Source organism: Mobula birostris, chromosome 6 (assembly GCF_030028105.1).
Source record: "Mobula birostris isolate sMobBir1 chromosome 6, sMobBir1.hap1, whole genome shotgun sequence".
Lineage (NCBI taxonomy): Eukaryota > Metazoa > Chordata > Chondrichthyes > Myliobatiformes > Myliobatidae > Mobula > Mobula birostris.
In genome coordinates this window covers 62,872,213-63,016,391 of record NC_092375.1, presented here as the reverse complement: position 1 = coordinate 63,016,391, position 144,179 = coordinate 62,872,213, and positions in this window count along the sequence as shown.

The following is a 144,179-nucleotide window of genomic DNA, read 5'->3' as shown; positions in this document are numbered from 1 at the left end:
TCTGGCATCTCCCATCCAGCCATCGTTGAATCCATTTTACTACATCAAAATTAAAACCTAACGATTGAACCTTCCTAACTAACCTTCCGTGTAGACCCTTGTCAAGGGCCTTACTGAAGTCCATATAGACAACATCCACCGGTTTACCCTCGTCAATTTTTCTAGTAACCTCTTCAAAAAATTCAATAAGATTTGTCAAACATGACCTTCCACGCACACATTCATGTTGACTGTTCCTAATCAGACCCTGTGTATCCAGATAATTATATATACCATCTCTAAGAATACTTTCCATTAATTTACCCACCACTGACATCAAACTTACATGCCGATAATTGCTAGGTTTACTCTTAGAACCTTTTTTAAACAATGGAACCACATGAGCAGTACGCCAATCCTCCAGCACCATCCCCGTTTCTAATGACATTTGAAATATTTCTGTCAGAGCCCCTGCTATTTCTACACTAACTTCCCTCAAGGTCCTAGGGAATATCCCGTCAGGACCTGGAAACTTATCCACTTTTATATTCTTTAAAAGCGCCAGTACTTCCTCTTCCTGAATCATCATAGTTTCCATAACTACCCTACTTGTTTCCCTTGCCTTACACAATTCAATATCCTTCTCCTTAGTGAATACCGAAGAAAAGAAATTGTTCAGAATCTCCCCCATCTCTTTTGGCTCCACACATAGCTGTCCACTCTGATTCTCTAAGGGACCAATTTTATCCCTCACTATGCTTTTGCTATTAATATAACTGTAGAAACCCTTTGGATTTATTCTCACCTTACTTGCCAAAGCAACCTCATATCTTCTTTTAGCTTTTCTAATCTCTTTCTTAAGATTATTTTTACATTCTTTATATTCCTCAAGCACCTCATTTACTCCTTGCTGCCTATATTTATTGTAGATCTCTCTCTTTTTCCGAACCAAGTTTCCAATATCCCTTGAAAAACATGGCTCTCTCAAACTTTTAACCTTTCCTTTCAACCTAACAGGAACATAAAGATTCTGAACCCTCAAAATTTCACTTTTAAATGACCTCCATTCCTCTATTACATCCTTCCCATAAAACAAATTGTCCCAATCCACTCGTCTAAATCCTTTCACATCTCCTCAAAGTTAGCCTTTCTCCAATCAAAAATCTCAACCCTGGGTGCAGTCCTATCCTTCTCCATAATTATATTGAAACTAATGGCATTGCGATCATTATTTATGAAGAAAAAATGATCGTTGGAGTCTTCATATGAGCATTAAAAATAGTTTTAAAGTCACTTGACCCAAAGATTATTGGAAGAAGTAGATTTAATGTGCATCTGCAAGGAAGAATGAAAAATGGAGATGGGAGTTGTTGAGGGAGAATATTCCAGAGCCTTGGGTGAGAGACACTGACAATGTGAGAAGACAAAATAAACACAGGGATACTGAAGAGGTAAACTGGGAGAAGTTCAGACGTGTTGAAGTGACAGAGGAGATTAAAGATACATGGAAAATGCAACCATGTTAAAACCTGGAAACAACAAAGAGGACTTAAAATTTATGATCATCTTAAAAATCCATCAGAGTAAGTCAGAAAGCACAGCAGTGGTGGAGAAAATAAGTTTGTGTTTCAAACCATCTAGATTAACTAGAAATTTGCTAAAATGATCATCCTATGATTAACAAATGTTTTGCATTTTTTTATCTGTTGTTTTCTCAACCCAGACTTTTTATTTTCTACTTCTGCTATTACTAGCACAACTCCGATCCTTGAGACTGTAGATTTCTAACCATAAATAAAATCTATATTTTCAAAAGAAACAACTCTACTCACAAACCAAACAAATCTAAGAATGTCAAAATATTCTTCATGGAATTTCATGCTGTAAGTTTGCAAAAGCACAGGTATTTCTATAGACATAAAAAAAAGATCAGAAGTGAGGCAGCAGATAGATCAAGGTCTCAGACTGTTCTTTCTCCTTTTCTTCTAACAACAATAATTAATGTTCGGAAATACAACACAGTTATGTGCAGAGCCATTAGTTAGTGGTTGTTCAAAGCAATGTGATTTTGCAAATTGTGAACTTTTTGAAAAATGTAACACAATGTTTACGATGCATAATCTACCAAAAGGCACTGATGACTAAAACAAAGTTCCCTCACATTACTAGGTAAAATATAGAAATTGTACTTGTGTGTGTGTGTGGGGGGGGGAGGGGGGGCGGGAATGATTCTTGGCAATTCATCATATAATTCAATTATTCAATTGGCAATTACTTTTCTGGTGCTTTCATTATTGAATTACATTTTTATAAGAGCTGTAGAGAGCAATGTAATTTGTACAGAGTAACCAGGCAATAACATTTCATGCATATTCCAAAACTTCAATTAAGCTATCACATTGTTTTCATTTAGTTTACCTGCATATCCTAAAACACAGAAATCTATAGTCAAGAATAATAATAATAATAATAATAAATAATACTTTATGGATCCTGAGTGGGAAATTCTTTTGTTACAGCAGCAACATTTAAAATACACTTAGCAGTGTGCTTAACAAATAATAAATACAGAATAATAATAGTGTAAAATAGTAATAATATAAAAACAGTGTACCAAAGTCCAATAATAATGTACAAAATAATAAAGCAGAGACTATTGTACTCTGACTTGTCGCAGAGAGATATATTGCGAAAACACCAATAGAAATCTCATCAGGATCAGATTGTTTTGCATCAAGACTAGTGATAGTAATATCATACACAGACACAAATAATCATGACTATTCTTTTTATTTTTCTCAGTAGCAGGTACTTTATGAAATCATTACAAATAGTCTGTCAGTTGGAAAATAATAACTTCACTTTTGATTTTCTGTGATATTCTGGGTCTTTGAAAGCTAGACAACCCCATAAGGGGTAATTTGTGGATGTAAACACCAGTGTCATCATGAACAAATTTACCATTTTGCAGAGACGTGTTACGCGCCTACATTACATCCTAACATTATTCTGCAGTTCAATCCTGTGATGCTCTTGAGAATTGCTGATGAGGCTAAGCACTGCTTCACTAGGGCTATTTTGTGTGACACATTAAACAGAAGACCCATTTGACTGTTCAGATCACATTGGTTTTGAGCAATAAGGGATTCTACCTCTGTCCTGGCCACTTTTCCTCCTTCAAGCAATAATAGACCTACTGTAGATGGCCCCTCTCATATACTCATTGTAAATTATTCCTTGGTGTGATTGTCTGTACTTTTAGTAATAGCTGCAACTGAAAAAAATTGTTTCTGAAGCAGTTCAAATTGTCCTGAGAATCTGCCATTTAACAAGCTCCCTTTCTTTTTCATATTGATCATTCTGCATTTTGATAGAGTGTGTTATTTATGCACCATTCTAAAATTTAAGGAAAATATTACGTGCAAATCTGTAAGAAAGACAATGACATAAAATTAACATTAAAAATTGAGATACCATTTGCACTGACATCAGATATACACATATATACTGTATATATTACACGTAGATACCGTACATCTTCAGTTGTCCATCAAAATCCGATGACAACGTCCACTCCTCTAACGGTGAGATCTTTGATGACTATACAGTCCTATCCTGGACCCACAAGCTCTATTGCAGGTGGGACATGTATATGCGGTAGTGGTGGCAACTATGTCTGCATTTCTCCTGGCTCTCTTCTGCTGCCTTCTGGTTGTTCTTTCCACCTCCAGAATACGAACCCCGTCCCTACACAGCTGTACATATTACACATATATACTGTACATATTATATAGATATGGAATATTGAAGATATAAATCTGTGAGATGTACCTAGTAATACACAACACAACTTTTACTCAATGGTAAGTATACACTGCAAGTTTAAACTGTGATAGTCACTCCTTGTTACTGCTACCAATGCGCAACACCGCTCAATTTATTTGTAACTTTCAAGTCTGTCTGTTTTAGGCTTTACTAAGTATACTTCAGTTTGGAGACAGCTGCCAACAATGATGATATATTTCCAATTCCCAAATCCAAATGATGTGAATGGCGCTCACTTCTCTTCCCTCACATGCTTCAACATCTGGCACACTGCTAGAGTCTTCCACAGTGAAGATGTACGCAAAATACTCATTTAGTTCATCTGCCATCTCCTTATCACCTGTTATTACCTCTCCGGCCTTATTTCTTAGCCACCCTATATCTACTTTCATCTCTTTTATTTTTTAAAGACTTGTTTTTTCTACCCATCTTTCTGATATTGTTAGCTAGGTTGCTTTCATATTTCATCTTTTCTCTTCTAACGATACTTTTAGTTGTTTTCTGTAGGAATTTAAAAGGTTCCCAATTGTCTATCTTCCCACTAATTTTGGCTTTGTTTTATGCCCTCTCTTTTGTTTTTAAATTAACTTTGACTTCCCTTGTACTAGCCACAGTTGTGCTATTTTGCCATTTGAGTATTTCTTTGTTTTTGGAATACATTGATCCTGCACCTTCCTTACTTTTTCCTAGAAACTCAAGTCTTTGTTGCTCTGCTGTCATCCCTGCCATCATCTCTGCCAGCGTCTTCTTCCAATTTACTTTGGCCAACTCCTCTCTCATACCACTGTAATTTCCTTTATTTCACCTAAATACTGCTATGTCAGACTTTACTTTCTTCCTATCAAATTTCAAGTTGAAGTCAATTATATTGTGATCACTGCCTGCTAAGATTGCCTTTACCTTAAACTGCCTATTCACCTCTGGTTTATTTCATAACACCCAATCCAGTATAGCTGATCCCATAGTAGGCTCAACAACAAGCTACTCTAAAAACACCATCTCGTAGGCATTCAACAAACTCACTTCCTTGATATCAGTTAACAACCTGATTTTCCCAATCAACCAGCATGTTAAATTCTCCCATACCTATCATAACATTTCCCTTTTGACACGCCTTTTCTATTACTCATTGTATTCTGTAATCTACATCCCATCTACTGTTTGAAGGACTGTATGTAATTGCCATCAGGGTCCTTTTGTCTTTGCAGATTCTGAACTGAACCCACAAGGAATCAAATTCTTCCGATCCTATGTCACATCTTTCAACTGATTTGATGCCATTCGTTACCAGCAGAGCCATGCCACCCCCTCTGCCTACCTTCCTATCCCTCCAAAACAATGTGTAACCTTGGACATTCAGCTCCCAACTACAACCATTGTTAGACTACGATTCACCGATTACCACAACATCATACTCAACAATCTGTAAAAGTGCAACAAGATCATCCATTTTCTTTCTTATACTCCATGTATTGGATTATAACACCTTGATTACTGTATTTGCTGCCCTTCTTGATTCTGCATCTCTAATGCACTGACACTGACCCTACTGTCTGTAATTTTGTTCTATCATTTGCCTGCCCACTATCTTTGCTTTTTTTTTAACCAACCATTCTATCCGAAGTCCCTTCACTCCAGTTCCCAACCCCTACTGAAGGAACTCAGTGGGCTGAGCAGCACCTATGGATGTAAAGGAATTTCCTCAGCCTCAGTACACCAAGCCCCACTCCAAATGATTCTGCTCAAGTTGGTGAGTTTTGTTTTGCCTTTTGAGTGCTTTTGATATTATATTTACAAAATACACTTAGACATAACAATGCTGATTGAAGTACATTAGTATCAAATTGATATTGGCTTTGTTATATTGAAATATTTTCCCAGCTTATTCTAAATCTGGAAATTCTTCTTCAATTAAGACGATTCTTATCATTGGTTCTCATTTTGAAGACTTAATAGTTACATAGAACTATTGTTAAGTTTAATCGTGCCTGCATTTTCTCTTTGGTCATGATTTGAATAATTTCTTTTTGAACAGTAAATACTGATAACAGTCCTGGATAAAACCTTTCTATAGGTTGAGTACCCCTTATCCGAAATGCTTGGGGCTGGAAGTGTTCCGGATTTTGTATTTTTGCAGATTTTGGAATATGTAATTAGACAGCTTGGGATCGCCATCATTTCCAACTCTGAATTTATGTGCTACCAGTAAGCAGTCTTGTCTTACACTAGTTCGTTGCACAAACTGCATGTACTTAACAGTAAAAATTGTTACATGCAATCTTGGCAAATTCATCTTTGAATTTCCCTGCTGCTTCATGATCAGCCAATGCTTTAAAAGTTCAACGCTGTGCCTTTTCTTAAATTTCTGAAACCAACCTGCTGAGTATTCACAATTACCTTTAACTTTCAGTTCTTTGTGATAGATGTTTGCTTGTTTCATGATCAGCATATTGTTAAGCAGCGTATGTGCACTTCAATGCTGATGAATCCGTTCTTCAATCGAGATCTTCAATTTTTCACTCAATGCAGGATTTTTCTACTTTTTATTAACTTATTTTTATTACATATGGTGAGGTCACTTCTCAGAACTGTCTGTGAAGTGCAATACCTGGGAACCTTCTGAGCAGCTTGTGGTATTTTCCATCTGTGACATCATATCAACGCTTAAAAAAAAATCGGATTTCAAAGATCTCCGGATTTTGGAATTTTACTCTACCTGTATAACTAGCTTTTGAAGACAGCAATTGCAGGGAAAGAACAGATATCAATGAAAATAGTCATTGTTTCAATATTCCTCATCATTTTGCATTTGAATTCATGTACATTCTTCTGGAGAGTAAATGCTCTCAGACGACTTGCTTCATGATATCAAAAGGCATTTATAAGTAAACAATCAAGAAAGTACATACACTGGCATCACAGCACACCTTGAACCTTTACTTTGGTGATCTATAATCTTCTGGCAATTATTATTTTAAAATGACTCTTGACATAATGACCTTCAATACAAAGTGCATCATTCTTCAATACTTATGCAAGCACTCTTCCGGCAGATGGGGTTTGACAGCCACAGTTGGCAGCTCATCCAAAAGAGGGCAAACTCTGTCTCAAATCTCTGCTGTCTAGTGGCTATACCCACTCATGGGAAGGGCTTTGGGAGTAAACCACGAGGTAATATCTAGAGCTGGAGTCCCTAAAGCAGTTCTGTGTTGAGTGCAGCATTGCTGGTGCCAAACTGAATTGGTCTCTGTTGTCCCTTTGGATTCATCAGTTGCGTGCAGAGGGTGAGCCTGCTGCATGGGCAACAGCTTGCTCTTCATATTGTACTGCCCAGGCTTGTGTACACATTGTAGACAACTAGGAAGTAAGTATCTATGGTTGACCCTAGCCAACGAAGAGCCTCTCTCTCTCACAAACAATTTATGGCAGTGAATAATAATTACAACATTGATTGCTCATTCTTATTTGCCAATGAGAAGATGACAGTGAATATCCCTTGTGAACTACAACAACCCTTTGGGTAAAGTTACATATTTTAGGGAGTGAGGCCTGTGATTCAGATCCAGCATTGATGTAGGATCTTCAATATTTTTCCAAGTCAGGATACCATCCATCTTGGAAAGGAACCTGTAAAAGGTGGTAACGTTGTGACATTTTGTATATGTCACATACTGTAGTTACACTGTGCTAGTCACTGCAGAAGTGGAAGTTCAGGATGATATTTGGAGTACCAGTCAAGCAGTTGCTTTGTTGTGGAAATTGTCAAGCTATGCCAGTTTTGTTGAAGCTCTAACGACATAGTTTGTTCGAGGAACAGCATATTTTATTGCAAAACACACAAAATGCTGGAGGAGATCAGCAGTTCAAGCATCATCTATGGAAATGAAAAACAGTCGAAGTTTCAGCCTGAGACCCTTCATTGGAACATATATCATTACTCCTCTAACTTAATGTGTCTCAGCAGTGTGTTGTTGTGTCTTTTAATCTACTGCAATGAAGTTCAGTGATGTTTTACTCATTAGAACATTTTTATATTGTCCAATTAAGAGATAAAATTAGGCGTTTAAGAAATAGATGTAAAAGACCTACAAGCTTACTTATGGAATCAAAAGGTTGCATTCGTTATTTTATAAATAATGTACATTTCTGGAAGAAATGCTTTGCATTTTGACCTGCTTTTGGACAGATGGATAATTTCTTACAACAACGAATAGTTAAGTAACATTGAAAGTTGACTACTATTGATTGACTTTAATGTCTCATATCCAACATAAGCACATTATCCTGGTATAGAACTCAACTCAAAGCAACTGATACCAAAGACAGTTGTCATCGCTACTCAGAAAAATTAATAACAAGTCCAAAATTTTTGTATGTGCATTCTTTAACTTGAAAGCTCCCAAGTTATTATAAATGATCCCAAACTCTCCTCTCTAGCTGAATGAGCTGTTTGCAAAGTTCAAAATCAAAAGAAATCAATCTGATTGAATTGTCTGAGCTTGTAATGAACCAGTTTTGTCTTGTATTGGTGATAACATATCCTCCTTGCTGACGATCAACACTGGTGCACCTCAGGGGTGTGTGCTTAGCCCACTGCTCTGCTCTCTACATACACATGACTGTGTGGCTAGGCATAGCTCAAATACCATCTAGAAATTTGCTGACAATACAACCATTGCTGCTAAAATCTCAGGTGGTGACGAGAGGGCGTACAGTAGTGAGATATGCCAACTAGCGGAGTGGTGCCTCCGCAACAGCCTGGCACTCAACGTCAAAAGATGAAAGAGCTGATTGTGGACTTCAGGAAGGGTAAGACAAAGAAACACATAACAATCCTCATAGAGGGATCAGAAGTGGAGAGAATGAGCAGCTTCACGTTCTTGGGTGTCAAGATCTGTGAGGATCTAACTTGGCCCCAACAGATCGATGTAGCTATAAAGAAGGCAAGACAGCGGCTATACTTTATTATAAGTTTTAAGAGATTTGGCATGTCAACAAATACACTCAAAAACTTCTATAGTTGTACCACGGAGAGCATTCTGACAGATTGCATCACTGTTTCGTATGGAGGGGCTACTACACAGGAGCGAAAGAAGCTGCAGAAGGTTGTAAATCTTGTCCAGCTCCATTTTGGGTACTCACTTACAAAGTACCCAGGACACCTTTAGGAAGCAGTGTCTCAGAAAGGCAGCATCCATCATTAAGGACCTCCAGCAACCAGGGCATGCCCTTTTCTCACTGTTACCATCGGGTAGGAGGAACAGAAGCCTGAAGGCACACACTCAGCGTTTCAGGAACAGCTTCTTCCCCTCTGCCATCCGATTTCTAAATGGACGTTGAATCATTGGACACTACATTAATTTTTTTTAATATACAGTATTTCTGCTTTTGCACTTTTTAACATCTATTCAATATACATAATTGATTTGTTTATATATTATTATTATTTTTATTTAATTTATTATTACTTTTCTTTCTCTGCTACATTATGTATTGCATTGAACTGCTGCTGCTAAGTTATCAAATTTCACGTCACATGCTGGGGATAATAAACCTGATTCTGATTCTGATTCTAATTCTGAAATATCATGAAAGATTGTTGCTCGACGTCAAGGTGAGCTTTTAACTTACCTTCTCTGAGACACAATTACTGTTAAGCAAACTATCTGGCTCTATAAAGTCCAGAAGGCTGTTGCTCTCTTTAGTAAATATTTCAGAATATGAGATACTTTAATTATCTAAATAAAGAATTTTATGACATTTCACTTTAATCATACACCCATTTTGCTATCGTTAGTTGGTCTTTAACTGTATATATGATTTAAAAAGTGAATTAAAAATTGACTCTTTCTCCTCCCTACTGGTTGGCTGAAATATAGTGACTGATTGTTCAGACAGTTTGATGATACCACAACTGAAAAAAGCCAGTGTTCATTTAGGAGTGGCATGGTAGCGTAATAGTTGGCATGACACTATTACAGTGCCAGCTATTCAGGTTAAGTTCCTCCACTGTCTCTAAAGAGTGTGCACATTCTCCCAGTGACCATGTCAGTTTACTCTCGGCACGCCAATTTCCTCCTACATCCCACAGACATGCGAATAAGTAAGTTAATTGGTCACATGGGTGTAACTGGGTAGCGTGGACTCATTGGGCCGGAAGGAGCTATTTTATCTCTAAATAAGTAAATAAATAAATAAACACAAGCTCTGCTGTTTAGAAGGACATGGTAAGATTTGAAAATTTAAAGAATCCTGTGAAGTCTTGTGTAGTTGGAAGGGGAGAGAATGCTTCCTTTTCATGGAACAATGTAGAACTAAGATTCATGGTCAAAATGTAAGGGAATGTCAATGTAAATTCAAGGTGGAGTGTTTTGTTTTTCTCTCAAAGCCATGAACTTTCCTCCACAAGGGGCAATGGAAGCAGAGTCTTTGAATATTTTTAACACATAAGGTAATAATTTCTTGGTGTGTAAAGTGATGAAAGATTCCTGCGAGTGGGCTTGAATGCAGAACTGAGGTTCCAATCAGAACACCCGTGACCTTGTCAAATAGTGGATCAGGTGCATGGGTTGAGTGGCCTATGTTGTCCCATGTTTCAGAAAGAGTGTAAGAATAAACCAAAAATTTTCGACTGTTAAGAATGCCATCGGTAGTGGGAAAGGTCATGTAAGGTATTCTAAGAGACCAGATATATAAGAATTTGGATAGACAGAGACTGATTAGGAATAATAACATGTTTTTGTGTATGGTAAATCATGTCTAATCATTTTTATAGAGTTTTTTGAGTAAGTTATCTTGAAAGTTGATGAAGGGAAGACAGTGAATGTGTCTACATGGACTTTAGTAAGGCCTTTGACAAGGTCCTGAAGTTGGAGGTTGGTCAAGAAGTTTCAGTTGATTGACATTCAAGATGAGGTAATAAATTGGATTAGACATTGGCTTCATGAAAGAAGCTGACAATGCTTGTAGATGTTTACCTCTCTGACGGGAGACCTGTGATGACCGGTGTATCACTGGGGTCAGTGCTGGGCCCATTGCTGTTTGTCATTTATATCAGTGAACTGATTGATAATGTGGTTAACTGGATCAACAAATTTATGGATGACACCAAGACTGGGGGTGTAGTGGATAGCGAGGAAGACAATCAGAGCTAGTAGCAGGATCTGGACCAGCTGGAAAAATGGGCTGAAAAATGGCAGATGGAATTTAATGTAGATAAGTGCACTTAGGGAGGACCAACAAGGGTAGGTAAGAGATGGGGACACTGCAGAATGCGGTAAATCAGAGGGATCTGGGAATATTGATCCACAATTCATTGAAAGTGGCAGCATGGGTAGATAAGGTCATAAAGAAAGCTTTCGGCACTTTGGCCTTCGCAAATCAATGTAGTGAGTACAGGGGTTGGAATGTTATGTTGACATTGTATAAAGTATTGGTGAAGCCAAATATGGAGCATTATGTGCAGTTCTAGTCATCTACCTACCTGAATGATGTAAGTAAGATTGAAAGAATGCAAAGAAAACATACAAGGATGTTGCTGGGACTTGAGGACCTGAGTTATAGGAAAAGAGTGAATCAGGAAGAAAGTCCTAACCTATAGCATAGAAGAATGAGGGGAGATTTGATAAAGGTATACAAAATTATGAGGGGTGTTGATAGGGTAAATTCAAGCAGTATTTTTCCACTGAGGTTGGGTGAGATTAGAACTAGAGATCATGGGTTAAGTGTGAAAGGTGAAAGTTTAATGGGAACATGAAGGGGAACTCCTTCACTCAGGGGGTGCTGAGAGTGTGGAATGAACTGCCAGCACAAGTGATGGATGAGGGGTCAATTTCAAGATTCAAGAGAAATTCGGATAAATGCATGGACGAGAGACGTACGGAGAGATATGGTCTGGGTGTAGGTTGATGGGACTTGGTAGGTTCATGGTTCAGCCTAGACTAGATGGGCTGAAGAGTCTTCTTTAATGCTGTAGTGTTATATTACTCTATGACTCTTCTGTGAGCTAGGCTCCACACATACAAGTATAGCCAGCAGGTGTATGGAAATACAAGGTAGCTGTAGTGTGCATTTCAAGACATTCTAAATTCAATGCCAGCGCACAGGATGAATATTGCATCTGACACCCCGTTCTGCTATGAGACTCAACATGGAAACATTTGTGGTCTACAGCATATTGAGCTGAAAGACCAGATGCACTTTATAATGAACTTACCTGGTCCACGCAGCTACTGTTGGCAAAGGCAAATTGAGCAGGGCTCCATTCATCTGAATGGGATCATTGAGCTTCCCTGAGAACCTAAGTGAGGAGTCAAAGAGTCATATTATATGGAAACAGGCCATTTGGCCCAAATTGCCCATGCCCAGTGAGCTAGCTGCAGCTGCCTGCATTTGGCCCATAGCTGTCTAAAGGCTTCCTATCCATGTGCTTATATAGATGCCTTTAAGTGTTGCTAACATGCCCCCAGAAGAGAATGGAAGCACTTTGCTAAATTGTATTTTAGTTAATGATATTTACAGTTAATTTATAAAAGTTGAACGTGATTTGAAACAGTCATGTTTTATTTTTACTTAATTTACACTAGATGAATATGATTGCTTTTTCTTAATTTTTATAATCAGTTAAAATGTTTCTCAACTACTTCTAAATATTTTCATTTCTCGGAGAGTTTTAAAACAGAAAACCCTTTGACAGGATAGGACATCAGCAGGCTTCTTATCAGAGATTTGGTCTCTGAAGCTTGCAGCCTCTTTGCCATTTAAAGATTGCCCCATCTCTCAGCACCACGGTCTAGGGACCAGATGAATATCAGAAGCATTGTGGCCATGGCAATTTCTCCAGCTATGGTCACCCCACAAGAGGCAAACACCATATGACATTGGAGCAGAATGAGGCTATTCGGCCCATTGAATCTCATCCTCCATTCCATCACGGCTGAATTATTATCCTTCTCAACCCCACTTCCAGCCTTTACACTTCAACTCATCTCACTCAGACTGCAATTCTGCCCTAACTTCTGCCTGTCCTTCCTCAGTCTCACTACACCCGGCACCTACTTGTATACCAACTGCCCCATCCTCAGGCCTATTGCTCGGGTGTCTAACTCCCTGCTTAATTAATTTAAACCCTCCCCAACAGATCTAGTAAACCTGACCTCAAGGATATAGGTCCCCCTCAGGTTCAGGTGTAACCTATCCTTTTTGTTCAGATCATCCCTTCCCCAGAAGAGATTGTAATGGTACAGAAATCTGAAACCCTGTCCCCCATACCAATTCCTCAGCCACTCAGTCATCTGCCAAATCACCCTATTCTTACCCTCACAGCTAGAGATTGTCACCCTGGATAAAGGCAACATCCTGCAGACAGTTCACAAAACTACTTTTACTACTTCTTCTTTCAAATAGGATTCTGCTACTAAGTTTTTACATGTGACTGGAACCTGTGATTGATATTTTGAAGGTGTGTTTTGATTCAGCAATCTGGTGCTTAGCTGTCTCCAAGGGAGTTCGGTGAGGTTTCGAGTGGTGTGTATGGTCTGGAGACGGGGTACGAGCCTATGATCGACTCCATTTCTGGCCAATCTCACCAATTAAAACATAGAGCAAGATTGAAATCAATGAGCATGAGAGCAGAAGGTGAGTGGGTGTTCAGTTCTGTCTGCCTGCATTTGACTGATCTCTCTCTCTTGCTCTCACTCACTGCTCCCAGAGGAAGGTTCCAGTCTCTTGCTCCCTCTTGATTGATGGTGCTGGAGTCTTGGATCCTGGGCAAGGTTAAATCGATGTGATTTGTGGATTGGACTCTGTAGTTCTGGCTTATGGTTACTCCTTGTTTACTGCTATTTTGTGCAACTTTGATCGGAGCAGACTAGCTATGCACCCTGAAGACAATGAACAACACAGCACTAAATGAAACGGAACTGAACTAAACTGGACATCCCTAGACTGTGTTGTTTGATGTTTAATATTGTGTTTAACACTTTCCTTTTGCCGTTTGCATGATTTGTTCATTTTTGTGCGTTGGGTGTTCGATGTTTTCTTTGAAAGGGTTCCATGGTGCCTCTTTGTTTCATGCCTGTCTGTGGGAAGATGTATCTCAGGGCTGTATACGGCTTACATACTTTGATTTTGACTTTGGACGTCCTGCTTTTCAGCTTTCTACGTAACTCCCTACATCTCCCTTCAGGGCATCATCCCTTTTCCCACCTATGTTGTTATTACCAGTATGTACCTTGACTTCTGGCTGTTCACTCTCCCCCTTTAGAATGCTATGGACCTGCTCTGAGACATTCCCTACCCTGGCATCTGGGAGGCAGCTTACCATCCAGGTGTTTCTTTCATGTCCACAGAATATCCTGTCTGCTCCTCTAACTATGGAATCCCCCATTATAACAGCACAACTCTTCTCCCCGCTTCCCTTCCGAACCACAGAGCCAGACTCAGTGCCAAAAACACGAGGCACAATCCGGCATAGCTAACCCAGTACAATATAAATATGGTCACGATTTCCAATTAAAATGGCTCAACTTGCCAAGGACAGGACAATGTACGATTATTATCAATTTGACGAAAGCATGCCCGCTGTTCAAAAAACAATGCAACATGCTCAGAATTAAATTATCTTACAGAGCTTGATTGTTGAAACAATTCTTACTTTGCCTTGAATATTGGTTGGTAGGTGATGAGCTCAGAATATTCTGCTCACCTTCCTTTAAATGTTATGTTTATTAACAATGTTTATGTTTTACTCAACAAATCAGATTAACTGTTAGCATAATTATGGCATATACATTTGTTTTCTTTTATTCCTATACAACAATAATCACTTGTTTTATGGTCGAGGGTTTTCGACATAATTGTAATTTCAAGTATCATCACAGCATGTGATTAACAAAGTCTTTAGCGGTCTTTAGCACTTTTGAGTGTTAATATAGCTGGGAATCCCAATTTAATTTCAGCTCAATAATCTACCTAATGCTCAGCGGACATTTTGCTTTATTAAGAGTTTGTCAGATGTCACTGTCACAAATTTACTTATGAAACCACCACACTTGAAGATCAGCAGCAAATATAACCTTGTCAGCTTTGCCATCTACACTTTTCCAAAGATGCCAAATGAGACACTAGTACTCAACAATTAAAGCAATCAGAAGGCTTCTAAGTATTTGTCATGTCAGATAGAATTCAAACAACGCGATGGTGCACTAATAGAGACAATGTAGCAAGCGTCAAATTAAGATTTAATGTAGCATTGGATGTTTAGGTCCAAATCACAATACATATGAAAGTCATCTATAAAGAACCACCAGAAAGCAGTCACATGCTAAAGGTACTTTAACACATGTGATCAGAAATTGAGGGATTTGATTCCTTTGGATTTTGTTTTGGATAATCTTCCTTTGCATTTAATTTTCTATTTCTTTACACATAAGACCGTAAGAGATATGAGAAGAACTAGATCATTTGGCCCAGAGTTGGCTTCGCCATTCCATCATAGCTGACTTATTATTCCTCTCAACCCTATTAGAAACATAGAAACATAGAAAATAGGTGCAGGAGTAGGCCATTCAGCCCTTCGAGCCTGCACCGCCATTTATTATGATCATGGCTGATCATCCAACTCAGAACCCCGCCCCAGCCTTCCCCCCATACCCCCTGACCCCCGTAGCCACAAGGGCCATATCTAACTCCCTCTTAAATATAGCCAATGAACTGGCCTCAACTGTTTCCTATGGCAGAGAATTCCACAGATTCACCACTCTCTGAGTGAAGAAGTTTTTCCTGTTCTCCCACCTTCTCTCCATAATCTTTGACACCCTTCATAATCAAGAATTTACCAACCTCTGTTTTAAGTATACCCAATAACTTGCCATCCACAGCTATCTGTGGCAAAGAATTCCACAAATTCATCAATCTCTGGCTAAAGGAATTCCTTCTCACCTCTGTTTGACAGCCTTCTATTCTGAGGCTGTGCCCTATTGTCCTAACTCTCCCTCTATTCGAAACATCCTCTGCACATCCACTTTATCTAGACCTTTCAATATTTGTTAGGTTTCAATGCATTCTTGAATTCTTCTGAACTCCATTCAGCACAGGCCACAGCCATCAAATGCTCCTCATAAATTAACCCTTTCATTCTCAGAAGCATTCTTATAGACCTCCTCTGGATCCTCTCCAATGGTAACACATTCTTTCTTAGTTATGTTGCCTAAAACTGCTCACAATACTCTATGTGTGTTCTCAGAAACACCTTATAAAGCCTCAGCATTACATTTTTGCTTTTACATTCTATTGCACTCAAAATGAATGCTGACATTGCATTTGCCCTCCTCACCACTAACTCAACCTACATAACCTGTAGAGATTCCTACAGTAGGACTCCAAAGTCACTTTGCATCTCTGATTCCTGAATCCATCCAAGTTCAGAAATTAGCCTATGCCTTTATTACTTCTACCAAAGTACATGACCTTCCACTTTGCTACACTGTATTCCATCTGCCACTTCTATACCCATTCTCTTCATCTATCCAAGTCCTTCTACAGTTTTCCTGCTTCGTCAAAACTACCTGCACGTCCACCTATCTTTGCATCATCCACCAACCAAGCCAGCATTTCTGTCATCCGGATCATTAACAAATAATGCGAAAGGCAGTGGACCCAATATAAATCCTGTAGAACACCACTCATCATTGGCAGCCAACCAGAAAAGGTCTCTTAAATTCCCACTCTTTGTCTTCTGCCAGTCAGCCAGTCCAATCTTCAGCCAATGTAGTCAAGCTGATGTTTGGTAACTTGAGAACTGGATATTCAACTCAATCATAAGGCCATCTCTGGAGCCATTCTGTTAGCTGTGATACCAGTGATGAAGATGACATTAAGAAATCATACCAGATTAAGGACCAGATAGTGATCTGGCTATTCAGCAATTCTACAGCTCCTCTGCTCTCTGCAGTGGATGCCAGCTTGTTTCAGACCTCTGCACTCGTGTACTGCAGTGTGGAAGAACATAGCGAGCCTGAAGTCAGACAATAGTTCATCCAATTGAGGCTCAATATCTGTGACTCCATTGGAAGCTGGAGGCTAAGAGGTGGAGTACTGTCTGTACAGTCTGAGTGGGAGGGAGGGAAGGGACTTGTCTTGCTGTTCTTTTGTTCTGTTGTTCTGTTGGCTTTGTTTGTGTTGTTTTACTGAACATTATGTGCATGCTATGTTGTGTGGTGACATTTGTGGACTTTCCCAGCTCAGCCTTAGCTGTTAACACAAACAATGCATTTTACCACATGTTTCAATGTACATGTGATAAATAATTGAATCTGAATCTTCTCTGTAACAGGCGACTCAGGACACAGTCCAGTGGCTCTTCCATGACCTACTCAGCTGAGGGGCTCTATATGCTTCATATCTGACCCTCTAAGCTGTACAGCAGCAATTGGTAGTGAGTGCAACCTCCTTCATTAGAATGCTGCTATGGAGCTTCGTAACTTTTTGTGCCCCAGTTTATTTGTTAATATTATTGGTTTTACATAGTTTACGGAAAAGTTGCAGATAATTTTGAAATTTATTCATTACATCTGATTATTAGAAATACCTAAATTTTCTTTGAAATTATATGTTTTAAACTATTTCAAATCACTGCAATCAATAGATTTATTTGGAAACCATGGAAAAGGCTCAGGACAACATGAGCTATCAGCAGGTCAGTTGTTGGAGAGGGGAAGGGGGAGGTGATCCGTAGACTTGTCTTAATTTCTGCCACTTCTACACCACCGCGGACATCCCACCTGTCCTGGAAGTTCTGGGAGTCTCCAGCATATTAATAGCAGCTCCCTGACACCCGCAAGTTATATACAATATCCCGGAAATGAGAGGGAGAGGGAGAGGGAGAGCGGGAGCGAGAACGGGAACGAAATCGGGAGCAGGAGCAGGATCGAGAGCGGGAGCGGGAGGAAGAGCGAGCATCCTGATTGGTGTCTCTTTGTGCTAAGTAGACCTACCAGTTTTCTCTGTGGGCGGGCTTTACAGTCGACCTCTGTCTCTCCATCAGTTCAGTTTCGTGTCCTGCACTGCTGTGGCAAAGTGTTTCAAGAAAAGAAAATATAAAACGCACTTCACCCCAGACTACACTAAAGTGTACCCCTGCCTAATAGGGGTCAAAAATAATGACAGTGTTGCTCGCTGCACTGTTTGCAATAGTGATTTTTCTATTGCCCATGGCGGGTTAGGACTGTAAAAGACATGTTGAGGTGAGTTTAACAGGTGTCATTCATTCATTAGCATAGCTAACGTTATTTAAACTAGCTGGCTAGCGGCTAAGGAGCTACTCTATTGATGTCCTACATGATGAGGCCAAACTCCCAGTAGACGTGCTTAAAGCTGTAATAGAATAAAAAAACGACTCCATGATAATATATAAGTACATACTGTATTTTAATGTCTCATCTTCTGCATGTACCCAGATTACAGATTGGTTTACAGATTAAACAAAATCACTAAACAAATTATTACATAAGACAATATAATAAGGATATACCTTATGCTTTTATTTCTTTTAGGGACCACAACATATTAGGGAGGCTAATCGCAGGGAAGGCTGCTCAAGTATTTCACAGTTCTTTTCAGCAGAGCCACATCACAGTACAAGGAAAGTTTGCAAAAGAAATAGAAAAGTTATTTGCATTAGCATTGAGATTGCCAGCAAAATACTCAACAAGGAATATGTGTGTGTGTGTGTGTGTGTGTGTGTGTGTGTGTGTGTGTGTGTGTGTGTGTGTGTGTGTGTGTGTGTGTGTGTAACTAGTTTCAATATGTGTCAAATAAATTGTTGTGTGCTTTCATAATCAAACGTCCCGTATACATGCACCCTTGGAGGTCGACCAGCCGGGGGGGAGAGGGGGTGCTACCTCCCTGAAATGTGTTTTTGTCTGCCACTGCACCTCAAAGACTGTCTGCAGCAGGATAGAGGGAACCACACAGTCTCAAAATACTATGTATGGCACCAAGCACAATGTGAGAGGGGAAAGGAAGGCATTAGTTGGGATCTGTGCAATCTAACCCATGGACTTAACTTCATAAGTTTCATATAATATTCTAAAAATAATAAAGGAAGTTCATTAATCCTGGCTGATCTGCAATGTAGCTCCAGCATTTTTGTTTTAATTTCAGATTTCCTGCACCTTCAATATTTTGCATTTTGAGATAGTTTCTAAAAATAATTTCTCATCATCAATTTTAGTTTTTGGGTGAATTATTCTGTTTCTATAATTTCACAGATGAGTAAATTGGTAACCACTCCAGGTCTTTTGTTCTGCCACTCTCCACCAGCCGTCCATTCCAGTTGAGGAAAGTCTATTCTTTAAATGGCTTCGCTCAATGAGAAATAAAAGAATATTCATTGTTTCTTCTCAATATCTTACTGGCATTTTTGTGTGTGTCCACAGGTACAACAAATCCATTATACCAAACCTCCACAGCACTGTACTGTGGCAATCCATTGTCCTTTGCTGTTGACACCTTTATGGGCTGCACTTTAGTGAGGATCTCACGTATTTATACCCCATGGCCATCAAAATGTAAACATACTTACAGCATCATACATACTGTACAACTGAATTTCACAACAGAAAATAAATTTACATTTAGAAAACATCACTCACAACCATGAGAAACCCCCAAAGTGCTTCACCACCAATGAAACTCACAAACAAATTAATTTGGGGGATCTATTTCCATCAGCAAGAATGGGAGGACAGTAGCAATGGAGTCATAGAGAAATACAGCATTGAAGCAGGACCAACCATGGTGCCTAGCAAACTAGTACCATTGGACTGAAAAGCTGACTGTTTATTTTCCTCCATAGATGTTGTCTGACCTCCGTGCAGAATCTGATATCTCTAGTATTGCAATAGGTCAGCCATAATTGTACTGAATGATAGAGCAGATTCAAAATATTGAATGGACTACTACTGCTACTCTGAAGTAAAATGCAATGACATCTACGTAATTTTACTGATGATGATTGAGGGATATATTGACTGGGGAGCTGGAGAGTATCTACATAATGCTTTGTGTTCTTTCCTCTGGAGAGGATAAATGGAGCTTAGATTGAATATTCTTACACATGCAGTAATGGAGAGGATGAAACAAACAGGAGTTTTGAGTGTTACTTTATGTAACTGATGAGATCTTTTTTTAAGTTGACTGTAAAATATGCTGAAAAATTTAGATGACATCATTGAGTTTTAATAGCATACCAAATGGAGTCAAATACTTAACAAAATATCTGGTTTGAAAACAAAATGTGTTCATGCATCACACCTGCCCTGTTGAAAATTCCCATATAGAAGTAATTTTAAAACAGATTTGGGGTTTTTTATGTTTTCATTCACAAAACCTCAGGGTCCATACATTATAGCTAATGTAAAATGTAGAATATTGCTTAAGATATCAATTTTTTAAAATTCAGCCAGGATAACTGTCAGCTCTTCAACGTTGAGATCACCACTAGATAGCTGGGACTGCCTCGGCACATTGCGGCAGGATGCATATGGAAGGGGAAAGATCTTGCAACATAGTTTGGTAGTTCTTTTATGGAGAGATTCATTCAAGGTCAGCAGCAAGCTCTGTTGATATTTATTAATCACATTGTCACATCTGAAAAGCAGTATCTCTCATAATGCAGCACACCTTTAATACACCATGGAATGTCATGCCTGCAAATTCTCTCAAGCGATATCTGAACTCAGACTACTGCATTGGACATCAGTATTAATACAAAAGGGTAATATTATTTGTGATCAAATTCCTTTCACTGAAGAGTTGCATAAGTTAACGAATATAATACTGTACACCAACCTCAAAAAATCTAGTATCACTCAGAGCAGCAAATAGGATTTAGCTTTAAAAAGAAACACATTTCAGAAAATCGTTCTGCTCATTCTGAGATCCCTGAAGCTTGTAAACTTTCTTCCAAATTTCAAATTTTAAACTGTCAAACTGTCATTGCCATTGACCAATTAAAATCTAACCCACAACACATTTCACCACAAACTTATTCTTATGGTTTCACTGTCAATGAACCATTTAGTTAATTAAATATTTGGAAAGAGGTCCTCCAGAAGCCCTCACCCCTTAATAACATAATCACTTTAGATATTAGCCTTTAACCTACAGTCGGTGGTATTTCACATTTCCTCACCTCTGGTCTACAGGATTATAGACAGAATTCCCTTTTTCAGACCCATAAATGTCAACTCACAGGAGGAAGACATCCCAACTCCAAATACCACATCTTCAGACTTGTTAACTGTCAAAACCCATCAAACTTGGCCTTGCTGTTCCAGGGTTCATCACTATTCACAGATGGGGTCTATCTTGAGCTTCTGCATCCTTACTGTATATCTCTGAGCTTCCACCAGGTATTCTACTTTCCTTCAATATCCCAAGGATGTGCTGAAATTTACCTTTAATTATCCCTGCAAGTAGTTACAGAATCAAAAGGGAACTGATAGGCAGCAAATGAGAACAAGTTACAGGGGTATAGGGAGATCGAGAGGAGTGAATGAATCTTAAGGGATTGGTCTACTGAGAGCTGGCACAGATCTTAATAGCCTGTTGTACCAACATAAGTAAATACAATCTTCCAGAGCTGCTGAATATCAGAGATATTCAGTGATAATTAAAAATTAAACTAAAAAAATCCCAGAAAGTAAAGCAAATTAATTACATTTAAGTCTACTCAAACTGAAAAAAAACATAAATAATCTCATATTTACTTGGGATTACCACAGCTATTCACTCCATTTAAATCTTTTTAATATTCCCACAATTACTCTAACCAGGCGCAGTTCAGCGAGAAGACTTCCGGATGAACTGTCAGGGAATTGTAGCAGTTCTGTTGCTGAATCTTGTGAGGAGTTGAATATTTGGCTCTGGGAAGGTATTGCTGGGAAAGACTGATTGGTTTGTTCAGAGTCCTTTGCACTTATTCGAAGTTTTTAAACCAATGTAAGTCAAAAAACTCCAGGATCAGCACTGTAACACATTGAGGAATAAAATTTATCATGTTAATAAAACAATTTCTAACATTTCCTGGTACACAGATAAAAGTCATTTTACAGATAAACTGTAGTACCAGCATAAAGCTGCAGTCAGAGAAACTGCAACCTAACCCTTCCTCTCACTCTCTGCAAACAAAGTTGTGAAAGCCACTCTTGAGACTTTGAATGGAAACTCCAGAATACCCCAGTACTGTGGCACAGAGAGGCTGTTGGATTATGGATAGTACTGCTTTAAATGTGAGTCAATGTTCCAGAGTTTTTGGTTTACGGCAAAGCAGCTATACATAGAAACATACAAAACCTACAGCACAATACAGGCCCTTCGGCCCACAAAGTTGTGCCAAATATGTCCCTACCTTAGAAATTACTAGGCTTACCTATAGCCCTCTATTTCTGTAAACTGCGTGTACCTATCCAAATGTCTCTTAAGAGACCCTATCGTACCTGCGGCCACCACCGTTGCCGGCAGCCCATTCCACACACTCACTACTCTCTGAGTAAAAAACTTACCCCTGACATCTCCTCTGTATCTACTTCGCCAGCACCTTAAACCTGTGTCCTTTTCTGGCAACCATTTCAACCCTGAGAAAAAGCCTCTGACGATCCACATGATCAATGCCTCTCATCATCTTATTCACCTCTATCAGGTCACCTCTCATCCTCCAAGGAAAAAAGGGCCTAGTACACTCAACCTATTCTCATAAGGCATGCTCCCCAATCTAGGCAACATCCTTGTAAATCTCCTCTGCACCCTTTCTATGACTTCCACATCCTTCCTGTAGTGAGGCAACTAGAACTGAGCACAGTACTCCATGTGGGGTCTAACCAGGGTCCTATATAGCTGCAACGTTACCTCTCGGCTCCTAAATTCAATTCCACAATTGATGAAGGCCAATACACCGTACGCCTTCTTATCCACAGAGTCAACCTGCACAGCCGCTTTCAGCATCCTATGGACTCGGACCCCAAGATCCCTCTGATCCTCCACACTGCCAAGAGTCTTACCATTAATACTATATTCTGCCATCATATTTGACCTACCAAAATGAACCACTTCACACTTATCTAGGTTGAACTCCATCTGCCACTTCTCAGCCCAGTTTTGCATCCTATCAATGTCCCGTTGTAACCTCTGACAGCCCTCCACACTATCCACAACACCTCCAACCTTTGTGTTATCAGCAAACCCATCCATCCACTTCCTCACCTAGGTCATCTGTAAAAATCACAAAGAGTACGGGTCCCAGAACAGATCCCTGAGGCACTCCACTGGTGACCAACCTCCATGCAGATTATGACCTGTCTACAACCACTCTTTGCCTTCTGTGGGCAAGCCAGTTCTGGATCCACAAAGCAATGTCCCCTTGGATCCCATCCCTCCTTATTTTCTCAATAAGCCTTGCATGGGGTACCTTACCAAATGCCTTGCTGAAATCCATATACACTACATCTACTGCTCTTCCTTCATCAATGTGTTTAGTCACATTCTCAAAAAATTCAATCAGGCTCGTAAGGCACAACCTGCCCTTGACAAAGCCATGCTGACTATTCCTAATCATATTATACCTCTCCAAATGTTCATAAATCCTGCCTCTCAGAATCTTCTCCATCAACTTACCAACCACTGAGGTAAGACTCACTGGTCTATAATTTCCCGGGTTATCTCTACTCCCTTTCTTGAATAAAGGAACAACATCTGCAGCCCTCCAGTTCTCTGGAACCTCTCCCGTCCCCATTGATGATGCAAAGATCATCGCCAGAGGCTCAGCAATCTCCTCCCTCGCCTCCCACAGTAGCCTGGGTACATCTCATCCAGTCCCGGCGACTTATCCAGTTTGATGCTTTCCAAATCTCCAGCACATCCTCTTTCTTAATATCTACAATGCTCAAGCTTTTCAGTCTGCTGCAAGTCATCACTACAATCACCAAGATCCTTTTTCATAGTGAATACTGAAGTATTCGTTAAGTACCTCTGCTATTTCCTTCGGTTCCGTACATACTTTCCCACTGTCACACTTGATTGGTCCTATTCTTTCACATCTTATCCTCTTGCTCTTCACATGGATGTAGAATGCCGCGGGGTTTTCCTTAATGCTGCCCACCAAGGCATTCTCATGGCCCCTTCTGGCTCTTCTAATTTCCTTCTTAAACTCCTTCCTATTAGCCTTATAATCTTCTAGATCTCTAACATTACCTAGTTCTCTGAACCTTATGTAAGCTTTTCTTTTCTTCTTGACTAGGTTTATTACAGCCTTTGTACACCACAGTTCCTGTACCCTACCATAACTTCCCTGTCTCATTGGAACATACCTATGCAGAACTCCACACAAATATCCCCTGAACATTTGCCACATTTTTTCCATAATTTTCCCTGAGAACATCTGTTTCCAATTTAAGTTTCCAATTTCCTGCCTGATAGCCTCATAATCCCCCCTACTCCAATTAAACGCTTTTCTAACTTGTCTGTTGCTATCTCTCTGCAATGCTATTGTAAAGGAGATAGAATAATGATCACTATCTCCAAAATGCTCTCCCACTGAGAGACCTGACACCTGACCAGGTTCATTTCCCAATACCAAACCAAGTACAGCCTCTCCTCTTATAGGTTTATCTATATATTGTGTCAAGAGACCTTCCTGAACACACGTAACAAACTCCACCCCATCTAAACCCCTTGCTCTAGGGAGATGCCAATCGATATTTGGGGAAATAAAATCTCCCATCATGAGAACTCTGTTATTATTACACCTTTCCAGGATCTGTTTCCCTATCTGCTGCTCAATATCCCTGTTACTATTGGGCGGCCTATACAAAATACCCAGTAAAGTTATTGACCCCTTCCTGTTCCTGACCTCCACCCACAGAGACTCCGTAAACAATCCCTCCATGGCGTCCACCTTTTCTGCAGCCGTGACACTACCTCTGATCAGCAGTGCCACGCTCCCAGCTCTTTTGCTTCCCTCCCTGTCCTTTCTGAAACATCTAAAACCCAGCACTTGAAGTAACCGTTCCTGTCCCTGAGCCGTCCAAGTCTCTGTAATGGCCACCTCATATCTCTAAGTACTGATCCACACTCTAAGCTCATCCACTTTGTTCACAACACTCCTTGCGTTAAAATAGACATATCTCAAACCTTCGGTCTGAGCGCATCCCTTCTCTATCATCTGCCTATCATCCCTCTTGCACTATCTACAAGCTTTCTCTATTTGTGAGCCAACTTCTTCTTCCCCAGTCTCTTCAGTTAGGTTCCCACCCCCCAACAATTCTAGTTTAAACTCTCCCCAGTAGCTTTAGCAAACCTCTCCACCAGGATATTGGTCCCCCTGGGATTCAAGTGCAACCCATCCTTTTTGTACAGGTCACACCTGCCCCAAAAGAGGTCCCAATGATCCAGAAATCTGAATCCCTGCCCCCTGCTCCAATCCCACAGCCATGCATTTATCCTCCACCTCATTCTATTCCTATACTCACTGTTCGGTGGCACAGGCCGTTATCCCGAGATTAGAGCCTTTGCAGTCCTGCATCTCAACTTCCTTCCTAACTCTCTGTACGCTTTTTTCAGGACTTCTTCCCCTTTCCTACCTAACTCAAGTTTTCTCCAGTTCCCTAACTAGGTCCCTTAGGAGTTGCAGCTCGACACACCTGGTGCAGGTATGCCCGTCCGGGAGGCTGGGACAGTCCAGGACCTCCCACATCTGACACCGAGCACAGAAAACTGGCCTCACACACATACTTCCTCCTTTCTGCAAATAACACTGGTAAACCTACCTCGCCTCATCCCGTTACCACTTAAGCCCTTTGAGCCAAAGCCCTATCACTCTGCTGCCCGATGGATATGGCGGTCTTCTTTTTAAACTTTTTGCGATCTACTGGCTGATGTCACATGCCTACACAGTCCTGCCTCTCTTTTACCCCGAGTGGTAAAAACTGCCTTGATTTCAAAAATCAGCCATTCACTCGCAGCCTTCTTGCTCCGAATCAAAAACCTTTGAAGATTCCTTGCCTTTTTAAACCTTTCGCGCTCCACTGGCTGATGTCACGTGCCTGCACAGTCTTGCCTCTTTTTCACCCCGAGTGGGAAAATCTGCCTTGCTTCTGAAAATCAGCTGTTCACTCACAGCCTTTGTGCTCCGAGTCATGTCATTGTCTAAGAAAAACATTCCCTCAAAGATCCACATAATTCCTAGAAAATTTGGGAAATTAATTTTGTCTTTCTTTCTGTAGATATTTTTCTTCAATCACCATAACTCTCATAATTTTGTACACCTCTATCAATTCTCACCTCATTCTCCAAACTGCCATGAAGAATGTCCTAACCTATTCACTACAGCTTTCACTATAATTCAGGTCCTCAAGTCCTTGTAAACTTTCTCTGTACTCTTTCAATCTTTTTGATATCTTTTGTAGAGGTAGTTGATGGCCAAAACTGCACAAAATACTCCAAAGGTGACCTCACCATGCCTTATAAAATTTCAACATAGCATCTCAACTCCTATACTCAGTACTTAGATTTATGAAGGCCAATGAGTCAAAAGATCTCTCACAACCTTATCTACCTGTGATGCAAATTTCAAGGAATTATGGATCTGTGTTCCCAGATCCCTATTTTCTAACACACTCCTAAACTGGTTTGTTCTCCCAAAGTGCAACACCTCACATTAGCCTGCATTAAATTCCATTCACCATTTTTAACCCATTTTTCCAGATCTCGCAAGCTTTGATAGCCGTCTTTGTTGTTGACTTTGATTCCAATCTTGGTATCATCTGCAAATTTGCTGATCCAGTTTCCCACATTTCATTTAGATCATAGATACAAATTATAGACAACACTGGACCCAGCACCCATACCTGTGACCACCTCTAGTCATATGCCTCCAGTCAGACAGGCAACCATCTACTGTCACTCTCTGGCTTCTCCTGTGAACTCAGTGTTGAATGCAATTTACAACCTCACCATGAATACCAAGGAATTGAATCTTCTTGACTAGCCTCTCATGTGGGACTTCATCAAAGTCCTTTGCTAAAATCCATGTAGGTAATGTCCAGTGCCTTTCCTTCATCAACTTTCCTGGTAACCCTCTTGAAAACCCCCTATAAGAGTGGTGAGACATGACTAACCACACAAAAAACCATGATGACTGTCCCTAATCAGCCCCTGTCTATCCGAGTACTTATATATCCTGTTCCTTCCAATTACTTACCCACTACTAACATCAGGCTTGCCGGCCTATAGTTTCCTGGCTTATTCTTAGTGTCTTGATTGAACAACTGAACAACATTATCTTTCTTCCAGTTCTCCAGCATCTCACCCATGCCTAAGGACATTATGAATAACTCTGGAAGGGCTCCTCCATCTCTGTACTAGCCTGCCACAAGGTCTGAGGGGAAATCTTGTCAGAATGTGGGGACTTAACCAGTGTAATTTGCCTCAAGACAGAAAGCACCTCCTCTTCTATAATCCTCATATGGCTTTTGACCTCACTACTGTTTTGCCTTCGTTCTATAGACTCTGCTTCTCAAGTAAATATAGAAGCAATAAATCCATTTAAACTCTCCCCCATCTTCCTCAGCTCCAGGCACTGATAACCATGCTGATCTTCAAATGGTCCAATTCTGTCATTTGCTATCCTTTTGCTCTTAATATACACCCAGTGACCACCTTATCAACTACAGTAGTGGAACCCAGTGTGGTCTTCCGCTGCTGTAACCCATCCACTTCAAAGTTCGATGTTATGTATGCTCAGAGATGCTTGTTTGCACATTATTGTTGTAATGTGTGGCTATTTGAGTTACTGTCATCTTTTCGTCAGCTTGAACCAGTCTGGGCATTCTCCTCCGACCTCTCTCATTAACAAGGCATTTTCACCCACAGAGCTGTCCCTCACTGGATTTTTTTTTGTTTTTCACACCATTCTCTGTAAACTCTGGAGACTGTTGGGCATGAAAATCCCAGGAGATCAGCAATTTCTGAGATGCTCAAACCACCCCTTCTGGCACCACAATCATTCTACAGTTAAAGTCACTTAGATCACAATTCTTCCACATTCTGGTGTTTGACCTGAACAACTAAACCTCTTGACCATGTCTTCACATTTTTATGTATTCAGTTGTTGTTACATGATTGGGTGATTATAACAAGCACTTTACTTAATAAAATGGCCACTGAGTGTATTTGTAAAAGCATTTGGGATTCTCCTTTACCTCGTCTGTTAGAGCAACCTCACGCCTTCTGTTAGCCCTCCTGAATTCCCTCTGAAGTGTTTTCATGCATTTCTTATACTCCTCAAATGCCTCATTTGTTCCTTGCTGCCTGTAACCGCTACGGACCTTCTTCATAACCAGAATCTCAAAATCCCTCAAAAACCAAGATTTCATACATTTATTAGGTTTGTATTTTATTCTTACAGGAACATACAAACGCCGTGTACTCAATATTTCACTTCTGAAGGCCTCCCACTTAACAAGCATTCCTTTGCCAGAAAACAACATTTCCTAATTCACACCTGCCAGACCCTTTCCAATGCCATTAAAATTGGCCTTCCTCTCGTCCTATCCTTCTGCATAATTACCTTGAAACTAACAGAATCATGATCACCAGATCCAAAATGTTCCTCCACACACACTTCTGTCACCTGCCCTGTGACTCCATCTGCCTGTGTTGGAGAGAGCAGGGAGAATGAGTTGCATGCCAGTTCTGGGAGAAGGGGCATATGCATGTGTGCGTGTACACACATATATACACACGCACACGCACACACACACACACACACACACACACACACACACACACACACACACACACCCACACACAGATGATGATATACCAAAAGCTTCAATTTACAAGGCTAAATGGGCAGCCAATTTATTAGGTTCATTAAAAATAAAAGGGGTTTATCTACATTGTAGGTTATTTTGTTTCTTAAAATCTATTAACTAAGTAAGAATGGCACAGACTCAGAACCGTGGGTATTCTAAACAGTTCATTCCCATTTCTTTATAGTTTGAAAGTCAATAAAGAAAGGAGAATATAAAATATAACTATAGACAGTTACTTCAGGAATGAATTAATATACCAAGATGAATATGCAAGTTACTAAACGAGAGCCCAAATCTAAACGATAATGGCTGGAGATCGCTTTAGTGCAGTGAATATGGAATTTGCACTTGGGGGGGGGGGGTCAGGAAAATCAGTGGTCTCTATATAAGTCAAATGCTCTTGCGTCACTATCTATTTCAGAAACATTTCCATAGACAGCAAGTGTACTGTGTTGATATGAACAATAGATTACAGATGCCAAAACACATTTAGATCAAAGAACACATTTCTATCATGGCGATCTATTTGTATGCAGGCAATAGAAAACATCGAAATCCTTCAAGTACAGAGTGAAAATGAAAATGTATTTCCCCTCCAATTCTAGCATATTACTGCCAACGTTTTGTCTCTCAAGGATTTCTAATTGTTCAGCATTTAAATTAGCATATTTAATAAATCCATCCCTGAGGATAACTCCTTAATTTTCATTGTTCACAGACATCATTAAAGAAATATGCTTGGTATTAACAATCAACATCTGTTACATGCAACTTGCCCTTATCCTCAATTCAGTGATGTTGCCTCATCCACGTGTTAGGCATACTTGCATGCATCTTGACAATATAACAGATGCAGGCATCACAAAGACTACAAGTTGCTTCCACCAAAAAGGAAAACCATTCAGTCTAACCTTTCATTCATCACCAAAAATATTAATTTGGCTTCCCCTTTTACAGATGCTGCTTAATCGATTAACTCTCTCTGCTATTTTATTTTTATTTTAAACTCCTGATACTGAAGAGCAGTTTCTTTAGTCTCCCTCATCTCAGGTTAATTGGCAACCAGAGTTGGACACAATTACAGTAAGACTGCTTTTGACTTTTTCAAACAGTTTGAGTATGTAAAGCAACATCCTCTCAACTTAATTGGACACTGCACTGCATTGATTTTGCCTGTTAACTGTTCAGTTCAGTCAGTCTACCAGGCCAAAAATCGAGTTTGGCAGCTTTGATGCCAATGGAATTGACAATCAAGAGTGGTGAACAGCACAAGACTGATTCAAAATGCCTACTTTATACCATATGCTGAAGTAAAACTTACCTCCTCACACATTCAACTGAGTTAACTGGAAAATATTCATTGGAGAGCATTCTATCAGTTTTTTTTTGAGAAAATACACATGGGTGAAAGAGAATGAGATATAACCTTATAGAGGTGTATAAAATCATGAGGGGTCACAGATCGGTTCAAGGTGCACAAGTCTCCACAAGTTGCAGAGTTGGGGAATCAAAAAGAAGAGGGTTAGGTTTAAGCTGAGAGAGGAAAAATTTGGTAGGAACCTATGGGACAACTTCTTTTCACCCAGAGAGCAGTCACTATATGGAATGAGCTGCTGGACTAGTTCAGATGGGAATATTGGTGGGCATGGAGCAATCAGAATGAAGGACTTCTTTCCATGCTCCATGACTCTAAGTTTTATTTGCAGATAATAATGCAAAACAGTTGGAAACTAGCTTTATACTGTCAGGTTGGAGTAAAAGGTTCCAAAAGGATATTTAGTCCTTAGACTAGAAATTCTATTAGCTATCTTGTACGAACGATTAATGATCGCTTCAAAAGCAAACAGTGATGTTGAACTTGGAACGTTAGTCGGCAGCCCAGCGATGCATGTACTATTGGCATTACTGGAGGGACAAGGGTCAAACCTTCCAAAAATAAATTATCTGGAGGTGTTAAGTTTATTTCAAAAACTAATTCAAAGATAAACAAAGTAAGTTACATTCTAAAACTTCATGCATACAACAAACATATTATGGAGGATCTCATGTTATCTATTAAAAATATACATGACTGGCCATAAATTGTAAATCTCACTTCATCCCTTTTGTGACATCAACACTCCTAAATGATCTTCAGTAATGGGTGAAAAATAGCCTTCCTACTCCTCTCAAGGCTCAACTGGCTATCTTCTTTATGAATTCACCTTTTGCGGAAAGTATCATCCAGATATTAGGTTTGGAAATCCACAACAATTACTGACAACTCCAAGTGCCTATGAAAGTCTGGAATCGGTTCTAACCATGCCAATGATATTGGAGGGAGTGGGGTTGATGAGGAGGGGATTAGAACAGGAAGCACACACAAACTGGTGACTTGTTGCTTTTACTCAGAAGGTGCTGTATTACTGAATCCAGAACATAGATGATTGGCCTTTGAATATGTTACCCTCTGAGAGCTCATTGGGCCCACATACAGGACTGTATCAATTGCCACCGTTATGCAGATGGGCCATCACATTGGCAAGAATTCCCAAGGAGTTTGGTGGCTTTATTGTGGAGAGGTATAAGCAAAAATATAACGCGAGTCTCCAGCTGGTGAATTTCATTGCAGCCCAGGAAATAAAATGGAGTAGTTTCACACACGTCTCATCTCAGCCTCTCCCAAAAATGTGATCTCTAAGCTTTAACATTTAGTTAATCACATAATTCTGATAAAAGAATATTTGGAGATCTGTTTGTAATAACTTACTAAGGCTGTTTTGCCAGTGTCATTGACAGATAAATTGACTGTCGTACCATGTATGAGCTAAGCAATAAACAGCAGATTTTATTACATTATTCACTAATCTTAAGTAGTAATAATTTTCTGAAAATCTGATTCAATTGTACCATCAAGCAATCGCTCACCATTTCTAACAAATAGCAGAAAGCTGTATGATCGGGAATCAAACAAGCATGGTCTAAATTGCCTTTTGCAGCCAGACTTAGTTTCATCAAAAAGGCTGAAATAAGCATGGAAAACCATTTTGACTAGCTACCCATGTGGAAAACAAATATATGCCATTACAGAGGTTTCAGCTCACTTTTATCCACCTTCTTCGGTGGATCCAATTTTGACCTGGGAACAAGATTTTCCATCTCAGGTCTGGAGAATAAACAGACATTGTTCCATTTAAATTATACCACCAGCGAGTCACTTATCAAAGATTCCAAAGGCTACAGCGAAGGAGGCTGCAGCACAAACACCTGGATCTGTCCAACAGTAAAAACTGCGCTGTGAAGGTACAAGTAGTCAAACACATAATAACGTAGTATAAAGGAGAAATTATTTTTCAGAACTATTTTTTTCTATATCAAGTATAGAGTAGATATTGCAATTTGATAGATAAATGGGTTCTCCACTGGTTTTGCTATCAATTTTAATGATGCATTATTCACATTGAAATGTCTGGTCATTAAAATCTTTTGGCTGGCAGACTTCAATGAAATGTTGAATGTTCCTTCCTAAGTAAAATACATGTTACTTTGATGCTAGTACAGACATCCCACTCTGCAGAAACTCATTTCAGGGAGGTAGTACCCCGCCACCCCCCCCACCCCCATCGACCTCCAAGGGTGTATGTAATACTTTGTTTAGTGATTTTGTGTAATCTGTAAACCAAGTTGGGTATATGCAGCAAATGTGACATTAAAATATGACCTTATATTATGTTATCATGTTTATTCTATTACAACTTTAAGCAAGTCTACAGCAAGTTTGGCCTCATCACAAAGGACATCAATAGCGTAGCTCCTTGGCAGCTAGACAGCTAGTTTAAATCAGGGGTCCCCAACCTATTTTGCATCACGGACTGGTTTAATATTGACAATATTCTTGCGGACTGGCCAACCCGGGGGCGGGGGTAAACGCGACCGGAATATAGGTGATAAGTCAACTATAAGTCACTTATAAGTGGCTAATACACTCAATTTCGTTTCTAAAGGGGTTTATCTAACGAATTTAATATTAAACACACAGCGCATACTTTCCTCGCATAAATGTAGTGCTAAGTCAATTATAACAGTGGTCCCAAACCTCCAGGCCGCGAAGAATGCAGCGGTACAGCGGTAGCCAGAACACACCCAGCACATCTTTAAGAGAAAAGCCGAAATAAACAAGCTAATTGATTAGGTGCCGCCCGGCACATAAATGTCGGCCCAGATCAGAGACGACACAATCGGCAATCGCCTCTGATCTGGGCCGACATTTACGTGCCAGGCGGCACCTAATTAATCAGCTTGTTTATTTCTGCTTTTTTCTTAAAGATGTGCTGGGTGCGTTCCAGCCAGCACTGTATTCTTAGCGGCCCAGAGGTTGGGGAACACTGAATTATAAGTCACTTATAAGTCAATAGCATCATAAAATTTTAAGTAACGTTTGGATATTAAACACACAGCGCATATTTCCTCGTATGAACATATAAAATTATTGCAACACACTGTGGTAAACCATATATATGTTGTAACTGGGTTAATTGTCTGGACAGGCCCCTCTGTTGACTGCCCCTGTGGCTCCTCCCACAGACCCCTGAATAAAGGTGATTTCACCTTGCCCCTCCCCCTCAGTCCAGGGGCAGACACTCAGCATGGAAGTCGCATTTTACTGCAAATAAAAGCCTTCCAGTACTTACCTTACTTCAGTCTTTTGGAGTTACTGAAGGTGCTTCAATTTTATTCTCAGTAATTCTAAAGCATGGAACGTACTCTGAGACCCGACAAGTTAGACCTCGATCCGCAAACACCTGAAGCTGGAAACACTTTCGAACTCTGGCTGGCCTGCTTCAAATCGTACCTAGAGGAGATTAAAGCGACCGACCCTGTAGCGAAGTGCAGACTTCTACTCTCCAGGATCAGTCCACAGGTCTACTTGCTGATCAGAGACCAGCCGAGCTACGACGGCGCAATGTGCGCACTCAAAGGACATACCTGCGGCCGATAAGCAGCGTCTACATGCGACATCGTTTAGCGACTCGAAACCAGCGACCCGGGGAAATCAAGTGCTGAGTTCGGCTGGGCCCTACAGACACTCGTGCGAGCCTGCAACTGCCAAAAACTGATGGTAGGACAGCATGCAGAGCTCCTAGTGAGAGATGCCTTCGTCATGGGGACCAGGTCAGTGTGTGTGCACCAGCGGCTGTTGAAAAAGCTGATCTTACCTAAAGTTCTGGCTGATACGCTGGAGGCCGCTCTGCACAACTCTGAGGCTCTCCAGGCACGCGATCCCCTGATCGCTTCGTGGGCGCCGCAGACCCCGCAACCCACCGGTGAATCGACCTCGGCTGCTGCCAGTCGCGAGTCCGCGAAGTGCTACTTCTGCAGACTCGAGAAGAACCCCCGGGAACGCTGCCTGGCCCGAGAAACTACCTGCTCCAGCTGTGGAAAGAAGGGCCACTTCGCCAAGGTCTGTAAGTCCAAACAGCGAGCGGGATCGAGCAGCGCTGCGTGCGAGACATGGGGGTCACCATCTTGCCTGCCACCAACTTCCCTGCACACCGCCACCACATGCGAGACAGGGGGGTCGCCATCTTGCCTGCCGCCATCTTCCCTGCATGCCGCCACCACGTGCGAGACATGGGGGCAGCCATCTTGGTCAGCGCCAACTCTCACCACCTATGACCAACGGGTGCTCACGGGGCACCCCATCGCGCCGGACCAAGACAGCAACTCTACCTTGGCCGCCATGACCCTCGACCAAAGCGCTCCCCACCAGCTCGCAAGGTCAATGATGGAGGGGCGCAGGATAAGCTGCCCGTTTGACAAAGGCAGCACGGAGAGTTTTATCCACCCAGACACGGTGTAGCATTGAGCACTCGTGATACGGCCGGTAAGTCAGAGGGTCACCATGGCCTCCGGGTCGCATACAACAGATATCCGGCGGGGGTGTGTAGCGACGCTAGTGGTGCAGGGCACAGAATATCGAGACTTTACGTTACTGGTCATGCCTCAAATGTGTGCCCCTGTGCTACTGGGGCTCGACTTCCAGAGCCACCTGAAAAGCGTGACAATGGAGTATGATGGGCCCCTCCCACCAATCACTGTCGTAAATCCCCAGTTTTGTAGGGATACGTCACATACCCTGCTACTGACCACCCACACGCACCGACCCGTACATCCCACCCAACACCATGCCAACTGCCGCACTACCAACGCCACTTGCGGCCTCTCCACCCTCAAGATCCCTCCCTCACCGCCGTTCACCAACCTGACCCCCAACTGTAAACCTGTGGCAACTAAAAGCAGAAGGTACAGCGCGGGGGACAGAGCTTTCATTAAGTCGGAGGTGCAGCGGCTGCTCAGGGAGGGGGTCTTTGAGGCAAGCACAAGTCCTTAGAGGGCGCAGGTGGTCGTTGTTCGGAACGGGAAGAAGAATAGGATGGTCGTCGACTATAGCCAGACCATCAATAGGTTCACACAGCTCGACGCGTACCCTCTACCCCGCATCGCGGATATGGTCAATCAGATAGCACAGTACAAGGTGTACTCGACCATAGACCTAAAATCCGCTTACCATCAGCTCCCCATCCGCCGGGAGGACTGCCCTTCCAGCGCCTTCAAGGTGGACAGCAGGCTTTATCACTTCCTGTGCATCCCTTTCGGTGTCACAACTGGTGTATCTGTCTTCCAGAGGGAAATGGACCGGATGGTGGACCAGTGCCAACTGAAGGCCATGTTCCCTTATCTGGATATCATCACCATCTGCGGTCACAACCGGCAGGATCACGACAACAACCTCCAAAAATTTCTCCAAGCGGCCAAAGCTTTCAATCTCACCTATAACAAGGACAAGTGTGTATTCGGAACCACCCGACTTGCTATCCTTGGGTGTGTCGTGGAGAATGGAGTCATTGGCCCTGACTCCGACCGTATGCTCCCCCTGTTGGAACTCCCTCTTCCCAACACCCTCAGAGCCCTCAAAAGGTGCCTGGGCTTCTTTTCATATTACGCCCAATGGGTCTCTAACTACGCAGACAAGGCCTGCACCCTGGTCAAGTCCACCACATTTCCCTCTCAGCCAAGGCCTGCGCGGCCTTCAGCCACATAAAAGGGGACATTGCCAAGCAGCAATGCATGCGGTGGATGAGGCCATTCCCTTCCAAGTAGAGAGTGACACCTCCGACTTTGCTCTGGCTGCTACCCTCAACCAGGTGGGAAGACCAGTGGCGTTCTTCTCCCGTACCCTTCAAGGCCCTGAACTTCGGCACTCTGCGGTGGAGAAAGAAGCCCAGGCTATAGCAGAAGCTATTAGGCACTGGAGGCACTATCTCACCGGCAAAAAGTTCACCCTGCTAACTGACCAGCGCTCAGTTGCATTCATGTTTAATAACCAACAGCAGAGCAAAATCAAAAATGATAAAATTCTGAGGTGGAGAATCGAATTTTCCACCTTCAACTATGACATCATGTACAGGCCTGGGGAGCTCAACGTGCCCTCCGATGCCCTATCCCGGGGAACGTGCGCCAGCGTGCAGATCGACCGGCTATACGCCTTACATGTAGATATTTGTCACCCGGGGGTCACCCGGCTTTTCCACCGTGAAAGCCCGGAACCTGCCTTACTCCCGAGGAAATCAATACGATGACCAGGGACTGCCAATTCCGTGCAGAGTGCAAACCACACTTCTACCGACCCGAAAAGGCACAACTCATCAAGGCCACCCACCCCTTTGAGCGACTGAGTGTTGACTTTAAGGGCCCCCTTCCCTCCACTGACTGCAATGTGTACTTTCTTAACGTTATCAACAAGTACTCACGGTTCCCCTTCGCCATCCCCTGCCCCGACACCACTACCACGTCAGTTATAAAAGCCCTGCGCAAGCTCTTCACTCTGTTTGAATACCCATGCTATATCCACAGTGACAGAGGGTCCTCGTTTATGAGTGACGAGCTGTGCCAATATCTACTGGCTAGGGGAATTGCAACTAGTAGGACCACGAGCTCTAATCCCCGGGGGAAGGGACAGGTAGAGAAGGAGAATGGCACGGTGAGGAAAGCCACACTCTTAGCCCTCAGGTCAAAGGGACTGCCGGTCTCCCGCTGGCAGGAGGTCCTTCCCGAGGCACTCCACTCCATCTGCTCCCTGTTATGCACAGCCACCAATGCCACCCCTCATGAGCGGCTCTTTTCTTTTCCCAGAAAATCGACCACTGGAACCACCCTACCAACTTGGCTGACATCCCCGGGGCCAGTGCTGCTCCGGAAACATGCAAGGAGCAATAAGTACTCCCCAACGGTCGAGAGGGTTCACTTACTTCATGCGAACCCCCAGTATGCCTACGTGGTTTTACCTGATGGGCGGGAGGACACGGTCTCCATTCGCGACCTAGCGCTTGCAGGAGCACCAGGCCCCTACTCTGAACACTCTGTGGTGACTATTAACCCCCTACCCACCGATATATGTACCCACCAGACACCACGCACGCCAAGCCCTACACAGACACCACACGGCACTCCCATACCGGGCGCGACGCACACACACGAGGGATTACCGACGCCTAACGTGCTGACACCTCAAATCAGGCCAGAGCCAGCACAAACGCCGTCGCCAGTGCTACATAGATCACAGCGATGGACTCGACCGCCTGATAGATTTGACCTGTAAATATGCTTGTTTTAAATATTGTCAGTCACGTCACCCTGCGGGACTCTTTTAAAAAAAAGGAGGGATGAATGTGGTAAACCATATATATGTTGTAACTGGGTTAACTGTCTGGACAGGCCCCTCTGCTGACTGCCCCTGTGGCTCCTCCCACAGACCCTGTATAAAGGTGTTTCGCCTTACCCCTCCCCCTCAGTCCGGGGGCAGGCACTCACCATGGAAGTCGTATTTTACTGTGAATAAAAGCCTTTCAGTATTTACCCTACTTCAGTCCTTTGGAGTTATTGAAGGTGCTTCACACACCAATATCGCTGAATCAGTGGGAGCCCTGGGCTTGTCTTCCTGCAACAACATGGTCCTATCGAGGGGTGATGGGAGACAGCGATATTCGAAGGGGATTCCTTATGTCCAGTCTATTCCGCAATTTAGTTTTCATTGCATTCATTGCAGAAAACTCCGCTTCACAGAAATATGTTGGAAATGGAAGCAAAATTTTCAGTGCTTTCATGGCTATCTCAGGATATTTAGCCTTTACTTTGATCCAGAATGCCGGCAGAAATGTTATGTCAAACATAGTTTTCAGCCCGCCGTCATTTGCAAGCTCGAGGAGTTGATCTTTTCCCACACTGACATGGATGATTCACCAGGGACATTCACAAATGGGTCATGGACCCATTCCTTTGCACGTCTCAGGTCACTGACACCTCGCGTGCGTTAAAATTCAACAGTGCGTGACAGGGAATGAGGAAAGGTGCTGCTGACTCATATCGTTTCATATCGCCAAATCATATTGTTTCCTCGCGGCCCGGTGGTTGGGGACCACGCTTAGCACGAAGAGAGACTAATCAGGATGCTCACTGTCCCTCTCCCTCTCAAAAAAATCTATTTCCGGGATATTGTATATAACTTCTGGGCGTCAGGGAGCCACTATCGATATGTGGGAGACTTCCGGAACTTCCAGGAGAGGTGGGATGTCTGCTAATACATGGCAGCAATTTACATCAAATAAACATGGAGGGCTGAACTATATTAGTTAAATGCCATTACATCAATCCTTCAATGCTGCATTCCAAAACGAGTAAGTGTTCTTAAACATATAAACCAGTCTGCCTGGATAAACACTTAGTCTAAAACCTCTTCAACATGTAATCAGGGTTGGATAGTGTGCCAGAGGACAGGCTTTGCTGGTATCAGATTTGCATGCTTCATTGGTGATTCATGTTCATGACAGGTCTTTCTGAAGGAGACAGCTCATACCACCCACTAACTTCCAATGATACCAATTCCTTTCAGTAATTTCCTTTCCATTGCGATCACTGCTCTTTGTCATACTTCACATTGATGCAAATTGCAAGCATTTCCTCCGACTTGCTGCAGTTACATGGGTGCACATGAAGGTTTTACAGTCTGAGTATAGAGATTTCAAATACATAAAACAAGAGAGTCTGAAAAAAATGTCAAGCAACTCTAGCCAGAGCCCGAGGTCACTATTCTTCACTAAGGCAGGGCATGTCTTTTATTGCTTGCTGTGATTGAATAAGCATTAACATTTTGCTGTTGGTAAAAAAAAGTAATTGATGTCAACTCCAATATCTTTCAAGAGAGTGCAGCTGTCCATCTGTAGATAAATTACTGATCCAGCAGTCCCCATCAAGTATTCACTTTCTGGGTTTTGGAAAGATGTCCAGCTTTTAATAAATTAAATAAAGACAAACTTGGATGATCTCTGACAACCTTGTTATCAAAATACCAAAAAGCACTTCAAACAATCAATTACACTTGCACTGCAGTTATTCTTGTGTAAGCAAACACAGAGCTGTAGGAAGCAAATACTGTTTCAAATTACAGAAGATAATGTTGATGCCCTGGTTACATCACACTGTTTCACTCCTCAGGCCGAATATATTCGTACATCCTGTCCATATTTAATCTAGTGTGGACTCAGAAAGCCAGTATCCTTGGCACAGAACATTCCAGAGTTCAGTGACATGGTCCAATTGTGGGAACACCTTCTTGATGTCTAAGCCCACCGACTCCTCTGCTTGGTACAAAGGCTTTTTCTTAAAATTTGCATAGACAATTGAAATCCATTTGCTATTTCCAATGTAAGAATATCATCTTGAATTGTTACCTTTATTTTCCTCTCCATAGACCAGGGGTTCCCAACCTTTTTTATGAGGAGTTTTAATGAGGTGTGACCTCATTGAAAACTATTGAATGGTGAAAGGCCTTGATAGAGTGGATGTGGAGAGGATGTTTCCTATGGTAGGGGAACCTAGGACTAAAGGACACAGCCTCAGAATAGAGGGGCCATTCTTTTAGAACAGAGGTGAAGAGGAATTTCTTTAGCCAGAAAGTGGTGAATCTATAGAATTCTTTGCTACAGGCAGCTTTGGAGGCCACGTCTTTATGCAAATTTAAGGCAGAGGTTGATAGATTCTTGATTGCTCAGGGCATGAAGGGATATGGGGAGAAGGCAGGAGACTGGGTCTGAGAGGAAAGTTGAATCAGCCATGATGAAATGGTCGAGCACACTCAATGAGCCAAATGGCCTAATTCTGCTCCTATATCTTATGATCTTATGCCATGGAGCCTTACCATTAACCAAGAGTCCATGGAACCTAGGTTGAGAAGCTCTGTCATACAGGCTGCATGACTTGCTGGATATTTTCAACATTTTCTAATTCTTATTTTAGAATTCAACCATCTGCTGCATTGAGTTAAAGTTTAATTCACAACCACTTCTTTTAAAAAGCCAATCTTGAAAAAAGCTTTGTTCTTCTCTCTGACATGATTTCAGTTTGCCTATTTTATCTCATTCACTGTCACTGCTCTCGCTTTCCTACTTGTTTTTGAAAAATATCAGTGCTTGCTTCCACAGCTATATCTTCCTTGATACAAGTCTGATGCTACCTTATTCTACAAGGATTCCAGGAGACATTCCACCCTTTACATTTTTATTTGATTACAAATATCTTCAAGATAACCAGCATTTCTTAAATCTGTTCTACTGTATCTGTGGATCTATGCCCCTCACATTAAACTTACTTAAAAAAAAAATCTGCCCCTGTCAGGAATTCTACTTTATCCTTTCACATCCAAAATTTCAACAATTACATTTTAAATAAAACAAATTTGAGTGAAAGATCAGCATTTTGCTATCAGCTAACACCAAAACAATAGGTCTTCAGCAGATGCAATCTCAATAGCTTTTCACACGGCTTTAGATCACCTGGACAATACAAACACCTATATCAGGATGCTGTTTGTTGACTATAGCTCAGCATTTAACACCATCATTTCCACAGTCCTGCTCAATAAGCTACAGAACCTGGGCCTCTGTACCTCCCTCTGCAATTGGATCCTCGACTTCCTAACCAGAAGACCACAATCTGTACAGACGGGTGATAATATCTCCTCCTCAGTGATGATCAACACTGGCGCACTTCCGGGGTGTGTGCTTAGCCTACTGCTCTTCTCCCTCTGTACCCATGACTGTGTGGCTAGCTATAGCTCAAATACCATCTATTAATTTGCTGATGATACAACCATTGTTGGAAGAATCTAAGATGGGAATGAGAGGGAGCATAGGAGTGAGATATACCAGCTAGTCAAGTGGTGTTGCAGTAACAACCTTGCATTCAATGACAATAAGACGGAAGAGCTGATCGTAGACTTCAGGAAAGGTAAGACGAGCGAACATCAACCAATCCTCAGAGTGATCAGAAGTGGAAAGAGTGAACAATTTCAAGTTCCTGGGTGTCAAGATCTCTACGGATCTAACTTGGTCGCAACGTATCAGTGCAGCTACAAAGAAGGCAAGACAATGGCTATGTTTCGCAAGGGGTTTGAAGAGATTTGGTTTGTCAACTAAAACACTCAAAAACTTCTATAGATGTACCATGGAGAGCATTCTGACAGGCTGCATCACCGTCTGGTATGGAGGGTGGGGGGGAGGGAACTGAAAGAAGCTAAGAAAGTTGTAAATTTAGTCAGCTCCATCTTGGGCATGAGCCTCCTTAGTAGCCAAGACATCTTCAAGGAGCGATGCCTCAGAAAGGCAGCATCCATTATTAAGGACCCCCATCACACAGGGCATACCCTCTTCTCATTGTTACTATCAGGAAGGAGGTACAGAAGCCTGAAGGCACATACTGAGCGATTCAGGAACAGTTTCTTCTCCTCTGCCATATGATTCCTAAATGGACATTAATGGACATTGACCCCATGAACACTACCTCACTTTAAAAAAATATATATATAATTTCTCTTTTGGCACAGTTTTTAATCTATTCTATATATATATTCTGATTCTTTGCACATTTATCCATTTGTCCACAGATGCTGACAATCTGCTGAGAATTTCTAGCATTTTCTGCTTATTGGTTATTTTATTTGAAAGCATTCATCATTTCCAGCTTCATCAGCTCTGCAATCTATATCTTGCTATGTGCAATGGATTAGTAATGCTCATGATATTTCACTGAGATTCAGGTGCTGAGATTTTAGTCTTCCCAAAATACCTTCGATGGATTTAGGAAAGTAGCTAAGTGTTGAATAATCTCTGATGCAAAAAATGGAAATGTGAGCAATATTTGGTTGTGATAGTAGGTGATTTTAACTTTCTACATATTGACAGGGACTCCCATGCTGTAAAAAGACTGGATGGGAAAGAGTTTGTCAAATGTCTTCAGGAATGTTTCCTTAATCAGTACATAGAAGTGCCAACTAGGGAGAGTGTGATACTAGATCTAGTAGGGAAGGAGACAGGTCAGGTGACAGGTTTGTGTAGGGGAGCACTGAATCTAGTTATCATGGTGCCATTAATTTCAAGGTAATTATGGAAAAGGATAGGTCTGGTCCTTGGGTGGAGAAAGGTAAACTTTAGATGGTATCAGAAATTATCTGGTAATTGTGGATTAGGACAGGTTGTTTTCTGGTAAAGGTGTACTTGGTAAACGGGAGGTCTTCAAAAGTGAAATTTTGAGAGTACAGAGTTTGTATATTCCTAACAGAATAAAAAGCAAGGATAACAAGTTTATGGAACCTTGGTTTTTGAGAGATATTGAGGCCGTGGTCAAGAAAAAGGAGGTGCAAAGCAGATATAGGCAGGCAGAAACAAATGAGGTACTTGAGGAGTATAAGAAATGCAAGAGAACACTTGAGAAGGAAATCATCAAGAGGGCTAAAAGAGGGCTTTTGGTTGCTCATGTAGACAAGGTGCAAGTTAAAGGGACTAGGTAAATTAATTGTTTTGTCAGAGACTAGATGGGCCAAAGGGCCTGTTTCTGTGCTGTAGTGTTCTATGACTATCTATCTAGATCTATGTCTCACTCTCAAGAGCCATTGGGTCAAAATAACTCAGGTTATGTTAGTACAGTACAGGGTGCATAAACGATATTGATCTATGCATACAACAGAAATTATACAAAAGTGCAATATCCTTGTCCAGATGGGAGGTACTTGCAGTAACTGTTGAAGATTCAGACATGTAGAGAACAAATGTTTGAAACAATCGCCCCCATTTAAAGGGGGAACAGTCATGAAACATTTATAGTTGCCGTCAAAATCTATACAGGTACAGCAAGACAAAACTTAACTGTATGGGTATCTAGGTTGGTAAACTGACAGTAAACTGTATTTTTTAATTGCCTGAGCACTTCTCTCACTGACACATGGTTGAAGACTGTTAAGAGGTGAGGGTGTTATGACACAATGATGGATGGGATGAGCTGTAATATTTCCAGTCAACATTTTAAACACATGCTTGTAAATTCGCATCAGCACAATTTATAAAAGAATCTCTAATATATTTTTACCTCCTTTTCTAACATCTTGACCTTAATCAGAAAGCTTAGTGCCTCCAGACATTAACAGCGGACAAAGGGATTCAATATAAACAAACATTGATTACAAATCATTCACTCCAGCCCATTGTTTTCCGATGTCAGCACAAATAATTCAGTCTCACTGCTGTTTCTACCTTTTCCCCAGCCATTGTTAGCAATGTCACAATCAGAAACAGACATGTCACTATTTCCACATCTTTTCAAATCAGAAGTGAGATTTTGACTCCATTGATTCTCCATGAAAAGATAGAATGCTCCACTCCACAGCTCAGCTGGTACTGTAACTATTCTTCCCATAGAAACCATAGAACCATAGAAACTACAGCACAGAAACAGGCCTTTTGGCCCTTCTTGGTTGTGCTGAACCATTTTCTGCCTAGTCCCACTGACCTGCACACGGACCATATCCCTCCATACACCTCCCATCCATGTATCTGTCCAATTTATTCTTAAATGTTAAAAAAGAACCCGCATTTACCACCTCGTCTGGCAGTTCATTCCATATTCCCACCACTCTCTGTGTGAAGAAGCCCCCCCCTAATGTTCCCTTTAAACTTTTCCCCCCTTATCCTAAACCCATGTCCTCTGGTTTTTTTCTCCCCTTGCCTCAGTGGAAAAAGCCTGCTTGCATTCACTCTATCTATACCCATCATAATTTTATATACCTCTATCAAATCTCCCCTCATTCTTCTACGCTCCAGGGAATAAAGTCCCAACCTATTCAACCTTTCTCTGTAACTGAGTTTCTCAAGTCCCGGAAACATCCTTGTAAACCTTCTCTGCACTCTTTCAACCTTATTTATATCCTTCCTGTAATTTGGTGACCAAAACTGAACACAATACTCCATTATTTGGCCTCACCAATGCCTTATACAACCTCATCATAACACTCCAGCTCTTATACTCAATACTTTGATTAATAAAGGCCAATGTACCAAAAGCTCTCTTTACGACCCTATCTACCTGTGACACCACTTTTAGGGAATTTTGTATCTGTATTCCCAGATCCCTCTGTTCCACTGCACTCCTCAGTGCCTTACCATTAACCCTGGTATGTTCTACGTTGGTTTGTCCTTCCAACATGCAATACCTCACACTTGTCAGTATTAAACTCCATCTTCCATTTGTTAGCCCATTTTTCCAGCTGGTCCAAGTCCCTCTGCAGGCTCCGAAAACCTTCCTCACTGTCTACTACACCTCCAATCTTTGTATCATCAGCAAACTTGCTGATCCAATTTACCACATTATCATCCAGATCATTGATATAGATGACAAATAACAATGGACCCAGCACTGATCCCTGTGGCACACCACTAGTCACAGGCCTCCACTCAGAGAAGCAATTCTCTACCACCACTCTCTGGCTTCTTCTATCGAGCCAATGTCTAATCCAATTTACCACCTCTCCATGTGTACCTAGTGACTGAATTTTCCTAACTAACCTCCCATGCGGGACCTTGTCAAAGGCCTTACTGAAGTCGATATAGACAATATCCACTGCCTTCCCTTCATCCACTTTCCCGGTAACCTCCTCAAAAAACTCCAATAGATTGGTCAAACATGATCTACCACGCACAAAGCCATGTTGACTCTCCCTAATAAGTCCCAGTCTATCCAAATGCTTGTAGATTCTGTCTCTTAGTACTCCCTCCAATAACTTACCTACTACCGACGTTAAACTTACTGGCCTATAATTTCCCGGATTACTTTTCGATCCTTTTTTAAACAACGGAACAACATGAGCCACTCTCCAATCCTCCGGCACCTCACCTGTAGACAGTGACATTTTAAATATTTCTGCCAGGGCCCCTGCAATTTCAACACTTTCAATTTCCCGACTTGACAAGTCTAATGGTCTGAAGACCAGCCACTCATACTTTATCATCTGAAAGCAGAACTTTCCCAAAACTTTCTCCAATCCCTTCTGTCCCACATTCACCAATCATAACTGCCCTTCAGACTTCCATTAGTTTCCTCACCCTGAGGGTGCTCAACCCAAACAATCTCATCATTGTTTGTCATTCTCTTTGTGACTTTCCACCAGTCGATAGCTCTGAAGCTAGTGTGCGTCCATAACTTCAGCACAAATCTACAACCTTTGAACAGTGATCTCCCATGCATCCTTCCTTTTTCTTTTTATTTCAACCATCCAGGTGCAATGCTTTCAAATGCTCCTATAAACATGGCTAATTCTTCATCTTCCTCTCTTATTACAAAAGAAGAACACCATGATTATGATGCATCATCTACAACTTTTCTAGTTTTCTAAGAACACAAGAGAAAGTAATGGTTAATATTGTACCTGAAAGGCTATTGAGTCTATTAGGTCTGTGTCAATTCAGGAAGAGAAATAGAAATCCTATCAATCCCATACCCTGACTTCTGTATTTTCTAACACATGCCTATTAACAACACCCAATTCTCCTAGCATCCACCTTTTACAGTAAATAATTAATCAAGCAATTTGTCCATGTTTAGAATGGAGGAGAAAACCCATGTAGTCAGTGGGAGGACACAAAAACTCCACATGGACAACAGAGGTTAAGACTGACCCAAGTCACTTAAGCTTTGAGATAGCTCAAGTACTGTGCCATGTATCTACGTACATGTGCACTTAAGGTACAGGTGGAAAATGATGAGAATCTCCTTTGGAAAGACTACAAAAAAAAATCATACAACACAGAATTTCATGTTGAGAATTTATATTAGTCAAATGAGAAACTGAAACCCAAGGCTTTTTTGAAACAAAACTAACAGAGCCTGAGTGAACTGATATTAATGTTATAATTATGCATGCTTGATTGATTGTTTCCAAAGAGGAGAAGTGGAACACAGATGTATGACAATAAAAAAAATGTAAAGTTGAACAAGTTATTTACATGCACTGTTGTTGAGATACAAATTCTCTGCTACACATCACAACACTGTCCATAAGAAATTTGTACATTCTCCCTGTGATCATGTGACTTTCCTCTGCACGCTCTGGTTTGCTCCTACATTTCAAAGGTTTATGGGTTAGGGTTAGTAATTTGTGGGCATTTTATGTTGGTGCTGGAAGTATGGTGATACTTATGGGCTACCCCCAGCACATCCTCGGACTATGTTGGTCGGTGACGCAAACAAAACATTTCACTGTATGTTTCGATATTTTAATGTAGATGCGACAAATAAAGCTAATCTTATCTTTAAAGCAGACCTTATCTAAAAAAGAGAACTAAAAGAGAACGACTGGAGGAGAGAGAAGCAGCGCGCCGCGCGTGTGCAGCCCTCCGGTGAAAAATGATATCGTATCCGTTAAATAGGGGCCGTGGACAATTCTGATTTGATGGAGATGGATGTGAAAGCACAGAGGAACATTTGGAAACATTTCTGAAATGCTTGTTCGCTGCTGCTGTTACTGCGCGGTCGGGAATCTTTCGGAGGGAAGGCTTCAAAAATCCCAGCTTTGCCTGCTGTTGGCGACCGAGATGGAGGTCGAATCGTTAGGATAGAGATGGCACTCAGTACTCGGTGTCGGAGAGCTGATCAAAGCTCGAAGTTTTCGGATGACTCAGCGTCAGACCGTGGTCGGGTATGGCAGGGAGAGTTTTTCTTCCTTCTCCCGTCTGCGTGAGATGCGGGACATTTGAGAGACTTTGAACTTTTACTGTGCTCATGGACTTCTTCATCAAGTTATGGTATTGTTGCACTGCTGTAACTATATGTTATAATTATGTGGTTTTGTCAGTTTTTTCAGTCTTGGTCTGTCCTGAGTTTTGTGATATCACACCGGAGGAAATATTGTATCATTTCTTAATGCATGCATTACTAAATGACAATAAAGAGGACTGCGTGTCCTCATAATCTAAATAATACCTTTAAGTTAACCAAGTAAGAGGTTGGAAATTGAGACTGAGTTGCTCCTATACCTACTGCCTGTAACACTGCTGTTGTTTAGGACAGCAATGAAAGCCCTCCGGTGGTGTTCAGTGCTTCCTTCATCGTGACAGCAGCTCCGCTTTCACTACTGTCAGTCATGTAAGTCCTAGGAGGAAACTCAGGAATACTGTCATGCACAGATGTAGAAGGATTCTTCATTACTGTTTCCATAATAATTTTGTTTTACCAGTCAGAGTTGTTAGCCCTAAGCTGAACCCCCAATCCTGGAGGACCAGCGGATTGCTCTTGGTCTGGTCTTTACACTTTGATCTGTTTAGCACGGTTGACCCACCAAGAGCCAAACCATAAAGCCCTGACTTCAGCCAACATTGCTCTCTAGGTCACTGAGGCACACAAACTTCCAAACTCTACGACAAGGTTGTGCTCTCCTTGGAGGTTTTCTCCTATGTAGACCACCAACAATAAAGATGGAGGGAAACCGTCTGTTTCTGCAAAATTCTCATTTTCTGATCTCAGAAGGAGAAACAGCATTAGAGTTGGCCAGTCCAAGGAGGAATTCATTCCATGAAAAAACAGACTGCATACAGGTAAATTAAGCCACTTAGGTGGCATAACATTAGCATTCAAAATCTTAATAGTAGGCTAATAAATCCTTAAATTCCTCAGAAATTGAACACATATTGCCTGGTCTGCAAAACTGCTCAAAAACATTGTCACTAGTCGACCCATGATGAAAAGTGAAATTTACAGCTTGTTTCATCCAACAAAATTAGCAAGCAAAGAATAGCTAGGTCACTGGAATAACAAAATATAATACACATCTTAGCTTTCTAGTTTTAAAACAGTTCTTGGTAGAGCCACAAATTGAACATATTTGTCCTGTGTATGTGAGGTTGTTCTGTCAGCATGGCCTTTGCCCACCTGGAAGTTTTGGAAAGCAAATTCATAATTCATTTAACCTGAGCTCCTCATTCAATCAATTCTAAAAACAATTAGCTTCAATTTAAATTGGTTAATTTTACTATTTATTTAAGATTAGACATTTGGACAGAGTGATTTATGTGAAATATTAAAAATAAAAGATTGGTAATGAGGAATTTTAATCTACATTATTTTTTTAAATTTCTTAAATCTTTCTATTCTCGCAATAATGAAGAAGAGTCCTTTTTAGAATTCCAAATTTGGTTTAGCTGGACTTGCACATATAGATTGTGGATGGCTGAGGACCATCACTAAATTAAAATGGTCTCACCCATGACTCTAATAAGTGCACCATTTACAAACTCCCGCTTGATCTCCTTTTACGTCCATCCAGTTCATTTTCTCATATGAAAATGATTAACAGGAAAATCCATAGTTACTGCCATCACAGTGACAACCCGATGCTTTACTGATTGATTGCACAAATAAGAACCTTCTTCTCTTTGTAGTACTAAATTGGATACACCCAGATCCTTAAATTCCTTTAAACAGATCAATTTCTTGAAGGCAGTCATCATTCTCATATCATTCTCATAACTTAGCAGTTTTCCTTCTTCGTCACCAAACATCCTACATCCCTCTCCTAACCACCCCCCACTTCTCCCAAGGCCACCTTGTTTTCTCCTTATTTAATTTAATTTTATCTAAAGTTCAGAAACGAGACGTAATATTCTGGATGTGGTCTAAGTAAAATACATAATTAGAAAATTATAGGCATCCGTTAGTCTCGTGAGACCATGGATTTGCGCCTTGGAAGGTTTCCAGGGCGCAGGCCTGGGCAAGGTTGTATGGAAGACCAGCAGTTGCCCACACTGCAAGTCTCCCCTCTAGCTGTAATTAGGGCACTAGGGCCGATACAGCTTGGCACCGGTGTCATCGCAGAGCAATGTGTGGTTAAGTGCCTTGCTCAAGGACACAACATGTTGCCACAGCTGAGGCTCAAACTAGTGACTTTCAGATCACTAGACCGACGCCTTAACCACTTGGCCACACACCAATGCATTGAGTCTTTTAAAATATACGGAATATTTCCAGTAATAAAATGGTTAGCTTCAGCTACATTTTACCAATACAGGTAACTGGAAGCTCATGACCAATGTAGAACAGTGCCTGGATCTTTCTCCATCCCAACCATTTTCCATGTTGCTCCTGGCTGATAACTGTATCAACTGTATCTATATCCAAGTTTATTTATCAGAGTCGAGCACAATTTGCCACAGCATTGTCCATCCCCTTAGAACATCTGAATCGTATTATTTATGATTGCACACTCCTGTTGCTTAGTCTTCAAACAGTTGTTTGTACCAGTTGTCAACAACTGTGCATACTTGTAACAAAGATTAGTGGGTAACATATCAGGACCATAGTGAGAACAGAACTAGTATGAATTCCTGAGGGAAAAGCACTCCTAATGTGCCACTGGGAAAAAAAAAAGTCCATTAACTCCAACATTTTGGAGCCAATTTGTAACCCAGTACATCAATTTGCTGACACCACCTACAAAGCAGCATTGCAAGCTGATCCTGAAATGCTTTCTGAATGTTGAGGTTGGCATTTTCAACCAATTCTCCTTATCTTTCTCCTAATTGATTTCTTCAATCTCTCAACATCTGCTAATGATATTCTATCCCAGAGTAAGAGACAAGGTACAAGTAGTGTGTGCTAACAGATCATAGGGAAGATAAAGATTATTTTGAAATGTTATTCGCATCATTGAAATAACTGTTCAGGCTTTATTTGGTTCTAGAAGTATGTATGTTTTATATAGACCACTTGGTCTTGAAACAAATGCACCTGGCTTGCACTTAAAGTGGAAATTCAGGACTCTTAGATTACATCGCAAGAAAGCGAAACATTTCCTTCTATAACATTTTGATAACACCAACATCATCTTCAAACCTTAGCCACTAAATCCATTTTCCTCCTCCAAACCTTTGGGACTGGATGAAACCAGTCATAACTGAGCAAGATGATATTCGGATCATACATATATTACTTCCAAAGGAACCTATGGCCCCAATGTGTTTCAGCACATCTATTCCTAAACCCTTATCTCTACCTGTGCCATACCAGCAAACCACTGGCACATACATCTCATTTTAACAAATTTACTCTGCCCCCACCTTTCCTATCGCGCTCCACCCTCCCAAACTACATCCCCACTAAATGTCCTGTTCCACCCTCTCTTCTACATTTTCTACCTGGCATAAACTTACTTTTAAAACTGCCATTGCGAGAAAGGTTGTTATCATGACACCATGTTATTAAGCCCTCTGTCTCCAACTCATCATTATTTGAGATACGACCTACTATGGTGATATCATCTGCAAACTTGTAGTTAGAGTTAGAGCAACACACACAAAATGCTGGAGGAACTCAGCAAGCCTGGCAGCATCTACAGTTGACGTTTTGGGTCGAGACCATTCAGCAGGACTGAGAGTTAGAACAGCTTTTATACCTCTCCCGCTCTGACCTCCTTGAACTCTTGAATACTCCCCTTTTTCACATCTCTAAATTTATTCCACCATTGATGGCTTTGCCTTTGGCTACCATGGCCCTAAGCTTGGATGTTCCCTCCCAAAATCTATTCACCTCTCTTGCATGTTATTATTTATATCTTGGTCATTAGTCTTGACATCTCCAAATATGCTTGCTGGCATTTCCTTGGCCGATGAATATTCTCAGGGTGTACTGATACAATTATATATGGTAATTGTACACTGCAAATAAGTCCTGGGCAGTCAGTGGACTGAAGGTAAGAAGGAGTGTACTGCCTGCTCAGAAATTCAGGTTCTTCATCAGGATGAATGGTATGTCTCCAATTTTCTTCATAATCAACAAAGTGATACTAACTTTGACCCTAGAAACATGAAAAGCAGTTTGGAAGCATTGAAGGTTTGAAAAGGTTGGCGATTATTTCAACTACAATGGTTAAGGGACTGAAGTTTGTCAAGCAGGAAGCTATAAGATAAATGAAATTAATGTAATTTTACATAGACAACTGCAATGCCATGAAGCAGATATAACATATAAAATCCTTCAAATGCCTGTGTTCGCCATAAGGGAATTAAAATATGGAAAGAAACATCTAATTGGAACGAGTCAAGGACAGTGGAAGTAGACAAACCAAATATTTTTGTTCCTGGCACATGTGGAAGAAATGGGGTGGTCACTATTTTGTGAGGCTGTTGTGCAACCTCCATTTTGTGAACTATCTTGTGAACTATTTTTGCTTAGGAAGAACTGAATCAAAACAATTAAAAGTGGACAAAATGAGGCCCCAACTGATAATCTGCAGAACTACAGATAATTTCTAATTAGGAAGTTGTAAAATGTTCTGTGGAAAGAGAGGAAATTCAAGTTTATAAAAAGGGTTGCAACCTGAGTAACTTGTGTCTAGCAGCTGACTGATCTGGTTGAACTGGTCTGATTCAAGGAGAACAAAGAAAGAGGCATTAATCTCAAGTCATTGTAAGAGGGTAAATAAAATAATGCTGCCTTGGATCAGAGTCAAAGAAAAGGTAACACACATTAGCCAGCTAGGCCAGAGCCCATGAGATTAAAACACAACAGTTTGAACTGGTAAGGAAAGAGGTTAAGGATAAGGGGCTTCAGATGCAAAGCAATGAGAACACTGGAAAATAACTACTGAAAGGATTTCCTCCATAGCAGGGGCAGGGAGAAGGATCAATTGTTTGGCCGAAGGGAGATCTCCTCTTTCAATGGTATAAATTGGAGCAGTGATCTGAGTGACTACTGGTACAGAGAGAACAACAGAGAATTGTTAGCCCAAGGTCAACATACTATAGTTCTATTGATATTTGTGAAAGGACAATAAAGTGCAAGCTTTGTATTAACTGTTTGTGTAGTGAATTGCCTAACCTAGTTCAGTTTGTGGCAGGATCAACACTTGCAAAATAGGAAGGAGGGAACTTAATAACTTGATCACTGGTGGGTACTGCTGCTGATAGATATACAAATGATTAGACCATGAGCTAACTACGATTTTTACTTTTACCCCTTTGACCTGTTTCCATTTTTAAGTTCAACTCTAAATCTGTCCTATCTACCTCACATCTGTAAGAGTGCTGCCTAGATTTAATTTCACAGACCAGAGAACCTTCAGCGAAATAGGGTGACTGTATGAAATGTGAAGTTATGACAATTATAGCTCAATGACTTTAAAAAACATAAGCAAAGGATGGATCCATAAGCAATTTTTGGTTTAGATCAGGGCAAGAATACAGGCCATGTGGTAGAATATGGATAATGTTACCTACAATGGGCACCTACTTGCCAGTTTGAACCTGAATGCTATTCAGAATGAAACTGGAAAATACTACTTGCTGTAAGTAAAATCAATGACAAACACCAACAGCCCCCAATCAACCCTTCCACATGTCACTGTTTAAATCCACATAGAATCTGCCATCACATCAAAGTCATCAAAAACCTTACAGGTGCAGCTGCAACCCTAAAGACAATAGGCATTATCTAAAGCCAGACAATTCTCAGTGTCAGCTCCTTGTTATTGAATATTCCACTATCCACCAGCAGAAAGGGTATATAGTGCCTACTACCCACAGTCCAGCAACTTACAAAGCTTTTTCAGCTTATTCCACCAAGCAGGACAAAAGCAGCAGAACATTATTGCCTTCTCATCACACCCCATGTTGGTTACAGAGATGCATTGCCAGTTCTTCAAAGTAAGCTGCACTGTCTCCTGGAGCTATCAGGGGGCATCGTCAGCTGTGGTCTCCTTGTACAAAACATTGGCCACCCTCATATAGCACAGAGAGTACGTTAGAAAAAAACCTCTGTTGTGCTGCTCCAAGAAATAACAGCTGTAATTTTGTTTTTGATTGTAGTTTTGCTCTGATATATTCCTTTCTTACACCATATCATGTCCAGCAATCTATACAAACTCATTACAGAGTAACTGGATACTATTTTATCATAAATATCCATTTTGCTGAAACAGTTTTATTAATGTAATGAGATTAGAAGAACAGAAGTCATTATGAAAATCTTTTCTGCAAGAAATATGTCCAGTAGATCTGATGTGCACACACATTCCCTGAAAGATTTGCTTTGTCGATGTAAGAAAAACACCTTTTACCTTGCATTAGTGCAAAATAAAACAGCAACACAGTTCTCCTGAGTGCAAGGCAATCAGTGCATCACATGAGAGAACAGGTTTCTCTGTTTTTTAATTGCAAACTGTCAGGCTAATACACAAAATTCTCTTGGGTTTTAGGATCATGCTGAACTCAAAAGAAAAACATGCTGGAAACCTTAGCATATCATCATTCCTTACAACAGTAGGTTAGAGATTTAATTTTTTTTTGATAAGTTCAAATAAATATTCAAAAGGGTTATTTCTCCAGACATATTACCACTCATTAACAAACTATCACCACTCTCTCACCCAACTCCAAACTGTTAGCCATTTACTTTTGGTCTCCAAACAACTATGGTCATTCTGTGTTCTCCACATCCCTCTCAGTTTCTAGCAACTTAAAACATTACTAATTTTTCCAATTACAGACGGAACATCATTTGTCTGAAATGTTATCTCTGGTCCTCGCTCTACAGATGCTTTCTGACTTTCTGAATAGTTTCTGTTTTTTTTATTGTGCATGCTTGGCTTGTTTTGTTTTCCATGCTCTTCGTATACAGGTGTTAAATAACAACACCTTTAAACTTTCAGAGCATTGTACTTATTTAAAATGTTAAAATATATAGCAGAGCCTCTATGAAATTTCTTTAACAAAGTAAGTATTTTAATCTAACAACCTACAAGGGAACTCTTAGATTACTGAAAAGGTATAATTTATTCTCATGTTAATATATATATATGTACACATTTATATTATAGTAAAGCAGACAGTTAGTATATCCAGCATCTTTAAAACTGCTATTTAATATGTCAATGACAGTTACCTAGATAACATATTACACCTCTCCACATCACCAGAAACTCACACATTGTTTATAAACCATACATTCATCAGAAATGTTTAAAAGTTACATTTGAACTGAGGCTATAACAGGAGATCAGAAATTAGGCACCTGCAGTAAGTGACTTCCATCCTGCCTGTTCAAAATGTATCCACCATTTACCAAGCCTCTCTGGAACAGGGAGAACTCTCCTCTTGCTTGAATGAGTGCAGTGCCAACAAAACTCAAGAAGCTCAACATTATTCAGGTCCAAGCAGTCTACCTGACTGGAAACTCATCTGCTATCCTCATGATTTGCCTCCTCCCCCCATGGTGCACAGTGGCTGCAGTTATATTGTGATGGATATTCACTTTCCAGGGCCTCAGAGGATCATTGCTAACCTCAGCTTTCTGGCACAGCAGCATGACCTTTCCAAAGGGTCAGAGTTGTTGGTGATAAAGTTAAATTACAGACCAATATTCCCTGCTCAGCTTCTTCTTGTAAATAAGAACCAGCCTTCAATACTTAATGTAACTTACAAGCAATAATCAGTCTGAAGTTAAAAGGATATTTTTTGGAAACAGACAGCACTGTCTGCAGAGCACAGGTTGCTGGCCCACAGCAGTAGGCTGGCTGTTGAAGCGATATGGTTCTCATTTGCATCAGCCAAACATAAAACAATAGGGTTAGGTTAACTATAACTAAGTTATTTGCACCATTGTGATAGAGATCAAGGAAGGTTTCAGACCAGACTTACTTTGTCACTTAGCACATCAAACATGGTCACAGATATGATCAATCAATATTGATTGATTATACCTGCGACTAGAGAGCCACAGATATAGCCAATCTCTGATACCTGACTCTGATATAGAGTCCTACATCATGAAGCCAGTCCTCACAACATTAATTTTGGGTGCCTGTGATCTCTGTCTGCAGAAGCTTTTAAGCCATCTGTGTGAATTACTTTGTCCAGGCAAAGGTATTTGGAAAACATCACATGCAGATGGCGTCAACTCGTAGTAAAACAATACAAATGTCAGAAAACATTGGGGATTGTTAGGAGAATAACAGAAAGAAGAACTAAAATGCATTCTTAACCCTTCAGTTTCTGTGACAGATGACTTAACATCTACAACTCATTGGTACATTCTTTTAGTTCGTAGGAACGTTTGGAAATCCTTTGAAGTTCATAAATCTTCTGGAATTTGGAAATTGTTAATAAGTTGGAAATCTTTTGTTAATTAGAAATCCTCTGAGTTTTGAATGTGTGTTAAGAACTATTTGTCTAAATTTAAACAAGTATAATTAAAAATAAAATAAACTGTGCTTCAGTTACTCCATTAAGCTGTAACTATCTCTTCCCTGATAGGACAGGGGGACCCACCACTCAAATAATGGGTATTCACAGCTGGTCCTCGTTGCAGAGACTAGACAGGGAAGCAAACTAGTCTTTGAAGTGTAGTCTGATACAGTACAATCTCCCTATATTGAGGGACCTATTTCATATAGTGCTTAAAATGTCCTTTTGACTTTAAAAATTTGCAGTCAGTGAACCCAATACCATCACACTGTCAAATCATAACTTGTCCCACTGAAGATGAAAACACCATCCCCAGCAGGATTCCTTCTGTGCCACATGCCATAGTGATTCACATTGGATCTGAATCCTGGAATATCCCATCCAACAGCACCATGAGATAGTGCTCACTGATAGGACCAATGAAGTTCCAGAACATTACGTGTGTAAATAAAAAGACAGCACATGTTTATTTGCTGGAATAATGGCTCTTTGGTTAGGTCAGCACTATTGTTGCTTTTAAACTGGACAGAATAACAAGAGCTGCATACACAACAATTTTTCCTAGTACATGTTGAGTACCCCTTACCTGAAACTCTTGGGGTCGGAAGTGTTTTGGATTTTTTCTGGATTTTGTAACATATATAATGAGATAGCTTGGAATCGCCATCACTTCGGAGCCTGAATTTATGTGCCACCAGTAAGCAGTCTTTGTCTTACACTTGTTCAGCACACATATGTACTTAACACTAAAAATTATTACATACCATTAACATAATGAAAATATAATGTGTGTAGGGTAATAAAGGCAGCACAGCAGCTTCGGGAGAATACCTGAATCTGATGTTGAACAACAACAATCAACGGCAGGATTTCAGACTACGATGTTGCGTTGTGATTAAAAGGTTACAGTACACTGTATTTATGTTTTACTTTTTTTTTAGGTTATATGTAAGGTATAAAAACAATCAGTATTGTTCTGGTGTTAGATTTTTATCAATGGTGATCTTGTCAAACTCAGCAATGAATTTCTCTGCTGCTTCATAATCAGCAAATACTTTAAAAATTCAATATCGAGCCTTCTTTTAAATTTCTGCAACCAGCCCACTGAATATTCACAATTACCTTCAATTTTCAGTTTGTCTTGATAGATCTTTGCTTGTTTCATGATCAGTATACCATTAAATGGCATATGTTCACTTCAATGCTGATGAATCCACTCTTTCAATACTCGTTTGAGATCTTAATTTTTCACTCTGTGCAGGGTGTCTCTATTTTTCATTCACTTCTGTTCATTACATATGTGATGTTACTTCTTAGAACTGTGCGTGGTGTGCAGACACCTACACATCACCTGGGAACCTTCCCAGCACCTTGTGGAATTTTGCATTTGTGATGACATGTCAGCGCTCAAAAAAAAACCTCTGCATTTCAGAGTTTTTAGGATTTTGGATTTTCAGATAAGGGGTACTCAACTTGTAGTTTCTTTTAACCTCACGAGTTTTCTTGCATCAAAGCTCAAAAAATATTGTATTACTCCTTCCTGAATAGTCATACAAATCTTTATGCTTATAACTTGCTTCAGCTAACAGATTCAGTCTGTTCGCTAACTGAGTGTAATGAACCGTAAGCCAAATCAAAATTATTAAAATGTAGTGAACTGAAATTGATCTTGTTGTGGTAGCATAGTGGTTACTTAAGCAAGTTTGATACATGTTAAATATCAGAAATAAACTATTTTTGCCATTAGAAGCTTCAGTTTAATTTTAAAAAGTGTAGGTTACTTACTTTTGAATTGCAATACTCTGGAGTGTTTTGATAACAAAATATATGAGTTACCAAGTAGACTCTTAATTGATCTTCAATGTATATTGGTATAACAAAATTCTTACTATTTTGATATTGAAAACACTTCGGGAAAAGGCCCCAACATTCCTATTTTTGTGCGCAAATGTGCCAAATGTGCAAGATGACAATATAAATAGGAGATGAACGGAGACAACGTTTGCATCAAGTGTTGGGACAGAGGTGATGCACGAATGTGTGACTGAAAATTCATCTCCAGGTCAAATGTGATATCAAGATTTCCAACAGACTGTTTCAGCTTCACACAGATGTCAGGGAACTGGATAAATTGCTATCAGCAAGACTGGTGACTAGAAAAGTGAATCTATGATGGCAATTGAAGACAATTGTTCTTGTCATCCCAATATTTTGTGACATAACTCTTTATCCACTGTTGAAATCAAGCAGGCTCCCATTAGAATGTGCATGCATCAATGTAATTGGTGTCCAGGATTGAGTTGGGTGGGAACTGAAACAATTGATAATGCTTTGTTTAATATTCAGCTACTCCGTTTTAAAAAATTAACGATCATGCTGCCAACTAGGGTAGGGTCTTGTTCCTGTGCTGAATAGTCCTGGGGTTAGCATTGGCATGAAGAGTGTTTTATTCCAGAAATTGTAGTCAGTGCTGAAGAGCTGATGCTCAGCACTGATCTGAGATGAAAATTTTCACTTATCTTGTTCGGTTCCCCTCAATCCAAACTTTGGACTGTAACTGGTTTAAGGACCACACTTGGGCTCTGAGCAACGGATGAGCTTTTTCCATCATGTGCTGTGAAGCATAGGCAAGGCAAGGCCACACCAGGCTCTAGCCACAGACACCAGAAAGGTGTCTGTAACTATTTGTCTTATAAAATATGAAATAATCAGTCACCTTACTTAAAGCACTAAAACGCTAAGCTTGATTCTTTGTTTGCCAGATATACGACTATGTGAGCCCGGTTTGGATTGAGCAATTTGAACTTGAACAGCTAGCCTTTTTTCCAAAGCATCAGCACAATTTAAATACTCAGTAATTATGAAGTACTTCCTTGAAGTTTTTATCTTTGTGAAGAGCATTCTGACAGGCTGCATCACTGTCTGGTATGGAGGGGCTACTGCACAGGACTGAAAGAAGCTGCAGAGGGTTGTAAATCTAGTCAGCTCCATCCTGGGTACTAGCCTACAAAGTACCCAGGACATCTTCAGGGAGCAGTGTCTCAGAAAGGTAGTGTCCATTATTAAGGACCTCCAACACTGCAGGGCATGCCCTTTTCTCACTGTTACCATCAGGTAGGAGGTACAGAAGCCTGAAGGCACACACTCAGTGATTCAGGAACAGCTTCTTCCCTTCTGCCATCCAATTCCTAAATGAACATTGAACCCTTGGACAATACCTCACCTTTTTTTAATATACAGTAATGTTTTTTGCACGTTTTTTAAAATCTATTCAATATACTTAAACTTTAATTGATTTACTTATTTATTAATATTATTATTTTTATTTTTTTTCTCTTCTATGTTATGTATTGCATTGAACTGCTGCTGCTAAGTTAACAAATTTCACATCACATGCCGGTGATAATAAACCAGATTCTGATTCTGATTCTGATTTTGAAACAGCATTTCCTCAAATAATTTAAAAATATGAAAAGACAAATCTCAAAAAAACAGGTAACCAAGAACTCGGGTCTGTTTGAATTTGAATTTATTTAAATCTTACGTCCATCCCACAACGTGAAGGAATAAATATCATTGCATTATGACTCAATCTTTGCGTTATGTACAGACATGTGAATCAGTAAGTCTAATGGCTTGTGTTTGCCAGATGGAAGCAGCTGAAACAATTCATGGTTGGGGTGACTGGACTTTTTTTTCTGCACCTTGCCCTGTGTGCATTTGAAAATATTTACAGACCTATATGGCTGGAAAGCTTTCATAATGCATTAACAACTTCCTCAGGAAAGTTGAAGTGAAGGTGACCTTCTTCAAATGCCACCTGTCTGTCCACTCTCAGTTATGGGAAGGATGTCTTCCTTAGACACTGGAGATATGAGTAGCTCTTGTCCTCTATGAGCCAGGGTAATATGGCTGTACCATTCTCACAGTTGGTCTGAAGGTGGCAGAAAGGTTCTGATGCAGAGATGCAACTCTATTACACAGAGGACGTTAAATTGAAACAAGAAAAATTGCAATAACTGCAGATTCTGTCAATTACCATCTCACTGCAGCCTTGTGACAACCAGCAGGAGGGCACTCAGCACTGCATTCAGTTCTGGTCTTCTCAGGTATATCCAATAAAGACAGCTATGATAATTTTCTTGCAACAAAATTGCATGGTTTACTGCTTTATGATATTCTTATCTCTCCCTCCAGTTGGAGGCATTGAGAATTGTGTGGTCTCAAAGGTATATTAGAGCAGGTGATCCTTCCTTGCTTGGCATACCTTTAGAATAACATTATCACTCTTTAAGAAGGGACAGAGTCAAAAGAAAGGACATTATAGGCCCGAAAGCCTGACTTCAGGGATTGGGAAGATGTTGGAGTCCAGGATTAGGATGAGGTTTTAGAGTACTCAGCGGCACATGATGAAAAAGGCCAAAGTCAGCATTGTTTCTGTAACATGATTTCTTGCCTGAAAAATTTGTTGGAATTTTTCGAGGCAAGAACAGGTCAGATACACAAAGGAGAGTCAGTGGACGTTGTTTACTTGGATTTTCTGAAGCCCAGTGATGAGGTTGCTAAACAAGAAAAGAGCCCTTCGCATTACAGGAAAGATACTAGCATGGACAGAAGATTAACTGGCTAGCAGGAAACAAAGATTGGGAATAAAGAGGGCCTTTTCCAGTTGACTGCTAGTGACCAGTGGTGTGCTGCATGGGTCGTTGTTGGGACTGCTTCATTTCATGTTACATGTCAATGATTTGGATGACAGAATTGACGACTTTGTGGCCTAGTTTGCGGACGACAGGGATGTAGGTGGATGGACAGATAGTGTTGAGAAAGTAGTGAATCTACAGAAAGAGTTCAACAGATTGTGAAAATGGGCAAAGTAGAAGCATATGGAATGCAGTATGGGGAATTATATGATCATGCACTATTTTCTAAACAGGAAAAAAATTCAAAAATCAGAAGTGAAAAGGGATTTGGGGAATTTGTGCTGGATTCCCTGGAAGTTAACTTGCAGGTTGAGTCGGTGGTAAATATGGCAAATGAAATATTAGCATAATTTTGAGTACTGGAATATAAAAACACAGATGTAATGCTGAAGCTTTATAAGACATTGATCAAACTGCATTTATGTTACGTACCAGCAGCAATGGATATTGAGGGAATTCTGACATCGCCAGACCCTGAGGCATTAGGGGACGCCAGAAAAGACGACTTGTTGGCCATTGCTAAACAACTAGGATTTGTTACGGTAAAATCGGCTATGAGAAAGGGTGAGATTCAGAGGAAAATAGCTGAGTAGTATGTAGCTACGGAGAAGTTTAGAGGGGAGGTGTTAGAAATATTTCCTGAAGGGCAACCAGGTGAGTGTCAGTTGCGGCTGGAACAAATGAAGTTAGAGAGACAGAGAGACTTAAATTAGAGGACGGGGAAAGACAAAGGCAGTTTGAAGCTGCGGAAAAGGACAAACAGAGAGAAGAAGACGGGTTTCATTTACTGTGAGTGTCACTTTAAGAGACGCCTGGATGAGGTAGGACTATGATATCAGTATAACAAGCTGCGACAGACCGCTAAGATTTTCAGTGGTGGTAAGGAGAAGAAGGATTTTAGACTGCAAACTGCCAGTAGGAGTTTGCTGAAAAATGGGAGAAGTCTGATACTTTCCCATGCCCAAAAGATTGGGTTGCTCAATGGAACACGGTGTATTGGATGTGGGACTGTCACTTCATACAATCCATATGTGGATTTTGTTGGAGTATCCTGTGGCACCACTTTCGTTAACACTTACCTGGATTCGGGTGTGTTATGTGGTAACCACTTGGAAGAAGGGATATTCCGTAACTGTCATCCTGTGAAGTTTTACGTGGATTTCGGAACAACTCGATGGATAAGATCTTCGGCGACTGTTATTTCGTTTACCCAGCGTGGAACCCATGGAATTTCTTCGTAATCACCTTCTCTCTACATTTTAACATGGATTTACAGATCTCTCCCCTCACTCATTTATTCCGTAGATCACTGAACCTTTCTACTTTACCGTCTGAATCTTAAGACTTTAAGAACTGTTCCTAAACTTGACTGTTTCGGAGCAACACACACACATATACATGCAAAACACTGTTAACTTCCATTTATTTCGTTTAATCTTTTATATTTTGAGTAGATACTAATAAAGATAGTGGTTTTAACATTAAAACCTGGCTCAATTTGTGATCTATTGCTGCTGGTACGTAACAATTTGAAGTATCGTCAACAGTTTTAAGCCCCTTATCAAAGAACGGATGTTCTGGGTTTGGAGGGCATTCATGAGAATAATTCAGAAAATGTAAGTAAGGGTTAACGTATGAGGTGTGTTTGATGGCTCTGGCCCTGTACTCACTGGAATTCAGAACAGCGAGGGGGGATCTTATTGTATATTGAAAGACCTGAATAGAGTGGATGTGGGGAGAATTTTTCCTATAGTGGTGCAGTCTCCGACTAGAGAGCACAGCCCTTGAATGGAATACATTTAGAACTGAGATAAGGAGGAATCTGGTGAATCTGTGGAATTTATTGCCATAGATAGCTGTGGAGGCCAAGTTATTAGGTATATTTAAAGTGGACATTGATAAATTCTTGATTAGTAATGGTGTCAAAGGTTACAGGGAGAAGGAAAGAGCATGGGGTTGAGGGGGATAATAAATAAGCCATGATTGAATGGCGAACCAGAGTCGATGGGCCAAATGGTAAAATTCTGCTCCAATGTCGCATGGTCTTTCAGTGATCCTGCAAGAATTCTGCTCAGACCATGGTAGGCCTATAGTGTGCCACCAATTGAAGGAGGGCAGGAAGGAAGAGTGGTTCAGGCCTGCATTTCACTCAGGGAACAGTTCAAAGGTATGAGCTGAGAAACTCTGTAAAATATCAAAACTGAGTTTCTATCAATTGCAACCAAATGACAGAGGTATATCACTTTAGAAATTATGGTTGAAGCACAGAGTAATAATGCCTGCTTTTCAAATTACTATCAATTACATTTGTTTTGTAATCCTGCTCGAACACTGTTCTTTCTCTGCAGGTCTCTTAAATTTAAACAATCTCCCTCAAAAGACAATTGGTAGGTCTGCTTTTTTGAACTGTGGAATTCAATGCCTAAAATTATAAGAGATGCACACTCAGCTGACACGTAAATGCCAGCTCAGAAACTATTTATTTAACTTTACTTTTGATTAACAACACTTGGTCCTTTATTTTCATGTTTGCACTTCATCCCATTGTAAAGCACTTTGAACTATGTTGTTTACATGAAAAGTCCTTTATTATTAATGGAATGAATAATATCCTTTTCTTATTCCTATGTTAACTTTTAACTGCATCATACTTAGTGCATTTAAAAGTCAAATACTGTATCTTTACAGCTTTCCAATGAATACATATTGTTGATCATTTTGAAATTATTCCAATAAACTTGATGAAATCCAGATCCTCATATTCTGCTGAATCCAAACTTCCAAGCTACTGCTGGATGTTTTTTAATACATTCTCTGAATTATTGTAGGTAACATAATGATTCATATTCCAAATCCAAGTTTTGATATTTTGATCACATTTTATATATTTTAGTTCAAATATCCAATGTGGCAAACTAGTTAGTTTAATGAGTTCAGTACAACATTGTGGACCAAAGGACTTATTCCTATGTCCTGTTCTATGTTAGATTCCATACTTAAAACTTTACATTGGGTTCATTCCTGCAGATCTGTAATATAAATAGTTTAAAGAGCCAAGAACTCATCTCTACAAGACTCCACTCTGTTTTCTAATTCAGGTTTAATATCACTGGCAATTGTCGCGACATTTGTTAATTTCGTGGCAGCAGCACAATCCAATACGTCACAATCTAGAGAAAAATTACTGTGAATTACAGTAAATATTTATATAATAATTACATTAAATAAGTTGTGCAAAAAAAGTAGAAAGTACTGAGGTAGTGTTCGTGGGTTCAATGTTCATCCAGAAATCAGATGGCAAAAGGGAAGAAGCTGTCCCTGAATTGTTGAGTGTGTGCCTTCAGGCTTCTGTACCTCCTACCTGATGGTAACAATGAGAAAGGGGATGCCCTGGGTGGTGGGTGTTCTTAATGATGGACACTGCCTTTTTGGGGCACCACTCCTTGAAGATTTCTTGGAGGCTAGTACCCATGAAAGAGCTGACTAATTTTACAACTCTCTGCAGCTTACTTCAAACCGTACAGTAGCAGCCCCCACCCCCCATCAAATAGCAGACAGTGACGCAGCCAGTTAGAATGCTCCCCACAGTGCATTTGTATAAATTTAAAAGTGTTTTAGGTCACAAACCAAATCTCCTCAAACTCCTAATGGAATATAGCCACTGTCTTCTTTATAGCTGTATCGATATGTTGTGTCCAGATTGGTCTCTCGGATATACTGACACCTAGCATCTTGAAATTGCTCACTCTCGTCACTCCTGATCCATCTAAGAGGACTATGAGAACTGGCAATGAGACAGCCAGTTTTCAATCTCGTACAAAGCACTTCCTCTATACTCATGACCTCTCAGTTTATGCAACAGCCTCCTATGTATCTCCTTGTCAAATGTCTTTTGGAAACAGACAAAAGCCCATAGACATATATAAACAAATATAAAGCTTGGGTATAAAACACAATCTTCAACCCGCAATAACAGACTGAATATATCTCGAACCTTGCATTTTATAATCTGAGCTACAATGCTGCCGCATCTTCTTCAATTCATCATAGTCGTTGTTGGAATTTGAAACAACCTCAAACTTCAACAATGAATGTCATCCTGCACACATCTCTTGCTTCTCAACAAATAGAAACAGCCAACCTGTAACTGAATGGTAATGTTTAGCCATTGAAACCTGATAATTGGATTTGAGTTGTACCTGGTAGAGGAGATCAGGTTATATTTTCTTGAAGCAAGATTTTTAAGAGCATCCTGCTCCAACCCTATGTGGAAAAGTTTTGGTATCGTCAGCAGTGAAATTGCAATAATGATTATTTCAAATTTTAAATTCTCCACACAAGGGAATTCAACGTGCTCTGCTGAATAGCTGGTATATGCTAATTTCCCTTCTATCCATGTGTTCTCAGAAAATTATTCCAGAAGCAAATCTTATTTTAAATAATATCTCACATTTCATTAAAAACACTAATTTTATAAGTTTGTTTGCATCCTCTGTAACATAGAATACAATGCTGAGTTCCCAATAAGTACAATTCACTGTTAAATAGAAATATCCTCTAACTAAAGTTGCAATTGCTTTACTCCTGATTCGTGAAGTGTGGAAATTGGGTCTTTCCAGGAGTCAGTTTCAAACTTTAAAATTCCCAGTAGGAAATTACCAAGCAACAACTGTAGAGTTGTAAAGTTGAGTGTTCTTTGCAATCACATGTACCTCTGTCAACGTTAACATGTTTCTTTCATAACATAATATTAACATTTATTAACATGTCAATAACTCAATTAAAATGATGTTTATTGTACACATTTTTGACTGAGTCTTCATGTGAGCAGTAAGGTACTCAAGGTATTTAGTAAAATTGTTTACATTTTACTGACAGACCAGATATCGTGCTAACACCCAGAAACTTGTCTCCAAAGATTGCCTCATGTGGTGACTGACATGACCCCACAACGCAAAATAATAGAGTGGAAGCAGAATGACATAACTTTTCCATGGAAATGTTGAAACTTGTTTAAAAATTTAAATGAATACTTGCTGCATCTCTATTTACATTTAACTTCTCATGCTCATTTTGTGCTTTTCAATATATATTAACTTGTTCTTTAACAGATTTGACATTGTGGCCCCTGCCCATCCCCCACCTAAGCCATCTGTTGTCGGCCCCCAACCAACACATATTCCACTCTCCCCTCCTACCCCTCCTCACAGTCCCCCATCCTGCTCTCATGACTATACCCCTCCCCCACACGAAACCACCACGGTGGGCTTCACAGCTGCACAGGTGAGAAGACAGCTGAAACGTCTCAACTGAAGCAAGGCTGCAGGACCGGATGGTGTCAGGACCAGGGTGCTCAAAGCCTGTGCCCCTCAGCTACGTGGAGTACTTTGCCATGTATTCAAGCTGAGCCTGAGACTCCGGAAGGTTCCTGTACTGTGGAAGACATCCTGCCTCGTCCCTGTGCCAAAGATGCCGCGCCCCAGCGGCCTCAATGACTACAGACCGGTGGCATTGACCTCCCACATCATGAAGACTCTGGAGAGACTTGTTCTGGAGCTGCTCCAGCCTATGATCAGGCCACACTTAGATCCCCTCCAGTTCACCTACCAGCCTCGACTAGGAGTTGAGGATGCCATTGTCTACCTGCTGAACTATGTCTACACCCACCTGGATAGGCCAGTGAGCACTGTGAGGGTCATGTTTTTTGACTTCAGTGCGTTCAACACCATCCGCCCTGCTCTGCTGGGGGAGAAGCTGACAGCGATGTAGGTGGATGCTTCCCTGGTATCATGGATTCTTGATTACCTGACTGGCAGACCACAGTACGTGTGGTTGCAACACTGTGTCCGACAGAGTGATCAGCAGCACTGGGGCTCCACAGAGGACTGTCTTGTCTTCCTTTCTCTTCACCACTTACACCTCGGACTTCAACTACCGCACAGAGTCTTGTCATCTTCAGAAGTTTGAACTGACAATAAACTGGACTGGTCAAAGAACACTGAGGCTGTCTACAAGAAGGGTCAGAGCCGTCTCTATTTCCTGAGGAGACTGAGGTCCTTTAACATCTGCTGGACGATGCTGAGGATGTTCTACGAGTCTGTGGTGGCCAGTGCTATCATGTTTGCCATTGTGTGCTGGGGCAGCAGGCTGAGGGTAGCAGACACCAACAGAATCAACAAACTCATCCGTAAGGCCAGTGATGTTGTGGGGATGGAACTGGACTCTCGCACAGTGGTGTCTGAAAAGAAGATGCTGTCTAAGTTGCATGCCATCTTGGTCAAGGTCTCCTATCCACTACATAATGTACTGGGTGGGCACAGGAGTTCATTCAGCCAGAGACTGATTTCACTGAGACGTAGCATAGAGCGTCATAGGAAGTCATTCCTGCCTGTGGCCATCAAACTTTACAACTTCTCCCTTGGAGGGTCAGACACCCTGAGCCAATAGGCTGGTCCTCGACTTATTTCATAATTTACTGGCATAATATACATACTACTATTTAACTATTTATGGTTCTATTACTATTTATTATTTATGGTGCAACTGCAACAAAAACCAGTTTCCTCCGGGATCAATAAGGTATGACTATGACTATGACTATATTAAAATGCACAGTGTACAGTTTTGATGCATGTCATGTGTGGAACAGAGCAAGTTGCAAACAGACAGATGACCAGAGAACATATTGCTTCATGACGTAAATAGGATGACGCAAATAGAAAGGACGAATATTGGGTGGGACACTTGGAGTTAAATGGGAGAAACAGTGCCTCGGACTATTTTACGTGCATCCTAAAGAACAGACAACGTCTGAGTACAACACCTCACCTGAAAGAAAATGCCTTCAACAGTGTAGCACTCCTTTAACATCTCAGTAGATAATAGCCTAGATTTCAGTATGCTCAGTATTGACTGTGACTAGAAAATAATTTATCCAAGATTCAATTTTTTTCAAATGAAGCAATCCATTTGATACATGAACACTATTAATTTCAAATAGCACAGGTAAGAAAAATGTTCAAGTTTTGATAACTTTTGTAGGGGTTAAAGTATAAAGAGTTATCTTCTAAATGAGTGAACACCAAAATATACATGTTTTAATCTAGAATGTAGAATATTAAATGTTTAAAATGTCTTTTGTTGTTTGTATTTCCATACATGTAAGGGATTATTAACATACTGTTTTTCTTAGAAGAGACAATTCTCTTAAATAATTTCATTTTTCCTAAGTTACCACCTATAATAAATAACATTCTTCACTGCTAACATACTGATAATTCAATGAGACAGACAAAGAAATACAATGTAATTCTTGCTTACAATTTCTTGTTACTTAACTATGCTGTCAAATTTTCTTACATCTTGCTGAAGCAATCCTTGCCCAAGTGCATTTACAATAGACAAAGCCAGAGTAGCATGATGAAATAAATTGCTGAACTTCAAATCATGCCTACATTTTGTAAGTAATGAGACTTCCAGAACAGCATTATGTTGAATATCTACAATAGTGGATTGCAGCTCCTCCCCTTCAAGCGATCTTAAACTTGCAGTACTGTACAATTGGAAAAATGCTGCAAAATGTTTTCCACAGCAATAAGTTTATCATTTTCTGAAACTTTTCCTCTGTAAACAACACAAGATTATTTTAACATTTTTGCAGAATTAGATGTTCTAAATTTGGACGTTTTCATTTTCGAAGCAATTGAATTAATCGCGTCATCTGTATTTGTTGAAGGTGCTTTGCATCAATTAACAGCAGGCTTAATCAAAAAATTATTACTTTTGCCAAAACCTTAAACAACCAAAGTATTAGGTTAATTTCTAACCATTTCCTGAGCTATGGCACGTGAACTTACAGCAGTAACTAACTTTATCATTATTAATGGCCTTGAACTGCAGGTGCTGGAAATATACTCCTAGTATTTTGCTACGGAATTCATTGCCATCAATTAAAGGAAAATGTCATGCCTCATAACAGCCAAGTTTCTGCATGAGGCATTGTGTCTGGAGAGGGTTCTGGAATACAGAGCTGAGCACCAATGTTGCATAGCTTCTCAAGAATAATTAAATGGAGCGAGCCAGTCCTTTGGAGAAAAGCAACACAATTAACTGTTAGACAGCATTAACACTTTTCCTGGATGCTCCTGAAGAAAAATCACCAATTGAGAAAATGGATTTCATCTACCTTCAAACTACCATGTTCCACCACATGCATGAACTAAGTACTCAACAGTAGCAAAACCAAAGAGCTGATTATTAACTACAGGAGGAAGAAACCAGAAGTCTATGAGGCAGTCCTCTTTTGGACATTGGAGGTGCAGATGGTCAGTAACTTTAAGTTCCTTGGTGTTATCACTTCAGAAGATCTGAACTGAGAACAGTACGTAAGTGCCACCAGAAAGAAGGCACAATAGCACCTCTACTTTCTTAGAAGTTTGTGCAGATTCAGCATGTCATATAAAACTTTGACAAACTTCTATAGATGTACAGTGGAGAGTATGGCCTAGTATGGAAACATCAATGTGCAAAGCTGGAAAAGTCTACAAAAGCCGGTAGATACACCAAAGTCCATCACAGGCAAGCCTTCTCCACTTTGAGCATGTCTACAAGAAATGATGCCACAAGAAAGTAGCCCCACCACTGCCATCAGGAAGGAAGTGTAGGAGTCTTCAGTCCCACGCTACCAGGTACAGGAATAGTTATTACCCTTCAACCATCAGGCTCCTGAACCAGCATTGATAACTTTATTCACATTGGCACCAAACTATTTTCACAGACTGTGGACTCACTTTCAAGGACTCTTGCAGCTCATGTTCCAGTATTATTTATTTACTTATTTCTTTCTATATCTGCACAATTTTTCTTCTTTTGCACATTGGTTGTTTGTCAGTCTTTTACCTATAGTTTTTCATTAATTCTGTTGAATTTCTTTGTTTTACTGTGAATGCCAGCAAGAAAATGAATTTCAAATTAGTATATTGGGATATTCATGTACTTTAAATAATAAATTTACTTTGAATTGTATTGCATTTACAAAATGTTCAAATAGAAGTAAGCCAGTATGAACATGTGATCAAAAACCCTGCAGATATCATCAGTTAGAATTTAACTTGGATAACTCCAAAGGGTACTGTGTAGTTCAAGATCAAGTTACCCAACAATGTAAACCAATTTTGCACAGATTCCTAGTGGCCGTTTTCCTGTAGGAAATACATCTCTTCATTATTTTGGCAAATCTTTCATTCTGCTTGGCACTTATTTTGCTTAAATTAAATCTCACCAGTATTGGGATCCAAAAGCGGAATTTTCAACTTCACAGATATGAAAAATTACAGTCATTTTGCTCTCAGAACAGTCCAGATTTGTGAGTGGAACTCCCTGTAAAAGAGATGTTTAGATGGCAAATACTCAAACTTATATTTTCGTCTCCACCGAAAATTGGTGATCTTTCAACAATCTCAACCACAGACAACTTAATTACATTGCTCGTAGGGGTCAGTCAGGGTCACAGTGACTCTCTGGAACAACATCAGTCCAGGATTCTAGCTGCTGTTGCAACTTAGTTTGTTACAAGCTTATAAATGAGGGAGGTCACTCAAAGACCAACATTTGTTATAAACCTACCGATTCCCACAGTTATCTTGTCTATACTTTTTCCAGCCGTCTCCTGTAAAAATGCTATTCCCTTTTCTCAGTTCCTTTGTCCCTGCTACATCTGTTCCTAGAATGTGGCTTGCCTTTCCAGGGCATCAGAGATGACCTCCTTCTTCAAAGAACGGGGTTTCCCTTCCTCAACAACAGATGCTGTCTTCACCTGCATCTCCTCTATTTCCTGAACAAACATGCTCAATGCATATTCCTGATGCCTTAACAGCGATAAAAATTCCTCTTGTCCTTACCTGTCACCCAATGAGCCTCTGCATCCGACACATCATCCTCTGCAACTTCTGCCACCTCAAAAGGCATCATATCACCAAACATATCTTTACATACCCCCTCACCCCAGCTTTCCACGGGGATCACTCCCTCCATGATTCCCTTGTCCATTCGTCCCTCCCCACTAACCTCCCTCCAGGCACTTATTCTTGCAAGCAGCCAAAGTTCTACACCTGCCCATTCACCTCCTCCCTCACAACTATACAGAGCAGCAAACAGTCCTTCCAAGTGAGGTAACACTTCACCTGCGAATCTACTGAAGACTCATACTGTATCTGGTGCTCCCAGTGTGGCCTCCTCTGCATTGGTGAGACCCGTCATAAATTAGGGGACTGCTTCGTTGAGCAACTCCGCTCCATCTGCCAAACACGGAACTTCTTGGTGGCCAAACATTTTAATTCCAATTCCCATTCCCTTTCTGATGTGTCGATCCACGGCCTCCTCTTGTGCCAAGAAGAGGAGCAGCACTTTGTATTCTATCTGGGTAGCATCCAACCAGATGGCATGAATACTGATTTCTCCTTTCAGTAAAAAAAAATCTCCTTTCACCTCCCCTACTCTTCTATTCCCCATTCTGGCTTCTCATCTCTTCTCACCTGCCCATCACCTCCCCTCGGTCCCCTCCTCCTTCCCTTTCTCCTGTGGCCCACTCTCCTCTTCTATCAGATATCTTCCTCTCCAGCTCTTCACCTTTCCTACCCAACTGGATTCACCTATACATTCTAGGTATCCTCCTTCCGCTCCCCCACCTTTTTATTTTGGCATTTTCCCCCTTCTTTTCCAGTCCTCAAAAAGGGCCTCCGTCCGAAACATCAGCCTGACTAGCTGAGTTCCTCCAGCATTTTGTGTGCGTTGCTTTTGGATTTCCAGCACTTGCAGACTTGCTCATGTCTAAGATCGATTGCATATGTTATTACTTCAGGTTCATAGAAGCAGTCAAAGTTAGCATGGACAGATGCCTACAATGCAGGTATCTCCAAAGTACAGACACACAAAGAATGCATGTGTCTTGACAGAGCACTCCTGGCAACTTCCTGCCTGCAGCCCTGGAGAATCTCTCTGACCACGTCTCCCATGGACACTATTCTCCACAAGTCTATCAAGGTCACTGTGACCTGAAAACTATGCCATGCATCATCCATTTATTCATCATAATTCTCCTCTTGAGCCAGAAAGATATTGTTCATATGAAGGTATGCCCTTTTCACAGCAGTGGCTTAAAATCATACCTACTGAGATTTTGTATTGATGGGAGAACTTCAGAGAAAACTGGACAAAACAGACAAATCGTAAACATAAGAGATTCTGCTGATGCTGGAAGCTCAGACCAACACACACAACACTGGGGGATGTCAGCTGGTCAACCAGCATCTATGGAGGGGAATAACAGACCTTTCAAGCTGAGACCTTTCATTAGGGCTGGTGTTGACTATTTCCCTCCATTGATTCAACCTGACCTGCTAAGTTTCTCCAGCACTTGGGCATTGACCTGAAACAGACAATGCAGTGCAGTGCAGTACTACACAGGTAAAGTCAAATGAACTGTGTAAGCATCACACCAAAGATCTTGCAATTTCCAATGTTACGGTTCACTTCATTGCTGTTCTTAATGGTGCAAAATAAGAATATTTCTTAATAAATCTATATTTGGAGGAGGAGGAGATGGCGACGTGACGCAGCTTGCAGTGGCCACTCCAGTGAATGCTATCTGTTATCTGTCAAGTAGGGCGCCGTGCACAATCCTGATTTGATGGAGACAGACATGAGAGAATGGAGGAACATCTGCAGAAACTTCTGAAATGCCCTTTTCGCTGCCGCTGCTACTGTGTGATCCAGAATCTCCAGAGGAGAAGGCCCCGAGTCGGCTTTGCTTGTTGCTCGGTGGCCAGGGTGGGGTCAAAGCACTCGGCAGAGATGGTGCTCAGTGTCGGAGAGCTGGTCGGAGTCTCAAAGTTTTCGGACAGACTCAGAGTCGGCTGTGGTTGGGTGCTTCCAACGCATCGCAGTTGTTGGCGCCTGGAGGTATATGGCAGAGAGAGTTTCTCCCTTTTGCCGTCTTCTATCAGGACTATCGGGACTATCGGGAGTCGATCGGAACTTTGAGACTGTTTTTTACCGTGCCCATGGTCTGCTCTTTATCAAATTATGGTATTGCTTTGCACTGCTGTAACTATATATGTTATAATTATGTGGTCTTGTCAGTGTTAGTCTTTGGTTTGTCCTTTTTTTTGTGATATCACTCTGGAGGAACGTTGTATCATTTCTTAATGCATGCATTTCCAAATGACAATAAACGAGGACTGAGTGTCCTCATAATCTAATCTAATCTAATTGTTGTTGTTTTACGTCATTATTCCAGGATGTAAATACATAGACAAACAATCAGGAGATTTTCATGTGATAGATGGTAACTGCTCAAAACAGTAATCATCATTCATAATTACATCAACTCTTTACTTGCCATTCCTTTTGGTGTTGGCATTAGCAGTTAGAGTGGAGAGAACAGGTATTAAAGCAAATGGACAATAAGATCAGAACAGGCAGAGTGGCTGATGATTGCTGATATTCTTCAGCATGTGCCAAGGCACTGTTAAAAGATTAAGAAGAATTCTGACAGTATATGATATATTCCAATACAATTCATCCAACATTTTCCAAAATCATTAGCCATTAAATTGTGGTTGTATTAGATATGTACCTTTTAATTTCAGATTTCAGCGTGATTGGAGATATTAAAGTTCTACTGATGAAGGTATTGGCCTGAAATATCAATTGTTTATTCCCCTCCATCGATGCTGCCTGACCCGCTGAGTTCCTCCAGCACTGGTGTGTGGATTCTCAAGATTTCCCATGTCTGCAGAATCTTGTGTCTCTTAAAATCCTCTTATTTGTTTTCAAAAGAAATTGAAAATACCAATAGAAATTATACTGGTCCTTAATCAGTATCAAATTGACCATATCTTCTGCGAGAAATGGAAAAGAATCACTATGCAGAGAATGAAACTTGGTATAAGAACATTGTCTGATTTTAACTTTTGATGGACTTTGGATAAGCAATGGGGTGAGCTTTAATTCCCAAGACGCACTTAAATCCAGTCCTTGAGATTGGATAATAAATAAGTAGTGGTCATGAAGTTCACAGTCGGAAGCCTACCCTCTAATAATGATGGGTTGGCAGGATAACCCTACAGTGCCTCTTGTTGTTTCAAAGGGTGGAGAAAGTGCTTATGAGAAATCTCGTACTCTATATGGAGCACTCAATATAGCCAGATTAGAAGTGGCTGAGGCAGGTACATTAACAACATTTAAAAGGTACTTAGACAGGTACATAGATAGGAAAGGTTCAGAAGGATAAGGGCCAAATGCAGACAAAAGAGACGTGCTTTGATGGGAATATTGGTTAGCATGGATTAAAGGGGCTGAAGGGTCTGTTTCCAATGCTGTATGACTCCATGAAATTCAAGCCACTTTCTGCCCCAGAACTTAAAAGGAGAAAACTTTCCAAATGCAAAATACATTTGATCCTGACACATCCGTTGTAATTAGTCCCAAGGATAGAGATGCCAATTAAACACCAACTCTTCAGAGAAGGTAGAGATGAAGGTAGAATGATAGATTATAATTAGTTTAACACATTTTTAAGATTTGCATTTGGCTCTGATTCACTATCTAAATGAATGACAAAAGTGTGGCGATTTAATGCCTGCCAGAAAAATCAACAAAATTAGCTCACTGAAAGACAGAAGTTGTATTAACTTCTTCGAAAATGTTGTATTTGACTGTGCAAGCATTCATGAAAAGCAAGTTTTAAATGATGTATAAAGTTCTGTGCTTTCAAACCATCAGCTTACTATGTTGTTAACTGAAATGTTACCACCTTAATATTGATATTCAAAATTGAATATTGAAATATTGAGTACTTCCATATTGAATAATTAAATCAACTAAAATATTGAAATTGATAGCATCTGATAAGGTCTTTGGATGATAACGCAAAAAGAAAAGTCACATTCATGCATCCATTCCCCTGTGATAAGCACAACAGATTTGATAGATACTGGAAACCCAGAGTAACCACACAAAATGCTGGGGAATCTAAGCAAGTCAGGCATCAGGCAGTATCTATGGAGAGGAGTAAAGAGTCAACGTCTTGGGCCAATAACCTTCATCGGGACTGGAAAGGAAGGGGGAAAAAGCCAGAATAAGAAGGTAGGGGGAGGGGAAGGAGAATAAGCTGGAAGATGATAGGTGAAGCCAGGTGAGGGACAGGTAGGTGTGTGGGGAGGAGTGGGGATGCAGTGAGAAGCTGGGAGGTGATAAATGCAAATGGTAAAGGGCTGAAGGAGGAATCGGATAGGAGAGTAGTGTGTACATGGGAAGAAATAGAGGAGGAGGAGCATCAGAGGAATGTGATAGGTGGATGAAGAGAAGAGATAAGAGGGTAGCCATTATGACGAATGGAAAAGCAGAGAAGAGAGAAAGGGAGACTTACCGGAAGTTGGAGAAATCAATGTTTATGCCGTCGGGTTGGAGGCTACCCAGATGGAATATGAAATGTGGCTCCTCCAAACTGAGAGTGGCTTTACTATGGCAGTAGATGAGGCCATGGGCTGACATGTTGGAATGGGAATGGAGAGTGGAATTAAAATTGTTGCCCACCAAAAAATCCTCTTCGTTGCAAATCTAATCTAATGTGATAGAAGTGGTACAGAGATAGAAAGGCACAAAAAATGTATAAAACAATACTGCATCCAGAAGATTAAAGTAGAAACACAAAAGGATGTATGTCAGCAAGACCAAAGAGCTGATTATTGACTTCAGGAGGAAGAAACGACAAGTCCATGAGCCAGTGCTAATCAGAGTAACAGAGGTGGAGAGGGTCAGTAACCTCTAACTCCTCAGTGCTGTTATTTTAGAGGTCCTCAGCCCAGCATGCAAGTGCAATTACGAAGAGAGTATGGTCGCCATCCACTTTCTTCGGAGATTGTGAAGATTCAGCTTGACATCTGAAACTTTGACAAACTTCTATAGATGTGTAGTGGAGAGTATACTGACTGGCTGCATCACAGCCTGGTACAGAAACACCAATGCCCGTGAATGGAAAATCCTACAAAACATAGTGAACATGGCCAAGTCCATCACTGATAAAGCCCTGCTGACCACTGAGCACGTTACATAAAACCTTGTTGTAGCATCTATCATCAAGTCCTCCACCACCGAGCACATGCTCACTGTTGCCATTAGGAAGGAGGTACAGGAGCCTCAGGACTCACACCACCAGGTTAAGGAACAGTTACCCCTGCACCATCATGCTCTTGATCCAAAGGGGATAACTTCACTCAACTTCACTTACCTCTTCATTCAAATGTTCCAACAACCCATAGACTCACTTTCAAGGATTCTTCATTTCATGTTCTCAATTTTTATTGTTTATTTATTATTATTATTTTATTCCTTTTATATTTGCACAGTTTGCTCCATTTTGCCCATTGGTTGAAAGCCCAAATTGGAGCGGTCTTTCATTGACTCTATGATGATTATTATGGATTTATTGAGCATGCCTGCAAGAAAATAAATCTCAGGGCTTTATACAGTGACATATATATACTTTGATAATAATGCTACTTCGAACTTTTTGGATTTTGCTGTTCAAATAACAAATTAAATGGGAATAAAAATGTGCAAAGCAATTTTTCTTTACTGATTTCCAAGGATGAAGCTGCTTTGTCTCACAATAATAGATATTATTCCTCAAACACCTCACATAAGGCATTGGTCAGACCACATTTGGTGTATTGTGGGCTGTCTTTGGCCCCGTTTCTAAGAAAGGATGCACTATTTTGGCAAGGATCCAGATGAGGTTTATGAGAATGATCCTGGGAATGAAAGGGTTAATATATAAGGAGCATATGATGGTTCTGGGCCTGTGCTCACTGGAGTTTAGAAGAATGAGGGGGGAATCTCATTGAAACCTACTGAACGGCTAGATTGAGTGGATGTGGAGAGGATGTTTCTAATAGTGGGAGAATCTAGAACCAGAAGGAACTGCCTCAGAATAGAAGACTGCCATAGAACAGAGAAGAGGAGGAATTTCTTTGGCCAGAGGCTGGTGACTCTAGAATTCATTGCCACAGATAGCTGTGGAGGTCAGGTCATTGGGTATATTTAAAGCAGATATCGGCATGTTCTTGATCAGTAAGGACAACAAAAGTTATGAAAAGGAAGGAAGGAGAATGGGGTTGAAAGGAAAGTAAGTCAGCCAGGTCTGAATGGCAGAGCAGAGTCCATGGCCTGAATGAACTAATTCTGCTCCTGTTACTTATAGCCTTTCTATTGACCATGAAATCTTACGTATGGACTCATATCAAGGAATCTTCATCTCAATGACTACAGACCGGTGGCTTTGACCTCCCACATCATGAAGACCCTGGACAGACTTGTTCTGGAGCTGCTCCAGCCTATGGTTAGGCCACACTTAGCTCCCCTCCAGTTCGCCTACCAGCCCCGACTAGGAGTTGAGGATGCCATTGTCTACCTGCTGAACTGTGTCTACGCCCACCTGGACAAGCCAGCGAGCACAGTGAGGGTCATGTTTTTTGACTTCTTCAGTGCGTTGAACACCATCCGCCCTGCTCTGCTGGGGGAGAAGCTGACAGTGATGCAGGTGGATGCTTTCCTGGTATCATGGATTATTGATTACCTGACTGGCAGACCACAGTACATGTGCTTGCAGCACTGTGTGTCTGACAGAGTGATCAGCAGCACTGGGGCTCCACAGGGGACTGTCTTATCTCCCTTCCTCTTCACCATTTACACCTTGGACTTCAACTACTGTACAGAGTCTTGCCATCTTCAGAAGTTTTCTGATGACTTTGCCATAGTTGGATGCATCAGCAAGGGAGATGAGGCTGAGTACAAGGCTACGGTAGGAACTTTGTCACATGGTGTGAGCAGAATTATTTACAGCTTAATGTGAAAAAGACTAAGGAGATGGTGGTGGACCTGAGGAGGGCTAAGGCACCGGTGACCCCTGTTTCCATCCAGGGGGTCAGTGTGGACATGGTGGAGGATTACAAATACCTGGGGATACGAATTGACAATAAACTGGACTGGTCTAAGAACACTGAGGCTGTCTACAAGAAGGGTCAGAGCCATCTCTATTTCCTGAGGAGACTGAGGTCCTTCAACATCTGTCGGACAATGCTGAGGACGTTCTACGAGTCTGTGGTGGCCAGCGCTATCATGTTTGCTGTTGTGTACTGGGGCAGCAGGCTGAGGGTAGCAGACACCAACAGAATCAACAAACTCATTCGTGAGGCCAGTGATGTTGTGGGGATGGAACTGGACTTTCTGACGGTGGTGTCTGAAAAGAGGATGCTGTCTAAGTTGCATGCCATCTTGGACAATGTCTCCCATCCACTACATAATGTACTGGTTAGGCACAGGAGTACATTCAGCCAGAGACTCATTCCACTGAGATGCAACACAGAGCGTCATAGGAAGTCCTTCCTGCCTGCGGCCATCAAACTTTACAACTCCTCCCTTGGAGGGTCAGACACCCTGAGCCAATAGGCTGGTCCTGGACTTATTTCCTGGCATAATTTACATATTACTATTTAATTATTTATGGTTTTATATTTCTATATTTATACTCTATTCTTGGTTGGGGTAACTGTAATGAAAATCAATTTCCCTCGGGATCAATAAAGTATGACTATGACTACGACTATGACTATGTTTACAGAGATTATTTACATAATCTTTGTAAAGGCTTTGAATGTCCATCGTGCTTCCCGAAAATTCAAACAATCCAAGAACATCAGTGAAGAACTATGCCCATCATCACCAGATTTAGAAATGATTGCTCTCCAAACTGACACTGTCTGAGGGAATATGGCAAAAAAAATTCCAAAAGCAGATATAATGCATTTTATTCAAAATTCATTTCAGCTGCAGGATAGCAAGAAAACTTGTCCAATAGGAAAATATTTGTGTGAAGGACCATCATTTGAAGCACAGCGTGTTCCTTGTCAATCCAGTAGTGGGCAATTTTTTTAAAGTAAGTTTTACATATGCTATTGAAACCACAATGTGGAAGACATTTATTAAAGATTTGAAATGTTAGGTCCTGATTAAAATCAAATGAACTAGTAGCAGTCTATAGTGAAATGTATTTCCCTTATACCAATGCACCAAAGGCAACTGTGAATTTAATCTTTGCTGTCAACTTTCAAAAAGTGACACCCCAGAAACTGGAAGCTCGGCACATTTCTCTAGCTTTTATATGGACCTTTTTTGTTGGGAGTGGTACTGTGTTGCAGGGGCCAGCTTGGGAGAGAAGTATTTTGTGAGTGTTAAAATCAAGTCCTTTTCTCTTTTGCATCAGTGACTGAATCAATAATGACCTAATTCACACCTTTCAAAATATTCATTTGCAAGTGTTATTTGCAAACTGCACTTTGAGAATGCAGACTGAAGTGTCTTTGGTTCTCGGGTGGAGATGAAACAGCATTACAGTGATATTGATTGAGCAGGCTTGCTTGATATTGAAAGACTGGGTCAGTCATGGGCCCACTGATTGAGATTATGGTTTGCATGAATTCATACAGTCATGGAGTCAGAGTAATACAGCACAGAAATAGGTCCTTTGGCCCATCAGGACTGTTCCAAACTTATTCTGCATAGTCTCATCGACCCACATCTGGACCATAGCCCTCCCAACCATGTACTTATCCACTGGCAGAGTTTTACAGAGATTCAGAAGCTGTGCTAGCACATATTGCCTGTGTTACAAACCTATCGACTGTGATCTGGACAATGCATGGGTTTTATCATATTTTCTTACCTCACTCTCACTTTCTAATATTTTCCTCACATTGCCCGCCCACACATTTTTATGGAAGGAACTTGCAGCCAAACTTCCTCTATAAAATGCTGGTTAGGCCACACTTGGAGTACTGTGTCCAGTTCTGGTCACTTCACTATAGGAAGGATGTGGAAGCATTGGAAAGGGTACAGAGGAGATTTACCAGGATGCTGCCTGGTTTAGAGAGTATGCATTATGATCAGAGATTAAGGGAGCTAGGGCTTTACTCTTTGGAGAGAAGGAGGATGAGAGGAGACATGATAGAGGTGTACAAGATAATAAGAGGAATAGATAGAGTGGATAGTCAGCACCTCTTCCCCAGGGCACCGCTGCTCAATACAAGAGGACATGGCTTTAAGGTAAGGGGTGGGAAGTTCAAGGGGGATATTAGAGGAAGGTTTTTTACTCAGAGAGTGGTTGGTGCGTGGAATACACTGCCTGAGTCAGTGGTGGAGGCAGATACACTAGTGAAATTTAAGAGACTACTAGGCAGGTATATGGAGGAATTTAAGGTGGGGGGTTATATGGGAGGCAGGGTTTGAAGGTCGGCACAACATTGTGGGCCGAAGGGCCTGTAATGTGCTGTACTATTCTATGTTCTATGTTCCTGTGCTGGTATCAATCTGCTCAGTCTTTCCAATCTGCAGCAATAAAACAACATGTGGCTGAACTTAGAAATGCACCAACAAAAGCTTCAGTAAACTCTCCAAGGCATAGATCTGTCTATGCTATTTAGAGATAAGTGTAGAGTAGGACCTTCTAGTCAGCAAACTCTGATTTAATCCTAGCATAATCATGGGTCAATTTACAATGGCAAATTAACCTACTAACCAGTAGTTCTTTGGACTGCGGGAGGAAACCGGAGCACAAAGAAGGACGCCACTCATTCCACGGGAAGGACGTACAAACTCCTTACAGAGGATGCCAGTATTGAACTCTGAACTCCGATACCCTGAGCTGTAATAACATCATGCTAACCACTATGCTACCATGGCGGCTTGTTCTTCTCTAACAGTTTTATAGACAAGTTAGCAAAGTATGACATCAGAAACGGTGATAACATTCATCAGCCAAGCAAAGAGAAGACCTTTAGTAAGGCCTTTGACAAGGTCCCACATGGGAGGTAGGTTAGTTCCGAAGGTTCAGACACTAGATATCCATGGAGAGGTTGTAAACTGGATTCGAAATTGGCTGTGTGGGAGAAGACAGAGAGCGGTAGTGGATGATAGCTTCTCAGACTGGAGGCCTGTGACTAGTGGTGTGCCTCAAGGATCTGTGCTGGGACCATTGTTGTTTGTTGTCTATATCAATGATCTAGATAATAATGTGGTAAATTAGATCAGCAAGTTTGCTGATGACACTAAGATTGGAGGCGTTGTGGACAGGGAGGAAGGATTTCAAAGCTTGCAGAGGGATCTGGACCTACTGGAAAAAATGGGCCAGAAAATGGCAGATGGAATTTAATGCAGACAAGTGTGAGGTGTTACATTTTGGAAGGACAAATCAAGGTAGGATATACATAGTAAATGGTAGGGAACTGAGGAGTGCAGAGGAACAAAGAGATCTGGGAGTTCAGATACATAGTTCCCTGAAAGTGGCACCACAGGTAGACAGGGTTGTAGAGAAGACTTTTGGCATCCTGGTATTCATAAATCAAAGTATTAGGTATAAGAGTTGGGATGTTATGGAGAGGTTGTATAAGACATTGGGGAGGCCAAATTTGAAGTATTGTGTACAGTTCTGGTCACCGAACTATAAGAAGGATATCAGTAAGATTGAAAGAGTGCAGAGAAGATTTACTAGGATGTTGCCGGGTCTTCAGGAGTTGAGTTACAGGGAAAGATTGAACAGATTAGGACTTTATTCCTTGGAATGTAGAAGAATGAGGGGAGATTTGATAGAGATTTACAAAATTATGAGGGGTATAGACAGAGTAAATGCGAGTAGGCTCTTTCCACTTAGATTAGGAGAGATAAATACGAGAGGATATGGCTTTAAGGTGAAAGGGGAAAGGTTTAGGGGGAACATTGGGGGAACTTCTTCACTCAGAGAGTGGTGGGAGTGTGGAACGAGCTGCCAACTGTCGTGGTAAATGTGGGCTCATGCTTAAGTTTTAAGAATAAATTGGATAGGTACATGGATGGGAGAGGTCTGGAGGGTTATGGACTAGATGCAGGTCAATGGGACTAGCAGAATAATGTTTTGGCACAAACTAGAAGGGCTGAATGGCCTGTTTTCTGTGCTGTAGTGTTCTCTGGTTCTATGGTTCTCATAAGAAACTAGAAAGACTAAACTAGTACCTACATTTCACTTTTTAACCATTTTAAGGAAAGTTTAAGAGGAATATACAAGTCAAATGCAGGTAAATGGGACCAGCTTACATGGGCACCTTGCTTGGTATGGATGAGTTTATGTGCCTGTTTATATGATGTATGAAAGCAAGATTAAAACAGAGGTGAAATGTGTAATATTTTCAAGCCATAGTATTTGTATATATGTAAATTTGTTTTATAGGCCAGGAGAGCCAATGATCACATTTTCACTGGACAAGCAAATTTACTTCTTTAGTTTTCTATTTCCAACATGCATTGAACAAATGAGCCTTGACATGTTTTCATTTTGATGTCCTTTCCCTTCTATACCACAGGCAGACGCCAAGGAGATGGGAATTTAATGGCTTGATAAGAGGTTTTTCTGTCGGTTGAATCAGAGTGCCACAGAGAATACAATGTACAATTTTTTATAATTGCTGATACAGCAGTATTAGAGCCTATTTTGATAAAAAAGACCATTCTAAATTTCCCTCCCTTCAAATGATCAATTACCCTCACCACTTATGGCTCCCTTTTTAAAAGTGTTTCATGGACTTGATAAATTGATTGGAGTATGGTTTTGATATGCCTTTGTGATAAAATGGTCAAGGAACAATTAGCTGCATCAGAACTCCATGCCAATTGCACCTCTGCCACTTTATTAATCAAAACAGTTCTTCAAAAACTTTCAATTAGCTCACGTGGAAGCTGCTACCATAACCGTAATCATATCAAATTTTGTAAAAATCAGCAGTTTGAAGAAATTAACTTGTCAAGAGCTCTTCAAAAATGTGACATTATCCCTTTAAGCCTAGAAATGCTTTAAAACCAATTTAAAAATTTGGAAGTGTGCCTTCATGCACGTATCAAAGTGTAAGCTATCAGTATGTCAATTGTGAAGAATATTCTCAATGCTAACATTAACTCCTCTCAGGCCAGGAATAATATTAGCCAAGGAAGACTACAGCTTCTTATCCTGAAAAATCTATGAGCCATCAGTAATAAAATCACAAATCAGAGAATTCCTAAGCAATGAACATTCCAGCTCAAAATCTCAGCATAAACCTCAATATACCATTACGGGAATAACATTCCATAATTCATTTTTGAGCTACAGGAAAGACTGATGTTTGCAGTCCATTCTTAAATTCCCTTGAAGTGGTAATAGTGAGCTCTCTAATTGAATGGAATTCACTCTTGTGGTGAAGGTAATTCCAAGGCATGTTGGGATTAAATTGGGTTCAAATCCAATATAGGTCTTGGAGCTTGGTAAAATAGAGGGCTATGGGTAACCTTAGGTAATTTCTAAGGTAAGGACATGTTCGGCACAGCTTTGTAGGCTGAAGGGCCTGTACTGAGCTGTAGGTTTTCTATGTTTCTATGATATATCTATGATAGTGGGAAGGAAGAATGAAAGAACAAGTAGTGACCTTCTTACATACTTTCTTCTTTACAGTTTTGAAACTCACCATGAAAGCAGCATGAGGGAGATGCTGATATCAAAACACCCTTCATTACACTGGATAACTACACTTGGAATATTCTATGCTGTTCTGGTTACCACACTAAAGGATGGCGGCTTAAAAAGGTGTGCAGAAGAGATTCATGAGAATGCTGCCTGGAACAAAGAGCTTAGTAATAAGGAAAGATTGGATAGGTTGGGGTTGTTCTCAATGGAGTAAAGAAGGCTGAGGGGTGACCTCAGGGATGTTCATAAAATTATCAGGGTCTTTTTTCAAAAGGAAAGAGTCTGAAATAGAGCGATATAGACTCAAAGTGAGAGAAGTTTTAAAGGGAATCTAAAAGGCAAGCTTTTCAGGTTGACAGTGTTGTTAAGAAGGCATATGTTGTACTGTATTGGCCTTCATCAACCGTGGGATTGAGTTCAAGAGCCGTGAAGTAATGTTACAGCTATATAAGACCTTAGCTAGACTCCACTTGGAGTACCGTGTTCATTTCTGGTCACCTCACTACAGGAAAGATGTGGATACTATAAACAGAGTGCAGAGGAAACTTACAAGGATGTTGCCTAGATCGGAGAACATGTCTTATGAGAATTGATTGAGTGAACTTGGCCATTTCTCCTTAGTGCAAGGGAGGATGAGAGGTGACCTGATAGAAGTGAATAAGATGATGAGAGGCATTGATCGTGTGGATAGCCACATGCTTTTACCCAGGGCTGAAATGATAACACGAGGGGGCATAGTTTTAAGGTGTTTGGCAGTAGGTACAAGGAGGAGGTCAGAGTTAAGTTTTTCACACAGAGAATGATGGGTGTGTGGAATGCACTGCCAGCGAAGGTGGTGAAGGCAGATACTATAAGGTCTTTTTACAGACTTTCAGATATGTATATGGAGCTTAGAAAAATAGAAGGCTATGCGGTAGGAAACTTCTAGGCAGCTTCTAGAGTAAGTTACATTGTTGGCACAATATTGCTGGCTGAAGGGCCTGTAATGTGCTGTAGATTTTCTATGTTTCTATATTTCTTCATAGATGGTAGTGGTCAAATAGAACAAGCTCCAGAGGTGGTGGAAGAAGAAGGTAATGTCATGGCATTTTACAAAAAAACATTAGGGGAGAAAGGAATAACTGGAATTCTTCAGAAATCTTGCTCTTTCTTTGGTGTTGCATGCAATTTTTTTTGTGTTCTAGCTTCACCAGATTGGTACCTTAACTTCAGGTATTGCCCATGCTATTCCTGACATTCTCCCCACTTGCTCATTACATTATGATTGTTTGTAAAGGATATCCTAGGGTATATATTAAACTGGAATACGATTGCATTCCTGCTGATGGCACAGATGCTCTCAAAAGTGCTACGTCTAGTCGCTGTATCTGTTCTGATTCTAACCTATATCCGTCTCCTTTAGTACAAATGTAGTGCCACATAACACAATGAAGGATATCCCTCAGGTGAAAGTGGGTCATTGAATATTTGGTGTTCATGTCTCTCTGCAATACAAAGGAAGACTAAACAAGATCAGGTGGGTTTTCTCTTCATCCAGGTACTCCCACTTCTTGCTCCAGTTGTAGTAAGGAGCCTTACTACAGATTTCACTGGCTTAATTAGCCACAAGCCTAGTATTTCAACCATTGAAGAAAGAGACCTGAAAAAGTAGTTCTCTGTAAATTTACTCATCAGAGATCAGTTGCTCTCTTTTTGCACTACTTATTGAATTTAATTTTTAATATATATTTCTCATTGCAATTTAAAGTTTTTGCTCATGTACTTCACTGTACTGCTGCCGTAAAACAAACTTCACAATATACATCAGTGATATTAAACCTGATTCTGATTGACGAATGTTTGCATCCCAGAATACCTCCAGAATTCAACACGATAATTTAAAAATAAACTTTATTGCCTACTGTTGCTGCACCAGCTGCCTCTCGTGGAAAAAGATATTGGTCATGGCAGTTTGGTGAAAGGTTAAATTGTTTCCATTGAAGGCAACCCTGAAAGGTAGATGAAGAACCAAGGTGGTCAACTTTGTAAATTCTGAGGCCCAAGGTGTGACTAGATTTCCTCCCACATTCCAAAGACGCACAGGTGAGTAGGTTAATTGGTCACATGTGTATAACTGGATGGCTCAGGCTGGAAGGGCCTGGTAGCCTGCCATATCGCTAAATTAAAAAAAAAATAAAAACAGCTTTCTTTTTGATGATTAGAAATGCACACGTATCATAGGTAGTTTTATTTGAACATTAATATGTAACCTTAATAAGGGATAAAATGCTTTGTAATATCATAATTGCCCTGTAGAGAAACCTCCAGCCATTGGCTATTAAATCCTACAGCCAATAATAATAACAGCAATAGACTCCGATAATAATGCCAGTGATCTGCTAACCTTGGAATTTGTTTATGGTCTGAAGAATCACACATTTACTGATGCATAGTACAGTTATTTAGATTATTTGTTTGGTTACTTTTCACATCTACAATAAGCAAGGGAAAGTGACTATTTTCCAGCATCTTCCACTTCCCTCTCCAGTACTGAAAAAGTCTCTCGGCCCAAAATGTCGACAGTTTCATCATTTCCATAGTTGCTGCCGGACCTACTGAGTTCCTCCAGTGTTCTATGAGTGTTGCTTTCAACTTTCAGGGTCTGCAGAATATCTCATGTTTATGAATGTCAGATTTTTTTTCCCTTTTCCCTCTGTACTTTTTCCCCAGTAAAGTGTATCCGATTTGTTTCTCCAGCAGAGCTAACACAGACATCAAGGCACATTTTCACCCTGTGGTTTTCATTTCTGGCAGTAACATCAGCATAAGCTGCCACATGTCCATCAACTGCAGCCGCTCCCCTGTACCTATGTTGCTCCAGTGAACTCCTCTTAGAGTCCAAATAGGCTGTGTGCCCTTCCACAAGATTCCCATTTTCTAGCCTGGTAAATCCACCTGCTGATTATGCGTTGGGTTAATACAGCCGACCTCATTAAAATGCACATGAGAAATCGACTGCACAGAAAAATAATAATGCTCTATATTACATTAGCTGAATAATTTTAAATTGATTTTCTTACGTACGGTACTTGTAATTTTAATTTAACCAAAAATTGCTGTATGTCCATGAACTGCCAAGAAATTTACAAACATATAGTAACCCCAATCATATTGATAGCTTTGACAGCCCATGGAATCTGCAAGGACATGGCTTCAGCAGCTGTCATGCCAGTTTCTGTTTGCAGCCACTCCTGTGCCTGAGATGGCCATTATGTCCACTGGGCCTCTCCTCAATGCCAGGAGTCGGAATGGCAATTTCATGACAATGAAATGTCTGCTACATAAATAATCTCATAACTGGAGAACCGTGTCGATGTAACTACAAGCATCTCCATCTATAAGGTCAACACTTTTGAGGGTTGTATTCCATAGTCAATAGTCACTCTACATGCTCAAATTCAAGAGTCCTCTTCAATGGTCACAGAGTCCAGCACAGGAGTGGTAATTTAAGCAAGCGTCCCATTACTTACAGTGGACGGTGCAGTCCACCAAAATATGCTGGTTCGATCTGGTGCTTATTCACTGGTTACAGAGGTGCTAAGCTGAAAAATAACCAAAGCACTTGTAGATTTGTTTTATTTGTATAAATGAATTTCATTAGCATTTTCAAAGGGTATTTCTCATTATTACATTAAATACTATTATTTACAATGAAATTGATTAATGGCTTGAATGGCTTTTAATATAGATTTAACTATTTTGAATCTTCCTGATATTTAACTAAGCCAGCAGGGCTTACTCTGCCCTTTCTCCAGCACCTCACCGTCCCCATCCCACCTACATAATAGAAAGCACGATTAACAAAGAGGGGGTTACTGTACAGATCGAGGCATTCCGCAACCCTAGGAAAATACAGTATAGCATGCAGTTACCTTACTTATGCCCCTCATGACTTTATACAGTACACCTCCACTACCATGTCTACCTGTGACATAACTTGTCATTGAAACATGTACTTGTCCTCCACGGACCCTCAGTTCTAAAATACTTCCCAGGACCCTACCATTCACTGTGAAATCCCTACTTGGATTTGGCTCACTAAAATGCAACACCTCACACTGAATTAAACTCTATTTGCCATTCTTCAGCGCACGCACTTAGCTGATTAAAATCCCCTTGCAATTTTGATGACCTTCTTCATTGTCGCAAAAAGTATAGATAATATCCATATCGTGACATATGTATCACATCCGTATCCAACTAGAAATTACAGGAGGGGGGAATGGAGTGTGTTTGCAAAAAAAAAAGACAAATTTACTCTGTAAAAGTGCTCAGCTCACCGATTTTTTTTTGTTCTGTTAGGTGATATTAGTCAGTTCAAATTGGCAACATCTCCTTCACAATTTTCATCAGCACAGGTTTACCACAAGGCTGTGTACTTAGTCCCCTATGCTACTCGCTTTACACTTATGACAGTGGGGCTAAGCCACTCCGGTGCCATATTCAAGTTTGCTGATGACACCACTGTCATAGGTCAAATCAAAGGTGGTGACGAATCAGCATTTAGCTGGCAGACTGAAAATTTGGCTCAGTGGTACACAACAACAACCTCTATTCAATGTCAGCAAGACCAAGGAGCTGATTATTGACATCAGGAAGAAGAAACCGGAGGACCATGAGCCAGTTCTCATCGTGGGATCAGAGGTGGAGAGGGTCAGCAACTTTAAATTCCTCAGTGTTATCATTTCAGAATACATAAGTACAATTATGAAGAAAGTACAGGAATGCCTCTCCTTCTTTATACATTTGTGAAGATTCTGCACGACATCTAAAGTTTTGACAAACTTCTATAGATAAGTGGTGCATCACAGCCTGGTGTGGAAACACTAATGTCCTTAATACAAAAAGTAGTGAATTATGCCTGGTCCATCACAAGTAAAGCCCTCCCTACTATTGAGCACATCTGTGGGGAACACTGTAGGAAAGCAGCATCCATCATCTGGACTTCCACCACACAGGTCATGCTCTCTTCTCACTGCTACCATCAGGGAGGATGTACAGGAGCCGTAGAATTCTCACTACCAGCTTTATGAACAGTTATAACCCCTCAGCCATCACGTTCTTGAACCAGAAGGAATGACTTCACTCACCCCATCACTGAACTGTTTCCACAACCTACAGACTCACATTCAAGAACCCTTCATCTCACGTTCTTGACACTTATTGCTTATTTATTTATTGTTATTATCCTTTCTCCTTTCATATTTGCAGTTTGTTGTCTTTTGCACATTGGTTGTTTGTCCATACTGTTGGGTGAGGTCTTTCATTGATTCTATTGTGGCTCTTGGATACACTGAGTATGCCCACAAGAAAACAAATCTCAGGGTTGTATATGGCGACATATACATCCTTTGATAATAAATTTGCTTTGAACTTCTTGGTAGGGTCAGCATAATTGACACAGATAACATTGTTTCCTCAGAAACATACACTGTAATTCTTCTCCTTCAGAACCTGAGTACATTTGTACAATGGGAACATACCATAATTGCTGCTTCCTGAAAAACAACTGCTGACATACAACAAACAACAGGAATTCTGCAGATGCTGGAAATTCAAGCAACACACATAAAAGTTGCTGGTGAACGCAGCAGGCCAGGCAGCATCTCTAGGAAGAGGTGCAGTCGACGTTTCAGGCCGAGACCCTTCGTCAGGACTAACTGAAGGAAGAGTGAGTAAGGGATTTGAAATTTGGAGGGGGAGGGGGAGATCCAAAATGATAGGAGAAGACAGGAGGGGGAGGGATGGAGCCAAGAGCTGAACAGGTGATAGGTAAGAGGGATACCAGAGGATCATGGGACAGGAGGTCCGGGAAGAAAGACAAGGAGGTGGGGGGAGGGGACCCAGAGGATGGGCAAGGGGTATATTCAGAGGGACAGCGGGAGAAAAAGGAGAGTGAGAAAAAGAATGTGTGTATAAAAATAAGTAACAGATGGGGTACGAGGGGGAGGTGGGGCATTAGCGGAAGTTAGAGAAGTCGATGTTCATGCCATCAGGTTGGAGGCTACCCAGACGGAATATAAGGTGTTGTTCCTCCAACCTGAGTGTGGCTTCATCTTTATAGTAGAGGAGGCCGTGGATAGACATGTCAGAATGGGAATGGGATGTGGAATTAAAATGTGTGGCCACTGGGAGGTCCTGCTTTCTCTGGCGGACAGAGCGTAGATGTTCAGCAAAGCGGTCTCCCAGTCTGATTCGGGTCTCGCCAATATATAAAAGGCCACATCAGGAGCACCGGACGCAGTATATCACCCCAGCCGACTCACAGGTGAAGAGTTGCCTCACCTGGAAGGACTGTTTGGGGCCCCGAATGGTGCTGACACACAAGTTGTTTTTGGTGCTAGATGTCACCCGGTGATTAAGTGAACGCATCTACCTTCTGTTCATGAAATGTATGAGACTAGCGTAAATCACACCAAATCCACCACGCCCCACTCTTTCTGCTTGAGGAAATCCCACAACCCAATCAGGCCTACGCAACCATCCAGACTGTGCCACCAACTCACAGTAACAATCGCAAAGGGTTTGCAGGATAATGCTGGTCTTCTCCAGTGTGCAATGGATTTTTATTTGCAGGAGAAAGCGAACAGGAACACTTCCACGTGAAAAACGCATGCTGATAAATTTTGTGTATAACAATTCTTGTTATGTAGATTCCCCAAACATGTGACAGCATCTCCTGACTATAAGTAATGAAGGTAAAATACTTCTGATCTATTTAGACCCAGGTGCAGTATTTCATGGAATAAAGCTGGAGCTTCCTGCTCTGTCTACTGTCCTATTTACAAGACAGTTGAGTACTATTGTGTACAACAGAGCAAATTACCAAAGGGGAAAAGTTCCCCAAAATGTGTGTGCAATTTTGCTGTGAGTATTCAACACCACAGGATCATAGCACGCAAAAAGTAGCTCTTGCGGCCCATCTCATCCATGCCATTTATGACTCTATTTCCGTTTGTTCACATTAAGCCCACATACCTCTCTGTATTTCCTATCAAAGTACTTGTCCAAACACCTTTCAGACATTGCAACAACATCTGCCTCCACACTACCTCCTCTGGCCAGTCATTTCAAATCCCCAGTGCATGAAACATACCCCTCAGATTGCCTTTAATTGCTGCCCTTCAACTTAAACCTGTGCAGTTTTAGATCCTCTTGCCCTGGATAAAAGATCCTGACTACATATCTTTGGGGCTGAAGGGTGACTTATGGAGATTTACAAAATTATAAACCTCCATAATTTACCCTTAAGCCCCTACCTTCCAGTGAGGATAAATCTACCCTATCTGATCTTTCATTTTGACAATAGCTCTCAATTCCAGGCAATATCCTGGTGGATCTCTTCTGCATTCTCTCTATACCTGTAGCGACCACATCTTTCACAATGTTTGGTGACCACAACAGTGTGTCGTCATGGAGTGTTAGAACACAGAGACCAACTCATTCCTGTCCTCCAGCCTTCCTGAGCAGTTAGCCCGTTATCTCTCTAAATCTTTCCAATACACTATCCTGTCAACATGTTTTTCTTTAATTTATAGTTTAACCCACCTCTACACTTTCTCACGCAGCTGATTCCATGTGTCTATAACCCCACAGTGTGAATAACTTGCCATGCGCATCCCCATTAAATCATGCCCCTCTCACTTTAACCCTCATCCTTGAATGTATAAAGATAGTTTAAGCAACTTTAATGGTTTCTAACATGCCTCTGTGGATCAACAACATTTACAAAATCCGAGAAAGCCTTGGTTATCAGCCTCCTGTTAAAGAACTTTGGGTTAAATGGCTGCTTAAGCTTCACATCATTGGAGGAACAGGAACACCACATGACCCCACCCCCCTGAAGGACAGATATATTCCAGATGGAAATCACCACCTTTATTTAAACCTTTGCAGGGTATTGGCTCAAGCTTCATGGCTGTAAAGGTACCAATCCACTTGTTTCAAAGCTGTTGGGCTCCTGTTATGTGTCCCTTTTACACTGAAGCAATTCCAGCAGCTTGAGATGTGATGTTAATCACACAATAGCGAGTAGTACAATCAGTAAAAACAATAAAAATCACTGTTGAATATGTTCAGTGGCCATTATATTCATGCATGATCTACTTTAAGGCCATTTATGAATCCCCAAGCAACTGTAGATATGGCCCCAAATTGCGAAAATGTAATGACATTCAGCATACCCTGAAGGGATATGAATATTAACCCACTTTCTCAGTGGGTATCTGCCTCACAAGTATTTTCTCAGGTGATTTGTATTCACAATGTCCTAATTTATCAATAGCTGCTACTAAAATAATTTAGTGGAAAGACAAATAACCTAGGTGAAGCAACAAAGTTCTAGAAATTTGGCTCTCTAACTTTATAGCAAGAAACTTATACAGAGATAAAAACAACCAGAATGCAAACATTTAAGGGCTAACACTGTGGCGGAGAGCTTGAGCTTCAAATAAAAATCAAAATTTCATTAAAAGAGTTTCATGCTTTACAATAATCCAGTGAGTATATCAAGTCAGGACCAAGATTAATAAGTAATAATTGCCTTAGGTAGATGATTTTCTAAACCAACAGGACTAGGGAAGGTTGTTCAATGACTTTGGTGCTACCCTTAGTTCTGCTTTCTCAGTAATTGGACTGCTTTCTTCAAGGAAGGAGAAATACAAGCTCTAGCCCCTCATGTCAGTCCTGCCATTCAATTAGATCATGGCTATTGTAGATCTTAATATCATCTGTAATATTCTCATCCTTGCCCAATAGAGACCAATTTTCAGTCCTGAAATTCACAATTGGCCAAGTCTCAACATTTCACAGGAATTTTATAGAAGTACTTAATGACAATATCTTACAATGGTTCAGATTGAGAAATATTATCATTAACTACAAGATATTCTGTAAACACTAGAAGTCCAGAGTAACGCACACAAAATGCTGGAGGAACATAGCACATCAGCACATTAGAGATAATAACCCTCAGTCTGTACGACTGAGAGATATTAGCACTGACTTTATGACTTCAAGCTCCCCCGTTGGTAAAAACAGTGTATTTCTTTCACCTTTGATTCAATACATGCTCTTACACATCTCAGTTCAATCACCCTTTACTCTTCCATACTGAAGAAAAACAACCATCATTGCCTTAGACTGCCCAGACCACTTCTATTCTCTCCATCACATTGTACTTCGAACTTCATAACCCCTCCTCACCAAGGATGCCAACTTCATCCCACAAATAGCAACACCCACTTCCATCCCTCAACTTTGCTGCACGTTGCTGAAACTTGTGTTTGTTACCTCCGCACTTGATAAACCAGTGATACCTTTCCCAGAGTTCCAAATACCACACTTTCCAGTCGTTTGAAACTGCTAGAGGCTTTCTATCATGCATCTTGATGAGTATCCAACTTTATCATATTGAAGTTTTCTATGGGCCTATTTGAACCTTTTCCTTTTAATCCTCTTGTTTACTTTCTGCCATCTCTAGTCCTGTAACTTTTGCCCCTTTTTCACCCCTTCTCCTTGCTCCACTTTTGATACCCAATCCTGCACTTTAAAATTCCATTCCACCATGACAATTAATTTCCTTCTTGAAGCTTTTAATTCCCTCTTTAATTTGCATGCTGAACTCTGCAACCTCTTGAATATACACTGAATTATTTCAAAGAGTTGACTTTGGGAAAGAAACTGATTATTTGAGAAACAATCCCTCAAGCAATGAAGCCTCTGTTCAATCTATTGGCTGGGCTTGAAAATATACATTTACCCTTTTTTTCTGAAATACAATTTGAAGGAGAGGTTTCTACTGAAATGCAAATATTTCTTCATGAAAATGTGGGACACAAGTTTAATCCTCAACTTGGAAAATCAATGATGATGTATTAGTTTATGTAAAATGGTCACACAATGCATGATATCCTATTTTACTCTGTATTAAATATGAAGATGTGAGTGGAAATCAGTTACTAAAATGCTTCAATGAACTGAAATAAATAGAGGTTTTGTAGTAACCATAGTAAATCATGTAGGCCATATCAAAATACAATTAAAGTAGCAAATCGTTCAAGATTTCCTTTTTTTTCAGATTTCAATCATAAGAAAGTGTTTCCTTCGACAATAGACTTGCATTCAAAAATGATTTCCAACTCATTTTTTATAAAAAGCAGAATTAGCCAGTTTAGGAGTCACTCACAATAAAGAAACTTAAGTATTCTTTGATTCTACCGATCTGTAGAGCCATCAGCAGTGGTCGGTCTGTTTCAATCAGTAAGTCTCACTTACTGGCAATGGCATGGATGCTCATGACAGTTTGAAAAAGAGTACAAAGTGTTAGATCTGTCCATGTTTTGGATGAGAAAATCGATTAGATTTTCACGAAGTTGACTGCATAATCAAATACCATTGCTTTTTCAGCATGGAACACTGGTCCACCTTAGCTATAATCAAACACGAATGAATGCATGAAACAAGATTTTTTATACACTATTTAATATCTCTCTGATTTGAATAAAATAAAAATCTTGCTAAAAAATCCAAGCGTACAGAATTTGGTCAAAGATTTTACAGATATCCAAGGAAAGCTTTTTGATTCTAGAAAGATGCATTAATGCTACAGAATACGACATGCATCTGACAGAAGAACACAAATGACATTCTGAAGAGCTTGTCTGAAAACTTCCTTCCTCTGAGAAAGAAGCTCTAAAAAGTTAAAAACCCAAGTGAATAGACATTTTAATTGCAAGAAAGCAATACGTACACAATTCCTAGTTTTGTAATGCATGATTCTAAGTCTGAAACTTCTTGTTCCTTTTTTTTAAGGATTTGGGCTGTGAAATCAACTATCTGTTAATCACTAAGTCTTTAAGTGATCTAGTACCCATAGAGCATCTGAATATGTACAGACTTTGTCAAAACTTACTCCCTTACTTTCATTTAGGTGCAACATCCATTTGTGTTTACTGACAAGTGACGCTTGTATGCAGAAACTGCAAATGAAAGGAAAATACTCATGTCGGTCACACACCTCTACAAGACCTTGCAGTGTAACCGACTTGTTTCCCTCCCCGAATTAAACACAAAATGAACTGATTGGGTCACACAATGCTCTACTCAGATTATCAGTCCTTTAAAATAATAAGCTAACGTGAGAATTGCAAAATTTATTCTTCTGAGCAAACACTCAGCAACTATACTTCAAAATGTATATAAAGAAATGTAAAATTCATGTTCTTGGAGCTAAGGGAACTATTTAATTAGATAAATTGGACAAGGTGTAAATCAGGTTACATAAAGAAAATCACCTGCAGCAATTTCTCCAGCAGATTTTGAAATGGAAGACAGATGAGAGCTTTTCCTTTTATAAACATCTTATGATGCCATATATATATTTCTGCTTCAGGGAGAATTTGCACAAAATAAATCAACTTATAGATGAAAAATCAGGCTTCAATTATACCGGTGCCTAAGAAGAATGTGGTTACCTGCCTCAGTCACTATCATCCAGTAACACAATGATGAAGTATTTTGAGCAGTTGCTGATGAATCATATCAACTCCTGCCTGAAAAGTGATTTAGAGCCACTACAATTTGCCACCAGCACAACAGGTCCACAGCAGATGCCATTTCACTGGCTCTTCACTCAACCCTGGGTCATCTGGATGTAAAGATGCATACGTATATCAGGATGCTCTTTATTGACTCTCTTGACATTCAATACCATCATCCCCTCAAAGCTAATCAATAAGCTCCAAGATTTTGGGCTCAGTACCTCCTTGTGCAATTGAGTCCTTGATTTCTTTAATTGCAGACCCCAGTCAGTTTGGAATGACGCCAACAACTCCTCCACAATCTATATCTCCACAGGTACACCGTAAGGCTGTGTCCTTAACCCCCTGCTCTACTCACTTTACACTCATCTCTGTGTGGCTAAGCACAGCTCGAACACCTTATTTAAATTTGTTGATGAAACCACTGGTTTCAAATGAACATATCGGAGGGAGATTGAAAATCTGGCTCAGTGGTGCCAAAACAACCACCTCTCATTCAATGTTAGCAAGACCAAGGAGCTGATTTTTGACTTCAGGAGGAGGAAACTGGAGGTCTATGAGTCCATCGTTATTGAAGAATCAAAGGTGGAGAGGATCAGCAACTTCAAATTAGCATTTCAGAGGATCGGTCCTGCCCCAGCACATATGTACAATTATGAAGAAAGCACAGCAGCACCTCTACTTCCTTAGAAATTTGTGAAGATTCAGCATGACATCTGAATTTCTAAGTTGAAAAATTTCTATAGATGTGTGGAGAGTATACTGACTGGTTGTATCCCAGCCTATTATGGAAACATCAATGCCCTTAAATGGAAAATGCTACAGAAAGTAGTGAATATGGTCCAGTCCATCATGGGTAAAGCCCTCCCCACCACTGAGCACATCTACACAGAGCTGTGCCACAGTAAAGTAGCATTTACATTCAGGGACCTCCACAACAAACTCTCTTCTTGCTGCTGCCATCAGGAAGGTGGTACAGGGGCCTCAGGACTCATAACACCAAGTTCCAGAACAGTAATTACCCCTCAACCATCAGGCTCTTGAACCAGAAGGGATAACTTCATTCAATTTCACTTGCCTTATCACTGAACTGTTCCCATGACCAATGGACTCACTTTCAAGGATTCTTCATCTTATGTTCTCAATACTTACTGCTTATATTTTTTCTCTTTCTTTTTGTATTTGTTCAGCTTGCTGTCTTTTGCACTCTGGTTGTCCACCCTGTTGGTGCAGTCTTTCATTGACTCCATTATGGTTATCAGATTTATTGAGTATGTCTGCATTTAAATGAATCTCAGGGTTGTATATAGTGCACATACAATACAGTGCAAAAGTCTTAGGCACCCGAGCTATATATATATATGTCCCTAAAACTTTTGCACAGTATTGTATGAACTTTGATAATAAATTTATTTTGAACTTTAAACTTTGAAAACCAATTACCTCTATTTTTACTGGGCTATATTTAATTATTGTTAATATCTACTTCTATGCAAAGTTAGTTAAAACTGAATAAAGTATTAATGTTAAACAGATTAATATTTTGTACATTTGTTATTCTGTAATTGTTGCCGAAATGGTAAATATTTTGTGTGCAATAAAGCACTACTCAATATTTAATCAGAACTACAGTACAAGAATGTCAGAGACCCACCCCTCAAATATTAAATCTTATCCAAAGTTGCTAGCTAAACTACAATATCATCCCCTTCATAATAAAACACCAAGATGCCTTCATAATAGTCAAGTACTGGAAAATACTTTCATCAGCAAGAGTTCCCCCAAGCAACAATACAGCAAAAAGTTTTACTATCAGGTGGGCCCAGAATTTTTGAAAAGAGCCTCAAAGGCTGAAGTCACCACTACTTAATGCACAAAGTGGCAGCAAGCAATGATGAGGAGGACAGGCTCCTTGACCTGCCAATTGCCTCAAGTTGTGAACTAATTTACACTGTTTTTCCATTAACTTTGCAAATACTGTACTTGGTGCTCAAAAGAGTTTTTAAAAATCTTCGATTTACATATTAATTGCTCATTAAACAGCATGATTGAAAATTAAGTGTAGTAATTCTAACAAGGCTTGATAATTTAATAATTATCTTTCAACTTCATTTGTCTAGATAAGGTGGTGCATTTGTATGTATAATATAAATAAGTTATATGATGAAATGGGCAAAATGTTCATTTTAAATATTCCATATTATGATCCAGAAATAACAATAGAAAGGGGGAAAGCAGCAGAGTGGGCATAGGTGAGCTGCTACTCACAGTTCCAACAACCCAGGTTGTCAGGGCACTATCTTGTCTATGTGGAGTAAGCACAATATGGATTTGCTCTGGTTGTTCCATTTTCTTCTCATATTCCATCACGCCCTCCCCCCCAAAAAAAGTTCATTGGTGACTGTAAATTGTACTTCATGTGTAGATGAATGACAAAATCTAGGAGTGGAGTAGATATAATATAGGGAAATAACATAGATTTTCATAGTCATCTAAAAATGGGTATATGGTGGCTGGTACCATGGTTTAAGGTAAATTTATTGCATATGTTTCTGTAATAAATTTACTTTGTAATAAATATACATATATGTCACCATATACAACCCAAAGATGCATGCATTCACAGTAAATACAAGAAGCACAATAGAATCAATGAAACACCACACCAACGGGGCAGACAACCAGTGTGCAAAGACAACAACAAACCGTGTAAATAGAACAAAAATAATAATAAATTTAATAAGCAATACTTTAGCATGTTTCCTTCCTACATGAATCTATAATATAGTATACACCTATCTAATTGATGCAAACATTATGTGTGGAAGGTTAAACATTTGTATTCAATACTCTTATATTCTGCTATTGTGTCTAATGGTAACATAGTGTTTACAGTCCACCTGGGGATGCATTACACATTCAATAATCTGCAAAAAAATGAAATTAAATCCTCCAGTTCTGAAAGGTATTATGAGATTTTAAAACTGATATTATATATTGTTTCATTGGCTCTATTTTTCTCACTTAATATAAACTGTCATTATTGCCTAATTCACTCTCTCAGTACTTCCTCTATTGACTTCACAGTCCTTTAATCTCAGTGATTAAAGATGCACCCTTGTTAGACCAATCATTCCCCAAGGTCATTTGCATCCAATTGCCCTCGCCACTCTAAAACAGCTTGCATTCCAAGTAACATTACAGGCAAAATTTTTAAAAAATCAGTGCCATGCCCCAGAAAAATGTGATACATTGTTTTAGTCATAGAACTGAAACAGGCCCTTGCCCAAATGTAGATTGCAAAAATCACTTCATCGAGCACCTTCACTACATCTGTGGCAACCCATTTCAATTTGACTCCCAGTTCACATTCTGACATGCCTGTCCGTGGGCTCTACTGCCACAATGAAGCCACACTCAGGTTGGAGAAGCAACATCTCTTATTCCTTCTCAGATGCTGCCTGACTGCTGAGTTCCTCCAGCATTTTCTCTGTGTGCTCAAGATTCCCAGCATCTGCAGAAACTCTTGTATTTAACCTTTCCCCAACTGTCCCATGCCATCCCAGACACCAATCTAAGCTAATCCCATTTGTCAGTGTTTGGTCCATATCCCTCTAAACTTTTCCTGTACACTTACCTGTCTGATAACCTTTTAAATATTGTTAGCGAATCTACCTGAGCCACTTCCTCTGGCAGCTCATTCATTATAAGGACCATACTTGGGGGGGGGGGGGATGGCGGGAGGTGGTGGGGGTGATGAAAAGCAGCCTGTCAGATTCCCATTAAATCTCTCCTCTCTCATCTTAAACCTACATCCTCTAGATCTTCATTTCCAAAAACTGCAGAAAATACTATACGCTCTTGCCCTTTCTGTGCCCGTCATGAATTTATCCACCTCTACAAGATTACCACATCACTTTCCTAAGTTGCAATGAATACCGTCAAGCCTCCTCAACCTCTCTCTCTAACACAGATCCTGGAGTCCTGACAACCCTCTGGCAAATCTTTTCAGCACTTTTTCCAACCTGATAGCACCGTTCCTATAGCAGGATTTCAAAACTTGAACGGCATATTCAAAACGTGGCTTCAACAAAGCCCTGTACAACTGCAATGTAACAACTCAACTTCTGTACTCATTTTGGTCAGATGAGTTTTTTGCGTTGTTGCAAAGAGAAGGCTCTCTTTTGACTTAAGTAAGGTACCTTCAGTTCTGAATATCTAGGTATTTGACATTTGACTTAGTCACAGATCAGAAGCAGTATCAGATGAACTACGATATCTTGGTCAGTAACACAATTTCTACCAGCCTGTGTGCCAACTGCTGAAGGACTTTGTCAATAATGCCAGTAGAGGACTTAAGACATATAAGAGGGTCTTGTATGTCTTGGAAGATGGTTGCAGAGAACTGCAAAACTACCATTTAGCAACAGAACAGAAGGACAAAAATTGAGCAAAATCAGTTTGAAGGATACTTCGAAGTTCAGGTTTTCAATTATGATGATCATAAGCACAGATATACGGTTGTCTACGGCAAAAGATCATGAAGGTTAAAATGGTTGAAAGGTAAATTTAAGATTAGAGTTTAAAACTACTCTTGGGATTTTGCTGCATTTGAAATGGATGTGGTGATTCCTGTACTGGAGATGGTGGCTCCAGTTCAAAAGCTTGTCATTAGCTGTAAATGCTTCAGAATATCTGGAGGTTATGAAAGACTGTATATGTGCAAGTCTCTTTTTTTAAACTGCCAGCTCATGAAACATTTACTACTTCATCACTTTTTACGGTAGCTCGAGGCGGTAGTTCATAACCACATGAATGCAAGAGGACTTGTCATAAGCTCACCACATGCAATCTGAAGCACTGAGTAAATGGCTCTGCATTAATGGACCTCCAGTGTAGGAGGACTACAAAGTGAGGTCACTGACCATCATTTTACTTCTTTTTCCTTCCAAGTCAGCCTGCATTCAAATTTCAGCACAACAGCAAGTTTTAGAAATTTATAACAGAGCTTATGCTGGTGAATAATGATATTGCAAAGTATCTATAGCCTTCAGCTTTTAATAATTGTTTGTATTGTGCTTCCAAAGGCATAGCTACAAACAGCAAATCAAAGTTACTGGGTACTTCCCTCCCCATTCATTTACCCTTGCCTTCAGCTCTCATCTCCTTCCCTCTTGTCAGTGTCAAAGCAACGAACTACTGACGTTGCCGGATAACAAAAGCTTGGAGCTTCCACTAGTAACAAAAGTTGACTGTTTGTTTATATAACCAACCTCAACAGTAACAAAAACACACAGAACATGTGTTAACAGCCAAGGTCCCTCAGAGCATAGGCAGCTATTTGAATAAAACAACTTTGACTGGAATTAACCAGATTCTTTTGGACAGGTAGTTTTGCTCTTCAACCAAGTTTTAAAGAGACATTTGGTGACCAAAATCAGCAAAGATTTTTATTGACTGGCATTTAAGAGAGTTATCACGTAAAAAGTTAAAAGAAACTGGACGGGGAACAAAACCCTGCTGAACCAATTGTATCTGATGTGGAGTGTGGTGCATTCAGATTAGTAAAAAATTCTAAACCTCGCCTCACCAGTCTGGACAATGCTTTAAAACTATTGTACCTGTGTTACCTTTTTCAGTATTACTCTCTCCTGGCTGGTCCCAAATCACGAGTGTCAGATAGAAGAACAAAACTCTATCTGTCATTGAACCCCTGAAACCTTCTCATGTTGGACCTGATGGTGCTGCCAGGATGCTAAGGAAAAAAAATACAAATCTATAACTCTGTTGTGCCATAACATGTTGGAATCACTGCTAATATCTAGCGAACAATTCTTTGCCATCTTTCATATCTCGGTTTAATTTTCAGAATAAGAATCGGGTTTGATATCACTGGCAAATGCTGTGAAATTTGATGTTTTGCAGCAGTAGCACGCTGCTATACAGAATAAAAATATAAATTAGAGTATCTATATATTAAATAAGTTAAACAAGTACTGTAAAAAGAGAGGAAAGGTAAAAATAAAAGTGTGAAGGTTGTGTTCACAGATTCATTGTCCATTCAGGAATCTGATGGTGGAGGGGAAGAAGCTGTTCCTGGAATGTTGAGTGTGTTCTTTAGGCTCCTGTACCTATTCCTTGACGGCAGCAATGAGAAGGTCAAGGGGGTCCCTGATGATGGATGCCACCTTTTTGAGGCTTTGCCTTTTGAAGGTGTCCTTGATGCTGGAGAAACTAGTGCTCAGAATGGAGTTGGCCGAATTAACAAAATGCTACAGTTCTTTAGTCCTGTGCGGTGCTCCCCACCCCCTCCATACTGGACGGTGCTCCAACCATTTAATATGCTGTCCATGGTACATCTGTAGAAATTTGTGAACATCTTTGGTGACAACACAAGCCTCCTCAAACTCCTAATAAAATATAGCTACTACCATGCCCTCTTTGTAATTGCATCAATATGTTGGGCTCTGGATAGATCTTCAAAGTTGTTGACACCCAGAAACTTGAAACTGCTCAGTGACGTTGAGTGTAAGGTTGCCGTTGCGACATCACTCAACCAGCTGATTAATCTTGTTCCCGTAAGCCCCTTTGTCACCATCTAAGACTCTGCCAAAAATAGATGTGTTGACCGCAAATTTATAGATGTCATTTGAGCTGTACCGAGCCACAAGTCATGGGTGTAGAGAGGGTACAGCAATGGGCTAAACATGCATCCTAGAGGTGCGTCAGTGTTGATTGTTAGCGAGGAGGAGATGCTATTTCTGATCCACACAGACTGTGGTCTCCCGGTGAGGATGTCAAGGATCTAGCTGCAGAGGCCACAGTTGTGGAGCTTGTTGGTTAGATCTGAGGGCACGTTCATGTTGAATGCTGAGCTCTAATCAATAACCAGCAGCCTGACAAAGGCTTTACAGTTATCCAGGTGATCCAAGGCCAAGTAGAGAGCCAGTGAGATTGCATCTGCTGTAAACCTATTGTGGTAAAAGGCAAATTGCAGCAGGTCCAGGTCCTTGCTAAGGCAGGAGTTGATTCTAGCCAAGAACAACCTCTCAAAGCATTTCATCTGAGTAGATAAGAGAGCCACTAGCTGATAGTCAATGAGGCAGCTCATCCTGCTTGTCTTGGGCACTGGAATAATTATTGCCCTCTTGAAGTAGGTGGGAACACTCCTGCACAGGTTTTCAGAGCCCTGATGCCCTACGAGGGTTCACCCTCTGGAAATAACTTTTCTTTAGATGTTTGAAAAAATACGAAAAATTGATTATTTTGACTAGATGTAACATGCTGAAGAACGTGGACTTGCGCAATGGAGTACATTAACAATAGCTATGTTGTTGGGATGTGAAAAGAAACCAGAACATCACAGGAAAGCACATGTGACCATAACAAGAACGAGTAAACTCTGCACTCACAGCATCCCGAGAATGGAATCTGAGTCACTGGAGCTCTGACGCATCTGATGACAAACTGTGCTATCCTGTAATTTCCAAATAACAGTGGTCATTCCAACTCTTTATTTAACTGCCTAAGGTGGTATTGATTTGGAAAATGAAAATCCACTCCACAGCAACCTTTCGCATACTCTACTGAAGATTTTTCAATGAGGCATTAAAATTCTTTGCTAAGCTGTTTGTTATCCTTCAGAAATAGACACATGTCACTGCTGACAGCTGAAACATCACATTTAACAACCCTTGATAACCATTACTGTCTACGGCTAAAGCTTAATTAAATTTGATGTTGATGCCCCTTGCTAAAAATAAAACACCATCTTCAATTAACAATTTCCCTCTATTGTTGAGCCAACAACTACTTCTATTTTAAAATAATCAGCATCAGTTATGACATGTTGTTAACATAAGTTAGACATGTCAGAATATTTTTCATATGAGACTTCAGGTGACCTTGATCCTGCTGTTAAAATGGTAAGTAGTCAAAACTAACGCGACTATTTAAGGTCATTAGAAAGTTAACCATGTCTCAATCATTTTGATTTACAAGACTGGTATTTAATAAACAACCATGAAAAACAAATATTCTACTTTAATAAATACTGATCAAGATTTTTTTAAACAGGACAAAAATCACCTTACTAAAATGTTCTTCATTTACCAATTGTTGATATGAAAGATATCTAATTTACAACACATTAATGCATTATTTTGTTTAAGTGAAGAATAACTACTTGGGAACTTATTCCCAGATGGTAGACATGAAGGCTGCATACTGCAGAATGAACCATTCATCTTCTCCCTTCAAAATGGCCTAAATTTCAGAGGCAGGATATGACCTGTTCATACCACAGTACAGCACATTTAGCTCTATCATTCAAGAATGAACTTCCCAGCAAACAGTCCCTAGCTGGAGAAGGATAATTAAAAATCTGATGAGTTAGTCTACAGTCTATGAAAAGCTGAGCTTTACAAGAAGGACGTCAGCAATAATAAGATTGCTGATTCTGGAAAATGAAATAAAATCAAAATGTGGAAGAACTCAACCGGTAAAGCTGCATCTGTTGAAACAGAAACCAATCAAGATTTCAGGTTACCAGTGATTTTACAGACCTGAGAATGAGTGGTGGGGGAGGGTGTGGAAAGCAGAGTGTCTGCTATTGTAGCTTTAGACAGCTCTCCTCACTATCCACAAAGCTACCAGTTTATGTCATCCACAAACTTAACTACCAAATAAGCCAGCGTCCTTCTGAAACTGCCTTCAAGCAGTTCTCTCCTTCAGAGTTTTCCAAACTACAATCATCATAAGCTCGAACAATGGCCTGTCTTGAAAGCACTACCCTGGAATACTGGTACCCTGGCTTCAGTTAAAAATTACCCATATTTTGTTATGCTCAGCAGCTATAGAGCTTGAACAGAGGTTTAAGCACAAATTCAGACTATAGGTCATAGACTCCCACTGCCCAGCAAGCATCCCACAAGACAGTAAGATGCAGGAGCAGAATTATGCCACTTGGCCCACTGAGTCTGCTTTGCCATTCAATCATGGCTGATTATCGCTTTCAACACCATTTCCTGTATTTTCCCCATAATGCTTAAACTCTCTGAGCTACCTTTTCCAAATGCAGACACACGTCTGGATAAAGAAAAGAGGCTTTTTCCAACAGCAACAGAAACATCACATGGATGGGAAATAGGTACTGATGCAGAACATTTTTCAGTCAGGTATTAAGAGATATTGTGCCATTGCACAAATATTGCAGAAAGATTCCAAAACTATACAAAACCTGAAGAGCAAAACTTCAATTGAAGGGACAAGTTCTTGTGAAGTTCATGGCTACAAATCCAGTGGAATACTATTTGATGCCACACGGGATATTCATATTTAGCATGGATTTCAAGGCAATGATAAGCTTATATTATGACTAATGGACAGGGTCCATTTTCTTTGCCCTCTTCAGGATTACATGATATGTACGTTGACTGTACCATGTCAAACAACTTCAGCATACCCCATAAAACATGGAACTGAAAATAGAGTTCAGAAGAGCCACAGCAATGTTTTACATGCCTACTCCCTAACCACTAAAACACCACATTGTTTAAAATCTATAAAAATCATTGAGCAACCCGAATGCCATTACGTGCTGCATATTTTCAAACACAACCAAAAATGGGTAAGAGTTTCCAATCCTATCATTAACTTACCAGACACAAGGGAGACAGCAGACGCTGTAAATATGGATCAACATACACAAAATGCTGGAGGAATTTGGATGATCGGGCAGAATCTACAGAAATAAGTAGATAGTTGATATTTTGGGCTGAAGCCCTTCATCGGGTGGAGGGGGAAGCACATACTGGCGGGTGATAGGTGAATTGGGAAGATAATTAGGTCGAGGAGTGAAGGAAGCTGGAGGAAATAGATGAGATGGCAGAAGTAAAGTGTTGAAGAAGATGGAATCTGATCAGAAAGGACAACAGTTCACGGAATAAAGCAAAAGAGGTGGGGAACTAGGAAGAAAGTGTGGGTGTTGGACAGGTCATGAGGAAATGGGACAAGAAAGGGAAGGGGTAAAAAGGCCACAAGGATAAGTGAAAACAAAAGTGAGTGAGTGGTGACAGAGGAGAGTGGTTACTGAAGTAAGAGATATCAATGTTGACACTAACAGGTTGGCGATTACCAAGAGAAATAAGCTGTTGCTCCTCTAATCTGCATCTAGCTTCAAATCGGCAATAGTAGGCCTTGGATAGACATGTCTATGTGGGAAAGGGAAGAAGAATTAAAATGGCTGGCTACCAGACAGATCCTGGCTTTTATGGTGGACAGAGCAAAGATGTTTGATGAAGTGATCCTGCAGCTTGTGTCAGGTCTCACTGATGTGAAGGCCACACCGAGGGCACCAGACACAAGAAATGACACCATGGACTTACATGTGAAGTTCTGCCTCACTTGTCCACCGCCTTCCCTTTGTTCCATGGCCCACTGTCCTTTCCTATCAGATTACACCTTCTTCAGCCCTTTGCCTCTTCTTCCTATCACCTCCCAGCTTCTCACCTCCACAACCTCCCTTCCCTTTCTCACCTGGATTCACCTATCACCCACCAGCTCATGATCTGTCTGCCCCCCCACCCCTTTAAACTGGCTTCTGCCAGTTTTCAGCATTGACAAGGAGTCTAAGTCTGAAACGATGACTGTTCATTTCCCTCCATAGAAGCTGCCTGACCTGCTGAGTTCTTGCAGTATCTTGTATGTGTTGCATTGACTTATGATACAAGTAGTTTGTGGTACATCAAGTGAATTATTGAGACATACATATCAAAGCAAATTTACCTCTCATCTCAAATACCTTAGCATGCTTGATGAAGAAAGAACAGTTCCACTAGCTGAAGAGTCTTGGACCATGGACACAGTTTCAAAACAAACAGTGGGTATTTTAGAACTGAGAGGCTTCATCTCCATGTCCACTGATTTCCTTAAAATCTGGGAATCTATTTTATTGATGGCATCTGAGTCTCCACATGCCTCCGACGTGGAGATTTCGTGAAGTTCCACCTCAGAGGGACGTGGGGACTCAGAGTTCCATGAGAAGTCTGATGGAATATAGATACAGCATAGAATAAAAGAATATGGCAATGCATTAGCAAACCTCATTTCAAAAATATTCTTTCTTCATCAAGCATTGTAAGTTATTCGAGATGAGAGGTAAATTTGTTTTGATGAGTATGTCTCAATAATTTACTTGATGTATGAAATGATATTTACTTGATATATATCCCAACATGCAGACTCCACAGGATCTGATTTCCCTTAGTTTCTGCAAACTGTACCATTTTTTCACACAACTTGCCATGGTACCACACTTCAGAATCTGAATGGAAGAACATGCAGAGAGTAGACCTTATCTTAGCTGTATTCAACTTTATTTTAGGAAAAGTTGGGAAGCATGGTGGAGGCACATATTTTGGGAGCAGTGAGTTCCGAAAACTTCAAGGTAGATATGGAAAGGAATAAAGCTACTCCTCAAGTTAAGGCCATGAGTCAGAAGGCTGATTTCAATAGCATGAGAAAATCTGACAGAAGTAGATTGGGAGCATAAATAGGGAGAAGGAGTAACAAGTTGAAGGGATAACACTATAGCGCTCCCCCCCCCCCCCAGTAGTCAGTGGAAATTAGAGGAGTATACATGTGGGGAAATAGATAGCTGTGGGAATAATGGAATTACAATAAGGGATTTAACTTCCCTAACACTGAAAATGATTGTCTTCATGTTAGGAGAGTAGACAGAGCAGAACTTGTTAGCTACTGATGAATCTTTGGGGCTCCACTGAAGTGTTTCTTTAAAGAGGTAACACAAAGATTGATGAACGTAACAAATGGCACGTTTTCCTTCATAGATGAGTTCAAAGAATATATAAATTGAAACATTACACCTTCATAAGACACTGGTTTGGCCACTCTTGGGGTATTATCTGCAGTTCTGCTCATCACACTATTGGAAGGATTTGGTTGCTCTGGAGAGAGCACAGAGAAGATTCATAGAGGACTTCAGTTAAAGGGTGAAGCTCGATCAGCTGGGCTTGCTTCCTATAGCAAAGGAGGCTGAGGGGCAAGCTAAACAATATTTGATACATGCATACAAAACTTCCAGTAGTACAGAAAGAATAGATGGTGAGAATCTATCTTCTCATAATAGAGATATGGAAAACTTCAAGGCAGAGGTTTAAGGTGAGAGGATGGAGTTGCAAAGGGGAAACTTGTTTTTAAACACAGACTGCTTGATTCTTGGAGCTCACTGGCAGAGAGTCACATACAATCTCTACATTCAAGAGATATCTAGACAGGCACAATGTAAGCAGAACATAGAAGGATACAGACCTAATATAGGTAAGTAGGATTAATGAAGACTGACAAAACTCTAAAGGGCCTATTATGTTCTTTATAACTATTTCTGAAACAGTGACCTTTTTCAAGTACAAGCAGGGATGGGCAATACTAAAATTAGAAAATGGACTACAGGATACAAGGGAATGAAAAGGAACTTGACGATAGACAGTTCACTAAAAAATAATAGGGTGGAGTTGGTGGCGAAGATCCTTGTTTGATTGTTACATTTCTGTCAGAAAGAATACACTACATGATTCTGATGTTAGTTATGTTAAATGGAAATCAGTTTTGACGTGAAATGGAATTGAGGCTATCAGGGTGGTGTAAATTCAGAATGAACAATAAAAAACAATGAAAATAGTAATAGCTATTGACTGTTTATGAAATTCTCAAAGTCACTAACATAATGAAAATAGAAGTCTATCCAATCAGAAAGATAAATATTGTAGTAAATTGAACTGTTCTAAATTCTGAACAAATTATCAATAATAACAAGCACTGAGAGAGTAAATGTGTCTTTTTGCAAACTGGGAATAGAATTCAACTTACATTTCCATCAGTTAGCCTCTCCTTTTCTGTAGTTCAATGCATACTTGATATGAATCTGCCTTTTTAAGGGATGCATCCGAGTAAATTGCTTCCCCTAAAACAAAATCTTTATGAACATTATTTATAAACAACAATAATGACTTGTACTGATCTTGTTTATCATCAGCAGAAACTTGACATGAAAGATGACTTGCTAGTACTTCACTTCTAAGGAGAAGTGTGCATGAATCTGCTTAACCTGAGACAGCTGATTACATAATAGACTTGATAGATTAATGGCATGGAGGTCGGAGGAGCAACACTCATATTCCTTCTGGATGGCCTCCAATCTGTCTGCATGAACATTAATTTCTCCAAATTGCAAACATTTTTATTCCCCTTCCCTTTTCTTCAGTTTCCCACTCTGGTCTCTTACCTCTTCCTGTATGCCTATCACCTGCCCCAGTGCCGTCCCTTCTTCCCTTTCTCCCATGGTCCATTCTCCTCTCCTATTAGATTCCATCTTCTCCAGCCCTTTCCTTTTTACACCTATCAACTCCCAGCCTCTTACTTCAGCCCTCCCTCCCCTACACAGCTGGCTTAAACTATCAACCCGTAGTATATTGCTCTGGTATCTTCCCCCTTCCTTTCCAGTCGTGAAGAAGCGTCTTGGGCTGAAATGTCGACTATTTATCTATTTCCATAGAAGCTGCCTCACCTCCTGAGTCTCTCCAGCATTTTGTGTTGTACAGATTGGCAGGGTGGTTAAGAAAGCATATGGCATGCTTGTCTTTAATCATCAAGGCTTTGAGTATAGAAGACAGGAAGTTATGTTGCAGTGTATATAACTCTACTCAGGCTGTATCTGGAGCACTGTATTACATACAGTTCTGGTTGCCCCACTGTAGGAAGGATGTCGAGGCATTGGAGAGGGTGCTGAAGAACTTTACCAGGATGCTTCCTGGATTTGAGTACACGTGCTACAGTATAACAAGAGGGTGAACAAACTTGGGTTGTATTCTCTGGAATGGAAAAGGCTGAGGGGTGATCTGATAGAGGTTTATATGATAATAGGAGGCACAGATAAAAGTAGACAGACAGTACCTTTTTCCCAGGGTTGAAATGTATAGTGCCAGAGTGCATGCATTTAAGGTGAGAGGGAATAATTTCAAAGATGTGGGGGACAACGTTATTTACACAGAGAGTGGTGGGTGCGTGAAATGCACAGCCTGGGGTGGTGGTAGAGGCAAATGCATGAGGAACTTTTCAGAGATGTTTAGATATGTGAGGAAAATGGAAGGATATGGACATTGTGTAGGGATTTATGTATTCGGCTATTTGATTACTGATTTAAAAATGCAAACAACAGGAATTCTGCAGATGCTGGAAATTCAAGCAACACACATCAAAGTTGCTGGTGAACGCAGCAGGCCAGGCAGTATCTCTAGGAAGAGGTGCAGTCGACGTTTCAGGCCGAGATCCTTCGTCAGGACTAACTGAAGGACTAACTTTCTTCAGTTAGTCCTGACGAAGGGTCTCGGCCTGAAACGTCGACTGCACCTCTTCCTAGAGATGCTGCCTGGCCTGCTGCGTTCAGCAGCAACTTTGATGTGTGTTGCTTGATTACTGATTTAATTGGTTTGGCACAAAATCGTGAGCTTTATGACCTGCTGCTGTGCCGTACTTTTCTGTGTTCTATGTTCTCACTTTTCCCTCCATACTCAATAAACGTGTTTCCGCTCAAGGCTATATCCAACATTTTCAGAACTGTGCACTTAAAAGCCTCTTGCCAAGTTTGGGGTGATGCTACAGTTCTGAAATGCTTCTTAGTTAGGTCACAACTGCTACCTTATCTGGCTTTGTCTGTGGTGAACCTTCCATCTCCATCCCTTCCAGTCATGGTTGATCACATGCTCCTTTCTCATCCATCTGGCTTTTAGTTGTCTACCAGTATCCTAACAGACATTGGCACCGGCCTCTCCATCCATTAGCCAGCATTTATTTCTTCAATCTTCAAGAATCTATCATTGACCCTCTTCTGTAATTTGTGCATATATGTCCATGTGAATGTTGTGCAGGAGAACCTGGTATTCATTCAACTTGGATGTTCTTACCATCTATGCTCTAAGTCTATGACCTTTATCCATAGTATTCCTTGCATAAAATACACACACTTCAAACTATCTGTCCCATTGTGTTTATTATTTTACTCCTGTCATGGCCCTGACATCGGTAGTGGGGAAGATGCTAGAGTCCATTATTAAAGATGAAATAGCAGCATATCTTGATAGCAGTGATAAGATTGGGTCGAGCCAGCATGGATTTACCAAGGGCAAATCATGCTTGACTAATCTATTGGAGTTTTTCGAAGAGTAACCAGGAAGATAGACGCGGGAGATCCAGTGGATGTGGTGTACCTTGACTTTCAGAAGGCATTTGATAAGGTACCACATAGGAGAGTGGTGGGTAAAATCAGAGCTCATGGCATTGGGGGGAGGATATTGACATGGATAGAAAACTGGTTGGCAGATAGAAAGCAAAGGGTAGCAGTGAATGGGTGTTTCTCAGAATGGCAGGTGGTGACTAGTGGGGTGCCACAGGGCTCGGTATTGGGACCACCGCTGTTTACGATTTACGTCATTGATTTAGAGGAAGGCATTGTGAATAACATCAGCAAGTTTGCTGATGATACTAAGCTGGGTGGCAGTGTGACATGTGATGAGGATGTTAGGAGAATTCAAGGTGACTTGGATAGGCTGGGTGAGTGGGCAGAAACTTGGCAGATGGCGTTTAATGTGAATAAGTGTGAGGTTATTCACTTTGGGAGCAAGAACAGGAAGGCAGATTATTATCTGAATGGTGTGGAGTTAGGTAAGGGAGAAATACAAAGAGATCTAGGAGTACTTGTTCATCAGTCTCTGAAGGTGAATGAGCAAGTGCAGCAGGCAGTGAAGAAGGCTAATGGAATGTTGGCCTTTATTACAAAGGGAATTGAGTACAAGAGCAAGGAAATCCTTTTGCATTTGTACAGGGCCCTGGTGAGACCACACCTGGAGTATTGTGTGCAGTTTTGGTCACCAGGGTTAAGGAAGGACATCCTGGCTGTGGAGGAGGTGCAGCGTAGGTTCACTAGGTTAATTCCTGGGATGTCCGGACTGTCTTATGCAGAGAGGTTAGAGAGACTGGGCTTGTACACCCTGGAATTAAGGAGATTGAGGGGGGATCTGATTGAGACATATAAGATTATTAAGGAATTAGACAAGATAGAGGCAGGAAATATGTTCCAGATGCTGGGAGAGTCCAGTACCAGAGGGCATGGTTTAAGAATAAGGGGTAGGTCATTTAGGACAGAGTTGAGGAGGAACTTCTTCTCCCAGAGAGTTGTGGAGGTGGGGAACGTGCTGCCTCAGAAGGCAGTGGAGGCCAATTCTCTGGATGCTTTCAAGAAGGAGCTAGATAGGTATCTTATGGATAGGGGAATCAAGGGTTATGGGGACAAAGCAGGAACCGGGTATTGATAGTAGATGATCAGCCATGATCTCAGAATGGCGGTGCAGGCTCGAAGGGCCGAATGGTCTACTTCTGCACCTACTTTCTATTGTCTATTATCTACCTTCTTCTCCATCCCTCCACTTTCTGACCTGGCACTCTGGTTCCCATCCCCTGCCAAACTAGTTCAAACCTTTCTGAGTAGCACTAGTGAACCTTCCAACCAGTAAACTGGTTCCCTTAGTTTAGCTGCAACCTGCCCTTCTTGTACAAGTCACCACTGCTCCTGAAGAGGTTCCAATGATCCAAGAGCCTAAACCCTGACTCGTACACCAGTTCCTCAGCCACTCATTCATCTGCACTATCTGGCCTGACTCACACATAAAAGTGGGAGGAATCCAGAGATTATAACTTGGAGTCCCTGCTCTTCGTCCCTATACTCATTGTGAAGGACCTCTTCCACCTTTCTACCTATGTCAACGTGCACCATGACCCCTGGCTGCTCACCCTCCCCCTTGAGAATAGGGTTGACATCCTGAGGTACCCTGGACCCTAGCACCTGGGAGGCAACACATAATCTGGCATCTCTTTTGCAGCCTTAGAATCCTCTGGCCATCCCCCATATATCGAGGCCCTATCACTATTGCTCTGCGTCATTTTACCCTTCCTTGCTGAGCCTTGGAGCCAGCGACAGTGCCACTGGGCTGGCTGCTGCAGAAATTATAGTCAGTTGATCCTCACTTTAATGAAACAACAGTAGTGGGAACAGAAGATGCAAGCAGTGGTGGGCGACGGTGGTCTAGCGGTTAGTGTGACACTATTACAGCTCTGGCCATTGGAGTTTGGTGTTCAATTCCGGAATTCTCTGTAAGTTTGCACATTCGTTATATAAGTGTCCTCTGGGTGCTCTTGTTTTCTCCCACAGTCCAAAGCTCAAAGGTGTACCTGTTAGTAGGTTAATTGGTCATTGTAATTAGGCTAGGGCAGTATGGCTAGAAGGGCCAGAATGGCCTATTCCATGGTGTACCTCAAAATAAATAAATAATGTAAGCCTCTGAATACACTGCAATTAGATGTATATGGATGTCAGAAGGCTTTTTTGGAATATACATCTCAATCTTGATCTGCTGTGTAATGACACCACCTTCAAAGTCAAAGAGCCAAATGCAAGAATATTGGATAGAACAGAATAAGTTTGTAGGGAAAAAAATAACTTGCAGGGTTACCAAGAAAGAATGGAAAAAGGTACCAATTTGATTTCTCAAATGGAAGCCAGTATATTATCCTTGTTGCAAAGCTACTTCTGTTTGGCAATGGTGCAGTCTTTACCTGGGGCAAATCAGGGGAAGATGGTAATCTCTATCCGAACATTGAACAATCATAAACTTGACACAATCTGACGTTAAGTTCTAGGACACAATACATAAAATATAACTTTGAAAAAATGGGGATAGTTTTTCAAAGGAACTTAACTTTTTATCCAGCGCTTCATACACTACATTCTGAAACTGGTATGTGCAATGTTTTCTTACACAGGTTTCCCCCACCATCCAAAGGTAGAGCATTCCTGTGAAATGGTTCGTAAGCTGGAATATCGTAAGGTGAAGAGGCAATTAACATTTATTTATATGGGAAAAATTTGTGAGTGTTCGCAGACCCAAAAAATAACCTACTAAATCATGCCAAATAACACATAAAACCTAAAATAACAGTAACATATAGTAAAAGTAGGAATGATATGATAAATACACAGCCTAAATAACGTAGAAATACTTTTCTACAATCATTGCCGCACTGTCCACTGTAGAGAAAATCTCACGCAAGCACTCTCGGCAGAAACACTCTCTCCAGTAACCTTTAAACTATGAAGCTGCCAAATCATACCAAATAACACATAAAAATACACAGCCTATATAAAGTAGAAATAATGAATGTACAGTGTAGTATCACTTACCGGAATCGGGAAGACAGGGCCGAGCACACTGATGATGGTGTGTTAGGCTGAGTTGTCGGAGGGTGGGGTGGTGCAGTGGTCCCCAACCTCCGGGCAGCGAACCGATACCGATCCGCGGAGAATGCAAGGGTACAGTGGTGGCCGGGACACATCCAGCATATCTTTAAGCAAAAAGCCGAAATAAACAAGCTAATTAATTAGGTGCAGCCCGGTACCTAATTGATTAGCTTGTTTATTTTGGCTTTTTTCTTAAAGGTGAGCTGGGTGCGTCCCAGCTACTGCTGCACCACTGCACGCTTCGCGGCAATGTATCAGTCCGCAGCCCGGGGGTTGGGGTGGTGGGACACTGGGGTGTCATCTCACCATCGTCTGTTTCCATCAGGGTGGGCGGGTCATCTTCTTCTCTGTTTGCCTGCCTCGATGTCGAAGGTCGAGGTTCGTCATCTGCTGTGGCTGATGTGGAAGGCTTGCTTGACTGCTTAGCCTCGCGCATTTTTCTATCATACAGTTCTTTGTAAGCACTCAAACCATCCTGCAAATATGCCCTAAACCTACGTACCCTTTCAAGATTAAAGTCGTCCTTTTCTGCAATCATTGAAGCGAAAATCTCACGCAGTTGCTTCACGTTCAGTTCCTGGACGACTTCACTTTCGGTCAGTTCGCTACTGCATTCAGTTTCGATTGTTATCCTTTCCTCTTGAAATTGCATCAGCTCTTCATCTATCAGTTCTTGGTCATGGGATGCCAAAACCTCTTCAACATCATCTTCGTCAACTTCCACAAGCCAAACTCACTTTGTCCTTACTTCGTTCACCACGATTGAAACACTTAATTATGTCTAGTTTTACGCTAAGTGGACCACCCTTATGAGCTCTTTTAGGCTTTTCCAATACCTTAGAACTCATCTTGCTAATGGATGCTCAAAATAAATCGACATAAAGCACAGATGCTCACAGGCAAGTGTTTAAGCAATGCTGGCTAGAATGCAGTTCCGGGGGAAAAGCTTGGCTGCTCGGGGGGCGCGCTGCCTTTTTTCGTAACAGTGAAAACACCTTCTGTTAGCGAAAACAGGTAACTAATGTAGGTCTTTCGTAACAGCAAGGTGTCACAGAGCAAACTTTTGAAAAGCAGGGGACACCTGTACTTCAAATAACATACTGTATTCAGTACAAATGCCATTACTCTTGCTACACTAATAACAGAAGTGATTTTTGCAACCCCTAAGTGACTTACAGCAATGTAGTACTGTCCTTAAATAATACCATTACAAATGTTAATATGGCAAAGATGTACTGCTTGCAATTTATCACTGCCCTCTGGCTGTACATTTGAAGTACATTATCAATTAACGCTTTTGACATGCCAGAAAGTGCTTTCCTAAAATGAAATCATAGGTCTTTATCTTATTTCCATAAAACTACTGATATTCTAACTCTAGGAATGCAGCCTATTGAATTGCACGATCTGCATACAGAAGTGTAATGCTTCCATATACAGCATAATTCATAAACACAACAGATTCTGCAAATTCGGGAAATCTACAGGAACACACAAAATGCTGGAGAGACTCAGAGGGTCAGGCAACATCAGTGGAGGGGAATAAACAGTCAACGTTTTAAGCCAAAACTCTTTATCAGAAAGAGACTTGATGAAAGGTTTCGGCTCGAAACATCAACTGTTTATTCCCCTCTATAGATGTTAACTGACCTGCGGAGTTCCTCCAGCATTTTGTATATTACCTACTGTGCAATATTATATCTATTTCTTTATCTTCAGCTTTTTAAGACTTTCCTTATGCCTATTGCTTTGACATTTAGGTCACCAGCATTAATATCTCTTATAATCAGTGTAAAATCTAATCAATCTCCTCTGAGAAGTGCAGTTTGGAAGTTATACAATGTTAAAAGTGCTAGATGTTTGTTGTTGTTGTAACAAACATGATACTAAGCTCCCACTGGATAATATTTCAATGAAGATAATTCCACCATCTCATGAATTAAGGAAAAATTAGACATGTTAGGTGAATTAGACTGAGGACAGTTGACGACTGCAAGTTGGGACTGTGCAGTAGACTAAATTTGAGGAGAATCGCTCTGCTAAGTTAACTGAAGAAATCAGTTTAAGTAACTTAGGCAAGCTTGTGACCATACTCAGTAATGCCATGTGCAAACATTAATTCCATCTTCTCATACATTTTGCTTTCTGTGACTTGCTTAAATGTCCAAAAATCAACCTGTTAGTCTTGAAGTGAACTCATTGACCAAGTTTCTGAGTGGTAGATAATTCTGATACAATTCCCTACAGCAGCATTTCCTCCTAATTTCAGTAAAATGCAAAGGTATTTTGATCATGAGGAATCACTTCTCAATGTAGATTTCTGTTAGGGAATTTAATTTACTAAGGAAACTCGATTAAAGTCAATCACGAGTAAGTCAGACATGGACTTCAAAGTAAAGGGAGCTTTATTTTAGATTAGATTAGATTCAACTTTATTATCATTGTGCTGAATACAGATACAAAGTCAATGAAATGCAATTAGCATCCAACCAGAAGTGCAAAAGAATAGTATTATTTACAAAATAACTGCGAATAAAAGTAAGTGCTACAGCATACAAATGTAAAAGTAATGAAACAGTACAATATGGATGCAATACTGCTTAGCGCTGTGATGTGAGGTTCAGCAGGGTCACAGCCTCAGGAAGAAGCTCTTCCTGTGCCTGCTAGTGCAGGAGCGGAGGCTCCTGTAGCACCTACCGGATGGGAGGAGAGTAAAACGTCCATGAGATGCATCCCTGATAACGCTTTTTGCCCTGCCCAGGCAGTGTTTATGGTAGATGTTCTCAATGGTGGGCAACTGGGTGCCCATAATCCTCTGTGCAGTTTTCACCACCCATTGGAGCTTTGCGGTCCGATACGGGACAATTGCCATACCACACTGAGATGCAGTTGGTGAGTATGCTCTCAATGGTACAGTGGTAAAAGTCCATCAGTATCTGAGACAGAGGTGAGCTTTCTTGATGCTCCGCAGGAAATTAAGGTGCTGTTGTGCCTTTTTGATCAGGATGGAGGAGTTCAGGGACCAGGTGAGAGCATCAGAAACGTGGACACCAGGGAATCTGAAGCTAGATACACACTCCACTACAGCTCCGTTATGTAAATGAAGACATGAGTGTGACTCCTAGCATGCCTGAAGTCCACAATGTCCACAATTTATTCACGTTATCATGCAGTATGGAACTGCTAACAGTGGGTTTCAAACTCCAAATAATACAGAGCGTACAGCTCCTTCTATATCTGTACAAATCGATTGAAAAGCAAAGTCTGTTCGATTAACCTTGTGAATTACGAAAGATAAGCTAGGTTCACAAGCAGTTCTCTTGTGATAGCCTATACCTATAGAAATAGCCAAAAATTAAAAATTCAGTCCGGTATACAACTCTGATTTAACAGACCTTTTGTCTCATATCCCTGACGCCAATTCTTATAAGATAAGCAACTGCAAGTCTTTATTCCAAGACTTGCCTCTGCTAAAAACCAAGGCCATATCTCTCACAAACTAAACTGCAAACTGGTTTCCATATTCAGAAGCCAATATTAACCCTTTGTCTATCAAAATCTTTAACTTGCAATATCTTCCTCCACAATTTCCAACCAAAATACTTATTAGAATCCAACTTGCCAAGCCACCTGTCACACACATTTTTTAATGGAATTATGCTTTGCTCTTCTCAACTCCAGACAGTTTAGACATTTTCTATCTCTTAACCCTGGAACCCACCTAGTGCAAACTAGTCATCACTTCTAGCACAATTATATCTTTTCTTAAGAGCAACAAAACTGTTTTCCAGATGATGCCTCACCAAAGGTGATTTTCAAGGCTACCATATGCTGACCCTCTTGCAATAAAGGTTGCATACTACTTTTGTATAAGCATGGTCATGGTTTAATTACAACAACACACAGTCTTTTGGATTCTAACAGTTAAGGTGTTGCCTATTAATTGGTAAAATTTCCGCAATTTCCCATAAATCAGATGAATTGAAAATCTATTGATGTACAGTGGATTCTGGTTAATTGCACTATTGGTTAATCAGGGCAGCCATTTATTTGGGACAACTATTAAATGACATAAACTAATTGAGGAAATAGTGGGGATTTCCTTCATTTATTTGGGACACTATGCCTCCTAACTGGGGCAGGAGACTGTTGCCAAACAGTTTCTAACTAGTGTCTGTCGCGTGCACTTGTGTGGTTGTTAGACACTACATCATGAAGAGTGAACAGTTTTTAAGTAGCAACAGTTGTGTCTGCTTGTGTTCAAAAAGCAGTGATTTTTGTCACCGATTGTTGGCAAGAATTAGCAATAAGACAATTCAGAACTGTTTTGTTCACTGCAGTTTCAAGCATTCAAGCTTGAAGATGCAAGAAATGGCGTGAGTGAAAATGAAACGATTTCACTATTTCAGTAGATTAGGACCCATGAAGAATTTGAAGGTATCAACAATCACTTTGAATGTTACAATGAAAGTGAAGATTTGGAGGATGCAACAGTTTCTAACTTGCATCAGTCGCATGCATTTGTGTGGCTGTTAGACAATACACTGTGCTTTGAGCAAATTTTTTCAATAGGGTCAGTTGTGTACGCTTGTGTTAAGTCATTCATTTGGACCAACCAACACAAAATTAAAAAGCAGTGATTTTAGACACTACCTCATGCAGGAAGGCAATGAAGGTAGTCCATTATCTGTACTAGGTGTCTGTGCTGATTTTGTTCATTTACAGTTAAAAGAACATGGCAGTGGACACTGGATAAATTCCTTTGTCAATAATTATTAGAAACTAATACACAATTTTGTAGTACTGTGGTAGTATTTGTAGTATTCTAATTTGTTCTGTATTTCATTTAAATACATAATTTGTTACTCAGTTAAATGGTAATTTGTTTTTGTTAAACTATTTCGTGGAAACTTCAGCCAATTGGCACAGTCACTTAATTGGCTTAAAATAAGCTGGTCCGAACTGTCTCAATTAACCGGAATCTACTGTACTAGTAATCTGAATTTATCTCCTTCAGACATGCAGTCCCACATATTTATATCTGTACTTTTGCAATAAAGTGTAAACGGGTCACCTCTTCACAATCAGTCGATGGATAAATGGTATTACTGACTAAATAAAGGTTAAGAATTTTGTTTGGAAATCTTTTTTTAAAAACTTGGTAGAACTCTATGCAAAATGCTTTCATCTACAGCAGTTCCATCCTTTAGTAAAGCTTTTGTTTTTTTTAAACATCATGCTGTATCAAGCACTAAAAAGATTAATAATGAAACATTTATTTTATAGCAATATACATCAAGTTTATTCTAATAAATTATTTCATCAAATCTCTCAATTGTTAGAGTACTCTATGGCAATAATTGCTTTTTAGAAATAGCTACCAAATAGATTTAATTTGTTCAGATTTTCAGTTTTGAAAGCAGGAATAAAGACCTTCAGCGTCAAAGGTCCCTTAGTCAACATCACAAACAGGCCTGCTCTTAAAAATTGAAACATTTTCCCATGGTATCAACTGGTAGATTTAGCTTTGTGGCTGTTTTGCTGCCTTATTATCTGCGTTGTTTTCAGCCAGCATAAAGACAGATGGATCTTAAAAATACTTTGTTGATAATAGATAATCACTGAGTTTAATTATAAGGGTGACAAAAGTAAGTGACACTGAGAATAAACAAGACAGATTGGGTGGAAAGAATTTATAGAATGGATTGATATCTAATGTTAAAGATCTGGAAGAAAAAAAATTGCAAGTTATTGTCATACAAATGCAGCACCTGTACTTTTATCATCACACTTACAGGTAATGAATTAATATTGCTTAAGTTGACAGTCTATAATTCAGCACTGCATCTATTGTAAACTTTCAATGAAAGTTCAATTTCTTTCATTTATGCTGCATTTTAGATAAAAATTGGTTAAAAAAATTGTATTTATAACACCTTTAATGATCTTGGGGCATTCCAAGCTATAGTTTATGACCAGATTGGTATTGTCGTTCTGTAGGAAGTACAGAAATGAGGAAAAAAAAGTTTAAAAAGACAAGGTGACAATGTAGGAAAACATCATTTTTCAAGTTAAAATGAAACTTCAGCGAAATAAACCTGCTTCACAAAGGAAACCATATAAAATACAAATCAAGCATAGATTTTTCATCAGTAAACAATTTTAACCGATTAACACAAGATGATGAATTTACAAGGATAATGTAGGTGACTTCTGAGTTTGGGGAAAATATTTCCTTCTGTTTGCTATCAGAGTTGCACTCAAACTTAAGAGTCAGATCGTCATTGATGCAAGGCTTGCACAAGATCTTCTGATCAGAATCTAAACTGACATTTTAGGGCAGTTGTAAGTGATTGCTACATGATTAAAGGCGCTAGTCTCCTTTTGAAATGTTAAAACTCATACAGACATAAAAAAATCCTTTGGCATTAATTCTTGGAAGAACAATGGAGCTTTCCTAGTGTCCTGGTTAATGTTCATCCTTCAGCAAACATCAGCAAAGCAGATTGTTCATTTATTGCATTGCTCTACATGGGATCTTGTTATTTTATAATGATTGTAGCACTTACTTAACGGGAACTGTACTATACCACAATAACGGTGAATGCTTAAGGACATGGAAATAAAACTGTAAGATTTTCCATCTTCTGAATAAACTCCCGTCAAATGTAACTAATGCCATACTGATTAACCCCACTTAAAATGTTGGATGAATATTTAACTAAGGACAAGACTGCACATTTATTAGATAAATGCAAACTACTATTGATCAAATTCTTTATGGAACTAGTTATCAACAAAATGAAATAATGCAAGGTGCACAACTAGATTTGTATCCTGTTGCAGGGTTAATGACTTGTCTCATTTTTGTTTACGCTTGTCATTCAACTTCTCCAGGATATACTGAGTAACTGTGAGAAGAAATTTGAATTCCAGCTGCCTGCTGGCTATTGAAAAACAGACAAATTCTGGGAGTGAACTCTAACCATTTCATTGCGAAGTGATCCAAATATCTGGACGGTGACAACACAATATCGGCACAGAGTCAGATTTGTGCTTGTAGGGCTGTTAGGTACCCCGTAACTGGGTTGCCAAACCAGCAGAAATGGACTACTTAGTTGGAGTCTGGATTACTGGAACTAAGAAAGTTTTATTAAAGAAATAAGTAACACAGTACTCTAATAGTAAGGATATAAATGCAACAGGATAGCAATGAATAAACACACACGTACACAGAACTAGGATAATAGGAATCAATCAAGCTCTATCGCAGCCTAGGGGTAAAATGATCAGTCTCAAGTGACACAGAGTTCAGTTCAGTTTCAGTTCGCAGTAATCGCTGTTGCGCTGTTGAGGAGAGAGAGAGAGAGAGCGAATGCTGATATTCAAATCGGATTCAACAGACCTTTGATATTCCTCGCAGTTAGCTTTCGGCGCAAGCCCTTTTTAATGTCTTCTGAGGTCACCGACTGTGACCCTTCCGTTCCGGATACAATTGTTCTTCTGCGGTGAACCCGGCGCCCAGGCAAAGGTGGACACACACACCAGGTTCCCGCCAATTGTACCTTCTCACCCTGTGACCTCCAAAACTCCCACCAACTTGTGGGGGCACACCGCTTTTCCAGGGTCTCGTTATCTCGTGGTGTCGTGGTGTGTCCCTTGCCTTAGCGAACCTGTTCCTTTTATCCCCCTGCTGGGGTATCGCCTGTCCATCAAACTTCAAACAGTTCAGGTTCAAAGCAGTCGGTCTCTGGCAATACTCGGAACCGTGTCTCCTTTTCATTAATCCCTCTCATCTCTCTCTTATTAGCATTTTGAATGTTTCCCCCATTTGTCTCACTCTTATCTCTCTTATCGGCATCAATCTTCTGATAACTTGGTCACAGGGGATACTCAGAATTTTGCCCTGACAATTCAAAGCAGTAAACTCAAAGAGATGAGCAAGAAGCAAAATTCAACCAGGAATTTTCTTGGATTTCTCGTACCTTCAAACTCATTGAACAGATGTTGGTTATCAGTAAAGTTATATCAGTACCTTTGAAACAGTTGGTTAATTTAATATGAAATTTACACATTTCAAGGAAGTTACCTAAAGCAGATTTGTAATTGGTCACTGGTGTGCATGAGATCGGGAACTACTTTAAGTTTCAAACTCCAGATTAACCAGCAGGTTCTCTCCCAGCTGGAGCACAAACCTCACTTCTCCATACTCAGTGAACGGTGACAAGCTCCATAGATTGATTGGTGCTTGTCCAGAACTTTGGATAGGAAAAGTGCAGTAATTTATACTAATTACTAAATTTGACAGATATAAAATCATGAAAGAATTTTGTAATCTACATTTTTTCCTCAGAACTTAATATCTAAATCTCTTCAAATTCTCATCTCTGTTTAACGTTTGATGGCTCTGGGTCTGTATTCGCTAGAATTCAGAAGGATGAGGGAGGATCTCATTGAAACCTTTTGAATGTTGAAAGGCCTAGCCAGAGTAGATGTGGAAAGAGTGAGAGAGTCTAGGACAAGAGGGCATAGCCTCAGGATACAGGGGCGCCCTTTCAAAACAGAGATCTGGAGAAATTGCTTTAGCCAAAGGGTGGTGAATTTGTGGAATTTGCTGCCACATGCAGCTGTGGAGGCCAGGTCATTGGGTGTATTTAGGGCAAAGAGTTATAGGTTCTTGATTGGACATGGCATCAAAGATTATGGGGAAAAGGCCGGGAACTGGAGTTGAAGAAGAGATAAAGAAGAGATAAAAAAAAGATCAGCCATGATTGAATGGTGGAGCAGACTCGATGGGCCAGATGGCCTAACTCTGCTCCTATGTCTTATGGTCTTATGGAAATGCTCCCAGTGGATTCTATCACGCATTTTCTCATAATCTCCTCTAGCTCTACCAAATTTTGAACAGTGTCAAACCCCCTTCTCCATATACGAAACCATTGTTCAATTTTTGACCAGAATACTTTCAGCTGCCAAGAGCATAAACTCTGGTATTCTTTTTTTTAAACATCTTTATCTTTAACTCACTTTCTTTTTTAATATATACATAAAAACCTCTTCTTTTTGCAATGCTTTTGGATATCTGACCTGGAATCATACAGCGTTTTGCCTTTGTTTGATAAGGCTCCAGGGACACTTCAATATCAAAGCCAGCATGCAAATACAATTTATATGTTTGTAGTTTTTATTCAGTTCTTGAAAAATAAATTCAAAATTACACCCATTTATTAATCCTAAAATGAACACAGTAAGAATCAGTTCAGCAGGGCAAAGAGCCCTTTACCTACATATGTGGGTCACTGCTCCATTGATTCAGACTTTTTAAGCAGCCCAGCAGCCCAATTAAAGTGAGCAGAGTTCTTACACAAATACTAAAATGGGATCTCAGTTCATTTCAGATGAAAAATTGGGAAATTTGTTAATCTAGTCAGAATATGCAATGTATAGTTTCAACCTGTTAACTCTAGTCTTGAACAACATAACTAATGATCCTTGAAAGACAAGAAGATTCCAATTAATTGCTTCCAGCACCCTCCTGGATACAACCGTAGGACGCAGTTCAGGCAGGTTTGGTTCCACAGTTTGTGAAATCAAATGGCACATTGAAATCAAGAAGCTGGTGTGCATCTTGGATTCAAACAGGATGCAAGTTCCATTGCCAAAGTTTACTTCTTTATTGAGAGAATACAGTGCAGAGAATTTCCAAAACATGGTGATCTCTTCCTTCGTTCTCTCATCAGCCATCTGTGATTTCAAGACAAAGTGTTCACTGATATTGTCCTGCTTCTGTGAGTCCTCAAACATGTTTGTTTTGTGCTTTTTCAGAAGAGCATGACCATTCGTGAAAATTTCCTTTTGTTCCTCTGAAAAGATTTCATCATGGGCGCACGACTCCATTGATTGAATTGCCGAATGCACACATTTTCCTATTATGGACAAAACTTAACCTCGACCAGAATCCGCTCCGCGCAGTTTCATTGTTCATGTGAAACATGTTCCTTGCGAATCCCCTGGGTAATGCAAATGGTATTGGGTGACATTTGGGGAAACAGCTTGAATCAGGTTATGAAGTAGTGCAACAATTTGGAATTTTAATTGTAATCTGTGAAAATTTCTATTTCATTGAAATCATTGCTGCTGAATCCTGGTATTTAACTTCCCTCCTTCCAATTAAACATGAATAGACCTTCTTAATAGACCTGTTAAAGATGCTTGAATGGGTGCCGCGGTAGCATAGCAGTTACTGCAATGCTATTACAGCTTGGCGCGTCAGAGTTTAGAGTTCAATTCCTAGGGCATTGGCAAGGAGTCAATATGTCCTGTCTGCAGAAGGTGTGGGATTTCTCTGAGTGCTCCTGTTTCCTCCCATAGTCCAAAGACATACCAGTTAGTAGGTTAATTGCTCATTGTAAATTGTCCTGTGATTAGGCTAGGGTTAAATCAGGGGCTGCTGTGTGGTGTGACTTAAAGAGCTGGAAGAACTTATTCTGTGCTGTATCTCTAAATAAATGTTGGTTTTCATAAGCAGTCATTTAACATTTTCCACAATATAAGATGTTTTAATACAGACTTTCAATTCATCTGTTTTAGAGTCACTTGGAATGACTGGTAACAATCTCCAGTGAACTCTAAAGTAACACCTCCTATTAATTTTTAACATCTTGCAATGTTCATTCTTATTCTTCAATGGGCAACTTGTGAGGCAGTACATATGGTAATAAGCTTACAATCGTTTTGTCATTTTTCACTTTTACAGTTCCCCTAACAATGTTACATATTGGAGTCTCCACATCTGTCAAATTTACAGGGAGTTTAAAAGCCCTGTAATGGGAGGGGATGCCCATTAGATAATGGGGCTCCTCCTATGGGAGTCTTAAAAGAAGAGTTTAGTACCTCCTTTCTCTAAAACTAACATACATGCAAAACTTTATATTTCAAGCCTGTTTTGTTTCTGTGTTTCCACAGGACACATATTTTATTGTACAGTTTTAAACTGATCTAAAAATGAGTGCGATTTCTAATAATTAAATAAGCCTTGACTACGCATTGAACAAATGGAAAATAAACCATGAGTTGCCTAAAAGTGAGTGGTGAATGAGAGCTATTGGCCCTGCAAGAGGGAGGAGAAGATGGCAATGCGACGCAGCGCGCAGCGGCCATTCCGGTGAATGATATCTGCTATCTGTCAAGTAGGGTGCCGTGCACAATCCTGATTTGATGGAGACACACGTGAGAGAACAGAAGATCATCTGGTGAAACTTCTGAAATGCCTGTTTTGCTGCCGCTGCTACTATGTGATCCAGGATCTCCGGAGGGGAAGGCCCTGAGTCCTCAGCTTTGCTTGTTGCTCGGCAGCCGGGGTGGGATCAAAGCACTCAGCAGAGATGGTGCTCGGTGCTCGATGTCGGAGGGCTGGCCGGAGTCTCAAAGTTTTCGGACAGACTCACAGTCGGCTGCGGGCGGGTGCTTCCAATGCATCGGCAAGTTTGCTGTGCTTCCGTCTGCAGGAGGTGATGGGGCTATCGAGACTTGAGACTTTTTTTTACCGTGCCCATGGTCTGCTCTTTATCAAATTACGGTATTGCTTTGCACTGTTGCAACTATATGTTATAATTATGTGGTTTTGTTAGTTTTAGTCTTGGTTTGTCTTGTGTTTCTGTGATATCTTTCTGGAGGAACATTGTATCATTTTTTGATGCATGGATTTTTAAATGATAACAAACGAGGACTGAGCGTCCTCTTAATCTAATCTAATTTAATAATCTAATGAATTAAAATCTTCAGACAATTTAAGAGACATTCACCCTTGAAGTGTGGTGCTAATGCGGTGGACCAGTGGTGTTAAAACATGTAGGCAGGCTGAATCCAATATTATGGTACAAACTAAAGTTGTGGTTACACAGAGAGAATTCCTTTAGGGCAATTTACACTTCACCTAGCTTGGAAACCAAGTCGACATTGCGAAAAAGCGGGTTTGAAATTGTACTGATGCTAAATTTAAGAGTATAAATCAATTCCTGATATACGTGCCCAATATGCCTTTAATAAATAGTGCAATTCTATTAAAATACATAGTCTGCTGTAGGCTATGCAAAGTGAATTAAAATCTATTTTACTGTTTCCATAAGACTGCAATATAGATGGTCAAAGGTTCCTTTTATTATCTAAGTATGTATGCAGAATACAGCTCTGAGATTCATCTACTCCAGATAGCAACAAACAAAGCAAAACCACTGAAGTTGTTGAAAGAAATCAACCCCCACCCCCACTGTATAAAAAAGAAACAAAATCTTGCCAACCCCAAACCTTCAACCCCTCCCTCATACAAAAACAGATCATCCGTCGGGAAAATGGCAGATAGATCATCAAACCCCAAACGCATCCCTCGTAAAACAAGACCACCTACACAGGAAAAAAAGCAGGAGCAATAACATTAAAACCCCAACCCCCTCTCGAATGCTAAATGTACAGCTAAATAATGATCTTATTCTGTACACGTCTATAACACAGCCGTTCTACAGTATTAAATAAAGATGTTATGGAAGGTGGATAAGGCTTTTTATATTTATGTTCCATAAATGGAGATCCCCAGTGGCAAAATTCAGGTTATAAAAGGGCAAAATAAGCCAGGAGTAAACAGTTTCATGGCAACTTCATTTCACAGTTTGGTGTGACCTCATTTATTTCATTGATCCTCTATTTCAACGATCAGTTGTATCCAAATTTGCCTTGATACGTTTCCAATTTACCATTTTACTATAATGCAATACAGTTTGATTTGGAGTCTCATTCGACTTACTTGAATGTAACTGTCATTTTATGCACAGCTTTCTGCTTCTAATTAAACAAGGAGTTTCAAATTCTGGACATCTGGAAAGGTTAACCAGAATGGGGACATCAGCGGCCCATGCACAGTTAACTTTGCCACTCATTGCCTGAGGTTCACCTTACACGGCAGCTTATTTTCTATAGCTTATCCATATCTTGCGCTACTTTAATTTGCAACAAATGACCTTATAAATATTGAAATGCAAGCAGCATAGAATGTGATGTTTAGATAGAAATAATGCACTTCTTGCAGCTAAGATTTGAATGAAATATCATTTAAATTTGTATATTTATGTTTGCACATCATTACACAACAAAAATAAAGAAAAATCTTCAATCTACTTTGAGTATGCATATGCATAGCTTCTCCTGAAAACCCAGAAGCTGCCATCACTGCATCTCTGTGGGATGCTGTCACTAACATGCAGAGGTCAATGAACTGATAGGAAACTACCCGTTGAAAAAAATATTCAATATGTTCCATTTTGCTACGTGATTTATAGCTGAGCTTTTAATGCCATATTAGACAGCCAGAATAATTAACATCTGACTTTCTCTTTATGGACTTTCAATAACATAGATTACTTCAAAATATTTACTTGCATTCTGAAAAATGCTTAAAAGAGTAATCAAATATAGTTCATTTTACTTGATATTTGGTTGTCTCTTAGTATTCTTCAAAATAATTGGCTTCTTAGACTGCTTGATAATTAAATTTGTGCTAGACCCTAAACATGACATCAACAAACATCATCAGAGAGTAGGAATCTACTTCATTGGCATTGGTAGACTTTACTGAGAGCTCTTTTAAAACCAGTAATAAACACTGCTGCTTTGCCTCCAGCAGCAAACTCAGATGCAAATTATCTTTCATTATTAGTTTATTCAATTTAACAATCATTCATGATCTCGAAAGCTCCCTTCATAGTTGCATCTACACTAGTTATTCTCTGTCCCTGTCTCCAAAGCCCTTAGCATACAAAGGGCTCAAAAGTGCAATCAGTTTGCCAAATATTACTTAACCAGTGTCCAAAACAAATTTTTCTCCACCTTTATTTGCAATCAATACTGCATGTGTTTGGATCTCACTTTATGTGAGAAAACAGCTTCGAGTGAGAATTAATCTTAAAGTGCCAAAATTAATATTGTGTTCCCAAATTTCAAATTCAGGAAGAACTTGTACTTATTTTCCTTCCTACCTTAATCCCTATGCCATTAACTTTCAGAATGTAGTATCATGAAATCCTATACCTGTATCATGACAATTTCTTCCACTTTAACCTAGATATTAAGTCTGTCCTGCGTTATAAACTCTGTCTCCAGATTATTGGCAAGAACAGGATTATACGTTTATATCCTTTGAGATTAATGACCTGACAACACTCACCATCTAGATTCACATGAAAGGAATGGCTATTATTTGAAGAATAATTCTCTGACCTCAAGAGGCAAAGGGAAGCATAATTTACTTTCATTAGACTGAGTTTTTTTTTATTTTGCGCACTTCAGTAACGGGAGAACTTGGCATAAAGGAATTCTCCTTTTTCTGATACACCGTGCAAATTTTTCCAGAAACAAAGTTACTTCTTGCTCACAGCAAATATCACTTTTGAATTCCAAACTGACTATCATCCACTTCTAACTCATTTTTAAGCAGCCTTAATGCAACAAAAGATTCTTTGTAATTACATGCCACAATACACTACATCATGTGTGGTGTATAGAACACACATTTTCTATTAATTAAAAACAAACGGTAATTAAGTAATTAAAATATTAAAGCATATTGCCACTGAGGATTGTGCTAATCCAATTCTTGACTATTAACTGGTTAGAAGGGCACATCTGACCAAATGTCAGGTCTTTTACTTCATCAACATAGCCAGCTCAGCATGAAATATCAATCCGTTTCAAATGCAAATATCCCAAGGGCACCCATTACTTAAGAAGTCCACTCAGCCATTCAAAACAAAAGCCAAAAGAGTATGATTGATAGATTCGAGAATATCTATTAACCTTCTTACATGGGTTTATTTCTCTAGGGTTTCCCAGTCTAACTTCACTCACTTCAGTTAAATGGAAAGAACACTATGTCATGGCTGCATGTGTGACCCGAGGATAGAGTTTTAACAATTTGTAGAGTATTTTTTTTCAGAATGCAGTGTATCTACATCTGCTCTTTACATTGTTCTTCTCATAAATTTCACCAAGAGAAAGGCCATTAGGCTGAACGAGTTCAAGCAGGCAAAGTATCGAAGAATATTTTCAGTCCCATTTCTCTGAATGTTCCCAACAGTCCTATAAATAATTTCTCAGATTGCCAGACCAGTTGTTTCAGCCACTGTTGCAGGTTGTATATTACAGATGATCACCATGTGGTTTTTCCTCTTATACAGTACCCCTGTAATTTTTCCCCAAAATTTTAAGTCTGAGTCCTCTGATCATTGAATCACCTATTAATGAGAATAATGCTTTTTATTTCCAATTTTCCAAACTCTTTCACAGTCATTGTTTGAGGACAATCCCAGCTCCTCCAGTCATACATTCTACGTGAAACCCCTCATCGCTGGAACCACTCACTTCTACATCCTCTCTGGGACTTTTATAGTCTAACAGATTAACAACAAAACATTTTATAAACTGATTAACCTTGATAATTTCCAAAAATATATTTCCATTGTAGAATTAACTAATCTGCAATTAATTTTGATCAATTTGCTCATAATCAAAAACTTTTGAAAACTCTTGCTATGAATCTAACATAATGCCTCTTAATATTTTAAATCCATGTTTAAATAATTTGATTTTTTTTGTTACTCTCTCCTAGGTTTCCAAATCAATAATTCAATGGTTATGAATAAAGCAGGCATTTTCCAGGCAAACCAATGATAGCTGAAATTCTGATCTGGAAATATAAATTGGTGATCAAACAAATGGAGACAGGACACATGAAAGCAATTTAAGTGCAGAAATAGCATATTGCTTCTTTTGGAAATTCTGCACACACTTTTTAAAAAATTGCACATAGCAACATGTATACTGTTTGCATATTTCACACTCCAGCTTATCTCAGATTCAAGATCCAGTTTACAAGTATATGTATGTACAGGTGCAACGAAAAACTTACTTGCATCAGCATCATCAAGGAGAATTATTGGCACAGACATGATACCAAAATAAATTAAAGATGTTTGCAAGGGAACAGAAGGCATTTAAAGCTAGTTTGCTCCAAACTTCACAGAATAACAAAGTTGCCAGCTTGGATGAAGGGTATTTGTCTCATAAAGTACATATTTCCAATCCAGTCTCATTCACCTACACTCTCTATGACCCTGCACATTCTGACCTGTCAGATACTAATGCATTTCCCAAGTAAACCTGTGCCTGTGCCTACTTCCTGTGACAATGGATTCTAGGTCCTGACAACTCAATATAAAAATGTTTTCCCATTATTTTTGGTTTTGCCAAATACTTCCATACTGAATCACTTGTCTTATAACCTTTCCGCTAATGGCAATATGTTCTATCTACTTTGACAATGTTTTAACATTTTAAATGCTTTCAGAACCCTTGCAAATTCCAATAATCATCCCAACCTCCACTCTATCCACAAAACTAAAGCTCCTCATCCCTCGCCTCTTTTTTATTAAATCTCTTCTGCACCTTCTCCAAGACCAGGCCTATAACATCTTTCCTAAAATGCATCACCCAGAGCTGGCTACAATAGTCAGATGTACCTGAATTACTATTTCATCAAGATTCAGCACAATGCCTTTACTATTTCTAAGAGTTTACATTTGTTTAATCCCAGATATTTTTGTTTGTATAGCTCTTAGAGTTTTTAAAAAAATTTATTTCAGCAACAACATTTTAAATAAATGAGGCAAAAGTTTTGTTGAAATAAAACAATCAAATCCTAAATGTATTATTTTGTGCATTAGAATCTCATGGCATACTGTCAGTTTGATTAGGATAATTTTCTAATCAGAAGATAGACTCAATCACTTGAAGCATATACTGAAAAACTGACTACAATATAACTTTCTGGCAAAATACACTGAGATTCCAATTACAAGCTTCAAGCAAGAAATGTGCCTTGCTGATAATGCAAGGCTTGAAAATGACCCAGTAATTCCTGAAGTATATATTAACATCTAACATCTCTATATTATGCAATAGCCAAAATAAACATTTGCCTAATGCAAAGCCGTGGGTTAAGAATTGTAGGTCATTGTGCCACTTGCTTTCAATCAACCATGCTTTGAAAGTTACATGGAATATAAATCATAATCCACACTTTCTCACTAAGTATGCACAATTTATAACTCTGGTACACTCCTTCAAAATTCTATGCTAAGAACTGAATTCTTAGGAATGGAAAGGAAGGGGGGAGAGGCCAGACTAAGAAGGTGGGAGAAGGGGTAGGAGGACAAACTAGAAGGTGGTGGGGGTGGGGGGAGGATGAAATAGGAAGGTGGAAGATAAAAAGTGGAAAAGGCAAAGGGCATCTTCCCTCTTCCTTCCCAGACCTGATGAAGAGTCTGTGCCTGAAATGTTGACTGTTCATTCATCTCCATAGATGCTGCCTGAACGGCTGAGTTCCTCCAGCATTTTGTGTGAGTTGCTCTGCATTCCCAGCATCTGCAAGACCTCTTGTGTTTATGAATTCAACAGTCACACAATTACACTGTTTAATTTCTAGTTTTCTCATGGAGTACTTAAAAGGTTGACAAAGAAAATATTAATGAGATCCTCATTACCCTTTAACATGTTCATTTTATGAATTAATAGCTCTTCTGATCAGCATAATGAGACCTGCAAAAGATTTGCCCTAGTTGCATTCAAAATCATACCAACTCCCTAAAGACAAAAGAAAGTCAGAGAGACCATCCTACAAATTGTATATATAATGCCAATACTGTACTGCGAACAATTCATTATTCACTACACAACTGGTTTCTTCCCTTGCTAAATCTCAAAACTCACAAGGATACAAACACAAATTGATAACCCATGCCGAAGCACAATTAAAAATAAGTGTCAAAAATGGATTCACAGCTGTTTCAACTTCATATTTTCTATCGAATGTTAGAAAATTACTTCTAACTTCAAGTCTTAATGCAGCTAAGAGACTTCTGGAGTGCTATGTGCAGGAACAAAACTGCTGCAGGCTGTTGCAGTTTCAAACAACTGGTCTCTGGTTGCACAAAAGTAAAGCACTGGCTGTTCTTACAATTAGTATTCTGTTGCAATACAATAAAGTAAAACTGAAAACTTCTTGCTTACCTGAGCCTCGTTTAGACACTATCTTCAGGCTGTGAACAGTGGATATGTATAAGAGCACCATCAACTGAATGGAAATTTTCATTTTCTGGCTTGAAATTCAACCTAAAACAAAATATTGTGGTTGTTAGTGGTACAACACATATAATTAAACAATTTTCTAGCATTTGCATCTGAAAGATTTCAGTCATTTGGCACAGAAGTTAACTCGATTATATTTTTGGAATTCATTGAAGTCTTTAAAATGTACTGAATGAGACATCATACCACCAAAACGAAATCATGACTTTGAACTAGTCCAATGCGCGCATCCTTTATCCACATTGTGTACAGCACTGTAAATATTTATCTTGAGGTACATATCACTGTCTTTTGAAAGATACCACTGGATCTATTTCTACCACTCTTTCAAGTTATATACGCTGAACTAAAGACCAAAATGAGAAGACAACCCAAAGAAACTTTTCAAATTTACAGATACAGCTTTGAAGGTCTGTATCCTTGCGCAAAACCCGCAAGGTTCCATAGCCTATCATGACACCCAATTTCAAACATGTCAAGTTACAGTAAAATCAATACAGGTCATGGCAGGACAATGGTTATCTTATAAGTGAATAAACTTATAATACAGCCACAGAGCCATAGAGCACTACAAGACAGAAACAGGTCCTTTGGCCCATCTAGTCTGTACCAAACTATTATCCTCCCTCATCTCATTAACTTGCACCTAGACTATTGTTCTCCATACCCCTCTCATTCATGTACATATCCAAGCTTCTCTTAAATGTTGCAATTGAACCTACATCCACCACTGCCTCTGGCAGCCCATTCCACACCCTGAGTGAAGAAGATCCCCCTCTGGTTCCCCTTGAATATTTCAGCTTTTACCCTAAATCTTTGACCTCTAATTCTGGTCTCACCCAACTTCAGTGGAAAAAGCCTGTTTGCATTGACCATTATCTATATCCCTTATACTCTGAATACCTATATCAAATCACTCTCCACTTTCCTATGCTCCAGGAGAGCAGTGAGTAATAAGTCCCAGTATTCCCAATCTATGCAACCTTTCCCTACAACTCAGGTCCTCAAGTCTCAGCAAAAACACTGTAAATTTTCACTGTACTTTCAATCTTATTGAGATCTTTCCTGTAGGTAGACCAGAACTTTCCACAAATACTCCTAATTTGGACTTACAACTTCAATATAACATCCCAACTTCTGTACTCAGTATTCTGAGTTCTGAAAACCACTGTGCCAAAAGTTTTCAAGGAATTATATTTCTGTATTCCCAGATCCTTCAGTTTTACTAGGCTCCTCAGTACCCCACCGTTCACTGCATACGTTCTATCCTGGTTTGTCCTTCCAAAGCGCAACATCTCACACTTCCCTGCATTAAATTCCATCTACCACTTTTCAGTCCATTTTCTCAGCTGGCCCAGATCCTGCTTCATGCTTTAATTACCTCCCTCAAGGTCCACTCTGCCATCAATCTTGATGGCATCTACAAATTTGTTGATTCAGTTTACCACATTATCATTCAAATCATGAACATAGGTAACTAACGATTCAACTATCAACGTCAAATGTCTTTCCTTCATCCAACTTTTCAGGTAACCTCCTGGAAAAACACTATAAGTTAAACACAACCAATCACACACACAACCATCTTGACTATTCCTAATCCATAAGACCTTAAGATATGGAGCAAAATAAGGCCACTTTGGCCTATCGATTCTGCTCTGCTATTCAATCGTGGCTGATCCTTTTTTTCCTCAGCCCCACTCCCCAACCTTCTCCACATAACCTTTGATGTCGTGCCCAATCAAGAACCTATCAAGAACCTATCAAGCGCTGCCTTAAGTACACCCAACGACCTGGCCTCCACAGCTGCCTGTGGTAATAAATTCCACAAGCTCACCACACTTTGGCAAAAGAAATTTCTCTGCATCTCCGTTTTAAATGGAAGCTCCTCCATCCTGAGGCTGTGCTTGCTTGTCCTGGACTCCCCACCATGGGAAACATCCTTTCCACAACTTCTCTGTCTAGCTCTTTCAACATTTGAAAGATTTCAATGAGAACCCCCCTCATCCTTCTAAATACCAGTGAGTACAGACCCAGAGATATCAAACATTTCTTGTAAGATAACCCTTTCATTCCCAAAATCACCTTTATGAACCTCCTCTGAAGCCTCTCCAATGCCAGCACATCCTTTCTCAGAAGACAAGGCCAAAACTTTTCACAATACTCAAGGTGAGGCCTCAACAGTGCCTTATAAAGCCTCAGCATCACATCCCTGCTCTTGTATTCTAGACTTCTTGAAATGAATGCAAATGTTGCATTTGCTTTCCTCATCACTGACTTTACCTGCAAGATAATCTTTAGAGTGTTCTGCAAAGCACCTTTGCATCTCAAATTTTTGGATTTTCTCCCTATTTAGAAAATAGTCAGCTCATTTATTCCTACAACCAAAGTGCATGACCATGCATTTTCCAACATTGTATTTCATTTGCCACTTTCTTGTCCATTTTCCTAATCTTTTTAAGTTCTTCTGCAGCCTACCTGTTTCCTCAATACTACCTACCTCTCCACCAATCTTTGTATCATTTATAAACTTGGCAACAAAGCCATCTATTTCATCATCTGAATCATTGATATGCAGCATAAAAAGAAGCAGTCCCAACACCAAGCCCTGCGGAACACCACTAGTCACTGGCAGCCAACCAGAAAACAATCCTTTTATTCCCACTCGCTGCCTCCTACCAATCAGCCAATGCTTTAACCATGCCAGTAACTTTCCTGTAATACCGTGGTTTCTTAACTTGGTAAGCAGCTTCATGTGTGGCACCTTGTCAAAGGCCTTCTGAAAGTCCAAATATACAACATCCACTGCATCCCTTTTATCTATCCTACATGTAATCTCCTCAAAGAATTCTAACAGGTTCGTCAGGCAAGATTTTCCCTTAAGGATACAATGCTGACTTTGCCCTATCTTGTCCTGTGTTACCAAGAACTCCATAACTTCATCCTTATCAATTGACTTCAACATCTTCCCAACCACTGTGGTCAGGCTAACTGGTCGATAATTTCCTTTCTGCTATCTTCCTCCGTTCTTAAAGAGTGAAGTGACATTTGCAATTTTCCAGTCTTCTAGCACCATGCTAGAGTCCAATGATTTTTGAAAGAGAATTATTAATGCCTCCACAATTTCTACCGCTACCTCATTCAGAGCCCCAGGGTGCAGTTCATCGGGTCAGCATAACTTATGAACCCTTAGGTCTTTCAGCTTTCTGAACACCCTCTCCCTTGTAATAGTAACCACACTCGCATCTCTTCCCTCACACCCTTCAACATCCAGCACACTACTGATGTCTTCCACAGTGAAGACTGATGCAAAATACTCATTTAGCTTATCTGCCATCTCTATGGCTCCCATTATTTCTCCAGGCTCAGTTTCTAGTGGTCCTATACCCACTCTCATCTCTCTTTTGTTTTTCATATACTTGCAAAAGCTTTCACTTTCCACTTTGATATTGTTTACTAGCTTGCTTTCATACTTTATCTTTTCCCTCCTAATGACTCTTTTAGTTGCTTTCTGTGGGGTTTTAAAAGCTTCCCAATCCTCTGTCTTCCCAATAATTTTTGTTTGTTATATCCCTTCTCATTTGCCTTTAGCTTTGACTTCCCTTGTCAACCACAGTTGTACTATTTTGCCATTTGAGTGTTACTTTGTTTTTGGAACATATCTATCCTGCACCCTCCTCATTTTTTCCCAGAAACTCACACCATTGCTGCTTTGCTGTCATCCCTGCAGGTATCTCCTTCCAATTTACTTTGGCCAATTCCTCTCCCATACCACTGTATTAACCTTTACTCCATTAAAGTACTGCTACATCAGTCTTTACTTTCTCTCTATCAAATATCAAGTTGAATTCAATCATATTGTGATTACTGTCTCCTAAATGTTCTTTTGCCTTAAGCTTCCTAATCACCTCCAGTTCATTACATAACACCCAATCTAGTATGATCCTCTAGTAGGCTCAATGACAAACTGTTGGATGCCTATGAGATAGCTTTTCAGTGCAAACTCATTCCCTTGCTATCCAATTCCAACCTGATTTTCCCAATTGACCTGCATGTTGAAATCTCCCCTGACTATCATAACACCACCCTTTTGACATGCCTTTTCTATTTCCTGCTGTAATCTGTGGTTCACATCCCAGCTGCTGTTGGGAAGCCTGCATATAGCTGCCATCAGGATCCTTTTATCCTTGCAGTTTCTTAACCCAACCCACAAGGATTCAACATCTTCCAATCCTATGTCACATCTTTCTACTGATTTGACACCATTCTTTACCAGCAGAGCCACAACGCCCCCTCTGCCTACATTCTATCCCTCCAATACCATGTGTAACCTTGGACATTCAGCTCCCAACTGTAACCATCCTTCAGCCACGATTCAGCGATGGCCACAACATTATACCTGACAATCTGTAATAGTGCAACGAGATAATTCATCTTATTTCTTATACTCCGTATATTGAGATATCCAGTCCTGTCTATCCAAATACCTTAGAATACATTCCAATAATTTACCCACTGCTAATGTCAAGCTCATCAGCTAATTTCTCAGCTTATTCTTAAAACCTTTCTTGAACAATGGAACATTAGCTAACCTTTAGTCCTGCAACACCTCACCCATGGTTAAGGAAGTTTTAAATACCTTTGCCAGGGCCCCTCTAATTTATACATAGGCCTCCCAGAAGATCCAAGGATACAACTTATCAGGCCCTGTGGACTCACACACTCTAGTTTGTTTTAAGGCAGCAAGCACCTCCTCTTCCATAATTCAGATATATGAGTCATAACCCTACTTGCCTTATGCAGCTGGATCCTGCACTTCCTGTCAGATCGCTGGCAGGTGGTAAGAGTGGGCTCCCTCACCTCTACCCCTCTGACTCTCAACACAGGAGCCATTCAGGGCTGTGTACTAAGTCCCCTCCTTTACCCCCTGTATACCCATGACTGTGTTAGCACCCACAGCTCTAATCGGCTAATTAAATTTGCTGACAACACTACATTATTTGGCCTAATCTCAAACAATAATGAGGTGGCCTCCACAGAAGAAGTCATCTCTCTGACACAGTGGTGTCAAGAAAACAACCCCTCCCTTAATGTCGCAGAGACAAAGGAGCTGGTTGTGGATTACAGGAGGAATGGAGACAGGCTATCCACTATTGACGTCAATGGATCTGGGGTTGAGAGGGTAAGCAGCTTTAAGATCCTCAGCATCCACATCACCAAGGACCTCATGTGGTCTGCACACACCAGCTGTGTGGTGAAAAAGGCGTAACATTGCCTCTTTCACCTCAGACGGTTGAGGAAGTTTGGTATGGGCCCCCACAAATCCTAAGAACTTTCTACAGGGCCACAACTGAGAGCATCCTGACTGGCTGCATCACTGCCTGGTATGGGAACTGTACCTCCCTTAATCGCAGGACTCTGCAGAGAGTGGTGTGGACAGCCCTGTGCATCTGTAGTTTTGAACTTCCCATGATTCAGGACATTTACAAAGACAGATGTGAGAAAAGGGCCCAAATGATTATTGGGGACCCAAGTCACCCCAATTACAATCTATTCCAGCTGCTACCATCCAGGAAACGGTACCGCAACATAAAAGCCAGGACCAGCAGCTTCTTCCACCAGGCTATCAGACTGATTAATTCACGCTGAACTGAGTATATTTCTATGTTACATTGACTGTTCCATTTATTATAAAATATTATAAATTACTATGATTGGACATTGCACATTTAGACGGAGATGTAACGTAAAGATTTTTACTCCTCATGTATGTGAAGGATGTAAGAAATAAAGTCAATTCAGTTCAATTCCCTCACTATTGCTTTGCTTCAGTTCTATAGACCATGTATTCATCTCCCAAAAAATTTGTAAAGACTCTGCTCTACACAATTTTCTTTGTCATCATTGCCCATTTTCTTCTGGGAGATGTCACATGTTTTAATGAACATTTTAACTGACTTGAAAATTTTAACACATTGCAAACAATAATTTTTTGATTTGTTGCTTCACTTCTAAGCCAGACAAATGCACCTAATGCACTCTGCAGCAGATACTGCAATATCTCTGGATATTAAATAAGATCTGCACATTGACCTTCAGCTGAGGTGGCAGAAAATTTAAGTGAATGGAGGACCAAAGCCTGGACTGGAAGAACTTCATGGATCAAATATCTTTGTCTCACACTGTAGGTAAATCATCTATTTACTAAATCCTGAATAAGATTAGATCCTAACTAAACTGCCTTGAATCCACTGCAATGCTAGATGGTAAAGCATTGTCAGATCTGAGATCAGAGACCACAGTTCTGAGACCATGAGTGACTGAGGTAGAAAGACTGAATGGAGTAGGAGAGGCTAAATATAGAACTCAGAATAATAACTGGGGAGGTAGCCAGATTCAGTTCTAAATCCATACATGGAAAAGCAGAGGGAGAGTTGATTCAAGAGCATTAAAGATGCAAAGCCTGACCACCTCACCTTCACTATGAATGTTCAGACCCTAAGCACTTTTATCTCATATCATTCAGGCTTCAAAGCTCTCCACTTCTATCTTGACAAAAGAACCAACCAATCACCCTCCACCACCACTCTCCGCCATCTGGTAAAATTGGTCCTCACCCTGAACAATTTTTCCATCGGCTCCTTCCACTTTCTCCAAACTAAAGGGGTAGCCATGGCACTCACATGGGCCCCAGCTTTGCCCGCCCCTTCGTTGGTTATGTACAACAGTCTATGTTCAAAGCCTTCCCTGGTTATACTCCCCAATTCTTCCTCTGCTATATTGACGACTGCATTGGTGCTGCTTCATGCACCCTTACTGAGCTTGTCAATTTTATCTACTTTGCCTCTAACTTCCAACCTGCACTTCAATTCACTTGGTCCATCTCTGTCACCTCCTTTTCCCTCCTTGATCTCTCTGTCTCCATCTCTGGAGACAAATTGTCAACCAACATACTTTACAAACCTACTGCTTCCCACCATTATCTCGACTATATCTCTTCTCTCCTTATCTCCTGTAAAAATGCTTTCCCCTTTTCTCACTTTCTTCACCTCCACCACATCTGTTCCCAGGATGTGGCTTTCCGTTCCAGGACATCAGCGATGCCCTGCTTCTTTAAAGTATGGATTTCCCTCATTCTACTATTGATGCCGCCCTCACTCACATCTCCTCCTTTTCCCTTACATCTGCACTCACCACACCTTCCCACCACTTTAATACTGACAGAGTTCCTCATGTTCTTAACTACCACCCCATCAGCCTCCACATCCAACACATTATCCTCTGCAACTTCTGTAATCTCCAAAGGAATCCCACCATTAGGGACATCTTTGCCTCCACCACTCCACTTTCTATGGGAGTCACTCCCTCCACGATTTCCTTGTCCATTCGTCCATCCCCGCTCATCTCCCTCCAAGCGCTTAACCTTGCAAGCAGCTTAAAATGCGGCACCTGCCCATTCACCTCCCTAACGTCCATTCAGGGCCCCAAAAAATCCTTCCAGGTGAGTCAACACTCACTTGTTAATCTGCCATGGTCACCTATTATGTCCAGTGCTCCCAATGCAGCCGCCTCAACATTGGTGAGACCCGTCGTAAATTGGGGGACCACTTCAATGAGCTCCTCTGCACCATCTGCTACGAACGGGACTTCCCAGTGGCTAAACATTTTAATTCCAATCTCCGTTTCAACATATTGATTCATCTTAGGTCAAGATGAGGCCACACTCAGGTTGGAGGAGTAACATCTCCACTGGGGACCCTCCAACCTAATGGCATGAATATCGATTTCTTCTTCTGGTAATCAAATTCCCACCCCCTCTCCATCTCTATTCCCCACTCTGACCTTTTACTTCTTTTCATCTGCTTACTATTTCTCCCTGGGTCTTCTCCTTCCCTTTCTCCACTCTCCTCTCCTATCAAATTCTTTCTTCTCCAGCACCTTAACTTTTCCACCCACCAGCTGACCTGTTTCCCCTCACCCCCACCCCCACCTTTTCATTCTTGCATCTTCACCCTTCCTTCTCAGTCCTGAGGAAGGGTCTCAGCCTGATACGTTGACTGTTTATTCTTTTCCATAGCTGCTGCCTGACCATATGAGTTCCCTCAGCATTTTGTGTCTTTCGCTTTGAATTTCCAGCACCTGCAGACTTTCTTGTGTTTGTAAAGTATTCCAAAGTTTTTATTGTTCTAAGCACTCTACAACAGTTGATCATCTAAAACTGCTGTTTAAATATTTGAATCTTAAGGATGTGAAACTTCTGCCTTCCCTGGACTATAGCCCTGATTCCATCCATTGAGGTCAGGAACTATAGTAAATATTGTTCGTAGATCCCTGTGACAATGGTTAGCATGAGCCCACTGATCAATTCATAATTGCTGCTGTAAATATCTTTTGGACCAGTACAATGAATACAGGAGAGATTCAAAGCAATTTTGTGGGCTGTATCCTACGTAATGTCAATATAACCAATGAATTTTAAAACTGTCTTCATTAAAATAACCAACCATACTAAATATTCACTTTGCGGAAGCTTTCATAATGGGAGAAAAGTTAAAGCCTCAGTAAAAATACACCACAGTGTGCATTTTTTTGGGCTTCTTGATAGGAAAATCATACACTAGTCATGGTAGTCATTTTTTACATGGTATAAAATTTGGTCTCCAACTCTGCTGCAGCAATGATTTGAGTAGATATGGAACTAATTCAAAAGTCCTACATTGTATTTTCTCTAACTAATTTATATGGGAATATTAAAATTATTATAAAATTATTTTCTTTGTCTTTGCAAAAAAAAGTTCAATTGATGATATTAAAATTGCATGAATCAAATAAATAAGTATAAAAAAGACAAGAAATTACCATAGATTCGATATATAAAAACTTAAAGAAATAATTAAATACCCTCCTCTCCCCAAAAACTTCACTTATGATGCATCTGCTTTAATCATCAGTGTGTTCCAGTAAGTTAGCACTCGAAAGAAGTTTACAGAGCAAATTAAAATGGTGCTTTTTTGTTTCCTGGCATGCTCTCTGACAGAATTTTAGATTTTAATTGGCTGTTCAGCCAACATGGTACAGCCATAGCTGTGAAATATCAGCAATTCCTTTGAATCGATGCCTAACAGCAGCTGGCTTTGGAATAGTGGAAGTTCTTAACACAGATATTGCTAGAACTTTGCATGGAGCTTTCTTTGAGCTCAGCAGTATGTGCCCTCGCTTTAGGATTCATTTCACTGGACAATACTTTTTTTTTAAATTATCACTTAATAACACAGAAGGGAACCAACTTAATATCCAAGTAAGCCAGATAATAGCCTTTGTAAAAGTATATGATATTGGCAATGTAAGATTGTTACAAGGCTGAACTGGGAGGCACAGCCCCTAATGTGCCTTTGACAAAATGCTTTTTAATTAAACCACAAGTATTTGAGTTCCTTTAATGTGATACAGTAAATCCATTCAAACATCTTTCAATCACATTCCATGCATAAAACAGCATGAAGCTTAGCTGTTTAAGATATTCACACACTATAAATATTATTAAAAATCTCATGCTGATTAAAAATAGGATATCCCACAAAGCAGAACAAACTTTGATAGACACAAATGACTGAGAGATGACCTGTAAAGAATACTGAATGGCATGTATTGACATGTAATGTAAAATTAAACTTAGAAAGTTTATTTTTAAAAATGTACTTCAAAAAACTGAGCAAAAAATCTTTGCACTTTACCACGCTACAATGCGATCAATTCAGCTTTATTTTCTGTTGATGTGATAATTCTGTTTATAATTTAACTGGAGAGACAAGGGAAGAAAAGAATGTACAAGGCATTTTATCCTTTTTAACAAAAGAATTGTTATTATTAAGCAAAGAGCAAGATATATCTCAGTCATTTTACAGTGTATCTTGTCAGGGCATACAGATGTACTGTTAATTGCTTCTTTGAGACAATTGAAAACTGAGAGAAAACATAAAACATTCATTGAGTGACATTTTGAAAGTCCATTATTTGCCAGTCTTGTTAATGTTCATTGTTATAAACTAGTTAAAATGTAATTTTGTATACAATGTAAACAATGCCAATATTGTTAGAATACCTTAACTTCACTGTGAGCTGCTTCTTCAGAGAAAAAGGTCTCAATACTAAGGTTACCTCAGAATACTGTGTTCCATGGTAACGTTTCCTAACTTAAATAAAATCTGCAAAGACATACAAGAGTCTTAACTTTTGCTGAGTACTGGAAGTACTGATAAGGATATTGTATTTAACAAATAATCTCTAATTTTACACAATAAATATGCTGCCTTTGGGCCTAAGTAGAGAAGTAAAGAACACTTGAATAAAGGGCAAGGTTTGATCAACCTTAATTCTGCTTAATAGAGGATATTACAATTCTGCCATGACAAACGATTATACAAACACTTCAAAATTTACTGCATCACAAAGGCACGCCGAGTCATCCGGAGCAACATCTAAAGTTCTGTGGTGAGGTTTAGAAGAGCAATCATCTGGATAATCCAGCAACTGCTTGGAAAGTAATAACCATGGAACTACACTACAGGTAATTAGCACTCCAGGTTCCTCCCAACACAGTGACAGGTTATTTTTCCTTTATTCCTCTTTTAGATTTGGTGGCATTGCTGACAAGGCTGGCATATTGCCCATTCACCACTGTCCCAGTGAAGATGATGATGAGCCACTTTCTGATGAAGATATCACCATAAAGCCAGAGGTGTGTTGAGGGAGAGCACAAATCTAGACCCACATATGAATGAGAACTGCAATATATTTCCAAATCAGGGTGGTATGATACTATTTGAAGAAGAACCTAAAGGTAATGGTCTCCTTATATCCTTATAGATTTGAAAAGTGCTGGAGGAATTATTTCTTTAAATTAGGGGTTCCCAACCATTTTTAGGCCATGAATCCCTACCATTAACAGGGGTTGAGAACCCCTGCTTTAAATATATATACTTTGTAGAAAATATACGCAGCCGTCACTCTTCCCTGGTGATGAAGGGAATGGGAGCTTAGGGTGACTGATGGGATATCGGTTAAGTGGGTTGCTTAACCCTGGATGGTATCAAGCTTCTTTAGATTTGTTAAAATAGCACTCAAAAACATTCCATCACTATCTTGATTTGACTCTTGTACTTAGCAGAAAGTTCCCATCTATGCACCCATTCAGGTGAATTTCTCATCAATGGTGACCTCCCCACCTTCTTAAGAGATTTTGACTGTGGGTGTCTTAAATCTCAAAGGCAGGTCAAAGTTGAGTTTCTTAGCATATACACAAGCACATACAGTATATGCACAGGTACAATGAAAAACTTAATTGCAGCAGCATCATACAATTAACATTAACAAGAAAAACTTAAATTAAACATAAATAATACAATTTTGGCATGAAAGAACACAATGAGAACAGAAAAAATACAAAGCTAATTTTGATGCAATGTTATCAAAGTAGTTCTAATGCTGCTAAACTCTAGTTGTGCCAGTTGGTTCAAGAATGACATGGTTGATGAGAATTTGCTGTTCTTAAAGAACTTTATATTTCTGGCGTTATCAATGGTGCTATCATAAAGGTCAGATGGTTATTTCCTGGTTACGCCTCTACATCCTTAGAAGGATAAGGAAATGGGCATATCTCTGTCAACCCTCACCAATTTTTATCAATGCACAATAGAAAACATCATATCTGGATGCAACATGGCTTAGTATGGTAACTGGTCTGCATGTGACCAAGGAAGTGTAAGACACAGCTAGCACATCATGGAAACTAACCTCTCCACATTGTTACTTCCCACTGCTTCAGTACTATGAAAAATCCTACCCATCCTGTGTTATGTTTTTTTCTTCATAAAGACAAACTTGATATGGATAAACGCGAGAACATTTTATTACTGAACAACACTGAGTGTGTGCAACCAGCTCACCATCGAAACTTTTGGTTCTGGGTGAACCACCCACATTGCTCACTGGGAATTTAAGTTCTTTATTACATACACACATAACAAGACATCTTCCCCCTTTAAAGAAAAAACAAATACAATACTATGCTCTCATAACCCTGAAAGGAACAATAATCCTTTCCAACAAAGATATGTATATTCTGTAGGTAGCCCCATTTTCACTCAATGATTTTCAGTCAATCTCAGAGGTGGTTTAATGATCCTTTTTGGTCTGCCATATGCTTCCATAGGTGTATTGCTTGTACTCGGTGTGTTAATATTTATGTCTTTCTGAGGACTCTGATCAACAAGTGCATTTTTTACATTTGCTGGCCCTTTTGGTGTACTGACAGGTGACGTGTCACAGCTATTGGTTGGAGCTTGTGGTCATACATCCACACGGTTCCTTCTCAGAAGTGTTCCTCACTCGATCTGCATCTGGTAGGAATGTAGAGCAACTTCCTCTTGTAAATATCCATGAGCATGGACCAGGTGCCAGAATCATGATCCCGGATTTGCACTTGATCTCCAGGCTTCAGGACTGGTAGGCTTTTCGTGATACTGTTTCTGCTTTTCTTCCCCTTTCAACTTGAGCCAATTTGACCTTGTGTGCTCCTTTAAGTGTCAACAGGTTTTCATGCACTGAAAGGTTAGTGTGTATGTGTTGACCCATTAGCATCTGGGCTGGTGTAAGGCCATTCTGCAGTAGTGCCATTCTGTGAATTACTAGACTTGTGTGGTAATCCTCTAATCCATTTTATGCTTTTTTCATGAGGCCCTTCACTACCTTGACTGAACATTCTGTTAGCCATTAGATTTATGGTGATGTGGGCTTGAAGCTATGTGTCCAAAGCCCCAATCATTGGCAAAGGACTGAAATTCACAGCTTGAAAACTGTGGACCATTGTCTGACACGACTTCATATGGAACACCACGCCTCACAGGAAGATGGTGACCGCTTTGATAGATGTTGATGGCACTGCTGCGGCCTCTGGGTAATTGGAAAAGTAGTCTGTTATAACAACTTGACTTTTCCTATTACTTTGAAACAAATCCACTGCAACTTTGAAGTACAGCCTGCCTGGTAAAAGGAGTGGTGTAAGTGGTTCTGTTTGCTGCTTCAGTTTGTAAGTAAGACCTATTTCACATGAAACAGTGGTCTGGCTAATGTTTCGGTTCATTCCTGAACCAAGTACCTCACTTCATAAGCTCTTCATTTACAATTTTTCTCACCAAGATGCCCTTCACACTCTGGATATTGTTCTGCTTTCCAGAGGGCAGAAGATATAAAAGCCTGAAAGCACATTCCACCAGGCTCAAGGGCAGCTTCTAGTACAATAAGATGAATGCTTGACCTCATAATCTGCTTTGTACTGAATTTGTACCTTAATGTTTACCTATAGAGGGGAATAAACAGTTGACATTTCAGTCTTCATCAAGCCTGATCAGTACTTCTGAAGAAGGTTCCTATGCCATTTATTCTCTTCTATAGATGCTGCCTGACCTGCTGAGTTCCTCCAGCATTTTGTGTGATG